Source organism: Mauremys reevesii, linkage group 9 (genome assembly GCF_016161935.1).
Source record: "Mauremys reevesii isolate NIE-2019 linkage group 9, ASM1616193v1, whole genome shotgun sequence".
In the NCBI taxonomy this organism is placed as follows: Eukaryota; Metazoa; Chordata; order Testudines; family Geoemydidae; genus Mauremys; species Mauremys reevesii.
This window is the reverse complement of record NC_052631.1, coordinates 59,097,828-59,241,152: the sequence shown is the minus strand read 5'-3', so window position 1 is coordinate 59,241,152 and position 143,325 is coordinate 59,097,828. Positions and strand designations below refer to the sequence as shown.

Sequence of the window (143,325 nt, the reverse complement as noted above, 5' to 3'; positions counted from 1 at the left end):
GATGAGGAAAAGGAAGAGGATGAAACTTCTGGTCCTGAACCATCAATGTCACGGGACCCACATTTTCTCCCATCCTCCTCCTCTGAACCGCACCTCATAACACAAGGTGAACTGAATGACCTTGTCAAGGATTTGGAACTACCCAAGAGTAAGGCAGAGCTGTTGGGCTCCAGACTACAGCAGTGGAATCTCCTGGCAGGTGGTGTTAGGGTTTCCATGTTCCGTGACCGTCAAAAGGATCTTGTCCCACTCTTCTTCATGGAAGGTGATCTTGTAGCCTGCAACAACATCGATGGTGTGATGGCAGCCCTCAACATCGTTCACGATCCAGATGAGTGGAGACTGTTCATTGATTCATCGAAGACGAGTCTTAAAGCTGTTTTACTGCATAATGGCAATGTTTTGCCATCAATTCCAGTTGATCATGTAGTCCATATGAAGGAAACCTATGACAACATGAAACAACTTTTGAGGTGCATAAACTATGACCAACATCAGTGGCAGCTTTGTAGCGATTTGAAGGTTGTTGCTCTCTTGCTTGGTCTGCAGACTGGATACACAAAGTACTGCTGTTTTCTCTGCGAATGGGATAGTCGTGCAAGAGATTCCCACTACATCAAGAAAGATTGGCCACTCAGACAGTCATTGGAGCCTGGGAGGAAAAGTGTTCAGCATCCACCACTTGTTGAATCAAGGAAGATTTTGTTACCACCCTTACACATCAAGCTGGGTCTGATGAAAAACTTTGTCAAGGCCATTGACAAAACACAAGCAGCTTTCAAGTACCTCCGTGGAAAATTTCCAAGGTTAAGTGAAGCTAAGATAAAGGAAGGTGTCTTTGTTGGTCCTCAGATTCGTGAACTTCTTCGAGATGATGCATTTGATGATGCACTGCGTGGCAAGGAAAAGACAGCATGGAAAGCCTTCCAGTTAGTGGCAATAAATTTTCTCAGAAACAACAAGGCAGACAACTACAGGTTGTTGGTGGAAAACCTCCTCAAGGCATACAAAAGCCTTGGTTGCAACATGTCACTAAAGATACATTTTTTGCACTCTCATCTAGATTTTTTTCCACCAAACTGCGGAGCAGTGAGCGATGAGCATGGCGAGTGATTTCACCAGGACATTGCAACAATGGAGAAACGCTATCAGGACAAATGGAGCCCATCAATGCTTGCAGACTATTGCTGGACAGTGGCAAGAGATGCTCCATTTAATGAATACAAGAGACAAGCCAAGAAGCGCCAAGTAGACACTGAATAGGACTAAACTATGTACATAATAGTTTTTTGCCTTTTGTTTCATAATACATTTTATTTATATAACCCTTTTGCTGATTTTTAAAGTGTTACATAAACAGGACAGGTGAAATATTATCATGTAAAGCAACCATAAACACATGAAAAGACCTAGGTTTACAATTTATGATTAAAACTCTACTATCTACTGTGATGGAGCAAGGCCGGATGGCTACAGGAAAGTACTCAGGAACAGGTATGTTAGCCCCAGGCTAAGCAAATCCCTAGTACCATGGGAACCAAAATGGCAGTTGCTCCAGGGTAATTAAGGCACCTGGGGCCAATTAAGAACTTTCTAGAAGACACCGGAGAGAGCTACATTGATTGGAGCACCTGCAGCCAATCAGGGCAGGCTAATCAGGGCACCTGGTATAAAAAGGGGAGCTCACTCCAGTCAAGGAGGAGGAGCCAGAGGAAGGAAGTGCGTATGAGGAGCTGGGAGCCAGAGACACAAGGAACTAAGAACTGAGAGGGTGTACTACTGGAGGATTGAGGAAACACCATACAATCAAGCAGTATCAGACACCAGGAGGATCCTATGGTGAGGATAAGAAAGGTGTTTGAAGGAGGCTATGGGGAAGTAGCCCAGGGAGCTGTAGCGGTCAAGCAGCGGTTACAAGTAGCACTATAGAGACTGCTGCAATTCACAGGGCCCTGGGCTGGAACCCGGAGTAGAGGGCAGGCCCGGGTTCCCCCCAAGCCTCGCTACTCCTAATCAGACATAGGAGGAGGTGATCCAGACTGTGGGTTTCATCCAAGGGGAAGACCACTGAGGGGAGGAAATCTGCCAATAAGCGCAGGACCTACTAGAGGAGAGGAGGAACTTTGCCACACTACACAATACACATAGACATGAAATGTAAAAACTTAAATACCTTATGTCGGAGAAAAACTCAGTTCTCGCTTTTTCGTTTGGGTGCAGCAAAATCAAATACTTTATTCTTTCTTTAGTAATTACAATAGAGGGAGGGAGTGCCCTAGGACACAGGGTCGCCCCAGTCCCGGACAGGTCTCTCAACTGGTAAACAATTACAGCAAGCATTTATACCTTTGTTACAGACAACTAGCAATAATACAGACAATAATGAGCAACAACTGCATTTTGTTTATACATAAGCCATCCTGCTATCTTATTTTTCTCACTTCTAGGAGACACCAGTCTACATATTTGGTTATCAGTTGCAAGGTCGTAATAACTTTTTACACAGTTCTTTCCCTCTCGCCTCACACCATCCTCACTTCTACAAGTCTCACGTCATTAGGGTTACAGCTGGCCTAACTCTTGCTAACTATTAGCTTGACTCTTGCTAACTGACTGACATACATTAAAATCCCCTTCAAATCCTTGTTAATTCTTTCCCTACTTCCACACTTAGAAACAGTAGCCAATCAGTTGTTTTAATTGTCATATTTGAATTCAGCACATCAAAATACATAATAAATAGCACATTTTATCTCTGAAGCAGACGACTTCTAAAAAATTGTAGACCAATGTAATTTCCCTGTTCTGTTTACTCCTTCTGAAGCATCTGGCACCGATACTGGGCTCGAGAGACCATTGGTCTGATACAGTGTGGCCGTTCTTGTGTTCCTCAACCTGACTAAATTATCAGGAAGTATCTGGCCCAAAGCATTTGAAAACAATGGATTTCATTTCCTGAGGAATTAATTTCTTCAGCTTGGAATTCACTACATTTCTTTTACAATGAGTTGCATATTGTCTTTTATAACAATATCCAGCCATCGGTGTCTGGGGAATCTCTGGTTTTATTCAGTGTGAAACAGATGAGATGGCCTGTCCATTGGATTTGCTGACTTAGCACTGTTCAGTGTTTTGCTGCGCTGCTACATTGAGATCCTGAAAAAGCTAACATGCCTGCTAACTCTTCCCAAACCCTTGTGAGAGGCTCCTTTGGACAAACCCATAGTATTTGCTATTGTTTTGCTTCCCAGTGACCATTATAAAACATTCACCAGAAATGCCATTTTATTGTATCAGAGGGGTAGTCGTGTTAGGCAGCCATCTGGTCATCAGTGACTGAGTCTGAGCATTGGTCCCCCAACAGATCAGTTCCCATCTCATGGTGATGTCCAGGACACAGTAAGAACAGTAGCTATTCTGAGGGTAGGTCTATACTCACCGTCTGGGTTGACGCAGTGAGTTCGACTTCTCAGAGTTCGAACTATCGCGTCTAATCAAGACGCGATAGTTCGAACTCCCCGCGCGCACCGGTCGACTCCGGAACTCCACCACCGCGAACGGCGGCGGCGGAGTTGACCTTGGAGCTGCGGAGTTTGACCCTGCCGCGTCTGGACGGGAAAGTCAGTCGAACTAGGGTACTTCGAGTTCAGCTATGCTATTCGCGTAGCTGAACTTGCGTACCCTAGTTCGACACCCCCCCCTTAGTGTAGACCAGGCCTAAGACAGTAAGCAGCATTAATCTTAGTATTGATTTTAACCAGAAAAGACAGTCTGTAACCACCATTCTCCAACCACACCAAAAATTTGCCCATACCAAGACCAGTTTGTTACCCGTGCTCCAGCATAGTGCTAAAAAGTCACTCTCTTCACATCACTAGTGCTTCCAGTCTGATAGCTGTACTGTACAGACCTGAACATAGTCAGCCAAGTAACATGGGCCTCCAGCAATAGACTCTGATTTGTCCCTAATGGTATGGGGAAATCTCCTTCTTGGCCTCTTGTTCTGAATCTCCCTGGAGTCTGGATCGCTGTGGCTTGTTTGACACTCATTTCGTGCCTAGAGTACATGTTCAGAATACTCAATGCACCCCCTGCAATGGACTGGAGAACATTTGTCCTCAAGTTATGGGACAGATTCTTCACACCCTGCCACCAAGTTTACATGGTGCATCTCCACTGGCTGCAATGGAGCTACATTGGCGTACCAGGGTGGAGAATTGGGCCTTCTCTAGCTATCTGTTCTGGGAGCTGCCCTTCATTACAGTCCAGGGCTGGAGAAGAAGCCTCTTGCTTAGAGAACGTACAGGCAGGGGCGGCTCCAGGCACCAGCGCAGCAAGCGCGTGCCTGGGGCAGCAAGCTGCGTGGGGCGGCCTGCCGGTCGCTGTGAGGGCGGCGTTTCTGTGGGAGGTTCGCTGGTCCCGCGGTTTTGGCAGTAATTAAGCTGCAGATATGCTGAAGGCGCGGGACTGGCGGACCTCCCGCAGAACCGCCGCCAAATCCACGTGACCGGGGCAGACCTCTCGCAGAAACGCCGCCGAAGGCTGCCTGACTGCCATGCTTGGGGCAGCAAAAAACATAGAGCCCACAGTGACTGCATTCAGTAAGATGAAACTTTATTTCTTAAACTACCTTTACTTCCATGACGCAGTGGCAAAGTGACTGGCGATTGTGGATCCAATCGTGAAGGTGCCAAATGTCCTCAATTGCCAGTGAGAAATGAAGGTACACACACAACCTAGAGGTATTTATCTGTCTGAATGGATATTACAATGAGAGAGAAATTCTGCGTATCAGGGAGATGCAAAGGCAGCTGGAAATAGGATACGTATTAGGAAGGAGACCTGGGTAGGAAATGTTTTTTCTGTCCCAGGAACATCATCAAGATTTCAAAAAAAAATCATCATACTGATTCAGGATGAAAGGTCAAAATCTCAAAAAATGTGAACTGAATTCTGCCTCCTCCATGTTTGGGTCAATTGAAATGTTTTATTTTGATAACTTCAAAATATTTTCTTTTGATTTCAATCTTTTTTTTAAATGACATATTTTCCTATAACTTAACTTACATTTCAAAACAAAAAGTCATTTCAAGATCAAAAAACAGAGCTTTTCATTGAGAAAATATCAAAATGGGACATTCTGGCAATTTCAAAACTCCCTCCCCCCCAAAAATATTTGAAATGGAAAATTCCTCAAAGCTGAGCCTCTTGCCTGAAAAGTTTTGGTTCTAACAATCAGCATTTTCTGACAGAATGTCATGACCCGGACATGAACACTCTGGCCTAGAGGGTAGGAGCCGGAGTCATACCTAGTGGTCAGAGCAGGAGTTAGGGGGTCAAGCCAGGGGTCAGAGCCAGCCACCACAAGTCAAGTGAAAGCTCAGAACCAGAGTCAGAAATCTTGCCAGAGACTGTAGTCGGTGTGAGGGATCAGGAGTCATGCCAAGGGTCAGAGCTAAAGAACAGAGTCAGAGCCTGTTGTAACAGCAGGCTACATACTGCCAAGGTGCACAGACAGCTTCCTGGACTCCCTCTATGCTTAAATAGTGTGCCTGATTCAGAGATCCAGAAGGGGTGCTGCCAATGGGGTCAGCTGTGGGCAGGGTTTCCTGTGGTGCTTACCCTCCTGGTGTTTGTAGTGCATGGCTCTCAGCTCTGGCTAGCTGCATTGGTCATCTACAGCTCCCGGTTCTAGTCCAAGCATTGTGGGGGGGCTCCGGACAGCTGCTGGGCCATTGAGAGAGTGCTATCTGCGTTGCGCAGCCCAGGAAGGGGTCCTCTAAGGAGAACAAGTTCTATTTATTCACCAAACACAAGACTACAAAAGCACCTGCTGTGGCACATTCTTTCGTCAGATGAAAGAAAAGCAATGGCACGCAGACTGCGATAACGTGTACCTTCCCCTGCTGACAGCAGCCTTCTCGTGGCTGTTTTCCTCCAGCTCAGCTCCCGGAAGGTGCATGTGAGGTCAGACAGAGAAGTGTTCGTCCCTTTCTTTGCACTAGGGATTCTTGGGGGCAGGTCTCTGGCCTGTGGCACACAGGAGGTCAGACTAGATGATCCCAATGCTCATTTCTGGCCTTAGAATGTATAAATCTCTGAGACAAACCCCAGAGGAGGAATTTGGATTCACTGCTTCAGCAGCAGAGCCCACTGCTGCCCCTGTGTCAAAGTGCTTCCCACACACTGGCGCTGGCCTCTCACGACAATAGGGAGCTGAGCTGTGTGTATGGAGCACATGGGGCCTAGCACCCCTAGGGTGACCAGATGTCCCGATTTTATAGGGACAGTCCTGATATTTGGGGTTTTGTCTTATATAGGTGCCTATTACCCCCCAAACCCTGCCCCGGTTTTTCACCCTTGCTGTCTGATCACCCTAATCACCCCTTTGACTGGAAACTTACCTGAATGTTCCTATTAGCCTTTCCCGAGCCTCCTGAGTGAAAACCACTGGCATTCCCTGCAGGGTTCTGCAGCCCGAGAGAACTGAAATGACTTTCATTCTCCTGTAGCTATCTGATCCAGCTGTGCAGAAGATCCCTGACCATCACGGAACGACAGGGCCTGGCATCTCATGGAGCCACCCGCACCTCTGCTGAGTGAGTACCAAGCAGATGTAGGGCACTGGCCAGCCAGAACAGGAGCGTTTGGCCCAGTGATGACCGCCGGAGCCAGGCACACAAGGATCAGGCTCACCGATTGAACACAGGGCAAATGATCGGAACCTAGGACTATCTGACGAGGGACAGTGAGTCGTGCACTACTTTGTTTACACCTGCTAAGTAAGTCTGGGTTCAACCATTCCCCCTGCAGACAGGACATGGGCAGCACAGTGAAAAGGGTGTGTGCCATGTGTCCAGTATCACAATGGCAGGGAAAGAACCAGAAGGGCTATTACATCATCTCCCACTCAGCCCTACTCAGGAGGAAGGGTAGCGGAATTTGTCCTGAGGACGTTCACAGCCACCGGAGATACTTGCCATGCATCTGCCAGGATGAGAAAAGATTGGTCACTTCTGCTTAGGGTTACCAGATAGCAACTGTGTAAAAACGTGCCAGGGGTTGCAGGGTAATAGGTGCCTATATAAGAAAAAGTCCCAGAAAACGGGATGTCCCTTTAAAAATGAGACATCTGGTCACCCTACTTTCGCTGGACCCCAGATGTGACTATTCCTGCCACAGGGATGGAGGGGATGGGCAGCCTGCCAGCAATTAACTACCTAGAAGAGAACAGACTCTTTGCCTGGGCAGGTTCTGTTCTTTGCCTGCTGGGGTTGGGACATTCAGGGCTCATGTTTTCAAGGGTTTCTCCACAACTACTGGAGCTGTTTGTTTCTTGCATTTGTTTCTTAACGGAGGCGGAGCTGTTCTGGTGATCACCTGACTCCAGCAGCTGAGGCGCAAAGGAAGAGACCAAATGCTGCAGGAGCTGACACCACTGCACACTCAGTGGGGGGAAGTTCCCACAGGCCCCATACAGCTCTCTTTGAAGCTAATGGAGAGGCTGCAGCTGCCTCAGATGGGATCAGTTGACTCCTGCTGACTGGAGTTTATGATGCAGAGTGGTTTTAAAAGCACATTTCTCATGACCACTCTCCTTCCCGGTCCCGTGCCGCCTGCACACAGGACTGAGAACTCAGTGGAGTAGACAGGGATTACTGAGCAATGGTGCTATTTATAACTAGCTGCTCTTTTAATATTTTTCCAGCCAATGATTGGTTCTGCTGTTTGCTGAGAGATAAAGAGACCATTTTTGCTACATGGGGGGTTATTTTTAAACTCTGATGCAGATGGAAGTCGTGAGAGGGCAAGAGACACTGAGAGAGCCCACAGTCTCTTGCTTTTGGCTTTCTTTGCTCAGGACAGTCAGACACTGGAAGGGGAAATACGAGAGGATACTGGCAAAGGCGGGAGGGTTTCCAAGGAGGAGATGCTGCCAGGAAGGAGAGAGGAAGTTGGAGGTTTCAGGAAAAGCACTGTTTTTTCTAAAGCAATAACAACACTCAGCACCCAGGAGTCAGGCCAGCCAGGACATGAGTTCCAGCACTTTTCATTAGCTTCACAAGCAGCAGAAATACCAAGCTCACATTGTGCATGCTCAAGGACCAACTCTGAGCATTAGCCTATCTGCTTCAATGCTAACTTTACATCATCGTATTTGCATAGTCTCTGCAATTCTCCTAAGGTCACCTCTTCCTCTAGCAGGATCTCAAGAGCATGACATTTTACTGAGAGGGCACCTAGGACACAGCAAGATTGATTAGTCCATGGGGGCAAAGTCAGGAGCAGAACCCAGGATACCTGTCTTCAAATCCCATTCTCCAACCACTAAGCCATGTGGCCTTGGAAACTGGGCAGCTCCTTTTATGCTTCCCAAGGCTGCATTGTGGCATCTAAAGCTGCTGTCAGCATGTCAGTTCTCTTGCAGTTGGTGAGACTCTCACACAAAGATTCTCCTGCATCCTGAAGTAGCCTCAGTGTCACCAGATGGCCAGGGCATTGCTCCCTCCAAGGGGGAGAGGCATCTCAAGCAACAAGTCCCACCCCAAATCCCTCCTTCAGTCCTAGCTTCTAACCCCAGAATCGCTGGATTCACCCTCTCTGCTCATTCCTCTGATCCTGATCCAGGCCTGAGCAGAGCAAGGAGCTTCAAGTGAATGGGGAGGAGGTGTAGAGGGGAGCAGGGGTGCAGAAGGGGTCAGGCATTGTAGCTTAGTTCTGGGGATAGCACTGGCACCAGATGAGAGTCCAGCGGAGAGAGTCCAGCAGAGGGCAACAAAAATGATTAGGGGGCTGGAGCACATGACTTATAGAATCATAGAATCATAGAATTCAAGATCAGAAGGGACCATTATGATCATCTAGTCTGACCTCCTGCAAGATGCAGGCCACATAAGCCGATCCACCCACTCCTTAAGCAAGCGACCCCTGCCCCATGCTTCGGAGGAAGGCGAAAAACCTCCAGGGCCACTGCCAATCTACCCTGGAGGAAAATTCCTTCCCGACCCCAAATATGGCGGTCAGCTGAACCCCGAGCATGCGGGCAAGACTCTCCAGCCAGACCCTCTGGAAAAAGGCTAACAATATCCTATCATTGACCCATTGTACTAATTACCAGTGTGGCACTTTATTGACCTATTGACTAAGCCAGTTATCCTATCATACCATCCCCTCCATAAACTTATCTAGCTTAATCTTAAAGTCATGGAGGTCCTTCGCCCCCACTGTTTCCTTTGGTAGGCTGTTCCAGAATTGCACTCCTCTGATGGTTAGAAACCTTCGTCTAATTTCAAGCCTAAATTTCCTGACTGACAATTTATATCCGTTTGTCCTCGTGTCCACATTAGCACTGAGCTGAAATAATTCTTCTCCTTCCTGGTATTTATCCTCTGATATATTTAAAGAGTGCAATCATATCTCCTCTTATCCTTCTTTTGGTTAAAGAAAACAAACCGAGCTCCTCAAGTCTCCTTTCATACGACAGGCTTTCCATTCCTCGGATCATTCTAGTGGCCCTTCTTTGTACCCGTTCCAGTTTGAATTCATCCTTCTTAAACATGGGAGACCAAAACTGCACACAATACTCCAAATGAGGTCTTACCAACGCCTTATATAACAGGACTAGCACCTCCTTATCCCTACTAGAAATACCTCGCCTAATGCATCCCAAGACCGCATTAGCTTTTTTAACGGCCACATCACATTGCCTACTCATAGTCATCCTACGATCAACCAGGACTCCTAGGTCCTTCTCCTCCTCTGTTACTTCCAACTGGTGCGTCCCCAGCTTATAACTAAAGTTCTTGTTAGTCATCCCTAAATGCATAACCTTACACTTCTCACTATTGAATTTCATCCTGTTACTAATACTCCAGTTTACAAGGTTGTCCAAATCTCCCTGGAGGATATCCTGATCCTTTTCCGAATTTGCAATACCTCCCAACTTGGTGTCATCCGCAAACTTTATCAGCCCACTCCTACTCTTGGTTCCCAGGTCAGCGATAAATAGATTGAATAAAATCGGACCCAAAACCGAACCTTGAGGAACTCCACTGGTAACCCCCCTCCAACCCGACAGTTCCCCCTTCAATACGACCCTCTGCAGTCTCCCCTTTAACCAGCTCCTTATCCACCTCTGGATTTTCATTTCGATCCCCATCTTTTCCAATTTAACCAGTAATTCCTCATGCGGTACCGTATCAAAAGCCTTACTGAAATCAAGATATATTAGATCCACCGATTTCCCTTGTCTAAAAATCTGTTACTTTCTCAAAGAAGGAGATCAGGTTGGTTTGCACGATCTACCTTTCGTAAATCCATGCTGTAATTTGTCCCAGTTGCCATCGGCCTCAAGGTCCGTAACCACTCGCCTTTAAAATTTTTCCATGACTTTGCAGACCACCGATGTGAAACTCCCAGGCCTATAGTGACCCGGGTCACTTTTTTTCCCCTTCTTGAATATAGGAACTATATTAGCTAATCTCCAGTCAAACGGTACAACCCCCGAGTTTAGAGATTTATTAAAAATCATCGCTAACGGGCTTGCAATTTCACTCGCCAATTCCCTTAATATTCTAGGATGAAGATTGTCCGGGCCCCCCGATTTACTTCCGTTTAGCTGTTCAAGTTTGGCTTCTACCTCAGATACCGTAATGTCTACCCCCATATCTTCATTCCCATCAGTCCCTCTATCACTATTCCTTAGCCCTTCATTAGCCTCATTAAAGACCGAGGCAAAATATTCGTTTAGATATTGTGCCATGCCAAGATTATCCCTAATCTCCACTCCGTTTAAAGTTTTAAGCGGTCCCACTTCTTCCTTCTTGGTTTTCTTCCTATTTAAATGGCTAAAAAACCTTTTGCTATTGGTTTTAATCCCCTTCGCTAGGTCCATCTCCACCCGGCTCTTTGCCTTTCTCACTGCTTCCCTACACCCTCTGACCTCAATAAGGTAGGTTTCTTTGCTGATCCCTCCCATTTTCCACTCCTTGTACGCTTTCTGTTTTTTCTTAATCACCCCTCTAAGATGCTTGCTCATCCAACTCGCTCTAAAACTGCTACCTACGAGCCGTTTTCCATTTCTCGGGATACATGCCTCTGACAACTCCTGCAACTTCAACCTGAAGTAACCCCAGGCATCATCTGCCTTTAGATCCCTAAATATGTTAGTCCAATCCACTTCCCTAACTAGTCGCCTTAATTTAGTAAAGTTAGCCCTTTTGAAATCGTAAACCTTAGTCTCAGATGCAATTTTGATTATCCTCCCATTTATTTTGAAACTAATTAGCTCATGATCACTCGAGCCAAGGTTGTCCCCTACAACTATTTCCTCAACAAGGTCCTCGTTACTCACCAAAATCAGATCTAAAATGGCATCCCCCCTCGTCGGTTCAGCAACTACTTGATGAAGGAATTCATCAGCTATCACGTCTAGGAAAAGCTGAGCCCTATTATTATTACTAGCATTTGTTTCCCAATCTATATCCGGGAAGTTAAAATCCCCCATGATCAAACAGTTCCTATTAGTATTTAACTCCTTAAAAACATTAAAGAGCTCTCTATCCATATCCAGGCTAGATCCCGGCGGTCTATAGCACACCCCAATTACTATCCCAGGGGAGGCTCTAGTAGTTTTCTTCCCCAATGTGACCATTGCCCAAACAGACTCCGTATTATCCATTGCATTGCTAGTTATTTCGTTACATTTCACCTCATTATTGACATACAATGCTACTCCCCCACCTTTACCTTTGCATCGGTCTTTCCTAAACAGCACATACCCTTCCATACCTGTACTCCAGTCATGGCTACCGTTCCACCATGTTTCGGTTATTCCTACGATATCCGGTTTCAATTCCCGGACCAGGAGCTCCAGTTCCTCCATTTTGTTACCTAAGCTTCTCGCATTGGTGAACAAACATCCTAATTTTTGCTGTTTGGCTTCTCTCACCTTTGTTACCCAACTTGGTAGGGACACAGTACTACCAGTATGACCTGTTGATGTAGTATCCGTCCCCCCCATCTTCCTTACACCTAACCGTCCCCCTCTGGCTATATCTGTTGTTCTCCTGTTGTTCTCACTCCCAATGTATAAATTTGGCGTGGAGAGCACCTGGACCTCTCCCAACCGTCTCCCCACAGTGTCTAGTTTAAAGCTCTTTTAATCAGATGAGCCAGCCTTCCTCCTAGAAGTCTACTTCCTTCCCTACTTAGGTGGAACCCATCCCGTGAGAACAGTTGTCTGTCCCCAAAAGCCTCCCAGTGCCCATACATCCCAAAGCCCTCCTTGTAACACCATCCCTCAGCCAACTATTAATCGTCACGATCCTGTCACCCCTTTGGCGCCCTTCCCTAGGGACAGGTAGGATCCCACTGAAGATCACCTGAGCCTCAATTTCCTTGAGCGTCTTGCCCAACCTGGCATAGTCTCCCTTGATCCTCTCTAGCGAGAATCTAGCTGTGTCATTCGTTCCTACATGAAGGATGATCAAAAGGTTCTTACCTGCTCCTCTTAGGATCCTTTTCAACCTCAGGTCCACATCCCTTATTTTAGCGCCCGGTAGACAGCACACCCTTCTGTTCTCTGGATCGGCCCTGGTCACAGGCCTGTCCAACCTTCTCAGTATGGAATCCCCAATCACGTAGACCTGCCTTTGCCTGGGGACAGTGCGGTCCTCTAACCTATCCTCCGTCCCCGCTGGTTGCAAGCTCCTTTCATTCCTATCATTCCTTGTGGTTCCCGTTAAGCCATCCTGTATCCTCCCTTGGCCCACACTTGGTGCTGCCTCCATGGACTCCTCCCCTCTTTCTATCGGACTAGCCGCTCTTCTCTTTTTCCTTGGCCTCCCACTGTCAGCTACCACCTGCTTTACCCCCTCCTCATTCTCCAGACCTTCGAACCTGTTCCTTAGCTCTATTTCTCCCTCACTGGCTCTCCTTTTTCTCGGCCTGCTTCTCACGGTCACAGGCTTCCACCGCCCATCTTCCTCATCCGGCGGTCCCCCCTCACTGGCCTTAGCCCCTGCTTCCCCCTGTACCCCTGGGCATTCCCCTTCAGTCACTGCTTGCCATTGCTCCATCATCTGCTCGAACCCCCTTCTATGCTCTACCAGGGTTTCTACCTGCAGCTCTAGGCCTTATGAGGAGAGGCTGAGGGAACTGGGATTGTTTAGTCTGCAGAAGAGAAGAATGAGGGGGGATTTGATAGCTGCTTTCAACTACCTGAAAGGGGGTTCCAAAGAGGATGGATCTAGACTGTTCTCAGTGGTAGAAGATGACAGAACAAGGAGTAATGGTCTCAAGTGGCAGAGGGGGAGGTTTAGGTTGAACATTAGGAAAAACTTTTTCACTAGTAGGGTGGTGAAGAACTGGAATGGGTTACCTAGGGAGGTGGTGGAATCTCCTTCCTTAGAGGTTTTTAAGGTCAGGCTTGACAAAGCCCTGGCTGGGATGATTTAGTTGGGTTTGGTCCTGCTTTGAGCAGGGGGTTGGACTGGATGACCTCCTGAGGTCCCTTCCAACCCTGAGATTCTATGATTCTATGATTCTATGAAATCTATAGTGACAGTGCCATCTAGCAAGTGCCAGTGTGAAATAACAACCTACAGATCAGGACAAACTGCCCAGGACAGCAAAAAAAGGCACCTGCTGGGGGCAGGGGGTGTCTCACACTTTTTCCACCTGGAAAAAACATTGGCATTCTTCCCCAAGAAACAGCTTTGAGGGCTGCCCAGAATTGACTGGCAGAGGTGGCACTTCTGCAAATGATCATTCCCTGATGGGCAAGGGATGCTTGGGTGGTTGCTTGAGAAAGAGGGCAGCCTCATACCAAGATCTGTGACCTACTAACATGGCACTAATTTCTCCAAGGAGCTAACATGCAGGAAGCATGGCCTGTGCAATAGCTGCAGAGTGTGCTGGAAATGCAGGAGCGGGCTGGAATCAGCAGGCAGCACATATGGGCACAAGACAAGAATAAACTCTCCTGAGTGGAACAAGAATGATCACTGAAACAAATGCACTCCCCATGCAGCGCTTAAGGCCAAAGGTGCTGAGGAGTTCTGGTGATGGAATCCCACATCTGCAGCTGGAATTGGCTCCATTCGTCCTGAATTAGGGTTGTTCTAACTTGTCACTGGCATGTATTTTTTTTAAAGATTTCGTCATTGTTTCTACCTCTAGAGCAGCACTGACAACACCGCTCTTAAACACAAAGGCTCTACACCACCACCGCAGAAGAAAGAAATGAAAAAGTACCCTTGTCAAATACGAGTACTGAATTGCTTGCTACAGTTATGCACGTTTTTGAATAAACACCAAATTCCTTCCCTTCCAGTACATGGGCCCAAGCGTGGAACGCTGTATTTAACGGCGCATCCAGTGAGAGAAAATTATTCCAAAGTAACTTAGTCATCAATTGATGGGAAAATGTGTGCAATAAAGGAACGGTGAATATGATCTTGCCAGCTCTTGAATGCTTGTTTTGTGTCTGCCAGCCTGATTCATGGATCTATTTTTGCCATTTTACCTGGGATAAATTTGTTGATTTCAAGAATAAATCAGGAGTAACACAGTGGTGAGTCAGATGTACATTATAAACTGCACCCTGGCTTTCCCTGACCCCCAGTGAGTGGAGAAGTGGGCTCTGGGGGGCACAGGGATCAGAAAAGGTAGTGGAAGGAAAGAAAGTGCAAATTTGAAGAAATCATACCATTCTGCAGGCATGTGTCAATACCATCCAAAGTCTGGCAGGAACCCAGGCAGGCAGGCTGTATCTCGCCATCCACCCAGCTGATGGACAGGCTGTCAGGCTCCATGGGATTCCTGGCTTCCCAGGTCAGGTGGTCATGGAGCTGGGCTCCCAGGCTCCCTGGCCTGCACAGCTCATGAGCTGCCCTGCTCCACAGCACCCCAGGTTGCTTGACTTGCAGGCTATCAAGTTCTTGGTGCCATCCACCTTCCCAGCAGCCCAGCTCTCAGGATTCCCAGCTTGCAGGGTTCTGGAATGCCCAGCTCCTAGCTCCCTGGGGACACCGTCAGGCACCCAGCTACCCAGGGAGCCAGAGTTCTCTCCTGTCATCAGCCCTGGGGTTTCCCTCCCCCATCCCATCTATGACACAGAAGGAAGGGGCAGCACATGAGACGGGGCTGGCAGTAGTGGCACCAGTGTGTTGCCGAATCAGCATGTTCCCTTTCAGGCAACATTTTCAGATTCAATGTTTTGTTCCAATTCAGAACAAAACAAAATCTCGAACACTCAGAACTTCCTGTGGGATGGAAATTCGGTGTCCCTGCCAGCTTGGCTCAGCCAGGATATTTTGCATCCCAAACAAAATCTTTCTGTGCAAGTTTGGTTGCACGAGCTCTGTCAAGAGCTGGCTTACCACAGAGTGAAACCTTTCCTGCCCATGTCACAGGATGCCCCTTGGAAGGGGCTAAGCTGGCTTTTTATAGTCCTGTTTTTGCCCTCTAAGTGTCTTTGTTGATACTCACCAAATACTTGTTAATTGGTTTATATTTGTACGGCATTTTGCAAACGCAACGTGTTATGTAAGTGCTGAGGGTTATGAGGAATGATTGGCTGGCCCTGTGTGTGTGTGTAATTAGCTTTGGGTGTGTATCCCTTTACTTGTACTCTTGTGCCTCTGTAAGTATCTAGTACTGTGTCCTCCCACCATGTGTTTAAATACGGGTTGTTCCCCCTATGTCTGGACGCGCACATTTGTGCCTGGGTGCCCCTGAAGCTGTATGTCAGATGTGTGAGTGCCCCCTTGGCTGTATTTGGGTGCATGCCCATGCATCTGTTCCTCTGGGGGTGTATCCTGGCTGCATACATGTGCCCGTGTGTGTGTGCGCGTGCACACACCCATGCAGTGTATACTGCTGGGTGTCTTGGCATGTGACTAGTGTTTCCTGCTCCCTGTGGGAGTGGGAACCAGACTCGCCCCACGTGGACAGGGTCCAACAGCCAGGGTTCATTCATGAAGAGTGTTGACTAAGGAGCTGTTCTATCCAAGGCAGAGGGTTCAGATGCTGCCAACACTGTCTGTGCTTGCTCCAATAACCCGGCTCCCAGCCAGCTCTCCCCAGAAACCTTTTGCAAAGGCTTTGGTAGTACATCCAGGAGAGCTTTATGGAGATTTCCGCTCCATCCCCATACACGTTAACAGACTTTTCCAGTAGCTGTACTGGCCGAGAATGCCAGGGCAAATTAATCATTAAACCCGCTTGCTTTTAAACCATGTGTAATATTTACAAAGGTACACTCACCAGAGATCCCTTCTCCGCCTTAAGGGTCCGGGAGCATGCCTTGGGTGGGTTTGGGAGTTACTGGCTCCAGGTTCAGGGTGAGAAACATATCTTGGCTGTTGGGGAAACCGGTTTCTCCGCTTCCTTGCTGTGAGCTATCTTCAATCTCTTCATCATCATCTTCCTCGTCCCCAAAACCTGCTTCCATGTTGCGTGAATCTCCATTGATGGAGTCAAAGCACAGGGTTGGGGTAGTGGTGGCTGCACCCCCTAGCATGGCATGCAGCTCATCATAGAAGCGACATGTTCGGGGCTCTGATCCAGAGCAGCCGTTTGCCTCTCTGGTTTTTTGGTAGGCTTGCCTGAGTTCCTTAATTTTCACGCAGCACTGCTTTGCGTCCCTGTTATGGCCTCTGTCCTTAATGCCCTTTGAGACTTTTTCTAATGTTTTGGCACTTTGTTTACTGGAACGGAGTTCAGCTAGCACGGATTCGTCTCCCCATATGGAAAGCAGATCCCGTACCTCCTGTTCGGTCCATGCTGGAGCTCTTTTGTGATCCTGGGACTCCATCATGGTTACCTGTGCTGATGAGATCTGCACTCACCTGTATCTTGCCATGCTGGCCAAACAGGAAATGAGATTCAAAAGTTCACAGGCCTTTTCCTGTCTACCTGGCCACTGCATCTGAGTTGAGAGCGCTGTCCAGAGCGGTCACAATGGAGCACTCTGAGATAGCTCGCGGAGGTCAATACTGTCGAATTGCATCCACACTACCCCAAATTCGACCTGGCAAGGCCGATTTCAGCGCTAAGCCCCTCGTTGGAGGTGGAGTAAAGAAATCAATGTAAAGAGCCCTTTAAGTCGAAAAAAAAGGCTTCGTCGTGTGGATGGGTCCAGGCTTAAATCGAGGTAACGCTGCTAAATTTGACCTAAAAACGTAGTGTAGACCAGGCCCCAGTGATTTAGGCAGGAATTGGATCGACAGTGAAACTTACAAGGGCAACTGGCTGAACAGCTATGGCTCTTAACAAGCATCTTAATTGTCAATTAGCCACTTATTGGGGTAACCGGTTTTATGAATAAATGTTGTTTCATTCATAAAACTTTACTTATGAAGTTACATTAATAAAGTGAACAATTAAAAACAATTTCATTCATCAGTTCTACAAGGGCAGGGGAGTAGACTTCAAAGTGATGACCAGAGTGGCTAGAAGAGGCATTGTGGGACACTTCCTGGAGGCTGATCAGAGCGCATTAATAGACCAGGGCATCCAAACTGGCACTGTGGTGCTCCAGCCGGGGCACAGCAAGATCTATGTTTCTCGTGGAGGTGGATTACCAGGGGCGCTCCAGCCGCGGAGTCTGAGCGCTCTACGTGCCTTGACAGTGTGGACACCTCAGGAGTTAGGGTGCCCGGGGCTGATTTAATGCACTCCAACTTGGTCCTCAGAGAGACAAGACCTAAGAGAGACTGATATTTTGCCTCCAAAATTGCACACAGACAATCCAGGAAGTTTTTGGAAAGTGTAGGAGACAATTTCCTGGTCCAAGTGCTGGAGGAACCAACTAGGGGCAGAGCTCTTCTTGACCTGCTGCTCACAAACTGAGAAGAATTAGTAGGGGAAGCAAAAGTGGATGGGAACCTAGGAGGCAGTGACCATGAGATGGTTGAGTTCAGGATCCTGACACAAGGAAGAAAGGAGAGCAGCAGAATATAGACCCTGGACTTCAGAAAAGCAGACTTTGACTCCATCAGGGAATTGATGGGCAGGATACCCTGGGAGAATAACATGAGGGGAAAAGGAGTCCAGGAGAGCTGGCTGTATTTTAAAGAATCCTTATGGAGGTTGTAGGAACAAACCATCCCAATGTGTAGAAAGAATAGTAAATATGGCAGGCGACCAGCTTGGCTTAACAGTGAAATCCTTGCCAATCTTAAACACAAAAAAGAAGCTTACAAGAACTGGAAGATTGGACAAATGACCAGGGAGGAGTATAAAAATATTGCTCAGGCATGCAGGAGTGAAATCAGGAAGGCCAAATCACACTTGGAGTTGCAGCTAGCAAGAGATGTTAAGAGTAAGAAGAAGGGTTTCTTCAGGTATATTAGTAACAAGAAGGTCAAGGAAAGTGTGGGCCCCTTACTGAATGAAGGAGGCAACCTAGTGACAAAGGATGTGGAAAAAGCTCATGTACTCAATGATTTTTTTGCCTCTGTCTTCACGAACAAGGTCAGCTCCCAGACTACTGCACTGGGCAGCACAGTATGGGGAGGAGGTGACCAGTCCTCTGTGGAGAAAGAAGTGGTTCAGGACTATTTAGAAAAGCTGGATGAGCACAAGTCCATGGGGCTAGATGCACTGCATCCGAGGGTGCTAAAGGAGTTGACGGATGTGATTGCAGAGTCATTGGCCATTATCTTTGAAAACTCATGGTGATCAGGGGAGGTCCTGGATGATTGGAAAAAGGCTAATGTAGTGCCTATTTTTAAAAAAGGGAAGAAGGAGAATCCAGGGAACTACAGGCCAGTCAGCCTCACCTCAGTCCCTGGAAAAATCATGGAGAAGATCCTCAAGGAATCAATTCTGAAGCACTTGGAGGAGAGGAAAGTGATCAGGAACAGTCAGCATGGATTCACCAAGGTCAAGTCATGCCTGACTAACCTAATTGCCTTCTATGAGGAGATAATTGGGTCTGTAGATGAGGGGAAAGCAGTGGATGTGTTATTCCTTGACTTTAGAAAAGCTTTTGATATGGTCTCCTACAGTATTCTTGCCAGCAAGTTAAAGGAGTATGGGCTGGATAAATGGACTATAAGGTGAATAGAAAGCTGGCTAGATCATCAGGCTGAATGGGTAGTGATCAATGGCTCTCCACGTCTAGTTGGCAGCTGGCTTCAAGCGGAGAGCCCCAAGGGTCGGTGCTGGGGCCGGTTTTGTTCAATATCCATGATCTGGCGGATGGTGTGGATTGCACCATCAGCAAGTTTGCAGATGACACTAAACTGGGAGGAGTCGTAGATATGCTGGAGGGTAGGAATAGGATACAGAGGGACCTAGACAAATTATAGGATTGGGCCAAAAGAAATCTGATGAGGTTCAACAAGGACAAGTGCAGAGTCCTGCACTTAGGATGGAAGAATCCCATGTATTGCTACAGACTGGGGACCGAATGGCTAGGCAGCAGTTCTGCAGAAAAGGACCTAGGGGTTACAGTGAATGAGAAGCTGGATATGAGTCAACAGTGTGCCCTTGTTGCCAAGAAGGCTAACAGCATTTTGGGCTGTATAAGTAGGGGTACTGCCAGCAGATCGAGGGACATGATCATTCCCCTCTATTCGACATTGGTGAGGCCTCATCTGGAGTACTGTGTCCAGTTTTGGGCCCCACACTACAAGAAGGATGTGGAAAAATTGGAAAGAGTCCAGTGGAGGGCAACAAAAATGATTAGGGGGCTGGAGCACATGATTTATGAGAAGAGGCTGAGGGAACTGGGCTTATTTAGTCTGCAGAAGAGAAGAATGAGGGGGGATTTGATAGCTGCTTTCAATATCTGAAATGGGGTTCCAAAGAGGATGGATCTAAACTGTTCTCAGTGGTAGTAGATGACTGAACAAGGAGTAATGGTCTCAAGTTGCAGTTGGGGAGGTTTAGGTTGGATATTAGGAAAAACTTTTTCACTAGGAGGGTGGTGAAGAACTGGAATGGGTTACCTAGGGAGGTGGTGGAATCTCCTTCCTTAGAGGTTTTTAAGTCAGGCTTGACAAAGCCGTGGCTGGGATGATTTAGTTGGGGATTGGTCCTGCTTTGAGCAGGGGGTTGTACTAGGTGACCTCCTGAGGTCCCTTCCAACCCTGATATTCTATGATTCTATGAAGAGGAGAAAGGAAGGCCTGATTGGATTTCTTTGTTCTTTCTTGTGTTTAATCAATAATCTTTCAATTTAAATGAATGCTTTGGGGTGTTTGCCAAGTAACAGAGTAAAACCAAGCACTCTGATTAAAAATAATCCTGAGCTGACCTAGTGCTGTTTAATGTTGGCCAGAGAGACAATTTATAAACACCTTTCAGTCTTTGGGCCTTTGATCTATTCAACAGTCTCTCTCATTGTGAATTGATACTCTGACCACCCAGGAAGAAAGCATCCCACAAAAATTGTGGCACTAAAAAGACACATGCTAAGCTCTGCCATGAGGCTGCCACTTGTTTATAACTATAGTGCAACAGCAGGACAACAAAGCACTGCACAAAGTACTAAAAGTTCAAGACTCTGAGGAAGCTTCCCCAGCTAGGAAATTGCAGAGAGCCTGCAACACTGAATGCACTGGAGAAGCAGATGCAAGTTGCACAGCATCATCTGCTTAGCAGAGTTGTTTGTAACCCAGGGCAAGAACATGGAGTCCAGGAGCCGGTGTACTGGGACATGGGAGGAGAACAGCAAACACAACAGCACATGTACAGAAGGAGTGTTGCAAAAGCAGTCCCACTTGTTGCAGACCTTGCAAACCAGTTTAGCAACAAGCAACAGGCAGCCCAGGCGATAGCACTAGGCAACGGGCCATGTCCACTGTACGGATTGATGGGGGGGTGGTTCATGGCACAGTGATTTCCTTATGGATCCGGATCATGCGGATAATTGTTCAGTGCATTTCCTCAGCTGATGTGGTGCAGTACAGATCAGTGCATTAGCTGTGCCCAGCGTGCCTGTGTGCACTCTCAGCGGGGCATCCCTGCTGCTCTAAAAACCTCTGGCACTGCTCATCCAACAGCTACCTGCAGCTATTAGGCCAGTGTTTCCCTGGTTGTTCCCCTCGACCTGCCGCCTGCCTGATGCGAATGGCCCGGGCACAGACAACTTGCCATACTCACGGATCTGTGCCAATGTGGCAGTTGGCTCCTGTTTGCTGTCACTAGCATCATCGTCATAGCCCTTGCTGAGGTTCCTGGGCAGACTGGCCAGATGTCCCTTGATCTGGCATCCATATAGCTCCTAAGGCTGCTCTCTGCTCTGGTGTGAATTGAAGGGCAGCTCCTGGGCAGTGCACTTCGGCTTGTACTGCCTCCCCATCCGGTGAGTAGCCAGGGGATCCCATAGTATCAGCTTTCTTCACCATGGCACACCCCAGTGTTTGTATCCATGTGCTCATGGTGCGCTCTCTCACTGCAGTGAGTGTCCACTCCAGTGTTCACCTGTGTGCCGGGGGGCACGGTTCCCACGGACCAGTGATTTGTGGTGCTGCATGTTCCATGGGGATGATCAGCTCCCTGGGGGGCTTGTCTCCTCTCTCTTCCTTCCCTCCTCCCCCCTGCACAACCCATGGGATAATACCCTATTTCAGTCAATGTGAGTTACTTGTACCCTGCAGGGAGAGAATCGGGCTCCGAAGCTAGCCATGGTCTGGGATACAAGTGGAGCAATTCCTCTGATGTTTTAGCAACCTGAGGATCCATCGCTTGGGGCAGCAAAATTCTTCCCCCAAGTCTCCTGAAATACATTTCCCAAACAATCTACAAATTGGCACAGCCACATCACTGATCAATATCAATAGGTGGATGCCGAGCTTCACATTCCCTCTCCAAAGGGCAGTGAGGATGGGTGCCTGCAATCCTGGGGACGGGTGACGAGCATCTCCAAAGCAGCAGGAGGGGAACGTTTGGGGCTGGTAAGGAGGCCTTTTGTTCCATCAGAAAAGCCATCCTCACAGCTAGACACTAAGACCTCTGGGTTGTCAAAGGGTTACTTGGGGATCTAGTGACACAAACCTTGGCAGCTGCTTCCCTAGCACCTCTACACTGGAGCGGGGCAGAGCCTGGAATTCAGAATCTCCGAAGCACCAGGCTGAGAAGATGCAAGGAGCAGGAAACGGGGCATCCAGACTTCTAAAATTAGCTCCAAGGCTTTGGAAAGGCCCATGGAACGCTCTCTCCTGAGCACAGCTGTAAGTTCTGAGTACAGCAGCCTTCCCTTCAAACAGCAGGAACTGGCCAAGATGTTAGTACGGTCAGAGGCCTGCATAAACATTTCGCTTAATAAAGCCCTCTGGGTGAACACAGTGTACCCTGCCTTCAGACAGCAAAAATGCGGGGGAAACATCTGTGACCCCGCCCTGCCTACTGGCCCTCCATCCAAATTTGCAGGGAAATAGCGACACCTTGTGGCAGATGGTCAATATGATGCCATTTTTTTATGCCCTTGAATTTTCTCCACAGTTCTAGAGCAGGCTGGAGTCCAGACAAACAGAACGCAACTGCCCTCTATGATTCCAAGTTGAACCCTGAACTGAATCTGTCCTACCTGTTCCACTTCTGCTACAGAATCCGAGATTTCCATTACATTGGCACACCAGCAGCTAGTGGAGATAGAATCATAGACTCAGAAGATTAGGGTTGGAAGAGACCTCAGGAGGTCATCTAGTCCAACGCCCTGCTCAAAGCAGGACCAATCCCAACTAAATCATCTCAGTCAAGGCTTTGTCAAACCAGGCCTTAAAAACCTCTAAGGATGGAGATTATACCACCCTCCTAGGTAATCCATTCCAGTGATTCACCACCCTCCTAGTGAAATAGTGTTTTCTAATATCCAACCTAGACCTCCCCCACTGCAACTTGAAACCCTTGCCCCTTGTTCTGTCATCTGCCACCACTGAGAAGAGGCTAGCTCCATCCTCTTTGGAACCCCCCTTCAGGTAGTTGAAGGCTGCTATAAATTCCCCCCTCACTCTTCTCTTCTGCAGACTAAACAAGCCCAGTTCCCTCAGCCTCTCCTCAAAAGTCATGTGCCCCAGCCCCCTGATCATTTTCGTTGCCCTCCGCTGGACTCTCTCTAATTTGTCCACATACTTTCTGTGGTGGGGGGCCCAAAACTGGACGCAATACTCCAGATGTGGCCTCACCAGTGCCGAATAGAGGGGAATAATCACTTCCCTCAATCTGCTGGCAATGCTCCTACTAATAGAGTCCAATATGCTGTTGGCCTTCTTGGTAACAAGGGCACACTGTTGACTCATATCCAGCTTCTGGTCCACTGTAATCCCCAGTCCTTTTCTGCAGAACTGCTGCTTAGCCAGTCGGTCCCCAGCCTGTAGCAGTGCATGGGATTCTTCCATCCTAAGTGCAGGACTCTGCACTTGTCCTTGTTGAACCTCATCAAATTTCTTTTAGCCCAATCCTCTAATTTGTCTAGGTCCCTCTGTATCCTATTCCTACCCTCCAGCATATCTACGACTTCTCCCAGTTTAGTGTCATCTGCGAACTTGCTGAGGGTGCAATCCATCCCATCATCCAGATCGTTAATAAAGATTTTGAACAAAACCAACCCCAGGACCGACCCTTGGGGCACTCCACTTGATACTGGCTGCCAACTAGACATCGAGCCGTTGAACACTACCTGTTGAGCCTGACAATCTAGCCAGCTTTCTATCCACCTTATAGTCCATTCATCCAATCCATACTTTTTTAACTTGCTGGCAAGAATACTGTGGGAGACCATATCAAAAGCTTTGTTAAAGTCAAGATGTATCATGTCCACTGCTTTCCCCATATCCACAGAGACAGTTATCTCATCATAGAAGGCAATCAGGTTAGTCAGGCATGACTTGCACTTGGTGAATCCATGCTGACTGTTCCTGATCACCTTTTTCTCCTCCAAGTGCTTTAAAATGATTTCCTTGAGGACCTGCTCCATGATTTTTCCAGGGACTGAGGTGAGGCTGTAGTTCCCTGGGTTCTCCTTCTTCCCTTTTTTAAGGATGGGTACTATATTTGCCTTTTTCCAATCGTCCGGGACCTCCCACGATCGCCACCAGTTTTTAAAGATAAAGGCAAATGGCTCTGCAATCACATCAGCCAGTTCCCTTGGATGCATTAGATCTGGACCCATGGACTTGTGCATGTCTAACTTTTCTAAATAGTCCTTAACCTGTTCTTTCACCATTGAGGGCTGCTCACGTCCTCCCCATACTGTGTTGCCCAGGACAGCAGGGTGGGAGCTGACCCTTGTCTGTGAAGTCCGAGGCAAAAAAAGCATTGAGTACTTCAGTTTTTTCCACATCATTTGTCACTAGGTTGCCTCCCCCATTCATTAAGGGTCCCAAACTTTCCCTGAACTTTTTCTTGATTGCCCTGCATGCTTGAGCAATATTTTTATATTCCTCCCTGGTCATCTGTCCAAGTTTCCACTTCTTGCACAAAGCAGTGTTATCCAGGGCTTTATATTTGCACCAGCCATTTGTAGATTGCACTAGGGCTGGAGACTTGGTGAATGTTACTGTACACAGAGATGAGAAATATACATTTCCCTCATGGGGTCAGAGACTGGGGGGATATGAACTCTATAGCTGGAGCTCAGCAAGGCTTCCATGAAGAACTCTGCTGAAAGGGGCCCCAAAGCACTTTCAGATAAGGTCTACGAGTGATTCTCTTCATTAACACTGTCACTGCAGTAATTTTGTAACATCTGCAAATTTTGCCACCTCACTGTTGACTCTTCCTCAACATACTGTGTTTACCTATGTGTCTGACAATTCTGTTCTTTACTATAGTTTCAATCAATTTGCCTGGTACTGAAATTAAGCTCACCAGCCTGTAATTGCCAGGATCACCTCTGGAGTCTTTGTGAAAAATCTGTGTCACATTAGCTACTGTCCACTCACCTGGTACAGAAGCTGATTTAAGTGATAGGTTACAACACAGCTAGTAGTTCTGCAATTTTGTATTTGAGTTCCTTCAGCACTCTTGGGTGAATCCCAGCTGGTCCTGGTGACTTATTACTGTATAATTTATCCATTTGTTCCCAAACCTCCTCTACTGACACCTCAATTTGGTGTCAAGTATCAGAGAGGTGTTATGATTCTCTACGCAAAAGAATAAATGGACACAAATCTGACATCATGATTCTCTATGCAAAAGAATAAATGGACACAAATCTGACATCAGGAATCATAACATTCAAAAACCAGTGGGAGAACACTTCAAACTCTCTAACCACTCAGTGACAGACTTAAAGGTGGCAGTTTTGCAACAAAAAAACTTCAAAAACAGACTCCAAAGAGAAACTGCTGAACTCGAATTAATATGCAAATTAGATACAATTAACACTGGCCTAAACAGAGACTGGGAATGGTTGGGTCATTACACTAATTGAATCTATTTCCCTATGTTAAGTTCTCCTCACACCTTCTATGGGCCATCTTAATTATCACTTCAAAAAGGTTTTTTTCCTCCTGCTGATGATAGCTCATCTCAATTGATTAGACTTTTCCTGTTGTTATGCATACTTCCACCTTTTCATGTTCTCTGTATGTATAAATATCTCCTGTCTGTATGTTCCATTCTATGCATCAGAAGAAGTGAGCTGTAGCTCACGAAAGCTCATGCTAAAATAAATGTGTTAGTCTTTAAGGTGCCACAAGTACTCCTGTTCTTCTATGATGAGATAACTGGCTCTGTGGATATGGAGAAAGCGGCAGATGTGACTTTAGCAAAGCTTTTGATATGGTCTCCCACAGTATTCTTGCCAGCAAGTTAAAAAAGTATGGATTGGATGAATGGACTGTAAAGTGACTAGAAAGCTGGCTAGATTGTCGGGCTCAACAGGTAGTGATCAATGGCTCAATGTCTAGTTGGCAGCCAGTATCAAGCAGAGTGCCCCAAGGGTCGGTCCTGGGGCCGGTTTTGTTCAACATCTTTATTAATGATCTGGATGATGGGATGGATTGCACCCTCAGCAAGTTCGCAGATGACACTAAAATGGGGGGAGAGATAGATATGCTGGAGGGTAGAGATAGGGTCCAGAGTGACCTAGACAAATTAGAGGATTGGGCTAAAAGAAATCTGATGAGGTTCAACAAGGACAAGTGCAGAGTCCTGCACTTAGGATGGAAGAATCCCATGCACTCCTACAGGCTGTGGACCGACTGGTTAAAAGGAAAGGACCTGGGGATTACAGTGGACAAGAAGCTGGATATGAGTCAACAGTGTGCCCTTGTTGCCAAGAAGGCTAACGGCATATTGGGCTGCATTAGTAGGAGCGTTGCCAGTAGATCGAGGGAAGTGATTTTTCCCCTCTATTCCGCACTGGTGAGGCCACATCTGGAGTATTGTGTCCAGTTTTAGGTCCCCCCACTACAGAAAGTATGTCGACAAATTAGAGAGAGTCCAGTGGAGGGCAACGAAAATGATCAGGGGGCTGGGGCACATGACTTACGAGGAGAGGCTGAGGGAACTCGGCTTGTTTAGTCTGCAGAAGAGAAGAGTGGTGGGGGGGTTATAGCAGCCTTCAACTACCTGAAGGGGGGTTCCAAAGAAGATGGAGCCAAGCTGTGTGGAGCCTGGGTCCCTTGCCCTGGGCGGGGGGGCCTGGGACATGGGCAGGAGGTTGCCTTTGCCTTCACATTGAGCAGGAGCCCTCTGCTTCTCCCCCATACACTTTTGGGAGGGCTCCAGCACCCTTGCCCTGGGACTAGTGGGGACAAGCCTGCAGCAAGGGACTCCTGGCAGCTGGAGTTGATGCTCACGCCACCCACGCACCCGGCGCTCCGAGGCTGGCTGTGCTGCCTGCCCACCTGGTGCTCCAGGGTGGTGGTGGGGGCCACACTGCCCGCCCGCCTGCACTCAGCTGCATGCCTGCCCACCTGCCTGCCGGTCTGGGGCTCGGGTGAGGCTGTGCTGACTACCTGCCCACTGGGCACTCCGGGCTGAGGCGGGGCCTCTGGGTTCTGGCGGAGAAAGGGGGTGGGAGGAGCGGGGCCCTGGACTGATGGGGCAGTCTCTCCAAACCCGGGGTTCACCCACCACCATGGCACACAGTCTAGAGTAGGAGGGAGCCCAATTATCCAAAAAGCTTCTGCTGCCTGCTGCTGGCTTAAGTAGGACCAGTGGGCCAATCAGCTGCTCTGGGACTCCACCAGTCAGATCTCAGAGGGGGAGCCTCACGCTGGGGCTGGGCTGCATGAGTCCCAGGTAAGGCCCTAGCAACAGACTGACTGGTGGAGGATTGGGGTGTGGCTGTTCCCAGGCACCATATGAGCCTAGGTTCAAGACCTGTCAGTCATGACACCGTGCTTTCTTTCAGATATAGGGCCTCTCTCCCACCAATGTGACCTACTCTGTCATTCCTATACATTTAATATCCTGCTATTACCATGTCCCATTGATTAGCCTCGTGCCCAAGTTTCCACAGCACCTATCCATGTTCTCATTTAATGGCAGGCACTCTAGTTCACCCTTCTTAGCATTTAGACTTCTAGCACTTGTACACTTTGTCAATATTCAGTTGCTTGCCTTCGTGTGTTATAATGAAATGGGACTCTTTCACCTTTGACTGTTGTCAATCATGTCGGCTGTGTGCATGTGTTTCCTCTGTGTGCTGCCCCGGTTCTGCGCAGTTAGCTGACACAGCAAACCCGAGAGAACCCCAATGACCATGGACTCCAATAAGGTATGAAGGCACCTGGCCAGGTTTATTGCCAAATGAAACACAGTCTCTAGCTCCCGGATCAGGTGTCTACAGTTCTGCTAGTACATATGTACTCCCTGACAATGGACCAGCTCAGTCAGTGGCGGGATTTACCACTGCCCCCTAGGCCAGACAAAGACAACTCCTCAGGGGTGCATGCTTATACACAGGTACAAACAAGTTACACATCACTCCTGACATATTGAGGTGCAATCCCTCTATGTGTTAGGGTGCTGCCTCTCTCCTGGTACATGTTGGTTCCAACAACTCTATCCATCATATTATCCTTTTGACCCTGTCTTTAGTATGGGTCAGCCTGTTCCTTATTATCTCTGTGGAATGTGTTCGTACCAGAAAGTTCTTGTGTCATCCTGGCACATGTTGATTCTATTAGTACTTGATATCTTTTAGACATGTGTATACGTGCAATTAGCATCCTTCTTCTTGCCAACTTCTGTGAGCAGGGCCTGCCTCTGGCTCACAGCTTAACTTTGTTTTAGGTTAGCAAAGTTTTGAACATTACTTTAGTTCAGGCCTTAGGCCTCATAGCGGGCCTCTGATACAAGGGTTTATGTTTCAGGGCCTCATCTTACTACATTTGTTCTTCACTAGCTCCTATCTGAACTTTATCAACTTCTATCCTCTCCTTTTTCCTGGGCTATAGAGTTCCTCCTTTAGTAAATTCATCTCCACCCAAACCGTGTGCTCCTCTGCACCTGTTAGATTTCCCATCACCACCACCTTTAGTTTAAAAAATCCTCTACAGCCTTTGTAATTGTACATGCCAGCATTCTAGTTCCGGTTTGATTTAGGTGAAGCCCATCCTTCCTGGATAGACAACTCCTTTCCCAAAAGGTTCCCCAGGTCCTAGTAAATCTAAACCCCTCCTCCCTGCACCATTGTCTCATCCACACGCTGAGACCCTGCAGTTCTGTCTGTCTAACTGGCCCTGCGTGTGAAACTGGAAGCATTTCAGAGAATGCTTTCATGGAGGTCCTGGACTTCAATCTCTTACCTAGAAGCCTAAATTTGGCCTCCAGGACTGCTGTCCTGCCTTTCCCTGTGTTACTGGTACCTTCATGTACCACTACCACCAGGTCCTCCCCAGTATTATACATAAGCCTGTCTAGATATCTCATGAGATCTGCAACCTTCACACCCGATAGGCAATTCACCATGTGTTTCTCCCAGTCATCACAAACCCAACTATCTATATTTCTAAAAATTGAATCTCTAGTAGTAACAACTGGGGTTCCCTCTCCCGGAGGGGTATCCTCGCTGCAAGACAATAACATGACATCATTTGGAAGGAGGATCCCAACTGTGGGATTGTTTCCCTCCACTCTAGCCTAATGTTCTCCTTCCCTGAGACATTCATTCTTCACAACAGCATAGAGGCTGTCAGATGGGGATGGGGACCAGTGTTCTCTCAAATTTTTCCCACCCATGCATGGAATGAATTTTGTTATGTGCACCAATATGGAGATGATGTGTCACACATCACCTTCATATTGGTGCACATAACAAAATTCATGTGATGGGGGTGGGGCTGAGGGGTTTGGAGTGTGGGAGGGGGCTGGGGCAGAGGGTTGAGCTGCAGTGGGTGAGGGCTGGGGCAGAGGGTCCGGGCTCTGGGGTGGGGCCTGGGATGAGGGGCTCACGGCTGGGGCAGAGGGTTGGGTGCAGTGGGTGAGGGCTCCACCTGGGGGTGCAGGTTCTGGGAGAAAGGACTCCCCCCAGTCCTCTCTCCCCACCGCAGCTCCTGGGCTGGGGTGGGGAGAGGCGCCTCTCCCCACTGCAGCAGCTCTGGGGCTGGGGCTGCAGGATAGGTGCCCCTCCCCCGACCCCTGCAGGTCCAGAATGGGGCTACGTTCAGGGAGGTGTGCCCCGGCCATGAAAGGTCCAGGCTGGGACTGGGTTCACAGAGGGGTGTCCGGGTTTGGGCCAGGCCACCCTGGCTGCAACTGGGTCCAGGCCGGGCTGTGCTGTCCTGGCCACGGCTGGGTCCAGGCTGGGCCACCCGGGTTTGGGCCTCACCGCCCCGGCTGAGTCTGGGTCTGGGTCCAGGCCAGGCCGCAGCTGGATCCAGGCCATGCAGCTTACAGGGAACTTAGAATGGGACCACTCTGCTGTGTCCTGGAAAGTCTCTTCTGTGCACCACTCTGTCTCCTCCAGTTCAGCCACCCTGGCCTTGAGACCCTGTACTGTGTGTCTGAGCTGCTTGCCCCATATGCACACATGCCAGCTGCCTGTTGTGGTTAGATATTTGGTTGCGTGTGTTCTCCCTGTGTGCTGCCCCAGCTCTGCACAGACAGCTGGCACAGCAGACTTTAAGCGAACCGTCCAATGACCACAAGATCTGTTAAGGTACAAAGTCACCCCAGGCCAGGTTTATTGTCAACAAAGCACAGTAATAGCAGCTGGCAGACTCTATGAGGATACCAAGACATGTATGCCCGTGACAATGGATGTAGCTCAGTGAATGGCGAGACTTTTCATTCCTCCCTTGGCTGGATAAAGATACTCCCTCTGAGATACATCTTTATACCCTGATACCAAGAAGTTATGTACTGCCCCCTGACATAGCTAGTTATTACCCATCACTTTGTACATGTTGATTCAATCAAAACATTTCTATTATGTATTGTCATCCTGTCCTTATCTTTTAGGAGGGGTCAGTGTGTTCCTATTATCCTTGGAGAATGTTTTTGTACCATCCTTGATATCGGAATGTGTTTGCGTGAGTACTTTGTGCTTAGCACTTCTTAGGAATGTGTATTTTTGCAATGTCGCCCTATTTTTGCCAGATTCTTTGAGCAGATCCTGCCTCATACCAGGCCTCTGATACAAGGGCTTGTGTCTCAGGTTCTCTTCCTACTACACCCATGAGGCAGGGAATCGTATGTGCTGCACTGAGTGCAATACGCTGGGCAGCTCCCATACTGCTGTGGGGTGTCTATCTGCATCATTGTTACTCTTGCAGAAGATTGTTTGGGGATTTTTTTTAGTTGGGTTTTTTTTCTCTCGCTCCCCTTCCCCCTCTTCACCCCCCCCCCCCATGTTTCTTTTCTAGGAGGCTTTTCTGGTGCCATTCTAGTGGTTAGGCAGAATCCCTCATCTTCCTCCCGCTGCTTCCCAATGCTCCCTGCAGCCAAACTCTCCTCACTTTGGCAGCTCACTCTGTCTCATGCCCTTTCCCTCACCGCCCGAGAGCTGGACCTGGAAGGAATGCCTCTCACACTCCCTTGCAAAACTCCCCTGGCCACCAGCTGCTCTCCTCACCTAGCAGCTGGCTTTTTAAACCTTTGTTCTCCCTGAGTTAGCCCTGCCCCCATGTCAAGGGACCCTAAAGGGGTAGCAGACTGAGGGATAGCAGGCTATATCCTCATTAGTAAGTGAGTTCTCAGCCTAGCAGGCCACTCGGCTCAGCAGACAGCCCCCCAAGCAGACCACCACTTTTCCATTAGGAGCTCAGGGAGCCGAGTACAGCATCATGACGGAAGCTGACTCTTCTGCAGCTGGACAGTGTTACGGTGCATGTTCTCCTGTGCAGTGGTTGCATGGGTTTAATTCTTTTTCAGAGCCAGCGGTGTTAGGATTTCTTCAGAAGTGTCTCACTAGTGACCACAAGTGGCAGATGGAGCACAACTGACCTGCATGTTTCCTGTACAGTATTCGCTGGAACAGAAGTTTGGTATATCCTTTTATTTATTAGAAATATGTCCATCAGCCTGTGTACTCTAGTAGTGCTTAGCTAGACCGACAGACAGCTCAACAAATCACACTTGAAAGTCTCAAGGAACAAAAGGTGACCAAAAAAATCAACCCAAGAAAACTCCCTTCCCACCTCTAACTATCAGCCTACACTTAGGCTTCTCCGTATTCTGCTCCTATTTAAGTCAGCAGGAGCAGAGACCCCATGCTGAGTGCTTTGGAAAATCTCATCCTAGAATTTTGATCTTCATTAAATTCCATGTGCGAAGCATCAGTAGCTAGGCCTGGCACAAAGGAGCTCTGCAAGCACGATGACTGCTGGGCATGTGTCGCTCTGAATCTACCAGCCTGTTCTATTCCTTAGAAATTGCTAAGGAATGTAAAGGCACCATGCACAGAAACCAAAGCCATGCCAGTTTGATAGCTATGCATGCCTTGCTACAGCTGGCAATTTGTGGCTGAATCTGCCTGTCTGCTGGCACAGACTCATCTCTGAGCAGGTGAGCACCACTCCTGCAGCCTGAAAGGATCCAATTACATTATTGTTTTCCAGCCTTTGTCTGCAAGTGAAACAGGAGACAGAGCTGTGCAGCTGGACCTGAGAAGAACTATTGAATGGTGAGCACTCCTTGGAGAGGGGAGGAAAAAACAAACCAGGAGCATTGTTATTTTTATGCAAAAATTGGGGATCTATCTGTGATATTTACCTGACCCCCATTATCGCAGTATCTGAGCACCTCACAATTGCTGATGTTTTGCTCTCTGAGGCAGGGCAGTGCTCTTAGCCCTATTGCACAGATGGGAACCTGAGGCCAGAGAGGCTAAGTGACTTGTCCATGATCACACAGCAATTGAGCCTGGGTCTTCCCAGGCCTAGGCTAGTCCCCTACCCACTGGGTCCTCCTTCTGCTCTAGGGAAGCACTTTGTAGTGCAGGCTGCTGCAGGAGAAGTGACATTATGCTTAGAGCTGGTAGAAAAATGGCTGGCAGGGGTTTTCAGTTAGAATGGAAACGTTTCATGGGAATGGGTCAATTTCAACAATATTTTCAACAGGAAAAAGTTTAAACCAATGGTTTCACCTTTCTCATTGTGATGTGACATCAAAAGGCTTCGTGTCAATAAGGCCAAACAAGTGCATTGTGACTTTATCCTTTTAATCCTTCTCATTCTGAATGGGTCACAGGTTAAGTTCCCTTTAAGCTGCACAGCCGCGTGGCCGTGCAACTGCCTATTAAGCTGGGGCTCAGGATCTACCATGGCGGGAAGAGGCGCCCCTCTGCGCTGGCCAAAGCTTGGACCTTCCACAACAGGGAGAGGCGCCCCCTCCCTGCTGGCCCTAGCACGGACCTGCCCCAGACTTGTCACGGCCAGAGGAGAGGAGCTCCTCCCTTGGCCCAGCCCAGCCCCACTGGAGCTGCCACGGCTGGGGAGAGGCGCGTCCAGTGATTTCCCTACACGCCCCCAAGGGGGGTGTACACCCCCCCTTAATTTTCCCAACACCCCCCCCCCGAGTTTTGTGAACTAGTTACATGCCAAACCTGGTGGCTGAACTTTGCGACTTTGTCCTCACCCACAACTATTTCAGATTTGGGGACAATATATACCTTCAAGTCAGTGGCACTGCTATGGGTACCCACATGGCCCCACAGTATGCCAACATTTTTATGTAAAAGCAGCAAAGGGTCCTGTGGCACCTTATAGATTAACAGATGTATTGGAGCATGAGCTTTCGTGGGTGAATACCCACTTCGTCGGATGCATAACATTTTTATGTCTGACCTAGAACAACGCTTCCTTAGCTCTCGTCCCCTAATGCCCCTACTCTACACTGATGACATCTTCAGCTTCTGGACCCATGGAAAAGAAGCCCTTGAGGAATTCCACCATGATTTCAACAATTTCCACTCCTGTTCTTTTTGCGGATACAGACTAACACAGCTGCTGCTCTGAAACATGCCAATTTAGTGACTGTTTGGAAATTTGAACTGAAATTGAAACATTAATACACACTTTAAAAGCATATGCAGTGTATGATAAAATACATATATCTGAAAAAGTATAATAGATTTCAAAAGTATGAACGTAGACTAGCTTCCTTATACGGCTGTTTTTTATGACACTGTCAGTGCATTCATTTCGGTGATGTTGGCCAACCTAATAATTTCAAATGATGATTTGTAAGCAAAGTCTAAATGAGCTCTCCCTGACAGCTAATGATGAGCTGGGAGGAAAGGCTTCAGGACCAGATTGTATTTACATTCACACCTAATCTACCTAGGTATCCAGCAAACAGAGCTGTGTTGCCCAAGTGATAGATTTTGGCTGGGGTTGGGTTACAAATCACTTGAATGGGTGCGGGGGGGGGATGAAATGTTGTTCTTATTGTATGAGTAAAGGTCAGTAGAACTGTACTTAGCCTGTGCTGATTGAGGGCATCAACAGAGAGGGTGGGGACCTGTCCCTCTTCACTGTTTAAAGACAGAGCTGATTAGGCTCCATAAATAGTCTTTTGTTCTATTAAGTGACCACTGCAGCTGAAATCACTGATAATCAGGTCATAGAATCATAGAATCTCAGGGTTGGAAGGGACCTCAGGAGGTCATCTAGTCCAACACCCTGCTCAAAGCAGGACCAAACCCAACTATATCATCCCAGCCAGGGCTTTGTCAAGCCTGACCTTAAAAACCTCTAAGGAAGGAGATTCCACTACCTCCCTAGGTAACCCATTCCAGTTCTTCACCACCCTACTAGTGAAAAAGTTTTTCCTAATGTCCAACCTAAACCTCCCCCTCTGCAACTTGAGACCATTACTCCTTGTTCTGTCATCTTCTACCACCGAGAACAGTCTAGATCCATCCTCTTTGGTACCCCCTTTCAGGTAGTTGAAAGCAGCTATCAAATCCCCCCTTATTCTTCTCTTCTGCAGACTAAACAATCCCAGTTCCCTCAGCCTCTCCTCATAAGTCATGTGCTCCAGCCCCCTAATCATTTTTGTTGCCCTCCGCTGGACTCTCTCCAATTTATCCACATCCTTCTTGTAGTGTGGGGCCCCAAACTGGACACAGTACTCCAAATGAGGCCTCACCAGTGCTGAGTAGAGGGGAATGATCACATCCGTCGATCTGCTGGAAATGCCCCTACTTATACAACCCAAAATGCCATTAGCCTTCTTGGCAACAAGGGCACACTGTTGACTCATATTCAGCTTTTCATCCACCGTAACCCCTAGGTCCTTTTCTGCAGAACTGCTGCCCAGCCATTCGGTCCCTAGTCTGTAACAGTGCATGGGATTCTTCCATCCTAAGTGCAGGACTCTGCACTTGTCCTTGTTGAACCTCATCATATTTCTTTTGGCCAAATCCTCTAATTTGTCTAGGTCCCTCTGTATCCTATCCCTACCCTCCAGCATATCAACCACTCCTCCCAGTTTAGTGTCATCTGCAAACTTGCTAAGGGTGCAGTCCACACCATCCTCCAGATCGTTAATAAAGATATTGAATAAAACCGGCCCCAGCACCGACCCTTGGGGCACTCCACTTGATACCGGCTGCCAACTAGACATGGAACCATTGATCACTACCCGTTGAGCCCGACCATCTAGCCAGTTTTCTATCCACCTTACCGTCCATTCATCCAGCCCAGACTTCTTTAACTTGCTGGCAAGAATACTGTGGGAGACTGTATCAAAAGCTTTACTAAAGTCCAGAAATAGCACATCCACTGCTTTCCCCTCATCCACAGAGCCGGTTATCTCATCATAGAAGGCAATTAAGTTAGTCAGGCATGACTTGCCCTTGGTGAATCCATGCTGACTGTTCCTGATCACTTTCCCCTCCTTTAAGTGGTTCAGGATTGATTCCTTGAGGACCTGTTCCATGATTTTTCCAGAGACTGAGGTGAGACTGACTGGCCTGTAGTTCCCTGGATCTTCCTTCTTCCCTTTTTTAAAGATGGGCACTACATTAGCTTTTTTCCAGTCGTCCGGGACCTCCCCCGATCGCCATGATTTTTCAAAGATAATGGCCAATGGCTCTGCAATCTCATCGGCCAACTCCTTTAGCACCCTCGGATGCAGCGCATCTGGCCCCATGGACTTGTGCTCGTCCAGTTTTTCTAAATAGTCCCAAACCACTTCTTTCTCCACAGAGGGCTAGTCATCTTCTCCCCATACTGTACTGCCCAGTGCAGCAGTCTGGGAGCTGACCTTGTTTGTGAAGACAGAGGCAAAAAAAGCATTGAGTACACTAGCTTTCTCCACATCCTCCGTCACTAGGTTCCCTCCCTCATTCAGCAAGGGGCCCACACTTTCCTTGACTTTCTTCCTGTTGCTAACATACCTAAAGAAACCCTTCTTGTTACTCCTAACATCTCTGGCTAGCTGCAACTCCAAGTGTGATTTGGCCTTCCTAATTTCACACCTGCATGCCTGAGCAATACTTTTATACTCCTCCCTGGTTATTTGTCCAATCTTCTACTTCTTGTAAGCTGTTTTTTTGTGTTTAAGACGAGCAAGGATTTCACTGTTAAGCCAAGCTGGTCTCCTGCCATATTTACTTTTCTTCCTACACATCGGGATGGTTTGTTCCTGCAACCTCAATAAGGTTTCTTTAAAATACAGCCAGCTTTCCTCAACTCCTTTCCTCGTCATATATGTCCATATAGGTCTAAGTGCTTAGTCCTGCTGTGGGGACAGTGTTCCTGTGGGTACAGTGTTTTTGTGTAAGAGACAGCCCAGACTGCACTAGCAGTGAGGTTCCCGCACTGAGAGCTCAGCTGAAATCACTGAGAGCTGGGTGGAACGTCATGAGACCAACTCGCAGAGGTCACAGTGGCAGGTGGCAGCAGAAGGTGACTGCTCAGGGCCATTGGCAACAGAGTGGTGGAGTGAACAGTGGCACAACAAATAGCTGTGGCCAGAGTGAACAGTGAGCAGCTGGAGGAACAAGCAAGGTGCCTTCTTGCCCCCCACTTGGGAGGTGTACTCATGTGAAAGCACCTCTGAACTCTGAGTCTCCACTGACCAAGGACAACACCAGTGAGTGGGGTGCGGTGAAGGGAACAGTGAGGGGCATGTTAAACAAACATTTGTTTGTTGGACTATATTTTAGTGACTTTGCTCTAGAATGCTAGATTTGTGACTGGGAATGGAAACTTATATAAATAAGTTTCCTGAGTAGGCCAAGATTTTTAAAATGCATTATTAGCCAAGGTTGTTATCTCACATCATTGCTATCTTGAGAGGTCATTATGTTGGGGAGTTTCTGTACTAAACATTTGTATTATTATAATTAATTTTTACATAAGACTGGTCATACTGGGTCAGACCAATGGTCCATATAGCCCAGTATCCGGTCTTCCAACAGTGGTCAAGGCCAGGTGCTTCAGAGGAAATGAACAGAACAGATAATCATCAAGTGATCCATCCCCTGATGCCCATTCCCAGCTTCTGGCAAACAGGCTAGGGACACTCAGAGCATGGTGTTGCATCCTTCCCCATCCTGGCTAATAGCCACTGATGGACCTATTCTCCAGGAATGTATCTAGTTCTTTTTTTAATCCTGTTATAGTTTTGGTCTTCACAGCATCCCCTGGCAAAGAGTTCCATGGGTTGATTTTATGTTGTGTGAAGAAGTACTTCCTTTTGTTTTTTTAAAACCTGCTGCCTATTAATTTCATTGGTTGAGTGCTAGTTCTTGTGTTATGTGAAGGATTAAATAACATTTCCTTATTCACTTTCTTCACACCAGTCAAGATTTTATAGACCTCTATCGTATCCCCCCTTAGTCGTTTCTAAGCTGAAAATTCCCAGTCATTTAAATTTCTCCTCCTATTTCATAACCCTAATCATTTTAGTTGCCCATCTCTGTACCTTTTCCATTTCCAATATATCTCTTTTGGGATGGGGTGACAGGATCTGCACACAGTATTCAAGATGTGGGCATACCATGGATTAATATAGAGGTAACATGATATTTTCTGTCCTATTATCTATCCCTTTCTTAATGATTCCCAACATTCTGTTTGCTTTTTTGGCTGCCGCTGCACACTGAGTGGATGTTTTCAGAGAACTATCCACAATGACTTCAAGATCTCTTTCTTGAGTGTTAACAGCTAATTCAGACTCCTTCATTTTGTATGTATAGGTGAGATTGTTTTCCAATGTGCATTACTTTGCATTTATCAACATTGAATTTCATCTGCCATTTTGTTGACCAGTCACCCAGTTTTGTGAGATCCCTTTGTAACTCTTCACAGTCTGCCTGGGACTTCACTATCTTGAATAGTTTTGTATCATCTAAAATTTTGCCACCTCACTGTTTACCCATTTTTTCCAGATCATTTATGAGTATGTTGAACAGTAATGGTCCCAGTACCGACCCCTATGGGATACCACTATTTATCTCTCTCCATTCTGAAAACTGATAATTTATTCCTACCCTTTGTTTCCCATCTTTTAACCAGTTACTGATCCATGAGAGGATCTTCCCTCTTATCCCATGATTGCTTACTTTTCAAAAGTCAATTTAAATTTTATATATATATATATATATAAAAATGTATTTTTTTTAGAAATCTAGACCGGTTATATGTTTTGATGTAACTTGCATTATCCTTATGTTAAATTTGCATTATCCTAACAAAACATTTACTTTATTCATATCTCTTTTATATATCTCATTGGCCCTGACACCCCCCTGTAAATTCGAACACCCCCCGCTAATTTCAATTCCTGGGGAAACTACTGGGCGCATCTCCCCAGGTCCTGAGCTGTTGCGGCAAGAGAGGGTTGGGGGGAGTCCTCTCTCCCTACCGCAGCCCCAGGGCAGCCTGCACCCCAAACCCCTCATCCCCAGCCCCACCCCTGAGCGTACACCCCAACCCTCTGCCCCAGCCCTGAGCCCCCTCCCACATTCCAAACCTGTCAGCCCTGCCCCCACCCTTGAATTTTGTTATGTATACCAATATAAAGGTGATGTCTCATACAGGCCCTCCACTGAACCCAAGAGCACTGCTGCCTAGCCTGTTCTTGGGGTCTTCTAGCCCCAGACGCACGCAGGCGTTTCTCTTTTACCTCATGTGCACTTCATCTGCCGTTTCAAAGATTAACAGACCCCAGGTGTACAGCTGGAGGAGCCTTTCACACAGCTTCTTCTCCTCTCTCTCTTCCTCTCCTCTGAGCACCCCCATTCTTCCCATCATAGGTGCCGACTCCATGGGAGCTCCATCCCTGGAGCAACCATGGAAAAAAATTAATGAGTGCTCGGCCCCCATTGGCAGCCACCTGCCCCCCCTCCCCTCCCAGTGCCTCCCGGCTGCCTGCTGCCCCACTGATCAGCACCCCCCGCATGGCCTCCCACCCACCACGGTCAGCTGTTTCGTGGTGTGCAGGAGGCTCTGGGAGGGATGGGGAGGAGTGAGAGGGGGCATGCTGGTGGAAGAGGTGGAACTGGGCAAGAAGAAGTGGGGCGGGGGCATTGAGCACCCTTCCCCCCTCCCCGGGCCCAGAGGAAGCCAGCATCTATGCTTCCTGTTCCTCCCTAATATACATCCTCCCATTTACAGAGCCAACTGCCTCATTAGCCCATCATCTGCCACCCAAGTGTCAGTGTCTGGTGGTAGCAGAGGCAAAAGAGGCAAACGTGACCAGATACATTTCCCTTTCCATGTTCCAGCACCACAGGTCTGGTTAGCAGCACCATGGGCGTCCTTACAGAAGAGACATCCCGCAGTACTCTGCAAACAGAGCTGCAAGTTGTACTGTTTGCAACTGTTGTTGTAAAGTACAGCCGTGATTTGTCATTCAAGGGTGTGTGGTTCCCTAGCTTGGCATGCCCTTGGCAAGCTATTATTAATTGAGAGTAATGATATAGTAATAGTCTCACATGCTGCTCTGTTACTAGTATACGCTGTAGCGGGACCAGATAGCACAGTGATAGGCACTGTGTGAAAGCACAGCAAGATAATGTACCGTTACTGCAGAACACTGTAGTAATTTTTCCTAGGGAAACGTAAAGGAAGGGGTCTGATTCTCCTCTCAGTCACCCTGGCCTTATCCTGGTGTTAGTCTTGTTGCTGGCTCAAAGGGCCCGAGGCGGAACAACAGCAGGGTTCGTTGCCCGGTGTGCGTCGCACTAATTAACACACCAGGGTGGAGAAGCAAACCACGTTTATTTGAGCCCAAATAAGGTGCCAGGGAGAAAAAGCATTCTCAAATCCTGCACACCCGCGCGCAGGCGGGGTCCCAGCATTTATACCCCCCTTGTTTTTTCCCCTTCCTCCCTTTCCCTTGCAACAGTTACACTTAACACTATAATGTAGCTTGTTAGAACTGTTCTTATTCGCATATTTATCTATTGGCCTTGTTAGCTTAGGCACATGAAGACTTTTCCCCCTTTCCTCCCCACCTTATCACTACTTTTGCTAGTTTAAGCAGCACTGCAGCTGTTTGCTAGAAAAGCTGACTCTTACATATTCTGCTTTTAGGCTGTTAGCATGTAGGTTGGTTAAAGTTTCCAAAATGGAGTTACTGTGGCTCACTTAGACCCAGAGCAGGGGCCTTATTGACATTTGTGGTCTTCCACTCCCCCCAAGTTACCTAGATTTATGCCTAGTGACACCAACAGTCTGGTTTACATAAGTGCAACTGAGGCAAGGATTGGGCTCTGAAGGCCTCTGTAACTTCATTCCCCGTTTAGGTTGGCCTAGCCTTGGTGACTGTCCCAACCTGGGGGGAAGGACTGCAAGGCCCCCAGGAGCTTTCCCTGTCCCATGAAGCCTGATCAGAAGCCAGTGTCATTGCTCCTCAGGCACGCACAGCAGCTGGGGTAAGCTGGGTTGCCATGGAGATGTCCAAAGCAAGTCTAGCAGTGCACTGCAGCACCAGGCCCCAGCCAAGTGGGGAAGCCTGAGAACAAATACAGGCCAGCTCCAAACTTCCTGGTTGGGGAACCGTCAGAAGATTCACCTGGGCTAGTCTTGGAGACCCACCAGCCTTCTCCCTGCAAATAGGAAATCTGCATAGCCCTGGGCAAATCCGTCAGCGTTGAGACAGTGATCTTTCTGCACAGCTACATAGGCAAAGGCTGGTAGGCTGCTTTTCAGAATTTGGGGGGCTCTGATCTGTGGTCTGCTGGCCGACAAGGTAAGCACCATTTCAAAGATAGAGAAAAGGAAAGTGCAGGGCCGAGCTGTGGTTGCAGTCTATTTCAGTCATTGCATCAGCAGGTGCATGTAAACCTGTCAACAGCCTAGAGAACTCCTAGGGGGAGAAATAAGCAAGGGACAGATAAACTGAGCAGGTTTGTTAACATTCAGAAATAGGGATGCATTTTGTCATAGCATTTTTTATCCAAGAGCACAGAGCAATCATGGTAGATTTAGTAAAAGTCACTGTTTTAAGGGGAAATGGTGTGTAAAGTCACAGGAGCACGGTTTATAGTTGGGGGGTGGGTCTACATGGATCCGGCCCCTCGGGTGGTGGGGGAAGGCTTCAGGGGAAAAGGGGGATGAGGAGAAGGACAGGAGAGAAGGGAATGCATGAATGCACCTGACCCAGAGAGTGTTAGATTTAGCTCACTTTGTTTCTGCCCTGCTCCTTTTATGAATATTTGAGGGGACTATGGCAAAAGCTGCACCAAAATGGCAGATATTGAAAAGGGAAAAAAAGGAGCAGGAAAGAAACTCTGAGCAAACTATGTGTAACACAGAGTGGTGATTATAGTAGGGTATGTGTATGTATGAGCAGCACAGGAAAGATGAAAAAGATACAGTATAAACCCTCTTGAATTGAGATAATGGGAACGAACATTTTTCGTATTGCATTCAGATGCATTTACATAGCATTTACTGTGATAGCAGCCATTCAGTGATATGTTTTGTAAATAGTGCTTATCATTTATACTCTGTAGATAAGTTTATGAACAGGTTCACCTGATGGGGTTTCCTGTGATATCAGAGGACTGGCCTCAATGACAGCGGCAGGTCCTATGTTCCTACATTTGCCTAGTGTAGCTTTGCTGTGCTTTGCTTTTGTTGTGAGTTTCTTTGGTGGAGAAACCTGCTATACCTGACAGCTTAAAAGAAAATGGAACTATGGGAAGTTAGAAAAGCCAAGGACTGCAGAACAAACAAAGCTCTGTTTCAGGATCACTGCTGTGAGGAGGAACATAGTTACAGCACTTGTTTTACCGTTGTTTAAAGAGATTGGAGAAGATTTCAGAAGAACCCACATGTAGGGTGCCAACAGCAAGTGTGAATAATTGGGACAGGGAGCGGGGGGTAATAGGAGCCTCTATAAGAAAAAGACCCCAAAATCAGGACTGTCCCTATAAAATCGGGACATCTGGTCACTCTACCCACATGGAGGTTTGTCCTTTGCTCTCACTGCCCCCTGTGACCTCCCCAGGAGTTTTCCAGGCTCCTCTCAACATCTTCCTTCCTCCCTCCCTCCATCTCTGCTCCCTCTTCAGGCCCCTTCCTCCATCTCTGCTCCCTCTTCAGGCCCCACTGCTTGTGCAAATCACCTTGTGCGGGAGGGGCCCCGCTGGCATCGGATGTGTAACAAGCCCCCCAGGGCCCGATTAACCTTTTGTGGGCAAAGCGCCAAACATACGGTATTTGTGGGCCCCCATGGAGGCAATGGAGGTCAGTCCCCAGCAGGGGCGGCTCTAGCCATTTCGCCGCCCCAAGCACGGTGGCACACCGCAGGGGGCGCTCTGCCGGTCGCCGGTCCCGTGGCTCCGGTGGACCTCCCGCAGGCGTGCCTGCGGATGCTCCACCGAAGCCGCGGGACCAGCGGACCCTCCACAGGCACGCCTGCGGGAGGTCCACCGGAGCCGCCTGCCGCCCTCCCAGCGACCGGCAGAGCGCCCCTCGCGGCATGCCGCCCCAAGCACGCGCTTGGCTTGCTGGTGCCTGGAGCCGCCCCTGGTCCCCAGAGCAAGGGGCCAGCAAGAGGCAATGAGGCATGGCATAGCAGGGGTGGCCCTGCTCTGCCCAGTGTGAGGGTACTATTTACAAACCAGCAGACACCTAGTGGCCTGCCACACCACACAGCCTGTGCTCCCAGCACTCCCGACTCCCTATGGCCAGAGGCCCCCCCAGACCCACTATACCCAGTGCCCCCCAGACCCACCCACAAATGCACAGTGCCCTGCACAACACCACCCCTGCCCACAGCCCCACCACAACTGCCCAGCACCCCCCCCAGAACCCCCATTCCATAGTGCCCCAACACACACACACATCCTCCCTGCCCCTTAACAGCCCAGCACTCCCTTCATGCCCCCCACAGACCCACTCCCCACCTCCCAGCTGCACTCCCCGGCCTTGCTGGGAGGCAACTGTGTCTGCCGGGCTGAGCCAACAGCATAGCCATGGCTGGTCCCAGGGCCAGGAATCACTCTGGTCCCTCGGGAATAGCATGATCAGCCAGGTCAGGACCTGCCCCGGCCAGGGTCCTTCAAGATGCACATATATATATATCTCTATATATATGAAGATATGCCTATCTCATAGAAGTGGAAGGGACCCTGAAAGGTCATTGAGTCCAGCCCCTGCCAAGTACTGATTTTGCCCCAGATCCCTCTAGGTGGCCCCTTTAAGGATTGAACTCACCTGGGTTTAGCAGGCCAATCCTCAAACCACTAAGCTATCCCTCCCCCCTTGCCTGGAGGGGCCCAGCCATGCCCTCCACACTGTTCCCCCCCCCACATACCTGGCTGAGACTGGCCAGGATTCTGCACCAGTCCCAGGTGGCTCAGCTCCAGGGAGACAGGTGGTAGGAAGCAGAGACTGCCCAGAGTGGGAGGAGCCCTTGGCCAGCCAGGAGGTAGGCCAAGAGGAGCAAGTGGTAGGAGGGGGGAGCAGTGCAAGTGGAGCACGCCGAGGCCCCTTCTCAGCATGGGCCCTGCCTCCATGAAGCCACTGGAGCTACTGTAAACCCAGCACTGCTTTTGCCCAGGGCACCAGTTCAAGTCCAACCAGCACTGGGAGTGGCTGAAACACATGAATGTGTGATGGGAAAGGGGTCAGTGGTGTTCCTCACAGTGGGCAGTAGTTGGCCCCCTCAGCATAGCCAAAGACTAGATGGGGTGCGGAGACAGAACATACCTCTCGCCCTAACTGGGGTGTCTGCAGGACAGAGCTTTGGTGCACTGCAGTGGTCGCTAAGCAAGCTTACCTATACCTATCTCCTAGAACTGGAAGAGACCTCAAAAGGTCATCAAGTCCAGCCCCCTGCCTTCACTAGCAGGATCAAGTACTGATTTTTGCCCCAGATCCCTAAGTGGCCCCCTCAAGGAGGGAACTCACAACCCTGGGTTTAGCAGGCCAATGCCCAAACCACTGTTCCATTGAGACATGGGGGCATTAGCATGAGCTGGCACCTGGTCTGTTGGCATCACAGTCACACTGAAAACCAGCAGCAGTGCAAGCTTCCTGAACACCAACCCCGACCAATAAGCCTCAACCCTGCCCTGGAGGGGCCACCTCTGTTGGTGAAGCATGGCCCATTCGATCCTTGGCCTTTCAGCTAAAATTGCCAACAATGGGAATTAGTGTCATAGTGGTTTTCTGTGATGTAGCTCCTAGCCACTGGACTGAGCCCAGCAAATCCCTTCACACAGGCCCACTAAGCAACTGCTGTCAGAGAGCCACAACATTCAATCCCTCCTGGCCTGGTGCAGATTCAAACCAATGATGTAGAGGTGAAAGGCTCCAAATCCTGTTACCAGCACCCTTCCCCTTCCGATCCCCGTCATCAACACAACCACACAATTAGCATAAAATTGAGAGTAACCTCCCTCAGTCGTGAAACAGAAAGCATGCGGACTTGGTTGACATCTCTAACATGGTAACCTGAGGTTTTGCTTCTCCTTCTAGCTTGAACGCTGGTTGAGACAATGGAGAAGTATGAGCAAATACTAACCATAGGCAGGGGATCAAGTGCTGAGGTCTTCCTGATGAGGAACACAGAGACAAAGAAACTGTTTGCTGGGAAAAAAATCAAGACAGATCCATCAAAGAAAATGAGAACCAAAGAGGCAGTGCTTCAGGAGGTGACCATCCTGGGCAAACTCAAGCACCCCCACATTGTAACCTGCCATGAGCACTTCTTTGAGGAGGAACATATGTTCATCATCCAGGATTACTGTGATGGTGGCTCCCTGGATGACCACATTAAGATGAGGAAGGAGGGGTACTTTCCCGAGAACACAGTCATGGAATGGTTTGTGCAACTAGCTATGGCTGTTCAGTACATCCATTCCATAAAGATCCTGCATCGAGATATCAAAACATCCAATGTGTTTCTCACTAAGAAAGGGATGGTGAAACTGGGGGACTTTGGCATTTCGAAGGTCATGAACAGCACCCTGGACATGGCAAGCACTTTTGTAGGCACACCCTATTACTTGAGCCCAGAGCTCTGCGAGGATGTGCCGTACAGCTCCAAGTCGGACATCTGGGCGCTGGGATGTGTTCTCTTTGAAATGTGTGTCTTAAAGCCACCCTTTGATGGAATAAATCTGGTCAGCTTGTTTTACAAGATTGTGAAAGGCGAGTATGCTGCTGTGCCAGAGTGCTATTCTGAGCCCCTGCATGGCTTGATCCAAACCATCCTGGAGAAGTGCCCAGGAAAGAGACCCAGTGCCAGCAGCATCCTCAACATCCTTTATGTCCAGCAACACCTCAAGCTTTTCCTTCTTCACCAAGAATCCCAGCTCTTCAAGCAGCACCATCTGGCAAAGCTCCATGAGGCGGACAACACAGATCCCCTCCCACCCACACCTCAAAGTAAGACACTGTTAGCTCACCAAGTGAGGGGAGCCTTAAGGCCAAAGTCAGCTCCACCGTATGTCAGCACACACAGTCCAGAGCTTTATGAGCCAGAGGAGCTCTCCAGCATTCTAGGCAGCAGCTCAGATTACTCTGAAGACTTTGAGCATGAAAGCGTGTCTTCCACTGAGGAGAACTTAGAAGATGACATACCCATTCCACCTCTGATCAAGGAGGTGCCAAGAGAGATAGGTAAGAGCTGGGTACTGGCCACTGCTGGGGAGAGTCTACTGAACTAGTATGTCCTATGCTTCTAAATACCATGAAATAATGGGTTCAAACTGTAAGTGACATCAGAGAGCCATCAGGGAACAATAGGTGTAGGAGGGGAGGAAAGGCTCCGGAGACCAGGCTGAAATCCAAGAAATGGGAAAGAGGGAAGTGTAATATTTTGCTGGTTTGTTTTTATTTGTTGGGGAGAGAGGAAAGGGAGCAGTCCTGCTAGGCCCCCAGCCCTGGTTCTTGACTTTTTTGACTGTGCAGAATGGGAGGTTTTTGTTATTATTTTACTGCAGTAAAAAGGCTGGTTCCTAAACCCTGACAACCATCACTTGCATATACAGATGTAGTATCTCAGGAGATTAAGTGCCTCCAGTTTTCTTTCTGAAACATTACACGTGTGCATTTGTTTGCATAAACCTCACATTTGTACATGCAAATAGGCATCTGAGCATTCAGGGCAAGTAATCGTGAGCCTAACTACACACTTACCAGGCACAAAGTTAGAGGCACCTTTGAAGGTGGCTGGAAATTTGTCCTTAAATATATAGCTACAGACACACCCCAAACAGCTGCCTTCCCACATCATATTGAATTTCATAGCCATACTGGAAATGCTCAGACCTGGACTCAATATTAGTTTTGTCATAATTACAAGGGAAAACTATAATTTCAAGTGTTTTCAAATTCAGAACCCAAATATGAAATGTAGGGTTGATGCAGACACATACAACTGCATGTACATCCATGCATGATCTGCATATCTTCAGGATGGGAAGCACATGGCTTTCATATCGACCTTCAGGTCTTGTGTGCAATCGGAACCAAGCACCTCTTGCAGTCTGAGCAAAAGTCTTACCTCTAGCATGCCTCTGCTAAAATTAGAGGTGTCATAAATTTCATGGTATTTTTTTTTCTGCCACCAGAGCTTCATACCAGGAGCTCTGTAACCAAGAGCCTCATCCTTAAGCTGCTAGGGCAGCAATAAGGCCACCAGGCCAGCCATAAGAGTACTTTTATGTTCAAAGAGCAGCTGACTCAGGTTCTGCAGGTTCTTGCTCTGTCAGGCTAATGAAACAATCCTAAACATGCCTCTGCCATCCTGGATTTCCTCTGCAATAAAATATCCAGGCAACCGCTTTGGCTTTAATTCTGTTGGAACATTACATAGAACTGAAGGGCTGGCTTGAGACACGTGATTTCTGCATTCCCTCCTGCCATGACCTGAATCTGAGGTGACAGCTGTGCTATATAGAGGGCACAGAGAAATACTCCAGTCCTTGCCCTTTTAACCTTGGAACCACCAAACATTTCAGCTAACAACACTGTGGTGGAGCCAGCAGTTGGCTAGAATGACCTCTCAGGGAGGTGCTGGCAGCACACTGTGAAACCATGAACCACACAATATAGTGTATTGCAAAGTTACTAGGCACTGCTACATAACTACACCTATAAGTTCAAGGGGCATAGAAAGGGGCCCCAGAAAAGCCCATGGGCAATTCTTTTGCACTGTGTGAACTTTAAAAAAAAAGGTTAAACATTTCCCTTGACATTTTGTATAAAAATAAGGACTGGTCAGATTACTCTTACAGAGGCATATAGCGCTGTCTATCCTATGTGCCAGCCCATGACGCCAGCCACAGTGGCCAGCCGGGCAAGGGGAGTCTGTGGCATCCCTAAGGGACATGGTGCCTCAGTGCACCTAGCTCTGGGAGGCAGTGCCAAGCCTCTTGGCGTTTTCCTTGGCTAGTGCAGCTCTGCATTGCCCACAGTGCAGGGACATGCATGATAGGCACAAACTGAGCCCTATTTAAGTAAAAATAAATATGTAACCCAACTTTTTCCCTAAGCTGGGTATATAAGCAATAAGTAGTCACAGCTCATTATGGGCTGTATAAGGCCTAACCCTGCAAGTGGTTACTACCATGTACATCTATACTCCTGTGCAGAAGCACATGATTCCAGGATGAGGGTGAGGACACCCAAACAACCTCATAATATTCTAGAGGTTTGCTGTCTAGGCTATAAAGAACTTTGTACCAGGCACACTTTTCCATCAGTTAGAACTAGACAGACCCATGCATACAACTTTGACTCTGCTCCCCAACCTGACCTACAACATCCCTTCTTAACCTAGTCCTGCCCCTCCCCGCAACACTCTCTGCCAATGCACCTCAGGCCTGGCCTGCTGCCGCCTCTGCTATTGCAGGCAGGCATTAGGGAGAGCTAGCCATGCAAAAATGGCTGGTGGCTTTAGGATGAGGTAAAGTCAGATCTAGGATAAGATCAACCAAGTGGATGTTTTTACTGGGGACTTAACCAGGTATGGCAGAGCTCTGACCTTGCTCCTGTGGGTCCTGCGCTTCTAGGCGGTTTATGCTTAGCCTCAGTGGCTCACTGTGACCCTCCACGTAGCCCTTCTCTCTCTAGGGCCAGGGTTACAGTCTACTGAGCCCTTTTCATCTTAGGCTGCAAGGAGGTTGGTGAGAGAACTCCCACAGTCTCTGTTCAGCCTCCTGTCCTGACAGGGACCTGACTTCCCCTTCCAGGAGCTGTTCCTGTAGTTGTGGGTTGGGGGGAACCCGGGCCCGCCCTCTACTCCGGGTTCCAGCCCAGGGACCCTAATGGTAGCAGTTGTTGGCAGCCAACCTTTCACTGCCAGAGTTGCTACATTTCCCTGGGCCACTTCCCCACAGATCTCCTGCTTCTCCCTTCTTCACCCTTACCTTAGGGCTCCTTTAACGATGTTTTAGGGTGTCTTCAGTAACCAGCCCTTCAGCTGCACTTCCTCTCCTCTGGCTCCTCTGCCTGACTGGAGTGAGCCCTTTTTATAGTAACAGCAGGGCCTTAATTAGAGTCAGGTGGTCACATTAACTGAATGGCCTCACCTGACTCTTTACAGGTTAATTAGAGTCAGGTGTTCTCATTAGCCTGGAGCAGCCCCTGCTCTGGTCAGTCAGGGAACAGAAAACTATTAATCCAGTGGCCAGTATATCTGCCTTCAGCTATTCTGCTGTACCCAACTGGCCTGAGTCTATCAGATATCCCTCCCCGCTGCTCAACACCAAGGGGCTGGGCAGCTTGGGACGCCAGACAGTGTACGCGTGATAAGCCATCGGCATTGCCATGGTGACTCCCTGCTCTGTGCTCTATGCGGAACTGGAAAGGTTGGAGGGATAAGAACCACCTGGTTACCCTTGTGTTCTTTTCCTTGTTCCGTTGCATCCATTGAAGAGGGGCATGGTCAGTCACAAGGACAAATCTGCGCCCCAGCAGGTAGTAACACATCACTTCCATGGCCCATTTTACAGCGAGGCACTCTCTCTCTACAACTGCATATTTTTGTTCCCTCGGAAGGAGTTTCCTACTGAGGTAGAGAACTGGGTGTTCCTCCTCCCCAACCATCTGCGACAGGACGGCCCCTAACCCTACCTCAGATGCATCTGTCTGTAAGATAAAGTCATTGTTGAAATCTGGGGCTATCAATACGGGGTTACTGCAGAGGGCAGTCCATAAGTCCGTGAATGCCCTTTCTGCTGCATCGGACCATCTGACTGGATCAGGACCATCGGCCTTCACTAAGTCCGTTAGGGGACTCGCCCTTGTAGCAAAATGGGGGATGAAACGCCGGTAATACCCCACCACCCCTAGAAATGCTCAGACCTGCTTCTTACGACTTGGCCGAGGCCAATTTTGGATGGCCTCTAACTTATTCAGTTGGGGTTTTACCAGACCTTTTCCTACCACGTAGCCAAGATATTTGGCCTCCGTGAACCCTACAGCACACTTAACAGGGTTCGCTGTAAGGCCAGCTTGCCGGAAGGTATCAAGGACCGCCCCCACTTTTTCCAAGTGGGTCTCCCAGTCTGGGGTATGAATCACCACGTCATCCAAGTAGGCCGCAGCATAACTGGTATGGGGGCATAATAACTTGTCCTTGAGGCGCTAAAAGGTAGCTGGAGCCCCATGTAGTCCAAAAGGAAGGACCGTATATTGGAAGAGCCCCTCTGGTGTAGAAAACAACGTCTTTTCCTTTGCATCTTCGGCTAGGGGAATCTGCCAGTACCCCTTTGTCAAGTGTAAGGTTGTCAAGTACCGGGCATTCCCCAGATGGTCCTCTAGTTCGTCTATGCGGGGTATAGGGTAGGCATCAAACTGGGATATCTCATTTAGTCGACGGAAGTCGTTGCAGAACCTTGTGGTGCCATCAGGTTTGGGCACCAACACTATTGGGCTGGACCACTGACTGTGGGATTCTTCGATGACCCCCATCTCCAGCATTTTCCTGACTTACGCTTTTATTTCCTCCCTTTTGGCTGCTGGCACCCGGTAGGGCCTCATAGTTACTCTGGCCCCAGGGTTTGTGATGATGTGGTGATATGTCCCGGTTGTGCGACCTGGCTTTGTCGAGAATACATCGTGATATTGGGCAATCATCTCAGTTACCTCTTTCTTCTGTGCTGTCGTTAGATCAGGAGACACCCTCACTTGTTCAGGATTTTTGTTCCCTGGGTGCAGCCCTTCTCGAATCACTGTGCATGCCTCTTGCGCATGCCATGGTTTCAGAAGGTTTACATGATATATCTGCTCTACTTTTTGACGTCCTGGTTGTTGCACTTTGTAATTTACTTTCCCTACGGGTTCAACTATTTCATAGGGCCCTTGCCACTGGGCCAACAGCTTACGTTCGGCCGTGGGTACCAGTACCATTACTCGGTCACCAGGTTGAAACTGACGAAGCTTGGCTTGGCGGTCGTAGTAGGTTCTCTGGGTCTCTTGGGCCTTCTCTAGGTGTTCCCTCACTATGGGAGTGACCCGAGCTATCCGATCCCTCATCTGTAGTACATGTTCTATTACGTTCTTCCCCTCACTGGGTTCCACCTCCCAAATTTCCTTGGCTATGTCCAGGATGCCTCGGGGGTTGCGTCCATACAACAGCTCAAAGGGGGAGAATCCAGTGATCGGCAGGGGTACCAGAGGAGCTCTTAGATGTGGACAAGGGCTGTGCAGTTGACATTCAGGGCAAGAGGCACAGTACCGCCGGACGTCTTCATGTACCCCCGGCCAGAAGAACCTGCGTAAGATTCGCGCCTGGGTTTTTTCCACTCCCAAGTGTCCTCCAAAAAGGTGACTGTGAGCAAGGCTTAATATTGCCTTCTGGTGTTTCCGGGGGACTAGGAGTTGGTGTACCTCTTGCTCCTGCATTTGCACGACCCGGTATAGGAAATTCCTCTTGATCACAAAATAAGGCCCTGGCCCCCGGGCCTTTCCCTCTATGGGTACCCCATCTATCTCAGCCACCTCCTTCCTGGCGTTCTCGTACCTTGGGTCTTCCACCTGGTCCCGTCCAAAAGTCTCTCTCTCTGGGTTTAACAGCCTGAACTCTGGGGGATCTGTCTCCGCCCTCTCGGCTGGCTCTGTGAGGTTGGGGTTGGAAGTGGTCTCTGACCCCTCCTCTGTCTCAGGGCCCTCCCCTTCAGTTGCCCGTGTACGTCTGCCTACACAGGCGACCCTCTGTCCTTGTGTCAGGATTCGGGTACCCAAGGCCTTGGCCGCCCTTCTTTCTCTTTTGGTCTTCCTTCCTTTCCCCGGGAGAGGGAATAGCTCCTGGGACATTTCTGCGAAAAATGGGAGGTGACATTCTGCTGCGGAAACCCTCTGAATTTCAGGGAGCTCCTCTCCCTCTAATTCCTCCAGTGGGAGCAAGTTTCCAAACCCAGGGAAATCTCTACCTATGAGCACGGGGTATGGGAGGTTTGGGACTATCCCTGCTTTCACACCGGTGACATTTCCCTGCATTTCAATTTTTACTGGTATGGTGGGGTAGTAGCTAACAGTCCCATGGACACAGGTTACCCCTGTACGCTTGGCCTGCATTAACTGGCTGCGCTTCACTAATTTACCCTAAATCAGGGTAATAGCACTCCCCGAGTCTATGAGTGCCATGGTTTCTACCCCATTCAACTTTACCTGCCTTGTATATTTATGTGGGGTGACTGTGACCCCTACAATATTGAGTAGGCTGCATGGGTCTGCCCCGTTCCCCAGGTTACACTGCCTTGGCTCTATGACATTGGGGCACTGGGCAGCTATGTGCCCCAACTCCCCGCACCCATAACACCTATAATTGCTTTTAGTCATTCCCCTATCACGTGGGTTAGGAGATTGAGTCCCAGGGTTCCCCCCACTCAGCCCTGTTCCTTCCTTCTGGGTTCCTGACCGGTTTTCGACCTCCCTCTTCTTCCACCTAGGACTTCCTGGGGGATTGGCCGCCCGACCCTCCATGGTCGGGGTCAAATGTTTGTTTCGTGAGGGGCCTTCCTTGGGTAGTTGGGTTAATACCCTGGCTGTTATCCGTCTTTCCACCAATGTGATCATTTCGTCATAGGTGGATGGATCGTTCTGGCAGACCCATTTTCGGAGATCCAGCGGCAGCCCCCGCATGTAATGGTCCATGACCAAAGTCTCTAATATCTCCTCCGGGCTGCATGCCTCAGGCCGTAACCACTTCTGAGCAAGGTGTATGAGGTCAAATAGTTGGGACCTTGGAGGTTTGTTCTCCCTGTATTTCCACTCCTGGAACCTCTGGGCCTGTACTGCTGCTGTCACCCCGGATCGTGCTAGGATCTCTGCCCTCAGCCGGTAATAGTCAGCGGCATCTTGAGTGGGCAGATCAAAGTAGGCCTTCTGGGCCTCTCCACACAAGAAAGGTGCGAGAATGCTGGTCCACTGCTCTAGGGGCCATGCCTCACGCTGTGCAGTCCTTTCAAATGAGAGGAGATACGCCTCTATGTCATCGTCTGCCGTCATCTTTGGCAGACAACCGGTGGCCCTCAGGGTTCGCGTCCCATTGGACCCCTGGGCCTGGGTGGTGAGGATCTTCAGCTGGTCCACAACCTCGCGCAGGAGGGCTCGATCTTGGGTCGCCTGGCTCATTAACAATTGGTTGGTTTCCTGCTGTAACCTCATGGATTCCTGTTGTGCCATTGCCTGAGCCCGGCCGTGTTGCCTCCTGCTGGGCCGCTGTGGCTTGCACCAGTGCTCTCACCACCTCCTCCATGGTGGTACAAATAACAACAACAACAAAAAAACCCACAACCAAAAACCCCAGTGCACCCTTTTTTTGTTTGTTTGTTTTCTTTTTGGTTTTTTTGTGTTTTTTTGGTTTTTGTTTTTGTTTTTTTTTTAGTAACCACCTCTTTTTGTTCCGCCACGCTGTGAACAATCACTATCCCACTCCTGACACCAGTTGTGGCAGAGCTCTGACCTTGCTCCTGTGGGTCCTGCGCTTCTAGGCGGTTTATGCTTAGCCTCAGTGGCTCACTGTGACCCTCCACGTAGCCCTTCTCTCTCTAGGGCCAGGGTTACAGTCTACTGAGCCCTTTTCATCATAGGCTGCAAGGAGGTTGGTGAGAGAACTCCCACAGTCTCTGTTCAGCCTCCTGTCCTGACAGGGACCTGACTTCCCCTTCCAGGAGCTGTTCCTGTAGTTGTGGGTTGGGGGGAACCCGGGCCCGCCCTCTACTCCGGGTTCCAGCCCAGGGACCCTAATGGTAGCAGTTGTTGGCAGCCAACCTTTCACTGCCAGAGTTGCTACATTTCCCTGGGCCACTTTCCCACAGAGCTCCTGCTTCTCCCTTCTTCACCCTTACCTTAGGGCTCTTTTAACGATGTTTTAGGGTGTCTTCAGTAACCAGCCCTTCAGCCGCACTTCCTCTCCTCTGGCTCCCTGGCTCCTCTGCCTGACTGGAGTGAGCCCTTTTTATAGTAACAGCAGGGCCTTAATTAGAGTCAGGTGGTCACATTAACTGAATGGCCTCACCTGACTCTTTACAGGTTAATTAGAGTCAGGTGTTCTCATTAGCCTGGAGCAGCCCCTGCTCTGGTCAGTCAGGGAACAGAAAACTGTTAATCCAGTGGCCAGTATATCTGCCTTCAGCTATTCTGCTGTACCCAACTGGCCTGAGTCTATCACACAGGATATAAACTAGAGACAGGTCTGAACCAGAGAGTCAGATTTGGACACCTGGAACTTTGAGGGAGCTAAAATTTGGACCTATACCCAAATTTGAATCTGCATCTCAGGACAATCTCTGGTAGACACCAGTGTTGTCATAGAAAACCCACTGCATTAAGCCCCTGCTCTGTCTGACATGTGTCTTCTTTCCTTTGTTGCAGACCAGTGCAGCTCTCCTGACAGACTATTACCCTCCAGCCCTCTGATCACAGAGTTACAAGGTACTGTCACATGTCCTGTCTGCTCAATCTCTGAAACCCAGGGCAATGAAAACCCAGATCAGGACTTTCACGAAGGCATGCATGATCTTGGTCAGACACAATATAACCCCCAAGCCAAAAGTGTGCCCACCTTTCGTTTTTGCACACAGTGCGTTTTTGTACAGCTGGGTTTATGCTGGGAACAGATGTGGAAAAGACAAAATATAGCCAGGAAGATGATTCTGGAGTATGCCTGGGAATGTCAGGGCAGAGCCCCAGTGTCATGAGAGTCCAAGCTCCGCTTTGCAATCCCCTTGTGCAAGTCAGAGAACATTCAGAGAACACCCAGCCCTCTGGCTGATTAATCAAACCCAGCCCAAACTGGAAATTCTTTCATCTTGTTACAGAGTGTCTTCCTGCACTGAAAATCTTGGTGTTCTGACACAAGTTGCATAGGTCAGGGGTCCTCAACCTTTTCCTTTCTGAGCCACCGCCCCCTACCCCCCCACACACACATAGGCGCTGACTCCGTGGGTGCTCTGGGGCTGGAGCACCCTTGGGGAAAATTGGTGGGTGCTGAGTACCCACATGCAGCTCCTCACCCTGCCCCAGCTCGCCTCCGTTCTGCCTCCTCCCCCTCCCCTGAGCGCGCCACTTCTCCCCCTAGCTCCCAGCTCTTCTCGCCATGAAACAGCTGTTTCTTGGTGGCAAGTGCTGGGCAGGACAGGGGAGCAGGGGGAACACGGTGTGGGGGGAAGAGGCAGGGTTGGGGATTTTGGGAAGGAGTCCAATAGGTGCAGGGAGGGGGCGGAGTTGGGGTGGGGACTTTGGGGAAGGGGTTGGAATGGGGGTGTGGCAGGGGCAGGGCATGGGTGGAGCCGGGGTGGGGCGGGGGGGCGCAAGCACCCACCAGTGCTGGGAAAAGTTGGCGCCTATGCACACACATATGCTATAAAAACTCCATGGCCCAGTTGTGCCACAACAAAGGGTTTTCTGCATATGAAAGCCAGGGCACTGTTAGGAGGTCGCAAGCAGGGCAATTGCCTGGGGTCCCATACCACAGGAGGGCACCACAAAGCTCAGGCTTCGGCTTTAGCCCTGCATTGTGGGGCTGGAGACCTGGGCTGCAGTCCTGCACAGTAGGACATTGGCTTTCTGCCCTGGGCCTAATGAGTCTAACGCTGACCATGCGTCGTGGACCCCCTGAAACCTGCTCACAGCCCCCGAGGGGGCCCCGAGCCTCTGGTTGAGAACCACTGGCATAGGTCACTGGCAAACACATGCCTTCTGGGGGAGCCAGCTAGTCCTGCCCTCTCAGGGTGTGTCTCAAGTAGGGTAGCAGGGAGGCCTCATCCCACACCTCTCTGGCTCTGTTGGGGAGGTGTGCAGTCCTGGCATGAGACATGCACAGGGCCTCTCCCCAGCTTCACTGAGGCCATCCCCTGTGCAAGGGCCTAAGGTCTGTGTAATGTGGTATGGAGACAGGGCGTGGCACTGAGCCAGGGTGTGAAGGGTGGTGAGGTGTGATGTGCATGTGTTAGGAGGTATGTGTTGTGTTGGGGCACAAGGTTGTGTGTGTTGAGGAGGTGCTGTGTAGGGGCAGGTGATGGTGCGTGTGACATGCCAGGAGAAGTGAGTGTGTTGAGGGGGAGTGTGGAGCTGGGCACTGAGGTGGGTTCAGCATGTGTGCAGAGCAGCAGGTTGAGTTGTGTATCGTGGGGTGGGGGGGTGCAGAGGAGCGTGTCATGTGACTCTATCCGGAGAACAGCACCAAGAGTAGCCTGAGACCGTATTAATGCCCTTGGGGCTCCCCTGCCCCTCCTGCTGCAGAGTGGACGGATGAGGCGGAGCTGACCGATTACCCTGATGATTTTGAGGAGGTTGAGGAGACCAGCCTGGAGGAGGTGGTGAGCAATGCTCGCTGCGCGATCAAGGTGCCAGCTGACAATGAGGCATTCCAGGAGGAACAGATGGATCACCAAGGGTCTGCTGCTCTCTCCTCCACCCTGAAGACTTTGCAGGAGACATGCAAAGGTGAGGAAACATTGGAAAGCCAGTAAATGCACTAGAGACTACTAATCTTCTTGCCTTTCCATACTAACTGCAGGCCTGCAGGGGACGGACAAGGAGGCTAGGCTCATCTGATTCCTGGGCTTCTGCTTTGCAGGAGACAAGCTGAGCTGTGAAAAAGGTCCTGAGCTTTTTCCATGCTGTGAAGGAATTCAACTACCCACAACCTCTCTCCTTCACACACGTTGTCCCAGAATCCTTTGCAACATTCCACACAGGGCACTGGAGTAGTGACCCCTAGGTTCAAAAGCTCAACATTAGCCTGAGGCCCCGGGTGGGAAGTAGGAATGGGGAGTGACTCCATCCACCTCCCTAATGCTACTGTTGGTACCTTCTGGGGGGCTCTGAGACACGTCTTTGGCCCATTCTTTCTGCTAGGTCTGCCAGAAAGGGTACGGTAACACTTAGCACAATCCATCCCCAGCACAATTACTGTACACACTTGAAACCAGTGAACTTCCTGACCACCCCTTAGGTAGCTAATCATCATTATCTCCATTTCACAGCTGGGGAAACTGACGCCAAAAAGTCATGTGACACACCCCAAACTGCACAGTGCATCAGGGCAAAGCTGAGACTAGACTGCAGCCTGGCTAATTCCTTCCCATCATCCTGATGTGGCATCAGCCGTCCCTGCCATACTAAGTGCAAGTACTGTAGACATCTATCTACCAGAAAGTGGCATGAGATCTAGAAATACTACTGAATGGCCAATGGGCAGTGTCAGCCTTCAGTCCCTAGTCAGCTGGGCTAGGTTTGAACAAGTGAGGTGAGAAGCAAATTTCCATACCACATTGCCCAACTCTGAATATACCAGTCTGGGGTCATCTGAACTCATTTCTTTGTCACTTGCCTGCAGGTGAGGCTGGACCTTCTCTGTATGATGAAATCACAGGTCAGGCCCAGTTCACCCCTGAGGATCTGCAGCCTCATTTTGAACATCGAATGGGCCCTGACCACCTGGAGACCTGCTATCTGCTCCTCAGCTTGGACCAGGAAACAGCTTAGTCCAGGCCTCTTCATGGAGACAGCCTGAAGGAAGAGAGTTTAGCTGAAGATACAAAGTAGTGTGCTGCTGAGTGTTGTTCCGGATTGGCAAATAATGTTGCCTGATGGCCAATGCTGAGTTTTTACTCCTTGCTTGGTATATAAGAATGGCCATACTAGGTCAGACCAATGATCCATTTAGTCCAGTGCCCTGTCTTCCAACAGTGGCCAGTGCCAGGTGCTTCAGAGTGCTCCATCCCCTGTTATCCACTCCCAGTTTCTGGCAATCAGAGGTCTAGGGACACTCAGAGCATGGGGTTGAATCCCTGACCATCTTGCTAATAGCCATTGATGGACTATCCTCCCTGAATAGGATCACAATAATATAAAGCACTGAGCCTGCTGGAATCCTGCTGCAGAGATGAAGTGCTGAAGGAGGGTGCAGAGGCATAGGTGCAGTTACTACGGTATCACTTTCTGATGCAAAACTAGGGTTTATCATTTCCAAACTACATTTTCATTTGCCCTTGGATTATTTTTTTGGCCCAGGAGATGGAGCTGTAGGAAGTAGCACAATATAAATAAAGGTTTGTGACAGACATTAGAAGGCTTGACAGCTCTGGGCACTGAAGTACATGGTATAAACAGAAGGCTCAGTCAGCAGTGTGGAAATATAGACTCTTCAGCAAGTCTAGTTCATTTGCTAATCCTGAAGTCTCTGAAAACTCCCCAGTCCCTGTCTATCTTGTGCCACAGCCAAATGCTGATCCACAGAGTCAGAAACTCTAACTAAGCCCAGAGCTGTAACTCTAATAGGTACCACTTCCCTGGCAGCACAGTTTTGATCTGGTCCACTACATCCTTTTATGGGATTTGTGTGAAATGATGGAATATGAGAGCTAGTCTTCCCTCTTTCTTATCTTCAGACTAGAGTCCCGTTGCCAGCTGATCACCTAATGCTTCTGTGATTTCTTAGTCAAGCTGAAGTTCTGAAGTGGCAAGAGTCTCATAGGTAACATATGCCATCTCTGCGATCAAAATGGCTGCGGACACATCTGCATGGATTGCCTCCCACAACCCATATTAAAAAGGGCAGGGTCACATTTCTATCTGAACTTTGTGTACCAAAGATTCCTTTTAATGAAAGAGATTAGAGGAAACATATGTAGCAATTCCACTTTGACAGAACTCTCATGCACTCATTAGGGAGTGGAACTCATAGGCAGTGTTCCCTGGACCTAGTGCTGGTGGAGCTCATGACTATGCTCATCCCCAGACCCCACAAGTGGTTGTTTATTGGTAACAACATCAGCACAGCTGAAATGGGAGGCGTGTGCAGAGAGGAAGGGGCAGAGGAAGGGTGGAGGTCAGAGGCTGCACATGGTTGTTGGTATTGCTGCCAGGTCTGCCCAAGAGATCCTTATTAAGGATTAGAAGGGAACAGGAAAAGCCTTATAAAACAAAATATTAATGCAGCATTGCCAACCCCAAGTGTTCAAACATTGTGAGTCAGGCCCAGAAAATCATGAGCAGTTAAAAAACAACTTTGGAGTCTTATTTGCCTTTAGAGTTCACATTTGCAAGCCCAGACACTTACCTTTTAATGAAAGCTAAGATTCTCACATAATGTCCCAACTCCAAGACTGGTGTGTGTGCGTGTGTGTGTGTGTGTGTGTGTAAAAATAGTCACCAAATATCATAAGAGTTGGAAACACTGTAAAAAGGAATTTTTGAAAAACATCCTGTCCATGCTATTTAAAGGGTGCTCTGTCAGAAATCTGAATGTTTTAAAACAACTTAACAATGTCCCTTTAAATCTGAGATGGCTTTGAACAGCTATGACCATGGGCACACACAGTTACTGCACTTAACATGAAAATAAAGCTAAAACTCAGACTGAGTTGCTGATTAATAATAGCAGTTCTGCTCTATCTCCAGGGGCGGCTCTAGGCACCAGCGGGCCAAGCGCCCGCTTGGGGCGGCATCCTGGGGAGGGCGGCATTTGGCCCCGGTGGAGCTCCCACCGGCATGCCTGCGGCAGGTCCACCGGAGCCCGGGACGAGCGGACCTGCCGCAGTCATGCCTGCGGCGGGTCCCGTCTTCCCGCGGCTCCTGTTGAGCTCCCGCAGGCATGACTGCGGCAGGTCCGCTCGTCCCAGGCTCCGTGGACCTGCCGCAGGCATGCCGGGCGGAGCTCCACCGAGCAAATGCCGCCTCCCAGGATGCCGGAGCCGCGGGAAGAGGGGACCCGCCGCGGGACTGGGGAAGGGCGGCGCAGCGCTCCGCGCTGCTTGGGGCAGCCTACTTTGTAGAGCCGCCCCTGTCTATCTCCTCTGAAACTCTCAATAGAGAAGAAAGGGAACACCAAAGCTTTCAGTATCTTTATTCTTTCCTACTCCATTCAGCTTTTGCAGTATTGTTATAATCGTTGGTCCCAGAATATGAGACAGAAAAGGCTAGCTCCTGTTGGTGAAAGACACAAGTTTTCAAGCCTCACAGAGCTCTTCTTCAGGCCTGGAAAAGGTAATCAGAGTGCCACAGCTAAATATGAGGTGGGAGATATTATTAATTATAAGGGGTTAAGATATGTTGCAAGCAATCACTTATTCCAAATGCTATATTCTATCAAACAAAGATCTAGGCAAATAATTTCCAGTTAACAATTTATTCTACAAATTTACTCTCTGTTTCTGCTTGCAAAATATCCATGACCCACTCCTTATTTACTTAATTAAATTAGTTATTCAAACTGTGGAAGTTGGAAAAAAAGCAGACATCCAGGAAGAGCAAGAATCAGGCTAATTCTAATAGCTAATAACACGAGACTTCCAAGCAGGGCCTGGGCAAGTGGAAAAGAACTGTAAGAGATTCTGTTTTTTGACCTTGTGTTAGATAAGAATGGAACACAGACTGTAGCAGAAATTGCTGAGGAAAGTAAGATATCAGGAAGGAATATGTATAAACAAAATGCAGTTGTTGATCATTACTGTATGTAACAAAAGGTATAAATGCTTGCCCTAATTGTTTATCTTTTGGGAGACCTGCCATTGTGCATTCCCCCCCTTGCAATATTGCTTGAGAATAAACTGCCTCTGACATGTTGCAACCAACCTCAGAGTGAGGACTCGTTTTTTCTCCCACAATTTGGTGCCGTGACTCAGATGGCAAATGCACGGCTGAGACAGCAACAAACTACTACAGACTGTTCCCCTGTGAACCCCATGGCACCATAATAGAAGTAAAAGACCTTTGAAATCTTTATTGGGGTGTCGCAGGAGGACTGTCTGTGGAGCCGTCTGTCCCTTTGGGCTCACGCCATGCGAACTTTTGCTTATGCAACAAGATCAGACACAGAACAGTGTTGGGGAATTGGTTGCCCCATGTAAGATTGGTTGTATGCATACACGGAGCTGGGAAATGTGTTGTTGCCCCAGGGTAAAGACAATGTGTGGCTTAGGTCAGACCTATTGAGTTGAGGGGTTATGGTAATGCCCTCAGAGAAGAACACAGATGTGTTCAGTCCAGATGGAGGGGTTGTGGTAACGCCCTCAGGTTAAAAAAGAAAAAAAAAACCCAAACAAACAAAAAAACGATGCATCTAGATATGGGGAATGAGTGTGTGTGTATGTGAATATGTGTGTTTGAATGAATAAAGGCTGGGTATGAGCCGCTGACCAAGTCTAAGACTAAGCTGACTCCAGCTGCACCAGGGCTACCCCATGTGGGAGTTCTGAAAGCAAGGGGGGTCAGCTGAATCTTGTGACCCAGTGGATAGGAATTTTTCCTTATTTATGATCCACTGACCCCAGTTGGCCCTTTCCCAGGAAGTGAGAGAGTGAGAATTTTTTTAGCTCATGAGCTGCTGAGCAGACAGGGCATTTCCCGAAGTGTGAGGGAAATCCTTTCTAGCTTATGAGCCGCTAACCTAGTGGACAAGGTGCCCTCCCAAGATTCCCTAGTTTATGAGCCGCTAGCAGACAGGGCGTCTCTCCTGGCATGTGTGATTGGAAAATGGGTTGGGGACAGTCTAAGAATTCCCCCTCACCGCCAAAGGGCACCCCTGCATATTATATTTATGTGCAGTATGGCCCCAGAACCTGCAGGTATTTAGAGATTGGAACTGTTACATGCAGGATAACCCATCTAAACAATTCCCACTTTGATTTAGCTAAACTCACATACCTCAGAGGAACCCTTGCATTACCAAAAGCCTCTGATACACAGTGGGAACAATTTGTCTATTGGGGAAAGGAACGGGTTAATTTGAAAATTCAACTTGGCCCAGAGATAAAGAGAAAGCTGCTCTGCGTTCAAGGTCAAGAGTTAACATAGACCATGCCAAGTACAGAGGGAAAAAAAACAACAACCAACAACAACAAAAAACTGCTTTCAGCCCCAGCTGGCTGTGAAAAAAAGGTACAAAGGCAAACCAAAGGCAATACAACTTACAGTTACCAGTGAGATCCAACAGTCTGCCTTTGCGACCCTGGAGCTGGTGTGGTTTGGGGACACTGAAGGAACCACAGGCAGCTGGCCTGGACTGGAATACTGAGCAAAGGTCTCTGAAAGGGGCACCCCAAGAGATCCCAGGGCAGAGAAAAGCCCAAGAGCGGAAGCAAGTTGGAGATTTTTGCAGCGTACCTCTATTCAACCTGTGCACAGGATAACCTCCCACCCATCTCTCTCTCTCTCTCTCTCTCTCCTATCCCTGGCCTGGCCAGCCCGGGCAGCGTGTTCGTGAGTATAAAAGAAAAAAAAAGAGGGGGGGGGTTGCAGGTGGGTCTACCCCCGGTTGTAGCAGGACCAGGCAATAAGAGGAGTTGGGGGAAAAGGGAAGAGACGTGTACCTGACAGCTAGAGAAAAACTGAACAGTTAAAATGCCAGTTGGGGGAATGATTCGGGTGACCCTTGTGAGTGATATTGTTAAGGAAAAGGACCAGGGAGGGTGAAGGTTAGTCGAGAGGGTGAAGGTTAGCCCACCCTCCTTACTAAATTGGTAGTGAAACAAAGCCTGTGCCCATGGAAAGTAATGATGCAGCAAGCGAAAAAGGATTGGGTCCAGATGAGCAGACAGAGAGCAGAAAGAAAAAACTGGGAAACGGGTTGGAAACCTTGAAAGCATAGTGGCAGAAGTAAAGGATGCAGTAAATGCAAACATGGGAGATTCAGATCCCTAAAATAATAATTGGAATGGTAAAATCTGAGTTGATTGAGGTGTCATTTTGGGAAAATAAGCAAGTGATTTAAGGAAAGAAAGTGAGAAATTAACTCTGTAGTTACTGGAGGGAATTAAGCAGTGAAACTTTGTACAAATGTTGAAGAAAAGGTGTTATGCAAGAATTCTTGGTTTCTTTGCAGCCATTCTGAAGGGAAAATGGGCCCTTTTCCAAAGAAATGTCTGTAAATAAATCCAGGCAAAAAGACTATTTAGTTAAAATCATTTGGCTATGAACATTTTAGTCGGATTAGAGAAAACATACGGGGTGTCTATTGGAATTTAACCACCCAAAATGTATGAAAGGAATGTCAAGGAAAAGAATATGTGTAATGTATATTGTAAAAGGGGTGAGGAAAATGGAAATATGCAGTGCTACTTAATTAAAATCCTATTAGGTTCCAAGGGGCTGTTGCCGGCACAGAGGCCCGAGGACAGCAACAGGGGTTCGTTGCCCGGTGTGCGTCGCACTAATTAACACACCAGGGTGGAGGAGCAAACCAAGTTTATTTGAGCCCAAATAAGGTACAAGGGAGACATAGCAATCTCAAATCCTGCACCCCGATACAAGCCGTTTTTCTCTTCTTATACATGATTTCAGCTAAGCATTCCCATCACCCCCACACTCCTCCTCTCCCCCCACCTTTCATTCCCATGCAGCAAATACACTTTGCAATAGCAATTACATTAAGCAGTTAAGTCATACTTGGCAAAAAACACTTTAGTTTAACACAAACTGCTGAGCTCCAGTTCATCTGCAAATTTGACACCATCAGCTCAGGATTAAACAAAGACTGTGAATGGCTTGCCAATTACAGAACCAGTTTCTCCTCCCTTGGTTTTCACACCTCAATTGCTAGAACAGGGCCTCATCCTCCCTGATTGAACTAACCTCGTTATCTCTAGCTTGCTTCTTGCTTGCATATATAAACCTGCCCCTGGAAATTTCCACCACTTGCATCTGAAGAAGTGGGTATTCACCCACGAAAGCTCATGCTGCAGAACGTCTGTTAGTCTATAAGGTGCCACAGGATTCTTTGTTGCTTTTACACCCCTCCAACCGGCCCATATGCTTGGAAGGAGCACTGCGAACATCTGCACTTCCAACCAGAAAATCTCCCAAGTATGTCTCCATGGCCACAAATCAGATGGCGTTCCTGAAGCACTGTAAGGGCAGTAGGCCACGCCTGATGCTCAAGATCACTCTGAATGGCCATAAGCTGGTCATTCAGAAAATCCCTTTTTTCTAAACATGCCAGATCCCACTGCAATTCCTTTCCTGCCTCAATGATATTCAGTACCATCTCTGTCAACAGCTTCTGGGTCATTGAGCTAAGGGCAGAAACAACATGTAATTTACCAACCCCAGCCTGTACTTGGATTACTGTGCTCCAATAATAAGACCTGTGGCCTTTTTCAGTTGCTCTAATTTCTCATCATATGGTTGGCCTTTGTAAATGTTCCAAATTGCTGCTGCCCTATTGGCACCATCCCACAGGGATCACTAAGGTGTAAGGCCTTAGCCATTGGGTTTCATTAAAGTATATGGTATTGTCTGTATTATAATGTGTTACGGGGTGGTAGTGGTAGTGAGGATAATGACGGGGGCAGTGGTCGTGGCAGCAAAGCTCCTTTGGTATTTGTCATCTGAAAGCCAATTAGGGAGGGCTATACATGCTGAAGGTACTTGTCTGAAAGCACAGAGCCCAATCCCCAGAATAAACCCAAACCACCACTCAATACCACAAGGTTCCCACAAGTTCCTCTCTGCCGGGTTACGATACTCCATCTCTTTCACCAGGGCCAATTCTTAATGTCTTTTGTAGTCAAGAATCCCTGGACTTTGGCAATTTCAGTGGAACGAACATACCTTCTTCTTTCCTGGAACAGTCGTGGTTCTGCAGCATACAGGGGAGAGGTTACCAGCACGTCACCCTGTAATAATCTCCAGCAGATGGTGAATGTATGGTGGTTCTATTAGTGGACAAGGGAGAGGTTACCAGCACTTCCCCTTGTCCTTTTCTCCTGCTGTTCAGAAGGCGGAAAAAGTATCAAAAGGAGGGACAGGCTGATCAGCAGTTGGAGGGTCATCTCGAGGTGGAGGGGCCTTCTTCCAGTGAGAAGCATGGGTCCAGGCAGTCAGTCCTTGGCACTTCACAGCAATGTTGGTAGTTAACAGGACTTGGTAAGGGCCTTTCCAGTATGAGGTCAGAGCGGTCTTTTGTTGATGGACCTTTACGTAGACTCAGGCCTGGTCTACACTACGCGTTTAAACCGATTTTAGCAGCGTTAAAGTGAAAATTAAAAGTGAAATCCCTGCAAGATCCATGGAAACTTTTTAAAGACACCATAATAGAGGCTCAACTTAAATGTATATCCCAAATTAAAAAACATAGTAAGAGAACCAAAACAGTGCCACTGGCTAAACCACTAAGTAGAAGAAGAAGTGAGAGGCAAAAAGGTATCCTTTAGAAAATGGAAGTTAAATCCTAGTGAGGAAAACAGAAAGGACCAAAACTCTGGCAAATGAAGTGTAAAAATATAATTAGGAAGGCCAAAAAGGAATTTGAAGAACAGCTAGCCAAAGACTCAGAAAGTAATAGCAAAAAAAAAAATTAAGTACATCAGAAGCAGGAAGCCTGCTAAACAACAGTGAGGCCACTGGATGATCGAGATGCTAAAGGAGCACTTAAACACAATAAGGCCATAAGAGAAACTAAATGAATTCTTTGCATCGGTCTTTAAGGATGAGGATGTGAGGGAGATTCTCAAACCTGAGCCATTCTTTTTAGGTGATAAATCTGAGGAACTGTCCCAGATTGAGGTGTCATTAGAGGAGGTTTTGGAACAAATTGATCAGTTAAACAGTAATAAGTCACTAGGACCAGATGGTATTCACCCAAGAGTTCTGAAGGAACTCAAATGTGAAATTGCAGAACTACTAACTGTGGTTTGTAGCCTATCATTTTCAGCTTCTGTACCAAATGACTGGAGGGTAGGTAATGTGACACCAATTTTTTAAAAAGCTCCAGAGGTGATCCCAGCAATTATAAGCCAGTAAACCTGACTTCAGTACTGGGCAAACAGGTTGAAACTGTAGTAAAGAACAAAACTGTCAGACACATGATGAACATAATTTGTTGGGGAGGAGTCAATGTGGTTTTTGTAAAGGAAAATCATGCCTCACCAATCTACTAGAATTCTTTGAGGGTCTCAACAAGCATGTGGACAAGAGGGATCTGGTGGATATAGCGTACTTAGATTTTCAGAAAGCCTTTGACAAGGCCCCTCACTAAAGGCTCTTAAGCAAAGTAAGTAGTCATGGGATAAGAGGGAAGGTCCTCTCATGGATCAGTAACTAGTTAAAAGATAGGGAAAAAAGGGTAGGAATAAATGGCCAGTTTTCAGAATGGAGAGAAGTAAATAGTGGTGTTCCCCAGGGGTCTGTACCGGCACCAGTCCTATTCAACATATTTATAAATGATCTGGGAAAAGGGGTAAACAGTGAGGTGGCAAAATTTGCAGATGATACAAAACTACTCAAGATAGTTAAGTCCAAAGCAGACTGTGAAGAGCTACAAACAGGGGCGGCTCTAGAAATTTCGCAGCCCCAAGCACGAGGTCCACCCGAGCCGTGGGACCAGCGGACCCTCTGCAGGCACGCCTGTGGGAGGTCCACCGGAGCCACCTGCCGCCCTCCCGGCGACAGGCAGAGCGCCCCCCGCGGCATGCCGCCCCAAGCACGCGCTTGGCGCGCTGGGGTCTGGAGCCAGCCCTGGCTACAAAGGGTTCTCACAAAACTGAGTGACTGAGCCACAAAGCGGCATGTTGAAAAATGCAAAGTAATGCACATCGGAAAACATAATCCCAACTATACATATAAAATGATGAGGTCTAAATTAGCTGTTATCACTCAAGAAAGAGATCTTGGAGTTCTCTGAAAACATAGTTCTCTGTAAACATACACTCAATGTGCAGCAGTAGCAAAAAAATGAACAGAATGTTGGGAATCATTAAGAAATAGACAATAGATAATAAGAGAAAATATCATATTGCCTCTCTATAAATCCATGGTACGCCCACATCTTGAATACTGTATGCAGATGTGGTCACCCCATCTCAAAAAAGATATATTGGAATTGGAAAAGGTTCAGAAAAGGGCAACAAAAATGATTAGGGGTATGGAACAGCTGAGAGATTAATAAGATTGGGACTTTTCAACTTGGAAAAGAGATGACTAAGGATATGATAGAGGTCTATAAAATCATGACTGGTGTGGGGAAAGTAAATAAGGAAGTGTTATTTACTCTCTCATAACACAAGAACTAGTGGTCACCAAATGAAATTAATAGGCAGCAGGGAAGTATTTCTTCACACAACTCAGTCAACCTATGCAACTCTTTGACAGAGGATGTTGTGAAGGCAAAGACTATAACAGGGTTCAAAAAACATAAATTCATGGAGGATAGGTCCACCAATGGCTATTAGCAAGGATGGGAAGGGATGGTGTCCCTAGCCTCTGTTTGCCAGAAGCTGGGAATGGGCGACGGGATGGATCACTTGACGATTAACCTGTTCTGTTAATTCCCTCTGGGGCACCTGGCACTGGCCACTGTTGAATGACATGATACTGGGCTAGATGGACCTTTGGTCTGATCCAGTGTGGCCATTCTTATGTTATGCAGAGTTTCTGCAGTCCCATACTATGTAGGAGGGCTATGCCTAAGTGATTCCCATGGATACAGCATTGGCTGGGTACCTCTCTGTGTATGCTAACATCCCTCTGAAAATCCCAAGGCTCCAGTGTATACGTGTGGTGATCACCAAGGCATGCAGAGCAGGCATTTTCTCAAGATAAGTTTGGAAATTTGCCCCTCGCCCCTGCGTGAACAAAACTGAGTGTGCCACCAACTCCCCAGCTTTGAGACTCTCCCCACCTGGGCCCCTGCCTCTCTGGTTCAGCTCAAACTAAACTGTGGAGTTTCCAGCTCTGGGGACTCAGAGGACCCTGGGGAATTAGGAACTCTGTAATGCAGTGAGAGCAGAGGAAAACACCCCGAGCCACGGTGGAGCTTTGTAATGCCACAGGAGCCAGGGAAGTTAAAGGTTCATCCTTCACCCTATTGAGCTCCTCAATGTTTGGAGATAATAGAAAGACACCAGTTTATAGCCGAGCCAGTTAAACTCAACAGTGCTTAAATGCTTGTACCACTAAAACCCTAACTTCAAAGCTGAGCTAGTAGGTAATAAGGTAGAAAGCCAGAGGGTGGGGGCACCCTTACCTCCCAATGCCCAGAGGAGCTGCTAAGAAAACCATAGTCCCAGGCTGCAGATCACAGATGCGCTTGCTCCCAGGCCTGCAGGGGCTGTGTGCCACAAAGGGGAACTCAAAAACAAGCCTTGCAGTCAGTTAAGGCCTGATCCTGCTCACATCAAAGTCAATGGAAGTTTTGCTATAGAAATCAACAGGAGCAGGATCCAGGTCTCAAAGAGCAGTGGTGAGGGTCTCTGCAGGGAGCTCTGGCCAATCCTCTGTGCCAGGAAGGGGGTGGGTATGAATTAGGAAGGACCAGACAGGTTCTCCAACAATTGCCCCCTAAAATGACAACAGCCACATAAGCCACCTGGCAGGCTGGTGAGAAGGCCATTGTGAGAGAACACTCCCAGGGCGACAAGCTCAGCAGTTCTAGAATCGCAGCCCAGCAGCGGCAGTTAGGGCCAGAGCTCGTCGGGGGAGCTGGAGTTATTGGAGGAGAACAATGATGGGTCCCAGACGGGGGGTGCTGAAGACGGCCATGGAGCACTATCTCTATTCCCGCTCCCGGACCGCAGATGAGCTGCTGGGGACAGAGGAGAAAGAAGAGGTGAGCAAGGGGGAGGTGTGAGGCTTCAGGACGTTGGAGCAGAGGGACGAGGTTTTCCTTGGTGTTGGTTGGAGCAGCAAGGGGGAGGTGGGAGCAGGGTGGGGTGAGGCCTGGGGAGGTGGGAGAGGGGGTGGGGGTGAGGACGGGGGAGCTCCGTATCAGGCCCTTAGCCATTCAGTACCTGGTCATAGATTCATAGACTTAAGGTCAGAAGGGATCATTATGATCATCTAGTCCAGGGGTGGGCAAACCACGGCCCACGGGCCGGATCCGGCCCCTCAGGGCTTTGGATCCGGCCCGTGGGATTGTCCCCCGTGGTGCTGCAGGCCCCACACCGGTCTCAGAAGCGGCCGGCACCACTTCTCTGCAGCCCCCCAGGGGCGGGGGGACAGAGGGCTCCATGTGTTGCCCTTGCCGCCAGGCACTGCCTCCCGCAGCTCCCATTGGTTGGGAACAGGGAACCATGGCCAATGGGAGCTTTGGAGGAGGTACCTGGAAGCGCGGCAAGGGCAGCGCATGCGGAGCCCTCCACCCCCCTTCCCCCAGGGGCCACGGCGCTTTCCGGAACGGCGCAGCGTGGGGTCAGGGCAGGCGTGCAGAGAGCCTGCCCTGGCCCCGGTTCGCACCGCTGCCACCCCAGAGCCACTTTAGGTAAGTGGGACAGGCCGGAGCCCGAACCCTTCCTGCACCCCGCCCCCCAACTCCCTGTCCTAAGCCCTCTGCCTGCACCTCCCACCTCTCCTGCACCCCTACCCCCTGCCCTGAGCCCCCTCTCGCACTCGGCACCCCTCCTGCACGCCAACCCCCTTCCGAGCTCCCTCATATGCCCTGCACCCCTCCTCTGCCCCAATCCCTTGCCCTGAGCCCCTTCCTGCACACCACACCCCCTCCCACATCCCATACTCCCTCTTGCACCCCAACCCCCGCCCCGGCCCTGCATACAATTTCCCCACCCAGATGTGGCCCTCGGCCCAAAAAGTTTGCCCACCCCTGATCTAGTCTGACCTTCTGCAGGCCACAGAATCTCACCCATGCACTCCTGTAACAAACCCCTAACCTATGTCTGAGTTACTGAAGTCCTCAAATCGTGGTTTAAAGACCTCAAGGTGCAGAGAATCCTCCAGCAAGTGACCCGTGCCCCATGCTGCAGAGGAAGGCGAAAAACCTCCAGGGCCTCTGCCAATCTTCCCTGGAGGAAAATTCCTTCCGACCCCAAATAAACCCTGAGCATGTGGGTAAGACTCACCAGCCAGCACCCAGGAAAGAATTCTCTGTAGAAACTCAGATCCCACCCCATCTAACATCCCATCACAGACCATTGGGCATATTTACCTGCTAATAATCAAAGATCAATTAATTGCCAAAATTAGGCTATCCCATCATACCATCCCCTCCATAAACTTATCAAGCTTAATCTTGAAGCCAGATGTGTCTTTTGCCCCCACTACTCCCCTTGGAAGGCTGTTCCAGAGCTTCACTCCTTTATTGGTTAGAAACCTTCATCTAATTTCAAGTCTAAACTTCCTAGTGTCCAGTTTATATCCATTTGTTCTTGTGTCCACATTGGTACTAAGTTTAAATAATTCCTCTCCCTCCCTGATATTTATCCCTCTGATATATTTATAAAGAGCAATCATATCTCCCCTCAGCCTTCTTTTGGTTAGGCTAAACAAGCCAAGCTCTTTGAGTCTCCTTTCATAAGACAGGTTTTCCATTCCTCGGATCATCCTAGTAGCCCGTCTCTGTACCTGTTCCAGTTTGAATTCATCCTTTTTAAACATGGGAGACCAGAACTGCAGACGGTATTCCAGATTAGGTCTCACCAGTCCCTTGTATAACGGTACTAACACCTCCTTATCTTTACTGGAAATACCTCACCTGATGCATCCTAAAACCGCATTAGCTTTTTTAAACAGCCATATCACATTGGCGGCTCATAGTCATCCTGTGATCAACCAATACTCCAAGGTCCTTCTCCTCCTCTGTTACTTCCAACTGATGTGTCCCCAATTTATAACCAAAATTCTTGTTATTAATCCCTAAATGCATGACCTTGCACTTTTCACTATTAAACTGCATCCTATTACTATTACTCCAGTTTACAAGATCATCCAGATCTTCCTTTATGGTCCTTCTCTGTGTTAGCAGTACCTCCCAGCTTTGTGTCATCCGCAAACTTTATCAGCACATTCCCACTTTTTGTGCCAAGGTCAGTAATAAAAAGATTAAATAAGGTTGGTCCCAAAACCAATCCCTGAGGAACTCCACTAGTAACCTCCTTCCAGCCTGACAGTTCACCTTTCAGTACGACCCGTTGTAGTCTCCCCTTTAACCAGTTCCTTATCCACCTTTCAATTTTCATATTGATCCCCATCTTTTCCAATTTAACTAATAATTCCCCATGTGGAACCGTATCAAATGCCTTACTGAAATCGAGGTAAATTAGATCCACTGCATTTCCTTTGTCTAAAAAATCTGTTACCTTCTCAAATAAGGAGATCAGGTTGGTTTGGCACAATTTACCTTTTGTAAAACCATGTTGTATTTTGTCCCAATTACCATTGACCTCAATGTCCTTAACTACTTTCTCCTTCAAATTTTTTTCCAAGACCTTGCATACTACAGATGTCAAACTAACAGGCCTATAGTTACTCAGATCACTTTTCTTCCCCTTTCTTAAAAACAGGAACTATGTTAGCAATTCTTCAGTCGTATGGTACTGAGTTTACTGATTCATTAAAAATTCTTGCTAATAGGCTTGTAATTTCATGTGCCAGTTCCTTTAATATTCTTGGATGAAGATTATCTGGGCCCTCCAATTTTGTTCCATTAAACTGTTCGAGTTTGGCTTCTACCTCAGATGTGGTAATATCTACCTCCATATCCTCATTCCCATTTGTCATCCTACCATTATCCCTAAGCTCCTCATTAGTCTCCAAATAAAGGTGGACGAGGCTTTCTTCTGGCAACTAGCAGAAGTTACTAGATCACAGGCCCTGGTTCTCATGGGAGACTTTAATCACCCTGATATCTGCTGGGAGAGCAATACAGCGGTGCACAGACAATCCAAGAAGTTTTTGGAAAGTGTAGGGGACAATTTCCTGGTCCAAGTGCTGGAGGAACCAACTCGGGGCAGAGCTCTTCTTGACCTGCTGCTCACAAACAGAGAAGAGTTAGTAGGGGAAGCAAAAGTGGATGGGAACCTAGGAGGCAGTGACCATGAGATGGTTGAGTTCAGGATCCTGACACAAGGAAGAAAGGAGAGCAGCAGAATACAGACCCTGGACTTCAGAAAAGCAGACTTTGACTCTCTCAGGGAGCTGATGGGCAGGATCCCCTGGGAAAATAACATGAGGGGGAAAGGAGTCCAGGAGAGCTGGCTGTATTTTAAAGAATCCTTATTGAGGTTGCAGGAAAAAACTATCCCGATGTGTAGGAAGAATAGTAAATATGGCAGGCGACCAGCTTGGCTTAACAGTGAAATCCTTGCCAATCTTAAACACAAAAAAGAAGTATCAGAGGGGTAGCCGTGTTAGTCTGGATCTGTAAAAGCAACAAAGAATCCTGTGGCACCTTATAGACTAACAGACGTTCTGCAGCATGAGCTTTCGTGGGTGAATACCCACTTCTTCAGATGCAAAAAAGAAGCTTACAAGAAGTGGAAGATTGGACAAATGACTAGGGAGGAGTATAAAAATATTGCTCAGGCATGCAGGAGTGAAATCAGGAAGGCGAAATCACACTTGAAGTTGCAGCTAGCAAGAGATGTTAAGAGTAACAAGAAGGGTTTCTTCAGGTATGTTAGCAGCAAGAAGAAAGTCAAGAAAAGTGTGGGCCCCTTACTGAATGAGGGAGGCAACCTAGTGACAGAGGATATGGAAAAAGCTCATGTACTCAATGCTTTTTTTGCCTCTGTCTTCACAAACAAGGTCAGCTCCCAGACTGCTGCACTGGGCAGCACAGTATGGGGAGAAGATGACTAGCCCTCTGTGGAGAAAGAAGTGGTTTGGGACTATTTAGAAAAACTGGATGAGCACAAGTCCATGGGGCCAGATGCGCTGCATCCGAGGGTGCTAAAGGAGTTGGCGGATGTGATTGCAGAGTCATTGGCCATTATCTTTGAAAACTCATGGCGAACGGGGGAGGTCCCGGATGACTGGAAAAAGGCTACTGTAGTGCCCATCTTTAAAAAAGGGAAGAAGGAGGATCCAGGGACCTACAGGCCACTTAGCCTCACCTCAGTCCCTGGAAAAATCATGGAGCAGGTCCTCAAGGAATCAATTCTGAAGCACTTAGAGGAGAGGAAAGTGATCAGGAACAGTCAGCATGGATTCACCAAGGGCAAGTCATGCCTGACTAACCTAATTGGCTTCTATGAGGAGATAACTGGCTCTGTGGATGAGGGGAAAGCAGTGGATGTGTTATTCCTTGACTTTAGCAAAGCTTTTGACACGATCTCCCACAGTATTCTTGCCAGCAAGTTAAAGAAGTATGGGCTGGATGATTGGACTATAAGGTGGATAGAAAGCTGGCTACATCGTCGGGCTCAATGGGTAGTGATCAACGGCTTCCTGTCTAGTTGGCAGCCGGTATCAAGTGGAGTGCCCCAAGCAGGGGCGGCTCTAGGCACCAGCGGGCCAAGCGCCCGCTTGGGGCGGCATCCTGGGGAGGGCGTCATTTGGCTCCGGTGGAGCTCCCGCCGGCATGCCTGCGGCAGGTCCACCGGAGCCCGGGACGAGGACCTGCGCGGGCATGCCTGCGGCGGGTCCCGTCTTCCCGCGGCTCGGTTGAGCTCCCGCAGGCATGACTGCGGCAGGTCCGCTCGTCCGGGCTCCGGTGGACCTGCCGCAGGCATGCGGCGGAGCTCCACCGAGCAAATGCCGCCCTCCCCAGGATGCCGGAGCCGCGGGAAGAGGGGACCCGCCGCGGGACTGGGGAAGGGCGGCGCAGCGCTCCGCGCTGCTTGGGGCAGCCTACTTTGTAGAGCCGCCCCTGGCCCCAAGGGTTGGTCCTGGGGCCGGTTTTGTTCAATATCTTCATTAATGATCTGGAGGATGGTGTGGACTGCACCATCAGCAAGTTTGCAGATGACACTAAACTTGGAGGAGTGGTAGATACGCTGGAGGGTAGGGATAGGATACAGCGGAACCTAGACAAATTAGAGGCTTGGGCCAAAAGAAACCTGATGAGGTTCAACAAGGACAAGTGCAGAGTCCTGCACTTAGGACGGAAGAATCCCATGCACTGTTACACAGACTAGAGACCAAATGGCTAGGAAGCAGTTCTGCAGAAAAGGACCTAGGGGTTACAGTGGACGAGAAGCTGGATATGAGTCAACAGTGTGCCCTTGTTGCCAAGAAGGCTAATGGCATTTTGGGCTGTATAAGTAGAGGCATTGTCAGCAGATTGAGGGATGTGATCATTCCCCTCTATTCGACATTGGTGAGGCCTCATCTGGAGTACTATGTCCAGTTTTGGGCCCCACACTACAAGAAGGATGTGGAAAAATTGGAAAGAGTCCAGCGGAGGGCAACAAAAATGATTAGGGGGCTGGAGCACATGACTTATGAGGAGAGGCTGAGGGAACTGGGAAGAGAAGAATGAGGGGGGATTTAATAGCTGCTTTCAACTACCTGAAAGAGGGTTCCAAAGAGGATGGATTTAGACTGTTCTCAGTGGTGGCAGATGGCAGAACAAGGAGTAATGGTCTCAAGTTGCAGTTGGGGAGGTTTAGGTTGGATATTAGGAAAAACTTTTTCACTTAGAGAGTGGTGAAGCACTGGAATGGGTTACCTAGGGAGGTGGTGGAATCTCCTTCCTTAGAGGTTTTTAAGGTCAGGCTTGACAAAGCCCTGGCTGGGATGATTTAGTTGGGAATTGGTCCTGCTTTGAGCAGGGGGTTGGACTAGATGACCTCCTGAGGTCCCTCCCAACCCTGATATTCTATGATTCTCATTAAAGACTGAGGCAAAGTATTTGTTTAGATATTGGGCCATGCCTAGATTATCCTTAACCTCCACTCCATCCTCAGTGTTTAGCGGTCCCACTTCTTCTTTCTTTCTTTGTTTTCTTCTTATTTATATGGCTATAGAACCTTTTACTATTGGTTTTAATTCCCTTTGCAAGGTCCAACTCTACATGGCTTTTGGCCTTTCTCACTTTATCCCTACATGTTCTGACTTCAATAAGGTAGCTTTCCTTGCTAATCCCTCCCATCTTCCACTTCTTGTAGGCTCATCCAGCTTGATCTACAACTCCTGCCTATGAATTTTTTCCCCTTTCTTGGGATGCAGGCTTCTGATAGTTTCTGCATCTTTGACTTGAAGTAATTCCAGGCCTCCTCCGCCTTTAGATCCACAAGTTCTTCAGTCCAATCCACTTCCCTAACTAATTTCCTTAATTCTTTAAAGTTAGCCCTTTTGAAATAAAAAACCCTAGTCCCAGATCTATTTTTGTTTATCCTTCCATCTAGTTTGAACTGAATTAGCTCATGATCACTCAAACCAAGGTTGTTCCCTACAACCATTTCTTCTAGGAGGTCCTCACTACTCTCCAAAACCAAATCTAAAATGGCATCCCCTCTTGTTGGTTCTTCAACTATTCGGTGAAGGAATCCATCAGCTATCGCATCCAGAAAAATCTGAGCCCTATTATTATTACTAGCACTTGTTCTCCAGTTTATCTCTGGGAAGTTAAAGTCTCCCATGATCACACAATTCCCATGAGTGTTTACTTCATTAAAAACATTAAAGAGGTCTCTATCCATATCCAAATCAGATCCCGGCAGTCTGTAGCATTATCTCAGGGGAGGCTCTAGTAGCTTTCTTTCCCAATGTGATTATTGCCCAGACAGACTCTGTCTTATCCATTCCATCACTTTTTATTTCTTTACAGTTTACCTCATCATTGATATACAATGCTACTCCACCACCTTTGCCTTTATTTCTGTCTTTCCTAAACAGCACATAACCTTCAATACCTGTACTCCAGTCATGACTACTATTCCACCATGTTTCTGTTATCCCTATAATATCCAGTTTCACTTCCTGCACCGGTAGCTCTAGTTCCTCCATTTTATTGCCTAGGCTTCTCGCATTAGTGTACAAACATCTTAATTTTTGCTGTTTGGCTCCACTGACATTCTTTACCCGATTAGGCACAGACATTCTACTGCCAGTATCACCTATTAGACTGGTATCTACACTACCCTTCCTCCTTATGTCCATTCTCCTACTCACGGCTGTATCCTTTCTTACTTTTTCTTCCCTCTCAATGTTAAATTCCGACTTGGAGATTACCTGGACATCTCCCAACCATCTCCCCCAAATTCCTAGTTTAAAGCTCTCTTAATCAGTTGTGCCAGCCTCCATCCTAGAAGTCTATTTCCCTCCTTACTCAGGTGAAGTCCATCCCGAGAGAACAGTCCTCTGTCCATGAATGCTTCCCAGTGGCCATACATCCCAAAGCCCTCCTTATAGCACCACTGTCTGAGCCATCTGTTGATCGCCATAATCTTGTCACACCTTTGTTGCCCTTCTCTAGGAACAGGCAGAATCCCACTGAAGATCCCCTGAGCCTCAATTTCCTTAAGTGTCTTCCCCAGTCTGGCATAGTCCCCCTTGATACGTTCCAGCGAGAATCTAGCCGTATCATTTGTTCCCACATGAAGGACAATCAGCGGATTCTTTTCCACTCCCATTAGGATCCTTTTCAGCCTCAGGTCCACATCTCGTATCTTAGCACCCAGCAGACATCACACCCTTCTGTTCTCCGGATCAGCTCTAGTTACAGGCCTGTCTATTCTTCTCAGTAAGGAGTCCCCAATCACATAGACCTGCCTTTTCCTGGTGACAGTGCGATTCTCCGGTCTATCCCCTGTTCCCTGTGGCTGCAAGTCCTCTCAATTCCTATTCACCCTTGCAATCCTCTGCAACCCATCCCGTATCCTCCTGGGGCTCATGTTTGGTGTCATCTCCATTGACTCTTCCCCTCTTCCTATAGGACTAGCTGCTCTTCTCTTCTTCCTTGCCCACTCACCTTCAGCGACCACCTGCTCTGCCTCTTCTTCATTTTCCAACTCTGCAAACCTGTTCCTGAGCTCTAATTCTCCTTCACTAGCCCGTCTTTTCCTCTGCCTGGTTCTCTTAGTCACATGCTTCCACCGTCCACTTTCCTCACCCAGCAGTCTCCCCTCAGAATTCTTTGGTCCTGCTTCCATCTGCAAGTCTGAGCTTTTCCCTTCAGCCTCCTCATGTCTTTGCTCCATCATCTGCTTGAACCCCCTTCTAAACTCGACCAGAGTTTCCACCTGCATCTCCAGTCCTCGTATCTTTTCTTCCATCAGCTTTATCAGGCAGCACTTCATGCATACGAAACTCTTTTCAGGTACCCCCTCCAGGATCATGTACATGCTGCAGCTTCCACATCCAGTCATCCTCATTGTGTCTTTCACAGCTGCCTCTGTATCGGTCATTGCCTTCCCACCTAAAACCTGTTAATCCAGGAAACACAAACCAAAGCAAACCACCACCACCTACAGCAAAACAAATCTCCAACAGGCACCAGAACACCAGCAGAACACCACCCCCTCCCTTCACTAGCTTGTCGATTCCTCTGCCTAGGTCTCTTAGTCTCCCCCGCAAACTCCCCCTGTAAACTCCCACTGAAACTCCCATTTACAGCTCTGTTTGCTGGCTCCTGTGCCACTGCAGCTGTCTATGCCGCTGTCTGACTGGCTGGCTACCTTCATAGGACCCCTAAGCAGAGAAGCCCCACACCCTAATCAGGGCTCAGCTTCTCTCCTAACACACTGCCCCTACCAGCCTCCACACATATAACTACAAAATACAATACACAAAATACAAAAACCTTCTCCTCCAACAGAACTCCCACTGAAACTCCCCTGTTTACAGCTCTGTTTGCTGGCTCCTGTGCCGCTGCAGCTGTCTATGAGTACAGTCAGGTACAGAGACATCAGAATTATCTCAACAGCACCTGCAAATTCTGGTCTCAGAACCAGAGACCAGCTTTAAATATCTCACCCTCAGAACACCGTGTCCTTTGTTTTCTTCTAAAAATTGTTTGGCTTCTTAAACTGAAATCCCATTAATTTATTCTTTTTCTAGGTTAGAAACAGAAAACGATCACCAGCTTTAGCACCCAATCGGCTCCTGGATATTCCACTTGGGGCCAAGCTGCCTTTGCTACCAGGCTCCAGTACGCTGTTCTGTTCCACCCATTTGGGCAAACAGGTAAAAAATTAGCAATAGAAAGTGGCAAAATATCTCATTTTCTTTATTCCTCACTCCTGCCACTACATAGGTAGAGTATGCCGGAGAATAACAGAAGCTTTTATTATCCTCATTTGTATAATTAATCTGTATGCTACAACATGCTACATAATTTGAAGTAAAGCACTTAAACCAAGTGATCAGTGTCAGGGGCGGCTCTAGGCACCAGCAAAGCAAGCACCTGCTTGGGGCAGCCCATTTGAAGGAGCGGCATGGGAGCTGAGAACCAACACGGGTCTCTGGGAGCTGTAGTTCCTTGGTTAGCTCCCTGCCTATAAAGCCAGCCCTGGAGCAGGGAAAGAACTACATTTCCCAGCATTCCCTTGGCCACTACCAACTGGAAAGGAAGGAGGGGGACCTCATGCAGCAGCGTGCTGTGAATGGTAGGGAGACCATATTTTAACATTCAAAAAAGAGGACACTCCAGGTGGAGGGAAACCCCACCCTGCCACCAGCCACTCCCTCCGACTGCCCCCCACAGAAACCCCAACCCACCAAACCCCCCCCCCCGCTCCCTGATCACCCCCTCCCGGGACCCCTGCCCCTAACTGCCCCCAGGACCCCACCCCCTATCTAAGCGTCGCTGGTCCTTGTCCCCTGATTGCCCCTTCCCGGGACCCCTGCCCCTAACTGCCCCCCTGGACTCCACCCCTATCTAAGCCTCCTTTCTCCTTGTCCCCAGACTGCCCCCTCCCACGACCCCTGCCCCTAACTGCCCCCAGGACCCCACCCCTACCTGTCTCCTGACACACCCCTGGGACTCCCATGCCTATCCAACCGCTGCCTGTCCCCTGACTGCTCCCCTGCACCCCTGACCCATCTAACCCTCCCTTCTCCCTGCCGCTGACTGCCCCCAAACCTCCGCCCCATTCAACCCCCTCTGCTCCCTGTACCTTGACTTCCCCCCGCCCCGGAACTCCCTACCCCTTCTCCAACCCTCAGCCCCCTTACCGTGCCACTCAGACCAGCGTGTCTGGCTCCGCGCAGCTCCAGACATGCTGCTGCATACATCCTGCTGTGCTCCCCCACCCCAGCACCTGCCTTCCTGATTTGAACACCTCAAAATGGCAGCGATGCATTCAGAATATGAGAGCAGGCCTGCCCATGCCCACCAAGGACTTGGAGAGGCTTGGTGTCCCAAAAGGGGGTCCAGATTCCAGTGGAAAACCACCATGCTCTATATCAAGAATAAGCAGGGGACACCAGGTTGCATTTCTTATGCTGGGAAGCTCTGCATACATGAGAATGGGTTTTGTCCCAAAAGCAGGGCTCTACCAAATTCATGGCCATGAAAAATGCATCACAGACTGTGAAATCTGGTCTCCCCCATGAAATCTATATAGTATAGGGTAAAATTACACAAAAGACCAGATTTCACAGGGGAGACCAGCGTTTCTCAAACTGTGGGTCCCAACGCAAAAGAGAGTCATGGGGAGTTGGGGGGGGGGGTTATTGTTGGGGGTTGCAGTATTGCCACCCTTACTTCTGTGCTGCCTTCAGAACTGGGCGGCTAGAGAGCGGTGGCTGCTGGCCAGATGCCCAGCTCTGAAGGCGGCGCCCCACCAGCAGCAGCGCAGAAGTAAAGGTGGCAATACCATACCATGCCACCCTTACTTCTGCACTCCTGCCTTCAGAGTTGGGTCAGGAGCCCTACAGTTACAACATGGTGAAATTTCAGATTTAAATTTCTGAAATCATGAAATTTATATATAAAATCCTATGACTTGAAATTGACCAAAATGGACCGTGAATTTAATAGGGCTCTACCCATAAGGTATTCTGGGTCACCACTTGGACCAAGGACAGAGGACAGCCACAGACAGAGTCAGTTGCTAATAGACCCTACCATGAGTGGTCTCTGGAACACAATGTGGTGAGTCTACTGTTGGGTGGGACACAGGAGGTGGATCTCGTCACTAACTTACGCAAGAAGCTATCAGTCTGTCAGAGGAGGGAGGCTCCGCATGCCTTTCCCCACCAATATTTCTTAGAGGAAAGGTGCGGTAAGGGTTCAGTGGCTCTACCAGATCAGTTCTGGCTCCACCCTGCTACCAATGAGGTTGGGCGATTCCATCAGACTCCCAGGTTGTTCACAGACCCAAGACACTTTGCTCTATCCCAACCCAGGAAACTTCTCCCTGTCAGCCTGTTTCCTGACAGGGCAGAGGCCTGGGGTTCCTAAACAGGTGCTGAAAACCCTAGACTGCATTCTAATGGGAGGACCCACAAAAGGGTTGCAGCATGGTGCACTCAGGCACTTGTGAGCCCCTTTGAATTTCCCTGACAAAGCACTGCTTGACTACCTTCTTCATCCATCTGTGTCTGGTCTAACGATAAATCCCATCCATGGTTCCACTCCGCAGATCTGTTCGCCACACATCTGAGTGCTAACACCAAAGGGTCAAAGCTGAGTGCCTACATTTAGGCTCCCAAATCTATATTTGAATTAGTGGCATAATTGTAAGAGGCAATTATGTAAGAGGCACCTACAACTTGATTTCAGAGAGGCTCCTGTGTCTTGTCCAGCACCACTTACTCTGATTAGATAATGACTGACTCATTTGAATTGTAGCCATTAAAGCTGATTCCAGTGCTTTGCCAGATTGCCTTTGGTGTGCACTGTGTTTCTGTAGCTTCTTATCCGCTTGCTCTGTTTCTGGTTCCCTGGTTCCCCAGAACACCCATCTTCCTCAGGGCTTTGAACTGCTTAGTTGACACCACAACTGTGTTAGCAGCAGCTCTCTGAGACAAGGTAAGTTTTCAGCTTTCGTGTTTTGCATGTGCCAATTACCTCAGCACACTGTGGAGGTTGTAGAGTCCTCAGAGGGCCAGGCTGCCCAACGGTTAGCACACCTCTTTTCCAGTCTCTCGTCTCCTGGCAGGAAGAGCCTTCAGTGAGTTCCTATCTCTTAATGTAGCTTATCCTCGCCTCAGGTTATCAATGTCCCTCTCTCTCCTTACTACAGGGGGAGATGGGGTGGAAATGAGGCTAATGCCCCTCCTCGGCTCCAACAAAAGCAGCTGGTAGGGGAGCCCAGGCCCTCCCCCTCCACCGGCTCCAACCCAGGGCCCACAAGAAACAACAATGTTAGGCACTCAGGAGTGCTCCCCGAGTTGCCTCTCTGGGTCACAACCTACCATCCATCTCCCCTAAAGCCTCCGAGTCCTATAAATAGCAAAAGAAAAGATGACTAACCCTTCAGCCCCATCCAGGCTCAGCAGGTAGTCTTCTTCCTCACCATGAGCCTTCTTCGGCATTCAGGAGCCCTCAGGGCAGATCTGTCTTCCTCCCCAGCCTTCCCCTTCTGGACTGATTGGCACTGGCTCCCTTTTAAGTTGCCTGTCCAACTGGAGCATGCAGGTCCACCTGGGTCCAGTAGAGTCCTTTACCCCTTTGGGCCAGGGTGGGATTTGTACACCTGATCACTAGGTGGGTCATTGGCCTGGTCACCCTCACACAGAAACTGCCTTTCTACACTTGTGACTCATCTTCTTGTCTGGATTTGACGCATTCAGGATTCAAGAGTCCTTTGTAGGATCACTGGAGCATCTTGCTACCTTGGAGACATTTCGCCAAGCTCTCTGGATGAGGCCAGAACACCAAAAAGCTGCTGAGAACTCTAACCAAGACTCTGTTTACCTAGTCCATGGTAGTGAAAAAATACCTTCACTTTCTTTCAGGAGTATACTCTGAAAATGGCTTAAAGGTTATTTACTCTTTAAAGACTGTCTTCAAATATATTGCCACAAGTTTGAGAAGGAATCGGAATTTGCATACGTTAGGTCCTAAGCCAGCCTGTACATAATGTAGGAGCCTAGAGTAATTAAGAGACTACTGCTCCCATGGGGAACTGATTGACCCTTTGAGCCAATGTATGGCTTTATTCTCCAGATTACTGTTGCACAGCATTTACTGGAATTAATTTATATGGTGAGGTGAATCCTCCTCCAGAAACTGGTCCCTTTACTCTTTTATGTGTCTTGACATTTTACAACTTATTGTATGTATTTGTATTTTGGAGCAATATATACAAACTAAAAAAGAAAATCTGAATTGTTCTGCCTGTAGTTTTTCTGAAATTTGGCTATAGTTTTTTTTTTATTAATTCAAAATACTTGAATAAAATCTTAGGATCTGGTTTTCAAACCAGGCTTCCATTTTTGCAGGGGCAATCTTGCACTTACAACGCATGGCAGCCACAATTTGCAACTGCAAAGGACTTCCAGAGAAAGACATGAATATATTGCATATACCACACTCAGGCACAATTCACTACAAGTGCAAATTGTGTCCACAGAAGTAAATTTTAGTAGAGCAACTAAAATTCTCTATAAATCAGGGCTGCCCAGAGGGGGGGGCAAGAGGGGCAATTTGCCCCAGGCCCCGAGCCCCACAGGGGCCCCCACCAGAGTTTTTCGGGGCCCCTGGAGCGGGGTCCCTCACTCGCTCCGGGGGGCCCGGAAAACTCTTGCGGGGCCGGGCACAGGAGCTTCTTCGCTCCCGGTCTTTGCCGGCGGGGGGTCCTTCCGCTCCGGGGCGGAAGGACCCCCCGCTGGCGAATTACCGCCGAAGACGGAGCGGGACCCACCGTCGAAGTTCAGCTCGGTCTTCGGCGGTAATTCGGCGGCGGGGGGTCCCCCCCGCGGGTCTTCGGGACACTTTGGCGGCGGGTCCCGGAATGGAAGGGCCCCCCGCCGCCGAAGACCCTGGGCCCCCGGAATCCTCTGGGCGGCCCTGCTATAAATATCTGAAATAATTAGTCTTTTCAGTACAGCAACCAATAGAACAGTTACTCAAAAGCTGAGTTTAGACAAGTTTATCTTTCACTTTAAGAGTACCACAAGTAGATTAATTTTTTGTTTGGGTAAAATTCATACTAGTGTAATTCTGCTGAAATCAGAAATTAATCTAACCCGACGATGTTTTAAAATTTTGGCCTGGATGTATAAAGAATAGTGGAATGTCTCTCTTCTACAGACAGCTGATATTTTGTTAATATTTTTGCAGCTTTATCAACCTTCTAGTGGTTTCGATCTTGGTGATCCTTTCTGTCAAATAATGACAATGAAATATACGAGTCTTCATAATCCTCATTTGCGTTCCTACTACAAGCGCACAGACAGTCTACGGAGATTTAAAAGAGGAGGCTATGTCACCAATGAGAACAAAGTAGGTTAAAAATCACATGATGTTAATAATGGGGGGGGGACGGGTGTTCACAAACACTTAGTGTTGGCCTGACTCTGCTCCCCTAGAAGCCAATGGGGTCTTTGTCATTGACTTCAATGGGAACAAAAGTTTGGCCAAGAGTGAGAGCTTTTTACATTTACACCCATCATATTTTATAGCTTATTTTGCCTTCACAGAAAACTCCTGTAGGAGGCAACATATGGCCATGCAGGCATCACTCCAGACATCCAGCTGGCACAAGGCAGGTTGCCTACAATGAGCCAACACAAGACATGGCAACAGCATGTGACTGCTTCTCTCAGAAGGAGCAGCACGCACACCCTAGCCATTGCTGACTAGCACTCACTACTGATGGCCAGCTGGATATTGGATATGCTTCTTTTTCTGCTGGGGTGTTAGGTAAGGGTCAGCATGTGCCTCTCCTATCACCGGCACGAGAGCTGTGGACAGCTTATGTCTGGTTGCTTGTGCAGGGAAAGGAATACGGTCCACTAATTTTGGGTGCCCAAACTGATACTCCTAGGATCTGATTCTTCAGAGTACTTAGCATTATAACACTTTATGTTCAAAGCCCAGCTCCCAGTGACTTTGGCTGTAGCTGTGAGCATTCAGCACTTCTGTAAATCAGTCCCCAGGGTCTCAAGTTGGTCATCCAGAAAATGAGGAACAGCCAGTAGACCACTTGTGAAAAGTTTGGGTTAAGTGACTTACCCAGAATCACACAGGAACTCTGTGGCAGAAGGAAGAACAGAATCCAATTCTCCATTCATCTGCCTTAACCATGGGATCATCCTTTCTTCTTCCCACAGTCCCCTGCCTCGTTCACTACACACCTTCCAACTTCTGTTACAAATGAAGCAGGCAACAGCCTCCTTCACTACACAACCCTGAGCAAGTGCAGCTGAGGCACTGCCATGATGCAGGGGTTGTGTGGGAAAAACAGTATGTGATCAAGTAGTTAAAGACTTTATCATGATGCTTACACAGAAGGGAGCAAAATTAAGGTTGCACAGGAAATGCTAATTCTGGTGTTCTGGGCATTTGCTAACTTTTGAACAGGTATGTCATCAACAATCAGCATCCAACCAACTAACAGAACTGCTTACAAATTAACAGGAGAAGAATGGTGATATCACAATGACCTAGCTTATGAATGACCTAGTTTACAAATGACCCAAGCTACTGAGTTGGCCCTGAGTATCATCATAAAAATTAAATACAACATTCATTAATAATTTTGCTTAATTACAACCAACTTCCTTGAAATGTATTTTTTCCTAACAGTGGGTGTGATGATGTGTGCGATGGGTGTGAATTTTTGGCTGTCTAGCGACTGTCATTCTAGGCTGTGGTAGGTAGAGCGGCACCAGGAAAGTTATAATCTCAACAACAACAAAATCTGAAAAGGAATCATTTTAGTCTGTTTTAACTCAAACTAATTAACAGATTTACTTGTATTTCCTCCAAAATTCTCCCAAACATACAAGATGGTCTGTCTGTGAGTAGCGGTTGGCCAGTAACACTGCATTCTTCATGCAAGACAAGGCGGTGGAATCCCTGCTTTAAATCTAAACTCAACCTTAACTGTCAAGCCACCATCGCCCCTCCAGGAGGGTTGGACTGTAGCTGGGCCTTTATAGGCATGCAGAGAGAGACTGGGGGTGGGAAGGAAGGGTGCAGGGAGCCTCTTGCTCTCCAGTGCAGGGTCCAGGCAGAACTCTAAACTATTTGACATCAGAGGCTGGGAGAACAGCCAGTGTGGCCACAGGAAGTGCTGTCTCCCAAGTGGGCAGAGAGGCCAGGCTCCTGCCTCCTCTGGTCACAGGCCTTTCCCTTTAGAAAACTTAGTACTGGGGTTCACTCTGCCTCCAGCACCCACTGGGCATGCTGCCTGCATCTGTGTGGGCAGCCAGAATGCCTAAGGCCATTTGTTCTCCTCAGTTACAGCATCAGTCCTGTCACATTTCTTGGGGCATCAGGACTGTGAGTCACCTTTTACCTCCAGCCGCAGCAAGACAGGGCCTGGCTGGAGCTAATGCGCGTGCCAGCTCCCTGACATTCCAGTCTGTCAGCACCTCTAGCTATCTCCTCAGACGCTCTGCCAGCCTATACTTCACCATGCAAGTTACCCGCAGGTGCACGCCTGTCCTCAGCCCTCTTGAAGAGCGCTCCGCTGCAGTACTCAGCCCCAGCACTGGACACTTGCAGAAGTTACCACCTCTGCTGTCTCCAGAGGCAGAACATACGCCAGCCTGCTTGACTCAGATGAGGGTGCACACTTTAGTTTTAATATACTGCACTGAAATCAGCTTATAGGAAAATCATGAGTAAAGTTATTAATAAAGAACAGAGATTTACATGATACCGAGTGAAGACAGCAGAAACAGAATTGGTTACAAATAAAACAAAAGTAGAAGATGCTTCTAAGAGACTGAACTTAACTTTAGCAAATGACAATCCTTTGCAAGGGCACTGGAACCTTTGTAGTGGGGCCAGAGGCGACGCGTGGAGGGGCATGCAGGATCATGTGCCCCTCCCCCCAAAATTTCTTGCTTGGTTTGTACTGAGCACGCTCAGTAACTTCTGCTGAAGCCACTGCCCTTACTCTGCCCCCACACTATTGGCAGGTACAGGTTGTCTCTTTGGGTGGGGGGCAAACTTGCATGTTTCTTTTCTCAAAAAGTAGGGGGCCATGGCCCCCTGCCCCTCCCCCCAGTTCTGGCACCAGTGGTCCTTTTTTTCTCATCCTCAAAGTCCATTTAAAGAGTTTGCTTATTTTCAGTTCGGTCAGGATCTGGGGCCTGGCTGGCTACAGGTCTGGTTGCTTATTCCCGAAGTGGAGGAGACTGTGAGACTGCAGTGGCTAGGAACTGCAGAAGAGTCCCTCCTCACTCTATCATTTCAGGGGTGAAATGGAGGGTTTGGCCGTCAGCAAAGTGCTTGTCTGAGAACTCAACACACAGATTGGTGAAGGCGTTCCTGGCAAATAAAGCCCTTAAATCCATTCTCAATTTTCAGAAAACACTTGAAAAACAAGTGACAAAACGACAAGAACCCAGTCTGCTTCCAGAAGGAGGTGACACCTGCCACTTTGGGGAGTGGCTGCTACGAGAAGAAAGTCCAAATTTACACGACCCAGAGGGGCAGATGAGGAACAGGTACAGGACACAAAATAAATTTATAATTTACTGACTTGGGAGCATCTTTGGGGGGCCTGCACAGAGCTCCTAGCAGGATGGGGCCTTATTTTTACCTATACTGAGTGTAAATGATGAAATACCTCATTCTAATTTAGATTTGTTTATTAATTGGGCATGAATTGTGTTAGGAACTTTGTGAAGTCAGTTCTAAATTTTTCAGGTGGCTTAAGCAAGCAGAAACCCAGGCAAAGAAGATGGCTGGAGCTGAGCAGAAAATTGACTGGGAGAGATCATCACAACTGATTCTAACCAGTTATTTATGCTTTTCTTAAAAGAGATTTAGACATGATTAATAAGGAATTGGAAAAAATCAAGGCCACTGGAGAAGAAAACGGACATCTTCAATGGGCTGAGGAAGAGAAAAAGCAACATGGCCAAAACAAAAAGAAACAACTTAATCTTCGTAAAAAAATGGAGGAGGTTAGAAACAAGACACTGAAAGACACAAGACAAATATATATACTTACACCACACCTTAACGAGACAACTGACAAATATTTAAAGTTATTAGCAGTGAGTGAGTTTTCTGGCAAGCCCATGAGGAATTTTAAAGAGTTAATTAATATGGCCCCAATCTTGCAAACACTTATGCATGTTGTGCTTAACTTCAAGCATGTGCGCAGTTCTATTGATTTTAATAGGACTGCATACAGGCTTAGTGTTAAACACATGCATAAGTGTTTTGGATATATATTGGAAGAAAAAAAATGTACATTTTTAAGTCAGTTAGGCAGGGTTACACATTAATATTTTAAGGCTCAAATTTCCAGACACTGCCTCCATGTTTTGTGCCAGCTTTTTACAGTCACAAATCCTACCACTTAGACAGTTCTGCCCTTGGGATGAAATCCTGGCTCCACTGAAGTCAATGGCAAAACTCCTATTGAATCAGTGAAGTCAGGGTTTCGCCCCTTATTTGCATTCACAATCAGGTATTTGAGAGACAAGGTGGGTGAGGTAATATCTTTTATTGGACCAACTTCTGCTGGTGAAAGAGACAAGTTTTCAGGCTTACACAGAGCTCTTCCTCTGTGTATGCTCAAAACTTGTCTCTTTCACCAACAGAAAATAAAAGATATTCCCTCACCCACCTTGTCTCTCCAATATCCTGGGACCAGCACAGCTACAATTACACTGCAAACAATCAGGTAGTTAGCAGTCTTAGTAGTGGGATTTGTGCCAATGGTTATTTGTAGGGGCCAAACAAATAAAAGTGGAATTTTTCTGGATGCAAAATTGTACTTGTAAGAAGGGAGACCAGCTGAGAGCTGGCTGAAAATTGAGCCCTAAATGCATGGCACTGGAATTGTAACATTAAAGAGTGGTGTACACAGGGACACATTGAACACGTCACTTTGAAAGTCAGTGATTCCAACAGGGTGCTGATGGCTGAAACCGTGAGAGTAATTAGCCGTGGGAACAACTTACCAAGAGTTGTGGTGGACTCTCCAGCACTGACAATTTTTCAATCAAGATTGGATGATTTTCTAAAAGATCTGCTCCAGGAATTATTTGGGGGATGTTCTGTGGTCTGTGTTGTACAGGAGGGTAGTCTCTTCTGGCCTTGGAATTATAGATTTATGAATGGTCCAGAAGAATACTTGTCATTCTGCTATCCAGCAGGCCAACTGTCAATCAAACATTAAAACTGAGTAGAATTTTATAACTTGGAAAAATAATTTTGTAGATACCAAATTTTTTGAATTTGGCCCAATATGTTTAGAATGTACCAATATGAAAATCTTTAAATGAAGCAATAGAAAATGTGCTATGTGTGCCAGACACACTTAGTAAAACACACTTATAATTATCACCTTCTGGTACAGCATGGCAAATTTATGATCTTTAGGCATGGAAAAAAAAAGAAATGTTACTTCTGCTGAAAATTGGAGATGATGTTAAACGAGAATCGAGAACTGAACATCTACGAAGGAAAAGCAGAGAAGAGAAAGCTAAAAAGGTATATTAAAATACTATCTCTTTTAAAACTCACAGAACAAGGACACTAGGCCAAGATCCCCAAAGATACTTAGATGCCTACCTCCCATCAAAATTACTGAGAGTTAGGCATTAGTCAGGGATTGGTCCTGCTTTGAGCAGGTGGTTGGACTAGCTGACCTCCTGAGGTCCCTTCCAACCCTGATATTCTATGATTTAAATGCCTTTGGAAATCAGGCCTCTGATGATTACGATCAAAAAGAGCAATATATAGATAAGGGTTATCATTAATGCTATCCAGTATAGAAAGCCCTCCTAGAATCTGACCATAGTTGTGAATTTTGAGCTTCGTGGGTGTGACACACGGCTCCTCTAGAAACAGTTTGAATTGCTTGTTCTGGTTGCATTTTTGAAAGAAGAGAAGGAAAGACAGTTAGGTAAAAGTTTGGGTGCAAATGGGTGCAAAGCCATTTTAATATATAAAATTGTTTTTGGGGGAAGAAACACAGATGGGAGTCAAAGAGATGATGTAAATATGTGGACAGTTATATATGTATGATGACATCAAATAATATCTAATAAAATTAGAAGATATAAACATTTTAACAAAACATCTATCAAAATATCACTGCATCTAAAAAAATTATTTTGCTCTGTGCAATGGAAATCTTGTGCTAAACAGCACTTTCACATTCTTTTTAAATACTCTAGAAACAAGCAAAGCTAGAGAAAAAAATGGCATTCCACCTGAGAAAACTGCATGAGGATGGTTATCAAAGTGAAGAATCTGAAAATCCTGAAAAGGGCCAGGGTAAGCCATTATCCGAAGACTAAGAGATTACAAAACAAGGGCTATACACATAAAATAATCTGTACAGAATCTGTAACTGCCTCCTGCCTTGTCCCCAGGGTCTGCAAATACACTTACTATTAATTCCAGAATGTCCCCTTCTCATGCATCTTAACCACTCCTCTGCCAAAACTCAGTCATGCCTTCACCTCCTCTTGTCTTGCTCCTCAATTACCAGACTTCACCTTGCCACCAGCCTTGTTTCTTCACAGCAGGGAATAGAACGCTCACCCCGCAAGCTGCCCCCACAACAGGGGCGGCTCCAGGCACCAGCACGCCAAGCGCGCGCCTGGGGCGGCAAGCCACAGGGGGCGCTCTGCCGGTCGCCGCGAGGGCGGCAGGCAGGTTGCCTTCGGCGGCATGCCTGCGGAGGGTCCGCTGGTCCTGCAGCTTCAGCGGATCTCCTGCAGGTGTGCCGCTGAATCCGCAGGACCGGGGACCTCCCGCAGGCAAGCTGCCGAAGGCAGCCTGCCTGCTGTGCTTGGGGCGGCAAAATGCCTAGAGCCGCCCCTGCCCCACAATCAGGAATTGAGTTTCCTAATTGACTACCAGATCTTTTTCAGACATCTTCTCAAAACACAGCTCTTCTCTCTGGCGTGTGAGTTCTGTTTTCATCTTACAATCACAAATTTAATTATACATAATAATTGTAATAATATACTATCATGCCATTGCACTGTGTAACACCGACAGACCCCAGTTGTTGGCAGGCGAGATCAAATCTGGGGTCTCTGGAGCTTAGTGCATGAGCCTCTACAGCTAAAAGGCAACTGCCTGTTAGCTAAGGCTGTAGAGCAGGCTCATAATCTCTCCCCCTCACTCTCTGGGTACGTCTACACTACGGGACTATTCCGAATTTGCATAAACCGGTTTTGTAAAACAGATTTTATAAAATCGAGTGCGCGCGGCCACACTAAACACATTAAATCGGTGGTGTGCGTCCATGGTCCGAGGCTAGCATCGATTTCTGGAGCGTTGCACTGTGGGTAGCTATCCCGTAGCTATCCCATAGTTCCCGCAGCCTCCCCCGCCCCTTGGCATTTCCGGGTTGAGATCCCAGTGCCTGATGGGGCAAAAATCATTGTCGCGGGTGGTTCTGGGTACAGCCTCACCCCTCCCTCCCTCCCTGACAGCGGCAGACAACCGTTTCGCGCCTTTTTTGCTTTGCTTGGTGAACCATGCAGACGCCATAGCACAGCAAGCATGGACCCTGCTCTGCTCCATACCGCAATCGTGGATGTTTTAAACACCTCGCGCACTCTCGTGCAGTATATGCTGAACCAGGACCTTCGAACCGAGGCGAGTAAGAGGCGGATACGGCAGCGCGGCGATGACAGTGATGAGGACGTGGACACAGAATTCTCTCAAACCGCGGGCCCCTGCGCTTTGGAGATCCTGATGGTAATGGGGCAGATTCTATCCATTGAACGCCGATTTTGGGCCCGGGAAACAAGCACTGACTGGTGGGACCGCATTGTGTTGCAGGTGTGGGACGATTCCCAGTGGCTGCGAAACTTTCGCATGCGTAAGGGCACTTTCATGGAACTTTGTGACTTGCTTGCCCCTGCCCTGAAACGCCATAATACCAAGATGAGAGCAGCCCTCACAGTAGAGAAGCGAGTGGCGATAGCCCTGTGGAAGCTTGCAACGCCAGACAGCTACCGGTCAGTCGGGAATCAATTTGGAGTTGGAAAATCTACTGTGGGGGCTGCTGTGATGCAAGTAGCCAAAGCAATCACTAAGCTGCTGCTACAAAAGGTTGTGACTCTGGGAAACGTGCAGGCCATAGTGGATGGCTTTGCTGCAATGGGATTCCCTAACTGTGGGGGGGCGATAGATGGAACCCATATCCCTATCTTGGCACCGCAGCACCAGGGCACCCAGTACGTAAACCGGAAGGGGTACTTTTCAATGGTGCTGCAAGCACTGGTGGATCACAAGGACGTTTCACAAACATCCACGTGGGATGGCCAGGAGGGTTCATGACGCTCGCGTATTCAGAAGCACTACTCTGTTTAAACGGCTGCAGCAAGGGACTTACTTCCCAGACCAGAAAATAACAGTTGGGGATGTTGAAATGCCTGTCGTTATCCTGGGGGACCCAGCCTACCCCTTGATGCCATGGCTCATGAAGCCATACACAGGCAGCCTGGACAGTGGTCAGGATCTGTTCAATTACAGGCTGAGCAAGTGCAGAATGGTGGTGGAATGTGCATTTGGCCGTTTAAAGGCTCGCTGGCGCACATTACTGACTCGCTCAGACCTCAGCCAAACCAATGTCCCCTATGTTATTGCTGCTTGCTGTATTCTCCATAATCTCTGTGAGAGTAAGGGGGAGACCTTTATGGCGGGGTGGGAGGCTGAAGCAAATCACCTGGCCGCTGATTACGCGCAGCCAGACACCAGGGAGATTAGAAGAGCACACCAGGAAGCGGTGCGCATCAGAGAAGCTTTGAAAACGAGCTTCATCAATGGCCAGGGTACAGTGTGACTGCTGTGTTTGTTGATGAACACCCAACCCCCTTGATTGACTCAGTCCCTGTAAGCAACTCCCCCTCCCCCTTCGAGTACAGCTTACTTATGCAAATAAAGTCACTTATATTTAAAAGCATGAATTCTTTATTGATTCATTATAAAAAGAGGGAGAGAAGTAAGGGTGTGCTTTGGGAGGAGGAAAGGAGGGATGGAGAAGGCCATTAAAAAAAATTCAGAGTAACGGCATCCTTCTGGTTGGGCTGTCCACAGGGGTGGAGTGGGCGGGTGCACGGAGCCTCCCCCCACGCGTTCTTACACGTCTGGGTGAGGAGGCTAAGGAACATGGTGAGGGGGGAGGGTGGTTATACAGGGGCTGCAGCGGCACTCTGTGATCCTGCTGCCGTTCCTGAAGCTCCACAAGACGCCGGAGCCTGTCAGTTTGATCACGCAGCAGCCCCAGAGTTGCATCCCGCCACCGCTGATCTTCCTGCCGCCACCGCTGATTTTCCTGCCGGTCTTCCTGTCGCCACCTCTCATCTCGGTTGTCCCTCCTGTCCTCACGTTCACTGGCCTCTTTCCTGTAATTTGAAACCACGTCCTTCCATTCATTCAGATGAGCTCTTTCATTGCGTGTAACTTCCATAATATCCGAGAACATCTCATCTCGCGTCTTCTTTTTCCTCCGCCTTATCTGTGCTAGCCTTTGGGATGGAGGAGGGATGGTTGAAAAATTTGCAGCTGCATGAGGGAGATAAATATTTAGAAAGATACATTTTACAGAACAATGGTTATACTGTTTCACAGTGAACATCACTATTCACCTAGCACATGTGATTTCCCTACAAGGTCGCATTTTTCATCTTAATAGTGACCGCTTGCAGCTCTGGGTTTACAGATCTCACAGACACATCAGGTCCAGGCATCAGAATTCAGCTTGCATGCGGCCATGGTAAGCCACTGTCTCAGTGATTTACCCCTCCCAACGCATGGCTAATACCACGCTAGCTCCCTGCTAATCAACAACCTTCCCCTCCCCACCCACCGGTGACCAAACAGAAAAGATCATCGGCATTTCACTCCTCCTCCCCGCTCGCTACGTGCAGGAAAGTGTCTTTTTTAAGCTGCTGCATTCCACGAAACCAGTAGAAAAATGGCCACCCCCCTTACTTAAATTCCTGATTTTTAACCAGGTTATCCTGAACGATATCACTTTGCTGAGGATAACAGAACAAGATAAAGAGCGGATGCTTCTTGAATGCCAGCAGTCCCGGGACCATACGCTGCGATGCTTTGCCACGCAATGATACCTGATTACTTGCTACATGCATGGCATGGTAAAGTGTCCTACCATGGTGGGCGGAACAAGGATGCCTTGCCCAGAAACCTTCTGCAAAGGCTTCTGGAGTACCTACAGGAGCGCTTCATCGAGATGTCCCTGGAGGATTTCCTCTCAATCCCGGACATGTTAACAAACTTTTCTAAGTAACTATACTGTCTGCGAATGCATCCCAAGTCCTCTGGGCAAATCAATCATTAAAAAAGGCTTGCTTAAAAAACACTGTTTGCTATTTGCAAAGGTACACTCACCAGAGCTCCCTTCCAGGGCGTCATTCTCTGGAATAGTTGCTTGTGAGGGCTGGGAGCAGGGTAATTCCGTCAGGGTGATAAAAGCTCCTGGCTGCTGGGGTTCACGGAGTGCTGTGCTCTCTGCGAGGTCTTCCTCTTCTTCTTCCTCTTCATCTTCCCGTCTGCATAATCATCAGACATGGCAGAGATTACAACCCCACCTCGGAATCCACGGTCAGGGTGGGGTACTTGTGGCGCAGCCCCTAAAATTGCGTGCAGCTCAGCATAGAAGCGGCATGTTTTTCGACCTGCCCCAGATCTTCCGTTTGCTTCTTTGGTTTTCTGGTAGGCTTGTCTGAGCTCCTTAACTTTCACTCTGCACTGCACGGAGTCCCTGCTGTGGCCTTTATCCGTCATCGCCTTAGAAATTCTTTCAAATACTTTTTCATTTCGTCTTTTGGAACGCAGTTCTGTTAGCACTGAATCATCTCCCCATATAGCGATCAGATCCATTACCTCCCGAGCGGTCCATGCTGGGGCTCTTTTTCGATTCTCAGGAGACAGCATTGTTAACTGTGCTGATGAGCTGTGCGTGGTCACCTGTGATGATGAGCTCTCCACGCTGTCGAAGCAGGAAATGAATTTCAAAAGTTCGCGGGGCTTTTCCTGTCTACCTGGCCAGTGCATCCGAGTTGAGAATGCTGTCCAGAGCGGTCAGTGGTGCACTGTGGGATAGCTCCCAGAGGCCAATACCGTCGATTGCGGCCACACTAACCCTATTCCGATATGTTAATACCGATATTAGCGCTACTCCTCTCGTCGGGCAGGAGTACAGAAACCGATTTAAAGAGCCATTAAAATCGATATAAGGTGCCTCCTAGTGTGGACGGTTGTGGCGTTAAATCGGTTTTACGCTCCTAAAACCGATTTAAACGCCTAGTGTAGACCAGGCCTCTGTCCCCCAGCACCTCCAATGGGACAGAACACCACACCCAGGAGGTGAGTGAGTTACAACTGGATATAGATTAACAAAAGAGACACAGCAATGTAGGACTGGAAGGGGTCGTCTACTCCAGTCCCCTGCACTGTGACAGGACTAAGTATTGTCTAGACCATCCCTGACAGATGTTTGTACAACCTATTCTTAACAACCTCCAATGACAAAGATTCATAACCTCCCTAGGCAATTTGTCCCAGTGCTTAACCACCTTGACAGGAAGTTTTTCCTAATGTTCAACCTAAACCTCCCTTGCTGCAATTTAATCCCCTTACTTCTTGTCTGGTCCTCAGTGATTAAGGGGAACAATTTATCACCCTCCTCTTTTTAACAACCTTTTACCTACTTGAAAAGGTATGTCCCCACATCTCCAGTCTTCTCCAGACTAAACAAATCCAATTTTTTCAATCTTTCCTCTGACAGTATTTCTTCTGATACTGAAATAAGGGTGCCTGCCACCACATGTCTGTATGGGCTGGAGGCTGTTAACACCCAGCTCTTATCTAGCTCTTTAGATTTCAAAAGCACTTTACAAAGGAGGTCAGTGTCATTAGCCCCATGTTCCAGATGGGGAAACTGAGACACATTGAGGAGAATTGACTTGCCCAAGGTCAGCCAGTAGGCCAGTGGTACAGCTGGGAATAGAATGAAGCTTTCTTGCATCTCAGTCCCATGGTCTATCCACTAGGCCACATAGGGTGACCAAATGTCCTGATTTTATAGGGACAGTCCTGATTTTTGGGGCTTTTTCTTATATAGGTGCCTATTACCCCCCATCGCCTGTCCCAATTTTTCATACTTGTTGTCTGGTTACCCTAAGGCCACACTCCCTTTTGTACATACTAAACCTCTACTTGTGTCCTTCCTAAATGGTCCATAAGTGCTGTGTGGCATTTGCAAGCTGTGCACAGAACTTATGGACAGTTTGGGAAGTTTGCTGCCAGAAACTTGGACACTGCCCATGGTGGAGGCAGTATACCTAAAATTCTTCTTTTCTGGACAGCGTAATTCTGCAAACCATTTAACACTCTGTTGACCAGTCTCCAAAAGGTTGCACCAGCATTTACCAGACCAAAAGGTAACACCATAAATTCATAGAGCCCTATATCAGTGATAGAAGCTGATTTTTGTTGTGCTTCCCCCTCCAAAGGGATCTGCCAGTAACCTTTGATTAGATCAAAAGGTACTGAGGTACTTGGCTTGGCTCAGCACATCCAGCATGTCATCAGTTCTTGGCATGGGGTATGCATCTGTTACAGTGACAGCATTAAGTTTCCTATAGTCTACACAAAATCTTACAGTACCATCCCTTTTGGGGACCAAGACCACAGGGGAAGCCCATGGACTGTCAGATTCCTTAATCACCCCCCACAGTCCAACATGCTTTGTATCTCAGCCCAAATTTGCTCCTTCACCTTGCCAGTGGCCCTGTAAGGCCTGGAAGGGGGTGGGGGGCTGAGTCCCTTTCATGAGGATTCTATGGGACAGCACGTATATCCTCCCTGATTTGTTGGAAAATACCTCACTGTACCTTTGCAGCATTGACAATGCTTCCCCCTTTTTGACTGATGTCAGCTCACTACAGATTTCCATACTTTCCAGAGTTGACCCATCTTGGCATTCCGCCATCAAATCAGTGAGTGGGTATGCCTCAGTTTCCCCTTTGACACAACAGATCATGTTTACCCCAGCCACTCTTCTGTGATAAGCGTTGAGTCTGTTTGCATGTACCAATTGGGGCACAGTATCATCAAGGGGCTTTTTAACTTTATAAGTGTCCTCACTTGCCACTTCCATCACTTTAAAGGGCCCCTCCCAGGAGCTTTGCATTTTGAACTTTTTTTGCAGGGCTGAGTACCATGACCAAATCTCCTATGTCAAAAGTGCATTTACAAGTATTTTTATCATACCATGCCTTTTGCTTGGCCTGACTGCTCCAGAGGTTGTTTTGGACAATTTTCATCATGTCCTTCAACTCCCTCCTGAACCTCTGGACATAGTCACGAGTTCTTCCCTCACCATGGTGCATCCTTCTCAGGTATCCCTGATGAGATTGAGAGGTCTCTCAAATACTGTTTTACATCATCACTGCAAATATTCAGGAATTGTTCCTGAGTAACCAAATCACACATTTTTTCCAAGCTTGTAATGCTTGTTTCCCCTTACCCACTTATCTAACAAATCTCTCATTTCATTTACATAAGGCACATTACTCAGTCCAGATCCTCTCTTAAGACTCCTGAATTTAACCCTGTAGGTTAACAATCTGAAACTGTGTCAAAACCAGTTCCTTAAATTTACCATAGTTTGAAGCATCATCAACTGGCATCATATTGAATATGTCCAAAACTGTTGTTGTACAGACAAAACTACACAGGATCTTTTCAGGGGGCAAGACAAAGATGCCACATTTTTTATGATAACAATTGATTTATGACCAATAACTAATATCTTAATTTTTATACACTCACATTATACCTAATACCTATACACACACACACACTAGATGTTCTGCAGCTGCTGCATAGTTACCAGTCCTGAAGATAGCTTAAGTTCATGGCTTGATTTTGCAGCTTGGGTTCGTAGCTTGTGGCGGCTAACTGGCCAGGAAAGCCAGGCACAAGGACGAGCTGGGTCTCTGCTGGGCATGCACCGATGTCCTTCCTTGTTAGCAGCAGAATGTTACCCTCCAAAGTCTTCCATCTCATCCATCTTTTTTGTAGGCCTTAGTTTGAATCCAGAGTCTATAGGTCTTGCTGTGTCATGCTGCCTTGGTTGGTGATTGATCACCTGTCAATTGCAGGCGTGACTTTCAGCCTCAGACCTGGCTTTGATCTTCCTTCTATTGTACCTTTTCTTTTTAGGGTGGACGCTTTTTACTTTGTTAGGGCTCTTGTCTGCATCTTCAGCTGCTGGGGTTTGAACTTTATTTCATCAGGACAGGCTAAGGCTGGAGGTTGATTCCATCATCCATACATACCTCAGTCACACATCTAAACTAAACTAATAAGATTACAGCAGGATTTTCAAAAATGAAGGTTGGAGGAAGCTTTTACAAAATGGAGTGAGTGTTTTAAAATGGGGTTTGAATTACAATATGGCAAACAGTGAACAGAAGTTACAATATAGACAAGTGTAGTGGATGGCAAACAGTAGACAGAAGGTACAATGTAGGCAAGTATAATAAATGGTAAACAGAAGTTACATTAATAAAGTGAACAATTAAAAACAATTTCATTTATCAGTTCTACACTCTGCCAGTCAATTTTGCTACCAATGTGGTCATTTTTTGATCTTCAGGAATTGCATGGAGGGTGCACAGTCTCTCAAAGGTGATGAAATATTCAGCAATATCACTGGATTTATCATGCTGGATTTTTGGGGAAGTGGAGCCAGCTGCTGAAGGGTTCTGTCTCTTCCACTCCATTACAGTCAGTTCATGCTTCTGGGTCTCAATGTGGGCTTGCATTTCTCTGTCTTTTAACTCCAGGGCTTGCTGGTGTGCAGCCCTTTTTTCATCAGCTTCCAGCTGCCTGAGTTCCAGGGCTTACCTCTGGGTTTCCATGGCTCTTTTCTGAGCAGCTTCCTCCCTGGCTGCCTCTGCCTCCATAGCCCTTCTATGTGCAATCTCTTCCCTGGCTGTCTCTGCTTCTTTGAGCCTCAGTTGAAACTCACGATCTTTTGCCTTCTCTTCTGCTTCCAGTCTGGCCAGTTCTAGTTTTGTAGCTGCCTCACTGGTAGTCATTTTTCTGTTTTCTTGTGCTTATTTCCCTCACCCAAAATAAACAAACAGAAATAACAAACCAGTAACCACTTTGTCTGTTCTCCAGTCACCAGACTCAAAACTCACTTAAAATCACTACCAGTGTTTCAAAGCAGTCATCTATGCACAGATTCCTGCTCGACTACACCACTGTGACAGGTTTGGTCACAGAGACCCCCTTGGGACTGCCACCTGATGTTCTGAGACTACCTCTGAGCCTGTTTTCCCTGCCAACTTGGGAGTTCAGTACCCTGTATTGTTGAGCCAGATGCAAACACAGACCCAGGTCTGAACCATGTCCCCCAAAAGCTGAAGCCTTAACTGAAAACAGCTTAAGAAGTGCTCCTGTCTCTAGCACCCAGACACCCAGTTCCCAATAGGATCCAAACCCCAAATAAGTCCATCTTACTCTATATAAAGCTTATACAGGATAAACTTATAAATTGTCCACCCTCTATAACACTGATAGAGAGATATGCACAGCTATTTGCTCCCCCAGGAATTAATTACTTACTCTGGGTTAATCTATAAGCTAAAGTGATTTTATTAAATATAAAAAGTAGGATTTAAGTGGTTTCAAGTAATAACAGACAGAACAAAGTAAGTTACCAAGCAAAATAAAACAAAAACATGCCTAATACATTAAGAAACTGATTACAGATAAATCTCACCCTCAGAAATGTCCCAATAAGCTTCTTTCACAGACTAGACTCCTTTGTAGTCTGGGCCCAATCCTTTCCCTGGTACAAGGGTTCCAGCTCAGGTGGTAGCTAGGGGATTTCTCATGACTGCCACCTCCTTTGTTCTCTTTCACCCCCTTATATAGCTTTGGCACAAGGTGGGAATTGTTTGCCTCTCTGGGTCCCCACCCCTCCATTTAAATGGAAGAGCCCCAGATTTAAGATGGATCCCAGTACCAGGTGACATGGTCACATGTCTTGTGAGACTCCAAGCCTCCATTCTTCCCAGCCTGACTCACAGGAAGGCTTGCAAGTAAACAGAGCCATCTACAAACAATTGTCCTGGTTAATGGGAGCAATCAAGATTCCAAACCACCATTAATGGCCCACACTTTGCATAATTACAATAGGACCTCAGAGTTATATTTCATATTTCTAGTTTCAGATACAAGAATGATACATTTATACAAATAGGATGACCACACTCAGTAGATTATAAGCTTTGTAATGATACCTTACAAGAGACCTTTTGCATGAAGCATATTCCAGTTACATTATATTCACACTCATTAGAGGTTTTTAAGGTCAGGTTTGACAAAGCCCTGGCTGGGATGATTTAGTTGGGGATTAGTCCTGCTTTGAGCAGGGGGTTGGACTAGATGACCTCCTGAAGTCCCTTCCAACCCTGATATTCTATGATTCTATGATTAGCATATTTTCATAAAATCATATGGCATACAACATCACAACCACCACATAAACTCTTGTGTTTCCAATACTATGGGATGCATTTTGAATTAATATAAAAGTAACACTGTATGGCACTTGTAGAAGTTGCTAAACTGTGCACATACTAATGTCATTGTTTGCATAAGCAGCAAAGAGTCCTGTGGCACCTTATAGACTAACAGACGTACTGGAGCATGAGCTTTCGTGGGTGAATACCCACTTCTTCAGAAGCTCATTCTCCAATACGTCTGTTAGTCTATAAGGTGCCACAGGACTCTTTGCTGCTTTTACAGATCCAGACTAACACGGCTACCCCTCTGATGATTGTTTGCATAGAAACTAATATATTTCAAATAACAGTGAGACTTTAAGAAGGACCAGAAATGCACAAAATAAATGGCATGACCTATGAAGCAGTGTAGTGCAGGATAAACATTTTACTGCCACTTGATTTAGGAATATTCTGTATAATTCACTCATGGCTCTTCCATGTGTGTGCAATGTATTCATCCCATACTCATGGCAATAAATTCTTTTTAGCTCCCCCACGCCATCACATTTTCTATATGTAACAGTTAGACACCTGAAGTTTTTTGTAATTTATTTTCCAGAAGCTAATGCCTCTAGTCGCCCTTCAGTTAATGGAAAGAAAATCTTACTTTCTTCAATGGTCTCTCAACAGCCTTTTGATCAGATTGCTAATAATATCACAAACAAGAAAAGAGCATATTTTCAGGTATGAACTGATTGCACATACAGATCTCCAGACATAAAACTAAAAGTAACATAAAAGTAAAAGTTGTCATATTGCACATATTAAATGTATTGTTATGTATAAGTCACCAGATGCCACTGTTATCTATACTCTTATAAGTTCTTTTTGTAGGCTGTGAGTGGGGTACAATCTTTGAAGAAAAGTTGTATTGTTGTTAGTTTTGTGATGCATCTTCTTCTGGGGGAAGATGTTGCAAATGGGAAGAGAGTTTGTGCTCTCTCTCTTTCTCTCTCCACCTTAATCTCTCTGGCTACAGTCAATTATTATGGCAGAGTTGCTTCCTGGGAATCAGGCACTGGTGCTTGCGCTGAGATTTTTGAAAGCGGAATTGGCTGTGTGCTGTTTGTGACCATATCTGTTCAAGGTCTGGTGTGTCTGATGTAAATAAACCAGTTACCGTTAGACTATACCCATACTCTGCATCCCTGGTTTCTTCTCCAATGGGAAGCTGACTTGCAAGGCCCCAAAACTTGCTTGGCTGAGGAACAACAGTATTGTGACAAGGTCAGGCCAGATGGCTACAGGAGAGTGATAGAAGGTAGATACATTAGCCCCATATTAAGCAGGTCCCTTTTCCCTGGGTAAGATAACAGAGGCGGTTCCAGAACAATCAGGAACTTGCTGGAATCAATTAAAGCAGGCAGGCTAATTAGGACACCTGGAGCCAATTAAGAAGCTACTAGAATCAATTAAGACAGGCAGGCTAATCAGGGCGCCTGGTTTAAAAAGGACCTCACTTCAGTCAGTGAGGGGTGTGCAAGGAGCTGAGAGTGATAGGACGTTCTGCTGAAGGACTGAGGAGTACAAACGCTATCTGGCATCAGGAGAAAGGTCCTGCAGTGAGGATAAAGAAGGTGCTGGGAGAGACCATGGGGAAGTAGCCCAGGGAGTTGTAGCTGTTGCAGCTGTTACAGGAGATGTTGTAGACAGCTGCTATCCACACGACCCTGGGCTGGAACCCAGAGTAGAGGGTGGGCCCGGGTTCCCCCTTTTCCCCCAAACTCCCTGTCTGACACAGGAGGAGTTGACTTGGTCTGTGAGACACACCAGAGGGGACGGTCTAATTTGGAAACGGATCTGGCCTGTCCCCGACTCACTAGGTGGGACAACAGAGACTACGGAGATTGTTCTCCCTTTCCCCCATGCTGGCCAGTGATGAGGTTAGCTGAGTGAATGGCAGGTTTGTGCCACTAACAAAAGGGGCCAAACTGAGGACTGCCATGAACCTCTAAGGTGAGAAAATCCACCAGAAAACGCAGGACCCACCAAGGCAGAGGGGGAACTTTATCACAGTATGTTCTCCAAAGTTACATAGTGCAGTACATCTGCACTCTAGATTTTGTGCCTCTGGCCCCTGACAGGTCAGATTTCATTAATTCAAAGTTCTGAGCTAATCATTCCAGTGGCATAAGCCAACATACTGGGGAGGCATCTTGACAGAAACAAGGTGTCAAGCTATGTTTTTGTTGCACTGCCTCTGAAGCAGCTCTCCCTATGGTAGCAATCGAGGGAATTCAGTGTAGATACTGCCTTAATCTCTCTGTGAGTCAGCCAATCTATCAAGGCATACCCAGATTTGTAAAGCATTTGGAGATCTACAGAGAAACATATGCTATATAAATGTGAAATGGCATCATCATCCCCACTGGGAAAAGGTAAGAGAGTCCCTGAGTGATTTATCTGGTGGGCACCATGGTCCAGGGGCCATGGCTACTAGATAGGAGCTTTGGGCAAGTCACTTACCTCTCCATTCTGCCATCGGTAAAATGGGGATAATTACTTCACCTACCTCCTGGAGGAGGAAGAGGGGCTGGAGGGACATTTAGCCAATGCTGGGGCAGCCCTTTGAGTATATAAAAGTATTATTGGTGTTGCTGGATGCCTCCTCCTGCAGCTCGGCGAACCGGAGAGCAGCATGTACAGAGAAAACACAGACCCTTCCACGGTCACTATGACACACAGAAAACAGCCTGCAGATTAGTTGATTCTCTGCCCCAAAGAGAAATATGCTGTTTGACAAGTGACTTCTGTGGGACAAGGAGACAGTCCCGCACCAGGCACGGGCTCCTGTCACGCATGTGCTGTGCAGGGAGAACAGCTGCCTCCCAGTCAGGTGCCCCCAGACATGCTTAGCCACTGGGCAAATATGACTGTGGTGTGCTGTTCCCAAGAGAGGGCCACAGCTGGCCTAGCTGAGTGAAGTACTGTGATTACTGAGGCCTGGCAGGGCTGTAAAAGCTTCCTCTGAAACTCCCAGGAGCTCCAGCATGAACTGGCCAGAATGTCTCAGAGGTTTCACCCTCAAGACAGCAAGAGTCTAGGATCAAAACTTGGGCATCAAGGCTGCTTCAGTGCAAGTTGCAATGGCCCTTGGCTAAGAATGAGACTCCGTCAGACTGTATAAATACTCAGGACTGTCCAGGGGTTAACAGCTGCTCTTTGCTGCACTCTCCCACACAGCACGGGATGGAGTCTCTGACTTCACTCCACAGAATGTGCTCAGAGGTGTGTCATACTCCTAGCCCTCCCTGACACCTGTGGTAGGGACAAACAGGCAAACTTCAGTCACCTTGGGCTAATGGGGTTAGATCCTAGCACTCTTGAAGTCAATGGCACAAGTCCCATGGACTCCAGGGGAGGCACGATTTTCCCCTTTGGAAAGTAGAGGCTGCCATAACTTCAGAGCTCCAGAGGAACCAGTGTGGCCCTAATTAGTCTTTCACTGGTGAGCCCTTTTCTAAACTAGCTGTTTATATATGTCACAGCTGTTACTGTCCATCCTAAATGTTTTAATCAGATACAGTAAGTAGTTTATACCACGTGAAGAAGGTAAAACTGGAGTAAATGAACACATTAACGTGTCCTTTCACATTTGCCTGTATTGCAGAAGAACAGAACTGAAGACGTGAACAGTAAAATTCAGAATATAATGACATGGTTCCTGGCTGAAGTAACAAGTATCTTATACCCCGCTGTAACAAAGTACGAAGAGAGAATCAGAGCTAAAACACATACGACAGCTGCAGGATCAGTACTCTCTTATGAGAACTCTAGTAGCTGCAATGAAGAGATCATTGATGTGTTTGGAAGTCTTCCATCCTCCAAGAGCAGAAGGGTCATCTTTACAGACACAGGCATAAAACCCACCAGCTCATCAACTGATCACAAGACCGTGACAGGAGGGAAACCAACTCCACTACTGGCTCAAAAATCACCTTTCACACCTCTGACAAGGAGCACACAGGTGACTCTAGAAAGTGAGTTCCACAAAGAAAATATTCACAAGGGAAAACCAGCAAAAACACCTCAGTCTCAGACTGAAAATATTTCTAGTCTGCACAGGAAGGTCGTGAGCATGGGAGCTATAGCTGAGTTTCCCAGAAAGAACTTCAAAACAGAGAAGTTTCCATTTAGCCAAACTTATTCTAAACTTGAATCGACAACAAAAGATGCCAATCCAAAAAAATGTCTGACTGATGGGGATATTTCTTCAGCCTTAAACCAAAGTCTTCCTACAGAAGGGATTTTCAAAAAATTATTTGAGCAGCAAAGAGGAACAGAAGCAAATGGCATTGATAACTTGAAGATGCTGAAGGTGGCTGAGAATGTTGTCAAGGACATTTTTATAAGGGTAAAAGATCTGGATCATTCTGTTTGTATTTTAAAGAAGGCTCCAATTGAGCTTAGTGAAAGATTGTTCTGTAGTAAATTTAAAAGAACCGAATCTCCAGGGACTTTTCATAAAGATTTCCAGAAAGAAATTGGATTAGTTGCTAGAGAGATTGTAGCAACTGTGTTTGATAACTTCCACAGGTGTTTGGTGTCCTGCATATCCACTGCATCCGTTTCAACTAGCAGAGTTTCCAAATCAGAAAAAAATAGAGTCACGCAATCTGAATTACCTGTTTATGACCCACACTTTTTTTTGGCTTCTATCGATAAAATAGCCAAAGAGACGGTTGAAAGTGTTATATTCACACTGGAGTCATTTGTAGCCTTTCAATTTAAACATGACTTTAAATGTAAATTTTCTGAAATAATGAGACTCCCTGTTGAAAATAGGTCTGGTGCACAACAGAAACCATTCTTAAGGCCTCTCTCAACTCAACTAGCAAATGAAATAGAATTATCATCTGAACATAAAGTGCCTGGAACTACAAATAAAAGAATTCTGCCCACATTAGAACCCTTTCATAGTTTTTCCGACATATCAAGGATTAGCAGTGTGATTACCAGGGAAAGCATACAGAATGCAATTTGCCAAGTCCAAAGACTCCATTCAGAACTGAGCATTTACGCTAAAATTGCTGTTACCAAAATTCTGGAAATCATCAAGTGGAAACCTGAAAAAGAAATTAGCCAAAGAGAAACATCTCCATTTAGTGACATCTCCAAAGAAACCATCATGGTAAGTGAGATAACTGGTGCCATATTAGAGCAATGCAGTCAAAATCAGATGGAAATTACTTCAGAATCGAAATTTGGAAATCTTCATATGGAAAAACCTCAACAAGCATTTGGAAATAATAAAATTCCTGGTCAGGGTGTTACAATGTCAGAAGGAATGAAAATGTCTGCTAAAAAATTAGAAGTTGATTTAAGAGAAACCTTTCCACCTATCAGTGTTCCTGGCATGGTGATTAATTCAGAGGAAAAAACAGAAATGGAAAAGGAAATTCCACATAATCTTCCAACTCTCCAGTGTAACCAGTTCTCCGCACAGGATGCTCCCACTACATCAGAGAGAATCAGAAAGTCTATTTTCTACACCACAGCTTCCAAACCAAGATCTTCTAGACCAGCACTAGAAACAATAAGAACACTTAGCTCCAGGATGACTCTACCCCCAATTGGAAGACAATTTGCAAGAAAGTCATTCTGTAAAATAGGCATAAAGAAATCTCCCAAAGGGGAAGCAATGCATAGGTCAGTGCATGAAGAACATGGTGAGTTTCTGCCATCCTGTGAAACTGAGAATCAGGCAACACAGTCACAGGATGGTATTAATTCTGCTGGTTTTTTGAAAGAAATGTGTAGTGAACTAATAAGCAAATTAATCACTTCTTCTCAAAACATAGACACCCAGGACAGAAAGACAGCTGACACTGATCCTTCTCATGTGATGACAAATTTAATTGATTCAATGTTAAACGAGTGTTCAAAGTCTCAAGTTAAGGAGCTGCCACTGTTGGAGAGTCCGGGCCCTCCACCACAGGTTAGCACATTGGCTACTAAAATTATTCACTCCAGTTTATGTGACATTTTGAAAGAATGTGGTCCTGAAGCCTCAGATTATACAGACATTAAAAGTGACCACAGTGCTTCAGTAGAAACATTAGCTACTTCAATAAGGAGAGAAGTTATTGATTACCAATTTCAGGGACCATTGGCAAAAGCATCATCATCTACTATATTTAAGCCTCTAGAATCTGGATTAATTGCTGAAGAGGTTTTACAGAAGGCTAACAAACTCAGCACACAATGCCATACTTCCACCACACATACTATTAGGGTACCACATGGATTTTTAGAAGATATAATTACCAAACTGTTATCTAAAATTCTCCCTGAACACTCCAACATGTCTTCCTCTGCAGAAAAGGAAAATCAGATTGCAGAATTTGACTTTATTCACATGAAGCTAGTAAGTAAGGTTATGACAGAAATATCTAAAGATCAGAATTTGATTATTCAGTATGTTAAATGTTTGCATCAAGATGGCGATGTCATTATTCAAACAGTTGTAGAATCCGTGTACAATAAGCTTTTGCCACAGTTTGGATCCCAGTTAACAATACAGAAGTGTTTAAAAAGTGGGTGCACAGTTCTTTCTGAAGCAATAGCTGACTTGGTATTAAGAGAGATCTCAAGGAATCAATTGCAGAACTTTTTTTCTGGAGAATTAACACCTCACCAATGTGCTGAAGCAGACAATGTTGTTGAAGATATGCTTAGAGATCTCACTGAACCCTCGGATCACACAAACCCCATAACATCAGATATTAGTGAATTATCTTCTCTCATCATAGAAGAACTTTCAGCTAAACTTTTACATAAACTTTTGTCCATATTTCCCATTGTGGACTTGGATGCACAAAATATTTCTTCAGTGAAGGATGTAACTTCCAAAATAATGAATTCACTGCAAGTGCTCCTTTCCAAAAATCAGATAAATACTAGTGAAAATATCAATGAACCAGACTCTTTACAAGAAGAAGACAGCAAAGCTACTGGAGAGGTCAATTCTGTTTATACGCGCATTTTGAAACAATCTGACTCTGATGTTTCTATTCACAAAGATATAACAAACAAGAATGATGTTTTAGCTAATAGAATAGCTTCTTTAATGGTAAGTGATACTTCTAAACATGAATTTCAACCCGTTTTGGAGGAAGAGTCACCACCCAGTTCACCGTTAATGCTGGAGGCTGTCAGTATTATTAAAAAGATTCTTACCAATATAGAGATGCCAAAACATCCCTCGCCATCACATATCCCTGTGTTACCAGTGATGTTTGTGGAAGAAATATTAAGTAGATTCTTGTCTAAAATCTTAAAGTCAACTCACAGCAGAAGCCCAGAAAAACGAAGTTTATCAAAGACTGAAGTGAATGAAGTTGCTGGGAAGCTGAAACAGTCCATGGAAAACCTAATGTCCAAAAATAAAATCAGTCTTGTGGAAGCAGCAGGTGATATGGCAAATCCAGAACACAACGAGACTCTTAATCAAGTGGCTCATGCTATTTACAATAATGTCCTGCAAAAATCTGGATCTCAGCAAGACTTTTATGATAATGTAACAAGTTCCAGAACAAATTTTCCTCACCAAGTAGCCAGTATAATAATTAACGAAATCTCTAATTGCCATCTAGCACTTGCTTTTAAAGACAATCCACCGATGGTCAGCCAGAGCGCTATAGCACTTGACAGAATTGTTGACAGAGTCCATGCACAAGTTTCCCTTCATACAGTGCCTGTGCCAGAATGTTCAATCAGAGATGAAAATGCAAATGAGCAACCAACAGAAACCTGGCTACCCATTAAAATAATCCCGTATATTGGAAATAAAGCATTACAAATAGATCCGGACATCGTGTCAGAACATTTAGCAGTTATTTCCATAAAAACAGAGCCTCTTGAGGAGCTGAAAAAAGCATGCTTCGCTTACACTGGACTGAGTATAGCAGACCTGAGAAGAGCATCAGTGGCTGGGAAGAGTCTTGCAGCTGAAACTAGTGGAGCTGAAGAAAAGAGAAAAAGAGAAAGACGTCCCTCTCTGGATGTGTCAGGACGGCTGGATGTAAAACCAAAGGAGGTAAGTGAACAGAGTGAAATTGGTAGTCTGGGGGATATGTCTGTGTCAACTTGTAAACTCCATTTTGTTTTGTGAATGCCTTGATTGTAACCTTCCCTGTAACTGTCCCTTTGCATTGTAACTTCCATCTTGGGTTAAGGCATCCCAGGATGTTAACAACCGGTCTATTCTGGGTAGTGGAGGCTCATGCAAAAGGGTTGGGTGTGTTCCCCTCTGGTTTTATCTGGACCAGTGATCTGCTAGGTCACTCTGATCCTTGGCTCTGGGAGTCAGCCTTACCCTGCTCTTCTGTGAGAAACCCCACTCCTGAGCTGTTCACGTACAGTCTCTGGCATGTAAGCTGCTCCTTGGATTGTCAACCAAATGACACTAGCCAATATCTCCAGTACCAGACACAACCCTAGGAACCTCCGCCTTGCAGTGTCCAGTTATGCCCACTGGACACTGCAAGATTATATGACTTCGACAATTTAACAAATAAATTGATATGTACCAGGATTGTTATCCCAAGGGGAGTCTCCGACACACTTCAAACCAAATGCACTGCTTCAGGTAGAATAAACAAACAAATTTATTAACTATGAAAGATAGATTTTAAGTGATTATAAGTCAAAGCATAGCAAGTCAGATTTGGTCAAATGAAATAAAAGCAAAACACATTCTAAACCGATCTTAACACTTTCAATGCCCGTACAAACTTAGATTCTTATCACCTTCAGCCAGGATCTCTCCTTTGATCAGTGCTTTAGTTGCTTAGTCTGTAGATGGAGGTGGAAGAGAGAGGAAGAGAATGGCAAATGTCTCTCCCTTTTAACATGTTCTTTCTTCCCTCTTGGCTTTGCCCACACTCTTCAGAGTCAGGTGAGCATTACTTCATCGCAGTCCCAAACTGACCAACGGAAGGGTAGTAACTCACTCAAGAGTCCAACAGATCCTTTGTTGTTGCCTAGGCCAGTGTCTTTTGTTCCTGTGAGGCTGGGCTGGGTTTGTCCCATACATGCCCTGATGAGGTGTGAACTGCCCCTCTGTTCTTGGAGAGTTTTTGCCTGGGCTTGTTTTAAGCCATGAGGACACATTCTCAGCCTCATAACTATATATATATGAAATTACAACCTATAACATTACTATAACAATGCTCAGTACATCATAAGCCTTCTGAAGACACCTGACTTGACAAATTTTGCATTAGATACCACACAATTATATTATAAGGATGAACACAGGGGTGCTGGGTGTTCCCCTGAGGTACAGAATGTCACAGTGGGAACATGTCCTAGAAAGTTAACAATGAGCCCGCAGCCATGATGCCTGTCCCCTGCTGGGACACAGGGCTAGCTGTGAATAGGGCCACTGACTTTGAATGGATTCTTTTCACGGAAATCTGTCTGGGGAGAAGGGGAAGCTGGAATCCCCCCTGCTCAGCACACAGCTGGGAGAACTTCAGTTTCTCCACTTGATCACCTGCCCCAGCATGTCAGAGACTGGTGCTTTCTAAGCCAAGGGGCTTTTTCATCACCAGAAACAGAAGACCCAGCTGGAGAGAGTGGAGGAAGGAGGGAGCCTGGGCGGTCAGACTGCAGGGTCTCATTCCCAAGAAGAGTGTCAGACCCAGGGTCTGCACCTGGGAATGCACCTGAGAGACCCAGAGCTAAGAATCATGACCAATCACCTGCCAGACCCAGGGGGCTCAGCAGCACATGGGATTCGGCAGTGGGATCCCATCCCAACTGACTAGGATCTGTCCAGAGAGGAGGACTGGAGCAGGTTGTGACATAGGAATTTTCATATTCAGATTGAGTAAAAAATTGTTCATCCTACCCTCCCCAGGGCCATGATCTCAAAAGCATTTACACACACACTTAACTTTAAGCATGTGAATCCCACTGAAGTCAATGGGACTAAGAGCTTAAGAGCTTTGCTGCATCAGTAAGGCCCTTCATTTCCAGTTTTTATGGATTTTTACTGAAAAAATCCTGGGTTTTACAAAAGCCATTATTTGTTTTTTACTGATTTTCACCCACATTTTGGAAGTGCTGCAGCTTCCTGGATTTGGTTCCCTCTCCAGGAGGGAAGCTAGTGGCTCATAACCTCCCATTGACTTCAACAAGACCAAGATTTCATCCTAGGAGTGTCTCCTTTTCTCCTCTTTCTTATAGCCTTTGCTGTGGCAGCCCCTCGGCCAGCAGAGTAGGTTCTTCAGAAGAGAAAGTGGGACTCTGTTTTCCATTCTAGAGCGTCACGTTGGGTTGTCTTGGGGTTTCCCATGATTCAGTTCATTTAACATTTAGTTTCTGTCCTGGCCCTCCCTTGTCCAAAGCAGAATTCGTCCCTCTGCCTGGCCAGATCCCCACTCTTGAGACATGTGCACCCTTGGCACCATGAGCTCCGAACCACAGAGAAAGTCATACACATTGGAGCTACAGGCCATCCACCTTGGGCACCCGGACATGGGGCAGAAGGCTATAAAGAACCTACTGCCCCAGTCGCCCTTATTTCCTTTCTTGCTGCCAGAGCCAACTGGCTCCACAACCAGCTGCTCCTTTGCCATGTGTTTCTACTTTGCTATTGTTGGTCACGTTAGCATTACATTGGTCTCTAGCTAGTGTTAGAGATTAGCAATACTATCTGAGCTCTCCAGCTCCTACCATGGTGCCCCCATTGCCTGGCATCTAGCCGTTGTTTCGGTCCTTTCACTTGACTGGTTCGGGAGCAAAGACTAAGGGCATGGCTACACTTGCAAGTTAGAGTGCATTAGAGCAGCCCCATGCACTCTAACTCATGACGCGTCCACACTGGCAAGGCACGTAGAGCGCCCGGACTTCGCAGCTAAAGCGCTCTGGTAATCCACCTCGGCGAGTGGAATAAGGTTTGATGTGCCCCCACTGGAGCACCGCGGCACCAGTGTGGACGCCCTGGTCTGTTAATGCGGTCTGATCGACCTCCAGAAGTGTCCCACAATGCCTGTTCTAACCACTCTGGTCATCACTTTGAACTCTACTGCCCTGCCCTCAGGTGACCAACCATCAGACCTGCCTTTTAAATTCTCTGGTAATTTTGAAAATCCCCTTCCTGTTTGCTCAGCCAGGCATGGAGTGCTCTCAATGAATCTTTCCAGGTAACCATGCCTCCATGCGCCAGGCGATCCACAGTATGGAGCAATGGCGAGGTGCTGGACCTCATCAGTGTTTGTGGAGGAGGAAGCTGTCCAGTCCCAGCTGCGCTCCCGCCGTAGGAATTATGATATCTTTGGGCAGATATCAAGGGACATGATGGAAAGGGGCCGTGACCAGGATGCACTGCAAAGTGAAAGAGCTACGGAATGGCCTACCACAAAGCCCGCGTGGCAAACAGCCACTCCGGTGCTGCCCCCGTGACCTGCCATTTCTACAAAGAGCTGGACGCAATACTTGGGGGCGACCTCACCACCATGGACACTTCAGAACCCAGTTCAACAAGGCAGGAGGAGGAGGAAAGCGGGAGCGAGGGTGCTGAGGAGAAGGATGACACTCCGGCATCCCTAGATGCATGCAGCCAGGAGTTGTTTTCAAGCCAGGAAGAAGGTACCCAGTCACGGCAACTGGTGCTTGGGGAAGGACAAACACCAGAGGAAGTGCCCGGTAAGTGGCTTTTAGTTTTGGAAGGAAGTTATTCGGTGCGGGCTCTTGGGGCGAGGAGGGTTAGGGCTGCATCCATGCCTAGACGCAAAATAGGGCATTGATGTGCTCTCTCACATCTCAGTAATCAGCCTCAGTGAGCTCTTCAAAGGTCTCATTCAGAACTTGGGCAATGCACTTGCGCAGGTTTCTTAGGAGAGCCACTGTGGTCCTTATCCCAGTCAGGCTAACATGTCTGTGACACTGTACCATGAGGGGTGGGAGGACCATTGCTGCACACAGGCAAGCTGCATATGGGCCAGGGCAGAAGCTGCATTGTAATAGAAAACCCTCCCTTGCTTCCCAGGTCACCCTCAGCAGCAAGATATCTTCCAGGATGAACTGCTATGGAAAATGTGGGGACAGTGTTGAGTATAGGGGCCCCCTGCAGCTGTTGGCTCCCCCCAAGGCACAGAAACCCAGAGGACAATACAGCCATGAAACAATCAGTCCCCCTTGACCCTGTGCTTACTCACCATTTTGGGGCTCCCATGGGTTATATGCGCTTGCTTATGGATGGGCAAATTATGCTGTTGTGTAGACTGTGCTTGCCCTTAAATATGGGGGAATCATTGCTCTGTCTAGTGTGAACAATGCTGCCTCTGTTAAATGTTGCATTTTGCTTTTACAGATGCAACCTTGAGATCTCAGCAGTCCATGTTATCACCTGCCGAAAGACTGCAAAGAATTAGAAAGAGGCCACGTAGAAGCAAAAATGACATGCTGCATGAAGTAATGCAGCAGTCACTTAATGAGAATCTAAAAGCGCAGGAGTGGAGGGAGAGTGAAAGGCCGATCCGCCAGCAGAATGAGGAGCGCTGGCACAAAAGCACGGAGCTCCAGTAGCAAAGCATGGATCGGCTGATAAGCATCATGGAGCACCAAGCGGACTTGATTCAGGCACTTGTAGCCATGCAGGCAGAGCACTACCACCCCCGCTTCCCCTGCAGCCCTTGTCCCAAAACTCTTTCCCTTGTGCCCTCCTGTCACCTCCAACCCACTTTCCTCAACATCCGGGTTCTTATCGCCACCAGTTGCCTCCAACACCTGTAGCTTCACCACCCAGCTCTGAAAATTACGACCCTTACCCACTGCACTCAACCCCCATTACCATGTATTATAGCCATCCTGAAGTGCACCACTCATTGCACAGCACTCCAGACAGGAAGGAAGGCTGAGTATGATAACAGGACATACACAAATCTGTGATTGTACCGTTCCCCACCCCACCCCTTTGCCCTTTCTGTTTCCCAAACAGTTGTGTTTCTTTTCAATAAATGAATTTTCTTTTCAATTAATGGATTTTTTTGGCTTTGAAAACATTCTTTATTATTGCATAAAGTAAAAGATACCTTAGCCCAGGAAAGCAATAGGCACTGCAAGTCAGCGTAGCAAACACAGATTCCTACTAGCATTGGAACCACTGCACTTCACTCCTGTGCAGGGCACCAAATATTACTGGTGGCTTTCAGCCTCAAATTGCTCCCTAATCCTTGCAGCCCCGCGCTGGGCCCCTCTAATAGCCTTGTTTTCTGACTGTTCACACTCAATCTCCACGTGCTGAACCTCCGAGTTCCATGCCCGAATGAATCTTTCACCCTTCCCTTCACAAATGTTATGGAGGGTACAGCACGTGGATATAACCACGGGGATGCTGTCATCGGCCAGGTCCAGCTTCCCATACAGACAGCACCAACGGCCCTTTAAACAGCCAAAAGCACATTCTGCACCAGCTCAGCTTGTTGTTGAACCGCTCCTTGCTGCTGTCAAGGCTCCCTGTGTTGGGTTTCATGAGCCACGACATTAAAGGGTAAGCAGGGTCTCCAAGGATCACAATGAACATTTCTACTTCCCCTATGGTGATCTTCTGGTCTGGGGAAAAAGTCCCAGCTTGCAGCTTCCTGAACAGGCCAGTGTTCTGAGAGATGCGTATGTCATGCACCTTTCCAGGCCAGCCTGCGTTAATGTCAATGAAACAGCCATGGTGATCCACAAGTGCTTGGAGAACCATAGAGAAATACCCCTTCCGATTAACTTACTCGGAGGCTAGGTGGGCTGGTGCCAGAATTGGAATATGCATCGCATCTATCGCCCCTCCGCAGTTAGGGAAACCCATTTGTGCAAAGCCAGCCACAATGTCATGCATGTTACCTAGAGTCATGGTTCTTCTGAGCAGGATTCAATTAATGGCCCTGCAAACTTGCATCAACACGATTCCAATGGTCAACTTTCCCACTCCAAACTGGTTAGCAACTGATCAGTAGCTGTCTGGAGTTGCCAGCTTCCAGACTGCAATTGCCACCCGCTTCTCCACCATCAGGGTAGCTCTCAATCTCATGTCCTTTCACCGCAGAGTGGGGGGTGAGCTCATCACACAGTCCTATGAAAGTGGCTTTTCTCATCCAAAAGTTCTGCAGCCACCATTCGTCATCCCAGACTTGCATGACGATGTGATCCCACCACTCAGTGCTTGTTTCCTGAGCCCAAAAGCGGCGTTCCACAGTGCTGAGCATGTCCGTGAATGCCACAAGCAATCTTGTGTCATATGCATTACTCAAGTCAATATCATCGTCAGAGTCCTCACTGTCAGTTTGGATCTTAAGGAGTAACTCAACTGCCAAACATGACGTGCTGGCGAGACTCATCAGCATATTCCTCAGCAGTTTGGGCTTCATTTCCACAGACCGAAAGAGAAGACAAGAGCGCGCAGTACAAAAAACATTGAAAGATGACGCCAAATGTGGATGGAAGCACAGGGATTGCTGGGATGTGAAACGATGCAACACGGGGCATTGGGACAGGACCCAGAATGCCCTGCACTCCGCACCCCCTTCCTACAAGCCACAGCACCAGAATGGGAAGAAGTTGGGATAGCTGCCTATAATGCACCACTCCCAATGCCACTGCAAGTGCCGCAAATGTGGCCACACCAATGCGCTTGCAGCTGTCAGTGTGGACAGACTGCAGCACTTTCCCTACTGCGCTCTCCGAAGGCTGGTTTAACTCAAAGCGCACTACATCTGCAAGTGTATCCATGCCCTAAGTTGGTCAGTTTCTAGCCCCAATTTGCTTTCAATTTGATTCAACTCTCTCTGACTGGGTAGAGGTTCAGTGTCAATCCCATTCTTTTGACAAATGCACCCAAATTAGCAATTTCAAGACCAAGCTTGATAAGTTTATGGAGGGAATGGTGTGATGGGACTGCCTACAATGGCAGGTAGCCGATCTGCAACTGCTAGCAGCAAATATCTCCAATGGCTGGTGATGGGACACTAGATGGGGAGGGTTCTGAATTACTACAGCGAATTCTTTCCAGGTATCTGCCTACTGGGTCTTGCCCACATGCTCAGGCTCTAACTGATCGCCATATTTGGGAAGGAATTTTCCTCCAGGACCGACTGGTAGAGACCCTGGTTTTTTTTACCTTCATCTGTAGCATGGAGCATGGGTCACTTTAAACTAGTATAAATCATGGATTCCGTGTTACCTGAAGTCTTTAACCATGATTTGAGAACTTCACTAACTCAGCCAGAAGTTTGGGGTCTATATCAGGAGTGGGTGGGTGAGGTTTTGTGGCCTGCGATGAGCAGGAGGTCAAGCTAGATGATCATGATGGTCCCTTCTGGCCTTAAAGTCCATGACAAATGCACACAAAATAGCAAGTGCACATGCATTTAATTTTTTACATTTTGTGGCAAATTGCCGGCACTATTATGATGGGTCCCACGCTTTCTCTTCTTGTGCGGGGGGTTCAGGGTGCTGTTTCTTGTCCCTGATCTGGGGTATTAACTGTCCCACTAGTATCCCAGAGAAGGGGAGTGGAGAGGGAGGGACCTGGGCCCGCCCTCTACTCTGGGTCCCAGCCCAGGGGCCCTAGGGATAGCGGTAAACCACTTGAACTAGCGATTCCTTCCCCTGAGCTACTTCCCTCTCTGGCCCTTCATCTTGGGGGCTTCCTGCCCTCTCTCTGCTTGGGCCAAGTTTCTCCCAACCACTTGTGCCTGTGGAGTCCCTCTGCTCTATACAAGCCGGGTTTCCCTTTACCTAGGGTCTTGGTCTTCTGGCCCGCCATAGCACTTTTCCAAACTCTCCTCTGCTTCCCTCCAAACTGTTCTCTTTCAAACTGCTCTCTGCTCCAACACCAAACCACTCTGCTTCAACTCCTCCAACTGTCTGATTGAAGCAGGGTGTGTGGGGGGGTTAATCAGGTGACTGGCTTCAGGTGTTCTAATTGGCTTAATTGGCTTCAGGAGTTCTAATTAATCAGTAGTAGCCTCTCTTCCCTCCACAGGGAATAAGGCTTTCATCATCCTGGGGCTAACATATCTCCCATCTATCACTCTCCTGCTGCCTTTTGGCCATGCTATATCACAATATTTTTCACATTCCCATGGTTGTTTTTTTTAACTAATATTTTTAATAGAAAAATCAGGATTTTTCTGAGTTCTCAACTGAAGTGAAAACAATGTATCCAAATGCAAGTCTAAAAGCACTTCCGTTTATTTCCTCTCTAAGGGTATGGCTACACTTGTAAATTTACAGCGCTGCAGCAGGGTGTGAAAAAACACCCTCTGCAGCGCTGAAAATTGCGGCGCTGCAAAGCGCCAGTGTGGTCAAAGCCCCAGCGCTGGGAGCGCGGCTCCCAGCGCTGTCCATTATTCCCCACAGGGAGCTGGAGTACGGACAGCGCTGGGAGAGCTCTCTCCCAGCGCTGGCGCTTTGACTACACTTAGCGCTTCAAAGCGCTGCCGCGGCAGCGCTCCCGCTACATTGAAGCGCTAATGTAGCCATAGCCTAACTAGTGAACAGTAGAAAAAATCATAAGAAAACTGACTCTGAAATTAAGCTCTCTTCAAAAGCTCTCTCTTCAATTTCAGCCTGTCAGCAGAAATTCATTCTGGGACATGTTAAAACCTGACATAGCTAAAGTGGAGCTTTTAAAAGATGTAGAGAACCAGCAGGACCTTATCATGCGACTAGTAACCCATGATATTGAGGCAAAGGTGAAGCAGCAAGAGGAGGAGGAAGAGGCAGCTTTTGAAAAAATTTTAAAAGTAGAATCCTCTTTGATTTTTGAGAGCCAATCACCCCCAGACGCAGCAGGGAGAGAGGACGTGGCATCTGCTCGTCAATTGGAGAAGCAGCAATATGAGAGTGAAGCCTCATTGCCAGAAGTCAGGCCAAGCACTAGCAGCCAGAAGAAATTTCTGTCTTTGAGCAAGTGTTGCCAAGCTTTATCAAACTCGATTCCTGATGATATTGAAGATATCGTCAGAGAAATAAAAGATGACCAGGATAATCTGAGCCTTCTCCCTTCGGCTAGTACACAGGATAATTTAATTGCTCCCCCATCAACTGGGAAAGAGGCTCAATACAAGGTAAGTGGAGTATGTGAAACTTGTACTAGTTCCTCTGATGACACTTGGCCAAGTCCTACCCCTGTAGAAGTCAATGATAAAACTCCCACTGATGTCACTGAGTGCAGGACTGTTGCCCCATAATGTGATGAGCAGCTCACCCTTGCAGTCTGGAAATGTTCATACAAAGGGCTGTTGATAGTTAACAGGGGAGTGGAGCAGAGATCAGAGCTATATCATGTTTAAGATCCCCCTTAACGATCAGAAAAAGGAGTCCCTATGTAATTAAATTTTCAGTCAATATCAACCAGCAAATGTACCTGGACATATGAAGAGGGGGGTGAGATCCAGGAAGAGACTTAGTCGGTGCAATGCGGAGTGTCATGGCGCCTGACTTTTAGGTGCCTAGAAAAATCACAGGTGAAATCCACAAAGCTGGGTGAAGCACCTAAGCTCCATCTACCCTGAATGGGGAAAAATAGGCACCTAAGAATACACTCCACAGGAGCCAGGAGGAGATGGAGCCCACCTTGTAACTTTTAGCCCAGTGGTCAGAGCACTCACCTAGGGTGTGGCAGTCCCAGGCTAACTTCCCTCTCTCTCCCAGCGAGACAGATAAGATTTCAACAGGGGCCTCCCACCTCTCAGGAGAATACTCCCCCAATCAACCCCTGCTCCAATTGCGCTGATTATTTAGCCACCATGGAACAGCCTCAAGAGGATTTACTGAAGGAGCCCACCCCCAGAATATGCCATAGCTCATAGAACTGTCCTCTCAGGATCCCTGGTCAAAGCCTCTCTCCCTCTCTGGAAGAGGGAAGTGAACCTGACCCTCCTACATTCTAGGTGAGTGCTCTAATCACCGGGCTATAAGGTGTGTGCTATCTCCTACCAGCATCCAAACGGGCCCTGATCCAGGAGACAGCCTCTGAGCACACCTACCAGACTGGGCCCTGCATGCGACATAGGCAGCTGAATGCTTGTCTTCCCCTGGGCTTAGGCACAAGACAAGTGTGTGGACCCCTTGCGGGAGGCAGCAGCATGAATGCCCAGGGTAGAAACACTGGCTCAAAGGGAATTTTCGTCCTGAACATTTAGACACCAAGTGAGTTAAGCCAACTACAGGCTTTGGTGGGAGTTCTGTGAGGAGCCAAAACTGGGACTCAGGTGCCTAAACCCAAGATTAATGCACTTAAGTCTGGGGTTTAGCCACCTAAGTACTTTTGTAGATGCCACTCTGTACATCTTACTACACAGTGGAAACATGCAGGGCTTGTTTAGCTCATCTGGACTCCTACCTGTCCTCTCATCCTGCATGGTGTCTCCCACCTTTTATCTGGACCACTTTTTCTATCTTTATTATCAGTCCTCTAGGTTAAATTTATTTTTAAAGTAGGTTATTTTCTAGCGCTGGATTAGAGCTCCACAGGTGTCCACCTCTCTCATTGCCATATTACTTTGTTGTTATCTTGTTTTAACCTGAATAGACAGTGAAAAAAATTAATCTCCCTAATGTATAAATGCTACTGATGAGGAGAGGTGTTGTGAATACCACTGAGGTCACAGAAATATATGCATCACTGCTTTTGTACCTGTCCAACAATGAGATTCCTTCATTACCCTTGAGTTTCCTCTCTGGGGCAGGACCATTCAGGTGAGGTGACCATGAATGTAACAAAAGGGGACCAAGAGAGGCAAGGAATAGAAGCAGGGCAAAGATAAGTGAGTCAAAGAGCTGAAATGTTGCCTGAAATAATTGTAATTATTCTTCAGAGTGTGAAAGACACAATATTAACTCACGGTCCCCTCCCTGACTTGGAACAGAGAGTCCTTGGCTCAGCCTCGAGCACAGATGTGTCTGCTCTAAACAAGGACAGCAAACATTTAAGGTAACTGCTTCCGTGGTGGAAACAAGAAAGGGTCTGTGTTTGAGTGAGGATGTGATGGGGGCATTGGCCCCACATTGGTCTCGAAGGGGTTAATAGAGCCCTAGGGAGACTGTGCAGGAGGCAGCCAATTAGAAAGGGGCTGAGAGGAGCAACCATTCAGGGCCGGGCAAACCCATATAAGAAGAGCTGCAAGGAAGAGCAGGGTCAATTACTCCCTGGAGTTCAAGGAGGGAGGACTGGCTGCCTTGCAAATGGAGGGAAGCCAGCACAGACAGAGCAATGCTGCTATCAGGGACCAGGGGAGCTAGGGAAGAGCTGGTGGCTGGGAGTTGCAGGCTGAGGGTCTGGGGCAAGGGCAAAGAGGGTACTGGGGCTGCTGAGAAGTGGCTAGACAATTGGCTGCAGTCCCCTCTGGGGAAGTGGTGGAACACTTGGACTGCAGCACTTGCCCCTGGAAGTGGGGAACCCAGCTTGTGACATGGCCGGAGGGCTGTGTCATGAAGAGGATGCCGTGATCCTTGGAGTGAGGTGGGTCTGGGAGCAGAATTAATGGTGGGTGATGCACCAGCAGGAGTAGGTGTATCAACCTGCAGAGCCAATCCCAAAGATGACCAGCAGGAGGCACCAATATGGTGAATGGAGCCCCATTACAGCAGGAATCTCCAGAGGTACCGGGCAGGGCTCAGTCTAGATTTTATGGGGGCTCTATGGGAGGTAACACAGGCCTCCACCCAACTCTTCCCTCTCCCATGACCAGAGCCCTGTGTCCTCCACAGCTCAGTGGGACCAAACTTCACAGTTGCATAGCAGCATTAATTTATTCTGTCACCAACTCCCCCCACATTCTCAGCTGGAAATACTCACTGACATCAAGTCTGAAGGTGATCATTTTAGAGGCTCATTTTCTTGGCTATGCTCTCTAGGTTCCCTGGCCTCACTTCCCTGAGCAGCATTGGGCAGGATGGCCAAGGGAGGCTGAAGCAGTCTGCATTGTGGGGTGCACCTTGCACCCACATCAGTCTAGTAGATGCTGCAGGCTGCAACATGGGCCATTCCTGTGAGGCACTGAGCTTCCTCAACTCCGCTGGCTCAGGGGAAAGGGGCAGGCTCGGCCCCTCTCAGGAGATGCAACATATTGCAGGATCGAGCCTTTTATGCTGAAGGATGCAGGGGACTAGATTACACCACCAGTTGCCAGACTGTGCCCCTTCCCAGCTGTGCTCTCCTATCTGTGGCACTGGTGCAGTCCAGCCTAGCATTCTATTGAACATTATGAGCCAGATCCTGGGTCCGGCCCAACTGCCAACAGCATTAAATGGGGGAAGGGAATGAAAGTTGACTGTGAACTCTTCTAATCTGGAGGCTGCTATGTGCAAGACCAGTCCCCAGTATATGTTAGAACAGCCTGGGGACTGCTGCTAAAAGCCACAAGGAGCCCAAAACCTCAGCTAGAGATGGGTACAGCATAGGGGCCCCTGTGCCCCCTGGCCCTGGGGTGTTTGCTCCTGGGGCTGTTTTCACCAGGTGTATATCTAGAATCTACCAGTCGCACGACCCAAACCAGCTGCACCATGCTGGCCAGTCCTGCCCTGTATATGGAATATTGCCCTGCTGCTGGGCTGGGGAAAGAGGTTCCCAGTGCTCTCTCCCTTCATAGCACTTCCAAGCAGCAAAGGGCAGGATTTTGTCCTAAAGGTGAGACCCAAAACAGTTATGAGACTGAAGATCCTGGGCCTATATAGGAAACAGGGGTTAAACTTGAGAAGCATTGACTTGAGATGGAGAACTGGGCTCTAAATAAAGGTCAAATTACGTTTAAAAACTCAAGCCTATTCACATTACTCCAATTCTGATTTGGATGCTACCTGTAGAGATGAAGTATGAGAAGTTTCTACCATTTCTGATGAAGAAGTGAATTAGTTCAGTGTTTCTCAACCTTTCCAGACTACTGTACCCCTTTCAGGAGTCCGAGTGACATGCATACCCCCAAGTTTCACCTTACTTAAAAACTCCTTGCTTACAAAAACAGACTTAAAAATACAAAAGTGTCACAGCTCACCGTTACTGTAAAATTGCTGACTTTCTCATTTTTACCATATAATTATAAAATCAGTCAATTGGAATATAAATATTGTACTTGCATTTCAGCGTATAGTATATAGAGCAGTCTAAACAAGTTATTGTCTGTATGAAATGTTAGTTTGTACTGATTTCACTAGTGCTATTTATGTAACCTGTTGTAAAACTAATCAAATATCTAGAGGAGTTGAGGTACCCCCTGGAAGACCACTGCGTACCCCCGGGGTACACATACCCCTAGTTGAGAACGACTGAATTAGTTCATGTGCCTGACACTGCAGTAAGTTGTCACTGAAGTCAGCAATAAGGGGGTGATTTTCAAAAGTGCATAAGTGGTTTAGGAACACAGGTGACTTTTAATGGGACATGTGCTCCTAGATCACATGTATGCCTTGAAAATCCTACTCAACTATACCTATGTGTCATGTAGGTCATTTCAACCCTCAAGCTGAAAGTGTTCAACGCAGGCGGGTAAGCAACTCTGGGTATGTCTACACTATGGGATTATTCTGATTTTACAGAAACCGGTTTTTTAAAACAGATTGTATAAAGTCGAGTGCACGCAGCCACATTAAGCACATTAATTCGGCGGTGTGCGTCCATGTACCGAGGCTAGCGTCAATTTCTGGAGCGTTGCACTGTGGGTAGCTATCCCGTAGCTATCCCATAGTTCCCGCAGTCTCCCCTGCCCATTGGAATTCTGGGTTGAGATCCGAATGCATGATGGGGCAAAAACAGTGTTGTGGGTGATTCTGGGTAAATGTCGTCACTCAATCCTTCCTCCGTGAAAGCAACGGCAGACAATCATTTTGCACCCTTTTTCCCTGGATTGCCCTGGCAGATGCCATAGCATGGCAACCATGGAGCCTGTTTTGATTTTTGTCACTGTCACCATATGTGTACTGGATGCTGCTGACAGACGCGGTACTGCAGTGCTACACAGCAGCATTAATTTGCCTTTGCAAGGTAGCAGAGACGTTTACCATCCCTCTTGAACTGTCTGCCATTGTAAATTGGCGATGAGATGATGGTTATCAGTCATTTTGCACCGTTTGCATTTGGAAATTGGCGATGACGGTTATCAATAATTTTGTACCATCTGCTGCTGTCATGGGTGCTCCTGGCTGGCCTCGCTGAGGTCACCTGGGGGTGCATGGACAAAAATGGGAATGACTCCCCAGGTCATTCCCTTCTTTATGTTTTGTCTAAAAATAGAGTCAGTCCTGCCTAGAATGTGGGGCAAGTGTACTAGAGAACCAGAGAGCACAGCTGCTCTGGGTCAGAGCCCCAGAGATCCCGCAGAAATGATGAGCTGCATGCCATTCTAAGGGGATGCCCCTGCAACAACCCCACCCATTGCTTCCCTCCTCCCCCAACCCTCCTGGGCTACCGTGGCAATGTCTCCCCATTTGTGTGATGAAGTAATAAAGAATGCAGGAATAAGAAACACTGAGTTTTTAGTGAGATTAAAATGAGGGGGAGGCAGCCTCCAGCTGCTATGATAGTCCAGGGAGTACAGAATCTTCTTTAGACATGAAAGTGGGGGGCTGATGGAGCTCAGCCTCCAGCTGCTATGATGAGGATGGTTACCAAGCCTTCTGTACTGTCTGTCAGGAATGACTGGGAGTCATTCCCATTTTTACCCAGGCACCCCCAGTTGACCTCACTGAGGCCAGCCAGGAGCACTCACGGGCTGATGATGACCATGGCTACCAGTCATTTTGCACCATCTGCCACCAGGAAGGGGATACTGGTGTTCAGCACTGCAGCACCCTGTCTACCAGCAGCATGCAGTAGACATAGGGTGACATTGAAAAAAGGCAAGAAACGATTTTTTTCCCTTTTCTTTCGGGGAGGGGGGAAGGGTGTAAATTGAATACATACACCCTGAAACACCCAGGAAAATGTTTTTGACCCTTCAGGCATTGGGAGCTCAGCCAAGAATGCAAATGCTTTTCGGAGACTGCGGGGACTGTGGGATAGCTGGAGTCCTCAGTACCCGCTCCCTCCCTCCATGAGCATCCATTTGATTCTTTGGCTTTCCGTTACGCTTGTCATGCAGCACTGTGCTGAGTCCCTGCTGTGGACTCTGTCTATCATAGCCTGGAGATTTTTTCAAATGCTTTGTCATTTCGTCTTCTGTAACGGAGCTCAGATAGAACAGATTTGTCTCCCCATACAGCGATCAGATCCAGTATCTCCCGTACGGTCCATGCTGGAGCTCTTTTTGGATTTGGGACTGTATCGCCACCCATGCTGATCAGAGCTCCACGCTGGGCAAACAGAAAATGAAATTCAAAAGTTCGGGGGGCTGTTCCTGTCTACCTGGCCAGTGCATCCGAGTTCAGATTGCTTTCAAGAGCGGTCACAATGGTGCACTGTGGGATACCGCCCGGAGGCCAATACAGTCGAATTGCGGCCACACTAACCCTAATCTGACATGGCAATACTGATTTCAGTGCTACTCCCCTCATCGGGGAGGAGTACAGAAATCGGTTTAAAGAGCCCTTTATATCGATATAAAGGGCTTCGTTGTGTGGACAGGTGCAGGGTTAAATCGGTTTAACGCTGCTAAATTCGGTTTAAATGCGTAGTGTAGACCAGGCCTCCGTGAGCTCTATTTCCCTGTGGGGAGAACTGTAGCACAAAATCATTTGCCCAAGGTCACAGCAGGTCAGTGGTAGAGCTGAGAACAGAACCCAAGAGTCCTGATCCCCCTCCATGTTGCCTCCCAGTGGCCCTGCACAGGGATGTCAGGGCGGCAGGACTGGACACAAAGTCTGTAAAGTGCTTGGGAAGATTATTTGTTAGGCACTGACAAGGCTCTTGGCACTGGGCAGAGTACAAAGTAGAGACACATCCGGTCCCGCGCAGCTAACAATCAAAACAAGATTACACTTTAGTGCTCATTATTGTGAGTGTTAATAATCCAAATCAGTGCTTCCTTTTGTTTTTAGTGAGAGTGCTGAAGAAACATCCTCTGTTCCTGTGGCACAGGACAAAGGTGAATGTTTGTTTGGTATTTTTACTTTTTTGAGGGTTTGATGTTTTTTCCTTCCTTTATCTCAATGATTTTATCAGTAAAAAGCTTCTCACTAAAAGATGATATTCAAGAGGCTGGGCAAGCCTAGGGGGGAGGGATTCCCCCAAAGAACTGACTCACTGCAGAAAGAAAAGTCAGACTTTAAAGGGGCTTTTCGGGTCTTCGATCTAGTTTTCCTTTTCTGTTTGCAGTTCCCTGTACAGATTTGCACAGAATGTTGTCTCTTGGGCAGACCAGCTACAAATGGACCGTTTGGTTCATTGGTTGTCAAAAGCATTCTCATGATGTTCCCTGCCATTGAAGGTGCCTCAGGCCTCGGGGCGCCTCAGTCCCTCCTATTCTCAGGGCTGTAATGTTTTAATCTAACTGCCGTTATTGGGCTCAATACAGGGGTAACTGGTGCGGATTGGTGGCCTAAGGTACTGGAGGTCAGACTAGAGTCCCTTCAGGCCTTAAGCTCTATGACTTCCTACAGCTCTTTGTCATTAATGATGGCCCAGATCCTCAAAGGTTTTTTGGGGCCATAACTCTCATTCATTTCAATGGGAATTAGGTACCTAAATACCTTTGAGGATCTGGGCTGATGTTACCAAACAGACCAGTAATGGTTGCACTGCAAATCTCTTATTGACAGCTTGGAAGGGATCAGTCAAGAGGGCAGTGAAGAGAAAATACGATGAGAGTGAATGTTAATTACATTAGGCAAAATCACTGATACAGCAGCCTTCAGGGCCTTTGGGCTTTTTTGGATTACATCGGAGGTAGCATGTGTGTCCAGACATGCCCCAAAAGTAACAAAAACGCACCCGTGTATAAACACAGCTCCTAAAGATAAAAGATAGTACCCACTATTTTTACATGCAGATTAAGACACAAAAGTTGCAAGACACTGTTCTAAGGTAATGTTAGACGACACCGAAAGTTGAAATTAGCCATGGTTGAACAAACTATGTATGTGTTACAGGAATGTATGTTAACATGCACCAAGCTCGGGACACAGAGGACACTTCAGAGATTTTTGAGGTAAATAAGTTCTAAAACAGCCAATAACAACATCCCAGAGTGTGGGATCGGGCTTCTCCAGAGTTCCACCTCCTTGCATTTTGCAGATCTCTTCACCGCTCCATTCCCACTAACAGTTTCCTGTAACCTGTTCTGTAATCTGTAGTGATGTTGCCTCCATCTGATCTACAGTGTTTATTCCATGGTCCACTTGTTCCATCTGTTAAAATCTTTGACCCTCAACCCATCTCTCACTTGAGTCAATGGGTATTTTTCCATTGGCTTCAATGGAAGCAGGATTAGGCACTTTTTCCTGCTCTCTAATGTAAACATTTCCTTCACTCCCCTCCCCATCCATCTTCTGAGGTGGATTAATTCTCTTCCTTCATGTATATTGTTCCCTTAAATAGATATTTATAGCCTGTGATACATTTATTTCTCATAAGCCCAGATCCCAGACCTATACATGTGCATAAAGTTTTGAAGTATGAAGAAAGTAATTGTAAATGGGGATTCATCATCTAATGGGGGTGTTTTCAAGCGGTCTCCTGCAAGGATCTGTTCTTGGCCCTAAGCTAATGATCTGGGGCGAAAAAACATAAAATCATTGCTGGTAGAGTTTGCATATCACACAACAATTGGTGGGGTGATAAATAAGTAAGAGCAGGTCATTTTACTGAGTGATCTGGATCACATAGAAAACTGGGCTTACTTAAACACATGTTTGAATCCAGCTAAATGCAAGGTCCTACACCTAGGAACCAAGAATGTAGGTCACTCTTACAGGGTGGAAAGCAGTGTCTCAGAAAAGGACATTTAGGTAGAAATTGACAGACTAGGAGCTCCCAGTGAGATGCGGTGGCTAGTAAGTCAGATGTAGTCCTTGGCTGTGTACAGCATAGAAGTAAGATGTTATTACTGCTGTATATGAATTAGTGAGCATACTACTGGATACTGAGTCCATTACTGGTGCCCACACTAAAAAGGATGTCGCCAAACTGTAAAAAAGTTGAGCAAGAGCTGTAAGAATGACTTGAAGCCTTGCAGTGAGAGACTACAGAAGGTCAATCTCTTTAGCTTAACAAAGAGAAGGTTAAGCTGTGACTTGATCATAGTCTATAAATACCTACATGGGGAGAAGACTTCTGATAGCCGAGGGTTCTTACACTAGCAGACAAAGGCAGAGAAAGAAACAAAGGCTTGAAGCTGAAATGAGACAAATTCACACTACAGATGAGGAGGTGCACATTTTTACAGTGATGGTAATTAATTGTTGCAACATCTTGCGTGGGACTACAGTGAATGAAACCTTTAAATCAAGGTGGGATGGCTTTTTAAAACAGACACTAGCTCAACCAGAGTCTATTGGGCTCAATGGAGGAATCACTGGGTGAAATTGTGTGGCATCAGTCCTGGACCCCAGCAAGTCTAGTGCCAGCACTTGCGACCCTATTAAAATAGGATCGTGACCTACTTTGGGTCCCAACCCATAGTTTGAGAATGACTGGGTTAGAGGATCATAATGGTGCATTCTATGAAGTCTTTGTATGGGATTGGAGCCTTAGTCTCTCCTCTCTTTTTTCCAGCCTTGCATCCTTTTAGTTGCCTTTCTTTGTATTTTCTCTAGTTTCTCTCTAACATTCCTAAATGATGGGGACCAGAACTGCTCTCTACCCTCCCTAAATTTGTGAGAGACACAGCTTGTGTAGCACTGGGAAGAGCATATCCTATTAGCAGTGGTGTCACACTGGGAGCTTCTATTTAGTTTGCTATCTCTCAGCACTCGAGATCTCCTGGACACTCTGCTTTCTAGATACAGTTACTGACAGTGATGGTTATCTGTGCGCTGGATATCCTCTGCTTAGGTTTACTAGTTTTGCAGGTTTAGCATTGAAACTCATCTTATTTCATGCAGCCCTTTGTTGCTCACTTGTAGCTTGGGCTGAATACTCAGATGGAGTCAGGTGCCTGAGTCCCAGTTTTGGGACCACTGCGAGGCACAAAACTCCCACTTAAACCCTGTACCCTAAGGTTTGGCAGCAAAAGATCTTGAGGTTCTTATGTTTCTGCCTCTGGCATGCTCACTACTGCCTCCCTGTGGGTGTCTGGATGCCTCTGGCTCTGTCCCACCTAAGCTCCAGTGCAATCCACACAGGGAAGAACAGGTGCTCCTCTGCCTGACTCACTTGAGGGGCTGATCCAGTGGGCATGCTCAGAGGCTGCCTACTGGATCGGGCTCCCCAGGCGGACTTACACAAATCAGAGAGGGGTGGAGGGCTCCCTCATCATTTATAACCCAGTGGGTAGGAAACTCACCTGGGAGGTGGGAGACCTCCATTCAATTCCCCCACTCCATCTAAGGGGTTTGAACAGGCCTGTTACCACCCAGGTGAGTGCTCTGGCTACTGGGCTGTGGGATATTCAGATATAGGGAGTTTATCCCTCCGTGGACCAAATGACCCTTGGAGAGAGCATGAGAGAGTGCGCACACAAGTATGAGAATGATCCTGTAGCATGGTGATCAGAGCATTCACCTAGGCAGTGGGAGACCCAGGGTCCAGTCCCCCTGCTCCAGTGACTCTTTCATTAATTTAGCCACAATACAATAGCTTCAACAGGAGAGATTGAGGCAGCCCCAGTCCAGAGTACCCATAGCCTAGTGCACCCTCTGAGAGATGGCAGGCCCTGTTCACATCTTCTGGCCTCCTCAGGTGGAGGGGAATGTGAACTGGGAACTCAGCCACCAGGTTCCTCCTCCTACACTGGCACAGGGGAAGGAGGGGCCTTGCAACAAAGAGGGTCCCCAGGTGAGAACTGCAAGGAGAGCAAGGCACCTATCTCTGCGAGAGGAGGGGCTTAACACATACCCCTCTGGTCAGCATCTCCCATTGGCTAGCTTAGCCAGCTCCCCCCTCCACCCCCCCCCCCCAGCATGCTGGCTTTGTGAGTCGCATTCTAAAGCTCCCATGGCTCCCCATTCATTATACAGGAGCCAGGGTGCCTAGCTCAGGCTTCGTGAATCCCAGTGGGTTTTCCAGGTACCTAAAAGTTAGGCTCAGCATCACCTAGATCATTCTGAGCAGTCAGCCCTTTGGATCAACTCTCATAACATAGGTAATGCTGCTCAGAGTTTGGGGCCAAAGCTCACAAGTCAGAGATCAGACACCATGTCCATGAATTGTGGGATTTGGCCAATAACTTCTGCTCCTACCCATGCAGCCCCTGCCTCACTGCAGCATAAGGAAATGGGTGCTGATGCCATTGAAGAAGGAGCCAGCAGATCAGGAAGAGGAAGCCCCTCTGTAGGCAAACAGCAGCAGGGCAATGCTGTTTGCAGGAGGGGTTCACGCACAACAGGAGTGATCAGGAAGGAAGGGCAGAGGAAATGTTCGGCGGAGAATGGACAGCACTGGGAGCAGGGAGGGAGAAGAATGGAGATGGATCCATGTCTGACTTCAAAACAGAGATCTTTATATTTGATATAAGGGGCTGAAATTCCAATTAGTGACTCACGCTTCACCCTTGGGAATGTCTACACTAGAAACTTGAGTCAATCTATATTAGTAATTACTACGCTGGCTGATGTCCACACTACCCACCTTCTATTGGTGGTGTGCATTCTCACAAGGAGCACGTCCACCAACTTTAAAAGGGCAGTGTAAGGGGCTGAAAGCCCAGGCTCTCAGCTCCCCAACTCCAGGACCTGGGGGGCAGCCCGACTGGGACCCAGGACCCAGGGGGTAATTGGGCTTGACTGGAGCCCCCCCACTTGCCCTGGCATGACAGCCTGGCTTTCTTGTCAATTTCATGGCTCCAGCATTGACAAGAATGACAGCCAACAGTCAATGTAAATAACTTTCAGTGTCACCCTAACGACACCGACATAAGCCCAACGCCTCTCGTGGAGGTGGTTATGATGTCAGTGTAGTAAGGCATTTACATCAGCGGGAGCAAGGTTGTAGACTGGACACTGACATAATTGTTGACCAGGCCGTAGTTATTCATGACATCCTCAGAAAGCATGGATGGAATGACAGTCCTCCACCCCCTTTAACAGCTGCCTGATACTCATCCTGCAGCTGCATAACCCTGGAGAGCAGGAACAAAACAGACATACTCTGACTCTCTTATTCTTCTCATGGTGCAGTTTGTCTCGCCCTACGAAGATGTTGGCCATAAAGACTTCCCGTTGCAAGAGAAAACAGGTATCGAAGTATTTCTATGGCCCTTCTCACTGCAGGCTCTGTGCACCTCCCACTCCTTAGTGGAGTTTATCTGCAGAGCTCCTGTGAGGTAGGAAAGAGTTCTCTCTATCACACAGAGGGGGAACAGAGACACTGGGTGGATTAAGTTACTTGCCCAGGGTCACCCAGGAAGCCTGTGGCTGAGCCAGGAACTAAACACAGGCCTCCTGAGTCCCCAGTCCACTGCCCTACCCACTACACCAGCTGTTACCAGGTGGTCCAGTACCCCTCTGGCCAGTTACCAGTCTGTTGCAAACAGATCCAGTTGCTGACTCCCACATGCTTCCAAGCCAGCAGGCTCTGGGTCAAGTTTGGTTGCTGTTCCTAGCTCTGAGGCTCAGGGCACACTGCCAGACTCAAGCCTCTCATCTGATGCATTTCTTGGGACATGGGGCACTGTCGGCCCACTGCCCCAGACCCTGAAATCAGTGTCTGTGCCTTCCTGAGGCCACCATCCCAGGTGCTCACATGTGCTCCCCCAGAGCTCCACTTATGTTGCCGGGCTGCCCAGAGGATTCCTGGGGCCCGGGGTCTTCGGCGGCGGGGGGCCCTTCCGTTCCGGGACCCGCCGCCGAAGTGCCCCGAAGACCCGCGGCGGGGGCCCACCACCGCCGAATTACCGCCGAAGCGGGACCTGCCGCCGAAATGCAGCCCGGTCTTCGGCGGTAATTCGGCGGCGGGGGGCCCCCACCGCGGGTCTTCGGGGCACTTCGGCGGCGGGTCCCGGAACGGAAGGGCCCCCCGCCGCCGAATTACCGCTGAAGACCGAGCTGAACTTCGGCGGCGGGTCCCGCTCCGTCTTCGGCGGTAATTCGCCAGCGGGGGGTCCTTCTGCCCCAGAGCGGAAGGACCCCCCGCTGGCGAAGACTGGGAGCGAAGAAGCTCCTGCGCCCGGCCCCGCAAGAGTTTTCCGGGCCCCCCGGAGCGAGTGAGGGACCCCGCTCCAGGGGCCCCGAAAAACTCTTGTGGGGGCCCCTGTGGGGCTCAGGGCCTGGGGCAAATTGCCCCTCTTGCCCTCCCCTCTGGGCGGCCCTGTATGCTGCTTCAGCGTGGCAGAAAAGCAAGGAACACGGGTGTAGCAAAGGAGTTTCTTAGCCACAGGGACTTTAATAGCATGCGTGAGTTACAGATCTCTGAAAATAAACCAAGCCCTGAGCTGCGCCCACCCCAGTCTGGGCTCACCCTTCCTGTGTGTCTGAGGCTCCTCAGCATTGCAGGCTGCCCAGCGTCTGTCCTGCTCTCTCACCCGTCAGTCCTTATGGTTGGTCTCCTCATTCATTGCACAACAGCACCCCCTCTTACATAGAATGTCTTCTCCCTTTTCCACGTGCTTCCCTGGGATGCTCCAACCCCCCTCCCCAACTCATGCTCAACCTACCCTGTGGGCCGCAGAGCAGAAAACCTATTGTTTCACAGGGTGGGGTAAGTAGTTGAGAGACAATCAGAGCCAGTGGCCTGAAACCATTTTTATTGCTTCTCATCCATTGTCCTGGGACAAGATGTCAAGCATCTTCACTGGCTGGGACACTGTCTGCGATGCAATCAGCTGCTTGGGCAAATCTCCAGGCATTCAGCACATAATATAAAATGGAGGTCACAATTCTACAGACATCTCTCACAAGGCCACACTGACACTGCCCTTCCTACCCGAGCTAGCAGTTTACACACAGTATTTCAGCAGATGCACACTGAACTCTACAGTGGTTGACCACAGCTTAGGATCCAGCCCTGTAGTTTATTAGTGGAATCCCTCAGTCACTTCCAATACAGCTTACTAGTGCACAGTGTACTCACCCCAATCTGGTATGTGCTACACCACTGCTCTGTTTTCTCCACAGTAGCTGCTGTTTCAGAATCCAGTGTTCCCAGACAACGGTCTTCATTGTTTAAGAAAGTACCTAGTGCTCTGTCCAGAGTTTTCTCACGATCTTCTTCTATTAGCGCACCGAATGGGCCCCCACCAGATCCTGAGAAAGCATAGGAGATCCATGCCATGCAAGAAAGCGTATATGCCAGAGAGAATAAATATTTTAGTCAAAAATATGTGGGTTTGAGCTGTTTGGGGCCGGGGAGTGCCAGTTGTTGTAGAGATCACATGTAGCTTAAACCTCATGGAGTCTCAGTTAAGCCCAGCAGAAGAGAAAGGAGGAGCAGACAAAGGAACTAATACCTTGGACACAGGCTGTACAGTGAGGGGGCCCCTGGCAGATGCCCCATACAGGAGACGAGGAGCTCTCCCAGTCAGCGCCATGTGGAGGATGGGGAGCTATGCAAGCTGGCCTGGTGCATTGTGTGGACCCCAGAAGCCTCTTAAGCCAGCAGACAGTGCCATGACAGGACAGAGAACATCACAAGCTAGCTGGAGGTGCCACAGAACAAGGGATGAGTCATCCCGGGGGTGTGCAAGGATGTTTCGCGCGCTAGGCAAAACTTCCACCTTGCACACACACCCCCCCCCGAGCCCTGTGGCAGCTCTCCACCCCACCCCGAGGTGTCCCCCCCCGCCATGAGTGGTTATGAAAACCAACACCCCAATAAAAGAAACAGGTTCTCTCGATCCCAAAGAATCAAGCCCCAGACCCAGGTCAATATACAAATCAGATCTTACCCACAAATCACGCTGTTGCCAATCCTTTAGAATCTAAAATCTAAAGGTTTATTCATAAAAGGAAAAAGATATAGATGAGAGTTAGAATTGGTTAAATGGAATCAATTACATACAGTAATGGCAAAGTTCTTAGTTCAGGCTTGTAGCAGTGATGGAGTAAACTGCAGGTTTATATCAAGTCTCTGGAGTACATCCCCCGCTGGGATGGGTCAATCAGTCCTTTGTTCAGAGCTTCAGTTCGTAGCAAAGTCCCTCCAGAGGTAAGAAGCAGGATTGAAGACCAGATAGAGATGAGACATCAGTCTTTTATAGTATTTTCCAGGTGTAAGAACCTCTTTGTTCTTACTGTGGAAAATTACAGCAAAATGGAGTCTGGAGTCACATGGGCAAGCCCCTGCATACTTTGCTGAGGTTTCAAGGCGTATTTGCCTTCTCTCCATGGGTCAATTGTGTAGCTGATGGTCCTTAATAGGCCATCAAGCAGGCTAGGCAGAGCTAACACCAACTCGTCTGGGATGTCTCCCAGAAGCACAGCACAAATTTGAAATACAGTCAGTATAGAGCCAATACTCATAACTTCTACCACAAAATGATACATGCATATAGACAGCATAATCATAACCAGCAACCCATAACCTGGTCTTAGACACCTTATATGACCCCCTTTACATAAGATTTGGTGCCACTACAGGACCTTGGTTGCAACCATGTTCTATATGGTCCCAGATTATATCAATAACGTCACAGGCACCAATCAGCTGTTTGGCACTGCAAGCCTGGGAGGGAGAGAAGCAGAGCGGGGCGGCATTCTCAGGGGAGGAGGCGGAGCAAAGGTGAGCTGGGGCGGGGAGTGGTTCCCTTGCATGATGGGCCCCCCCTTACTTGCTGAGGCGGCCCTCCTGCACCCCCCCTGCCCCAGGTCCCTCCGCCTAAATGACGACGACGACCAGGGCGGCCGAAGATCTGGCCGCTGCGGTCACCGCTGAAGGACCCGAAATGCCGCCCCCGCAAATGCTAGCGCCCTAGGCGACTGCCTAGGTCACCTAATGGGTTGCACCAGCCCTGAGGAGTCCCAGACAGCAGGCAGTGCCATGGGAGGGAAGGGGACCTTCTGCATCAGCATCACAGGGGATCAGGAGCACCCCCAAACCACAGGCAATGACAGTAGCTCCCAAGGCCAGCAGAGAGAACCAAGGTTTCTGAGCTATTCAGCACTGCTCCTTAGGATTGATCAGAGCTCCCAGAGTAAACAGCTGCAAGATCATCCCCAGTGATAGCAGATGCCTTCATATCATGGCACTCTATCCCACCCAAGAGTCAGGCACAGCCTTTCTTGGCCTGGCAGCCAGGCGACAGAGTGCTGAGGAGATGAGAGGGATGCTGGAGGCTCCACGAGAGGTGGTGACTCCACGAGAGGGATGCTCTCAGTGCTCCAACTGGGCTTTTCTACCTGTTCCCCTCTCAAATCTCACATGGTTTTCCAGGATCTCCCCCAGGATGAGGCTGTTGGGCCAGACAGGAACATCCCACCGTGGCTGTGATTAGTCCCTGGCTGCTCCTGAAGCTGCTTTGCAGGGAAATGCTGTAATTATGGGGGCTGCCCAGCACCCCAAGCCCCTCAGGTGCACAGTACTGCAGCTCAAGCCAAGCACTGTAAGTGCTAACCCTGAGTGGGGCCAATAGCCGCTCATGGTTAAAGGAAGGGCATTTCCCTAGGGCTGGCAGGAAGTGGGAAAGCTGCAGTCCCAGACACCCTAGGTACAGATAGGGTGACCAGATGTCCCGATTTTATAGGGACAGTCCTGATTTTGGGGGTCTTTTTCTTATATAGGCTCCTATTACCCCCCATCCCCATCCCGATTTTTCACATTTGCTGGTCACCCTAGATACAGAGGCTTAGCCAGTTCCAATGCAGAGTAAGCACTCATGGTTCCTATGGGATCCCTGGTGCAGGTCTAGCACCTGGGAGCGGGTCCCTCTAGCCAGGCTCTGCACCAGTAAACAGGCTTCTGCAAGTTTCCAAGCCAGGCTCAGTTAGTGTCTCTCATTGGGGTCCCTTGGCACGGGCTCCCTGCCCAGCTCCTGCTGCTCCCCCAGAAGCCCCACACAGACCTGCACCCTGCAGTGATGTCCGACTATCACAGCCTGTTTTTCACACACCTCTGCAATCAGTTCCTGGGGAATCTTTTCTGCCTCCAGCTTCTCTGCAGCTCCTAGCTAGCCACATGGCCTCTGCATTCAACTTCCCGGACTAGCCCTGAGGCTACTGTCTTCCAGACAGATCCCAGCCACTTCCCAGTCCAGGAACTTCTCCCTTACCTGGCCAGGAGGAAGGGGAAGGGGATATGCAATGGAGAGGGGTTTGATAGCAACTGTAGCCTCGGCTCAGCTGCTCCATCCCAGTGCACTGCCCCACACAGCTCAGAGCAGAATCAAGCTCCCCATTCCTTTTCTGGACTGAGCAATGCACAGATGGGAACTTCATTAAGGCAGAGGGAAAGGAGAGGAGAAGGGTGGGCTGGGGAGAGGAGGACAGAGCCTGCTCCTTGGGGCACCCCTCAGGCAGCTGAGGGCACATGCAGGGCACGAACCCTCTATCTAGCCATGTCACTGAGCAATAGCTGCAACCTGGCTCCCTCGCCCTGCTCAGGGCAGCACATGGGCTAGGGTGACCAGATGTCCCCATTTTATAGTGACAGTCCCAATTTTGGCGTCTTTTTCTTATATAGGCTTCATCCTGATTTTTCACACTTGCTGTCTGGTCACCCTAGCATGGGCAGTAGTTGCTCAATCCCCAAGTATCCCCATTGGGGAGACTCTGAAGAGAAGCATCTCTGGATGGTGCATCCCACTGTCATCCACCCATCCAGCCTTGCCTCAGCTCCCACTAACCCCTCACTGGTCACACAGACAGACCCCTGCAAGGGAAAGGCCCATGAGGACAGCAGGGGCAAACACCCCAGGAGAAGGGGCAGCTAGCTACAGGGGGAGCGAGGGCAGCCATTCCCATCACAAGGCCCTAAGGGGCCATGTGACCACAGGGTGCAACCTTATCCCCTCACACACATCCCTGGGCACATCAGCCTAGCCCCTCTGATGCCCCGTAGGTCCCCTCCTCCACCCACAGCAGTGTGGGCACGAGCCCTCCTCTCCAGGTTGAATGTGCCCCACTCTGCCCTGCCCCAGCTGGTCTTGCTGCCCTTTCCTTGGGGTCACAGAGTAGGGAAGGGGGGGGTACAGCAAGCAGTGCAGAGAAGCAGCATGGTCTCTGGGGGGAGCCCTAGACAGGGGAGGTCATGCCCCCCTTTCTGCTCTGGCAGGCAGGGGTTAAGAGCTGAGCCCACTCCCTCAGATGTAGTAGGACCCCTTCATGGACAGCACCTTCCCAACCCCCACTGCTTGGCTACCGAAACGTTACATCCCACAGCCACCAGAGAGGACATTGCAGGGCCTGGAACACAGAGCCTGGACTGAGAATCTCAGCTCAGATGCCCTGGACCAGCTGGGATACTAGCATCACAACTGTCAGCACTTCCAGTTCCCATTAAATCCGATCAGCCCTGCTGAGAACAGTGGCCGAGCCTCTGAGGGATTGGTGCCCAGGTTAGGCTGGCTCTCCCTTAGCTGAGTTGCTGTGTCCACACTGGTGCTGTGCTCACCCAGGAGCAGTGCTCCTATTTCCAGGGGCACATCCAATCACTCTTAAGGCTGCAGTGAGCTGAGCCGCTGTGATCCCTTCCCAGTGATTTGTGGGAGAACTTGTCTGTCCTTCTGGACCGACAGGGCTCCTGCCAATATTTCTGGTGTCTTAAACTTTAGAAATTACAGGTCTTGCGCCTGCTGCACGACTCAGGCAGTTAGAGAACTAGCAACTCTCTGAATGATTTAGGTGCCATGTGTAGCCCTAACCCAAGAACAGTACAATAGAACTCAGTTATTCTTCGAGTGCTTGCTCATATCAATTCCAATTAGGTGTGCGCGTGTTGCATGCACGATCGTCAGAAGATTTTTACCCTAGCAACACTCGGTGGGTCAGCTGAGGCGCCCCCTGGAGTAGCATGCTTATGGCACCTGATATATGACCCTGCCGACCCAGCACCCCCTCAGTTCCTTCTTACCGCCCGTGATGGTCATTGGAACTGTAGAGTGCAGCTAACTGTTCTCCACTCTCCCTAGCATTCGTTTTTCGCACTTGTTAATAATTTTCATTAGTAGTAAGTAGTTGTTAATAGTTGTGGTAGTGAGTTTAGATTAGTTTCTTGCCAAGAGGAGCAGGGTCTCCCCCCCACCCCCAGCCCATGCTGGGGGTTTCAAACCCTGCTTGGCTTGCCTGAGGCCGATGCCAACGGGAGACCCCCATGATTCCTGCCTAAGGTGTCTGAGGGGATCACACCAAGCGGACAAGTGCTGCATTTGCAAAAGCTTCAAGCCCAGAACAAGAAAGGAGCAGGCCTTTAGATTGAAACAGCTCCTCATGGAGGCAGCACTTAGCTTGGTCCCTTCCACTTCACGGGACCCAGCACTATCATCGTCGGTGCAGAGTGCCCCTGCGGCACCGACTAGTCTGGCACCGTGTTCGGACTCGTCGAAAGACATGCACCATACCTCCATGGCGCCTCTGCCACCACGGCGCCGGTCCCTGTCTCCAAACAGGTGATGCTTCTACCTCGTCAGCTCACCAACAGCTGCTGCCTCCTGCACTGCAGCCAGAGCCATGCCTGTTACTGGAGCATGTGGGACAACTAGCAGCACTGGCGCCGTTGAGTCCGGCACTGGAAGTGCCGTCGAGTCCAGCACCTGTGAGCTCTCCGGCGCACACCATGGTTGAGCTGGGACTCCCTTCTACACCTGAGACCTTCTCAACAGGGCAGGACCTGATGACGCTCACGGAGCCGGTTCTTCAACAGCCCCCGGCACCACCACTGTGGACTCAGATCGAAGGGAAGCCATCCCTGCTGCAACCGCTGTCGCCCAGCGACGCAGGACGGCACCGGTCCCAATCATGGTCCTGGCACTTGTCTCGGTGCCAGTCGCAGTCCCAGCACCAATCTCATTCTCAGCGCCGGTTGCACTCACGCTGCCGCTCTGGCTCCCAGGCGTCTGAATCGCGGTACGGCCGGTACCGACCAGACTCGGCACCACTCCCAGTACCGGTCCTGGAGCCGGTCTTGTCAATCTCCATCAAGATCTAGATCGGGCTGACGGTACCACTATGACCACAGGCACCGTTCCGTCTCGGTACCGCTCCCCATCATGCCACCGGTCCCCTGCACCGCGGCACTGTGCGGCACCGAGGGACTTGGCACCGTCCCGTACAGCACCGCCTTGGCCATCCCACTCTGCTTCAGCGTCGTCGTGCTCTCAGGGTGGCTTCCATCCAGGGTGAGGGCGATGAAGGTCAGTGGTTGGAAGGCCAGGACCCAGGCCAAGAACCCCCACAGTGGTCCTTTTGGACCCTTGGGCATACCACCAAGCCCAAGGAGCTCCTTTGAGGGCCTCTCGTTCCGCCCCTTTGGAGCCATAAGTACCAGAGGCTACGGTATCTCGCCCCCCTCCGGGAGATGCTGAGACAACTGCTCCAGTGCCGCTGCAGGCCCACCCTGCTAACGTCACTGACCTTCACCAGCAAGACCCCCCACAGGAGGACCCCACCCAGGATCCCTTACTTCCGGGGGTATCTTCCTCATCCTCACTGGATGAGGCGGTGGCAGGTACTACAATTACAGATCCTCCCCCATGGACCTCCGTGCCCACCAGGAACTGCTCCGCAGAGTGGTGCGCAATATGATCCTCCAAGTGGAGGAAGTGGTGGAGGTAGAGGACCCCGTGCTGGACATTCTGTCCTCTGAGACACCATCACGAGTGGCCCTCCCTGTCACATGGACTATACAGGCCACTGCTAGGACAATCTAGCAGGCGCCTTCCTCTATTCCACCGATGGCCAAAGGCATGGAAAGGATGTACTTTATTCCCTCTCAGGAATATGGGTTCCTTTACGCACACCCCCGACCATGCTCCCTTGTTGTGGCTTCGGTCAACGAAAAGGAACGCCATGGCCAACAGGCCCCTGCGCCTAAGTCAAAGGATGCTAGGCGCCTGGACTTGTTTGGGCACAAAGTTTACTCGGCGGGAGGCTTGCAGCTCAGGGTGGCCAACCAACAGACACGCCTGAGCCGTTATGACTATAATTCGTGGGTGTCTATGTCCAAATTCAAAGAGTTGGTCCCACAGGAGTCCAGAGAAGAGTTTGGAGCTCTAGTAGAGGAAGGCAAGAAGGTGGCCAGAACCTCCTTACAAGCCTCTCCGGATGCGGCGGACTCGGCGGCTAGAACCCTGGCCTCAGGCATAGCTATGTGCCACATCTCATGGCTGCAGGTCTCTGGTTTACCACCAGAGTTGCAACAGACCCTACAGGACCTGCCCTTCAAGGGCCAGGGTCTGTTCTCTGAAAAGACAGACTCAAGGCTGCAGAGTCTGAAGGACAACCAGGTCATCATGCGTTCATTGGGCATGCATACGCTGGTAACGCAGAGAAGGCCCTTCAGGCCACAGCCCCAGAGATTCTACCCTCCCCCTCGGCCAAGGCAGGACTTCTCAAGAAGACACAGCCGGGGTGGTAGGAGGCGACAATCTGGCCCTCAGATGGGTCAGAATCAGGGCCCCCCAAACCACCAGCAGGGCCCAAGCAAAATTTTTGAAGGTGCGCCCGAGGACAGAGCACCAGTCTCCCTTCAGGATCCCTTCCCACCCTTCTCCAACTGGCTTTCCTATTTCCTCCCTGCGTGGTCCCACATAATATCAGACCACTGGGTCCTACGCATGGTGGAAAGTGGATACCGACTCCAATTTGTTTTGCCCCCCTTCCTACCCTCCCTCCCTTCCTCCCCATCCCTCTTCAGGGACCCCTCTCACTAGCAACTCCTTCTACAGGAGGTGCAGTCGCTCCTGGCTATCGGGGCAATAGAAGAGGTTCCAAGAGAACTGCGGGGCAAGAGGTTTTATTCCTGTTACTTCCTAATCCCCAAAGCAAAAGGGGGGCTAAGGCCCATTCTGGACCTGCGCAGACTCAACAAATACATGCTAAAGTTGAAGTTCCACATGGTTTCCCTGGGGACCATTATCCCCTCCCTAGATCCTGGAGATTGGTACGCCACCCTCTACGTGAAGGATGCGTACTTCCACATAGCGATTTACCCGCCCCACAGGCATTTCCTCCGATTTGTGGTCAACCAACAGCACTTCCAATTCAACGTCCTTCCTTTCAGCCTCTCCACAACCCCCAGGGTGTTTACAAAGTGCATGGCTGTTGTAGCTACTTCCCTTCGTCGGCAACGGATACAAGTGTTCCCGTATCTCAACAACTGGCTCATTCAAGGTCACTTCAGAGATCAGGTGCAGTATCATGTTCAGACCACCATGGCCATGTTCGATAGACTAGGCCTACTACTCAACATCGTGAAATCTACTCTGGTACCAGAGGATAGAATTTATAGGAGCAGTCTTAGATTCTGGCCTAGCCCGGGCACTTCTACCGGACGCGCACTTCCAGTCCATAGCGAACATCGTCCATGGCCTACAAACCTTCCCGACCTCGACTGTGAAAACATGCCTATGCCTCCTGGGACACATGGCATCTTGCATGTATGTGGCCAGACACGCCAGGCTACAACTACATCCGCTGCAGGCCTGGCAATCAACAGTGTACCGACCAAGTCGGGACAGCTTGCACGATAGTTACCATTCCACCAGGAATATTAGCCTCTCTAGACTGGTGGCTGGTCCACAAGGTAGTGTGCGTAGGTTTGCCAATTCATGCCCCACAGCCCCTCCGTGTCCCTGGGATGGAGGGGGCCACCTCGGGAATCTCCGTACACAAGGGTTATGGTCGGCAGCAGAACTATCCCTACACATAAACTTACAGGAGCTCAGAGCAGTGCACCTGGCATGTCAAGCATTTCAACAACACATTCAAGGCCTTTGTGTTGCAGTCCTCACAGACAACACAACAACCATGTTTTATATCAACAAGCAAGGGGGAGCCCGGTCATCCCCCCTCTGTCAGGCAGCCACTCATCTGTGGGAATTCTGCATAGCCCACTCGATCCATCTGGTGGCGTCATTTCTCCCAGGGTCCAGAACACCTTAGCAGACCACCTCAGCAGATCATTCCCGGCTCACGAGTGGTCGGTTTGCCCAGATGTTATCCATTCTGTCTTCCAGAGGTGGGGATTTCCCGATAGACCTATTAGCCTCTCGTGACAATCGGAAATGCCAGGTGTTCTGTTCTCTCCAAGGTCACTCCCCGGGCTCTCTCTTGGATGTCTTCCTAATACAGTGGAAGCCTCCCCTGTGCTATGCCTTTCCTCCATTCCTGCTAGTCCACAGGGTCCTGCTCAAAATCTGATTTTGATCACCCCGGCGTGGCCCAGGCAGCACTGGTATACCACTCTCCTTGAGCTGTCAGTGGACACTCCAATCCCACTCCCGCTGTGGCTAGACCTCATCACTCAAGATCATGGACACCTCCGTCATCCTGACCTGCAATCTCTCCACCTCAGCATGGATGCTGCATGGCTAAACCAATCTGAGCGGGGTTGCTCTCACTTGGTTCAGCAGGTACTTTTGGGTAGCAGAAAGCCCTCTACCAGATCCACATACTTAGCCAAGTGGAAACGTTTTTCTTACTGGTGCTTGGAATCATAAGACCCCCCTATGGGTGCCAGCTCCTGTCATATTGGACTACCTCTTGTCCTTAAAACATTAGGGCTTGGCCATATCATCCATCAGAGTGCACCTGGCAGCTATTTCAGCGTTCCGCTCGGGTGAGGACAGGCATTCTATTTTCTTCAGTCCTATGATCACTAGATTTCTCAGGGGTTTGGAGCGCCTGTCCCCACAAATTAGACAGCCAGCTCCTACGTGGGATCTTAACCAGGTGGTGTCTGCCTTCCATGTCAAACAAGACATCTTCCTTCCAGTCTTATCTGAAGCCACACGCTTCTGGACGGGAGCAACAGCTGCACTCCCTAGATGTTTGCAGGGCCCTTGCCTTTTACATCGAGCGTATGAAGCCCTTTAGAAAGACGACCCAGATGTTTGTAGCTGTGGCAGACCGTATGAAGGGCCTCCCGGTCTCCACCCAGTGCATATCGTCCTGGATTACATCATGTATCCGTGTGTGCTTTGACTTAGCTGGTGTCCCAGCTACACACCTGACCATCCACTCCACTCGGGCTCAAGCTTCGTCCTCTGCCTTCCTGGCTCATGTGCCCATACAGGAGATCTGTAGGGCAGCAACTTGGTCATCAGTACATACCTTCGCTTCCCACTATGCCATAGTGCAGCAGTCCAGGGATGATGCAGCATTTGGTTCAGCGGTCCTCCACTCCACAACATCTCACTCTGACCCCACCGCCTAGTTAAGGCTTGGGAGTCACCTAATTGGAATTGATATGAGCAGGCACTCAAAGAAGAAAAGACGGTTACTTACCTTTTTAATTGTTGTTCTTCGAGATGTGTTGCTCATATCCATTCCAAACCCGCCCTCCTTTCCCTCTGTCGGAGTAGCTGCCAAGAAGGAACAGAGGGGGCACTGGGTCGGCAGGGGCATATCAGGTGCCATAAGGACGCCACACCAGGGGGCACCTCAGCCAACCCACCGAGTGTTGCTAGGATAAAAATCTTCCAACAATCGTGCACGCAGTGCGCGCACACCTATTTGCAATGGATATGAACAACACATCTCGAAGAACAGTTACAAAGGTAAGTAACCGTCTTTTATAAAAACTTCAGGAATGGAGGCTGTTCATAACTCTGAAATGTTCATAGAAGATTAGGGTTGGAAGAGATCTCAAGAGGTCATCTAGTCCAACCCCCTGCTCAAAGCAGGACCAACACCAACTAAATCATCCCAGCCAGAGATTTGTCAAGACAAGCCTTAAAAACCTCTAAGGATGGAGATTCCACCACCTCCCTAGGTAACCCATTCCAGTGATTCACCACCCTCCTAGTGAAAGTGTTTCCCAATATCCAACGTAAACCTCCCCCACTGCAACTTGAGAGCATGGCTCCTTGTTCTGTCATCTGCTACCACTGAGAACAGCTGAGCTCCATCCTCTTTGGAACCCCCCTTCAGGTAGTTGAAGGCTATCAAATCCCCCCTCACTCTTCTCTTCTGCAGACTGAACAAACCCAGCTCTCTCAGCATCTCCTTGCAAGTCATGTGCCCCAGCTCCCTGGTCATTTCCATTGCCCTCCACTGGACTCTCTCCAATTTGTCCACATCCTTTCTGTAGTGGGGGGCCCAAAACTGGACACAATATTCCTGATGTGGCCTCACCAGTGCCAAACAGAGGAATAATCTCTTCCCTTGATCTGCTGGCAATGCTCCTACTAATGCAGCTCAATATGCCCTTAGCCTTCTTGGCAACAAGAGCACACTGCTCACTCATATCCAGCTTCCCATCCACTGTAATCCCCAGGTCCTTTTCTGCAGAACTGCTGCTTAACCAGACAGTCCCCAGTCTATGGCAGTGCATGGGATTCTTCCATCCTAAGTGCACTTGTCCTTGTTGAACCTCATCAGATTTCTTTTGGCCCACTTCTCCAATTTGTCTAGGTCACTCTGGACCCTATCCCTACTCTCCAGTGTATCTACCTCTCCCCCCAGCTTAATGTTATCACGAACTTGCTGAGGGTGCAGTCCATCCCATCATCCAGATCGTTAATAAAAACATTGAACAAAACTGGCCTCAGGACTGACCGCTGGGGCACTCTACTTGATACCGGCTGCCAACTAGACATCAAGCCATTGATCGCTATCCGTTGAGCCTGACAATCTAGCCAGCTTTCTATCCACCTTATAGTCCAATCATCCAGCCCATACTTCTTGCTGGCAATAATACTGTGGGAGACCATATCAAAAACTTTGCTAAAGTCAAGGTATATCATGTCCACTGCTTTCCCCATATCCATGGAGACAGTTATCTCATCATAGAAGGCAATCAGGTTGGTCAGACATGACTTGCCCTTGGTGAAGCCATGTTGACTGTTCCTGATCACCTTCCTCTCCTCCAAGTGCTTCAAAATGGTTTCCTTGAGGACCTGTTCCATGATTTTTCCAGGGACTGAAGTGAGGTTGACTGATCTGTAGTTCCCTGGGCTCTCCTTCTTCCCTTTTTTAAGGATGGGCACGATATTTGCCTTTTCCCAATCATCCGGGACCTCCCCTGCTCACCACCAGTTTTCAAAGATAACGGCCAATGGCTCTGCAATCACATCAGCCAATTCCCTCAGCACCCTAGGGTGCATTCAATCTAGAACCATGGACTTTTGCATGTCTTGCTTTTCTAAATAGTCCTTCACCTGTTCTTTCACCATTGAGGGCTGCTCACATCCTCCCCATACTGTGTTGCCCAGGACAGCAGGGTGGGAGTTGACCTTTTCTGTGAAGGCCGAGGGGAAGAAAAAAAAAGCATAGTGTACTTCAGCTTTTTCCACATCATGTCACTAGGTTGCCTCCCCCATTCATTATGGGTCCCACATTTTCCCTGACCTTTTTCTTGTTGCTAACATACCCGTAGAAACCCTTTTTGTTACCCTTCACATCCCTTGCTAGCTGCAACTCCAGTTGTGTTTTGGCCTTCCTGATTACAACCCTGCATGCTCAAGCAATATTTTTATATTCCAATCTAGTCGTCTGTCCAAGTTTCCACTTCTTATAAGCAAATGTTCTGGTTCTTTCAAATGTTCTTGACTTAATACAGCTTAGAAACTTTACTCTGCAAAAGAAAATGCAGCTTTTAACCATCTTATTTCAAATTAAAACCACAGAAACCATTTTCTTACTTTGTCAAAAAAAAATTTCACTCTGAGGTTCTACTCTGTCAGCATAAGAGGCCTTCCTGTCTTTAGTCAACTCAGATTTACTGTATCAATAGGATGGAGGAGCAGCAATCCATGATCCAGGCTGGGCCAGGGTCACAGAAAAAGATGTAGTAGGGCAAGATGTTACATATGTACAAAAATCTGAGCTAGCAGCAGTTTGGTCATAAACCCACTGGCTCTTCTGCTTTGTCTCTGAAGATCTGTCTATATTAGAAGATGATGCTGTTGTGCAGATATACAAAATATGACAACCCATTTTTTTGTTTTATTTTGTTGGGAGGCAGCAGACAGCCTCTAAGGCAGTGGTTAAACTTTTGCATTAGTGAACCCTTTCACACAGCAACCTCCCTTACAAATTAAAAATACATTTTTTAATATTTCACTATTATAAATGCTGCAGGTGAAGCAGGGTTCGGGGGTTGAGGCAGAGAGCTCACGACCGCCCCCCCATAACCTTGTGACTCGAAGGGGTCAACCCCCAATTTGAGAACCCTTGCTCTAAGGGGAAAAGCATTACAGGACTGTGGCTTTGTGAAGAAGCCTTCTCACAACTGGCTGGTCTTAATAAGACCCCAGTAGCAAGGAGTCTTCACCACCTCCCAACTTTAGGTTAGAATGTGGGACAGGTAGTAGCTCAGCTGCTTCCTTTTACATGTGACCTAGTATTCTAGAGTGACCAGAGTCCTGTGATTTGGTAGCCTGCAGTGCACTGCCAGCTTATCAGAGCCACAGGCCTGCAAGAACTGGTGTTCAGAGGGTGGGGGAAAAGGCAGTGTTTTAGTTGGTAACCATTTTATTTGACAAAGGAAATGGCATGCTGTTTGTCCACTTTTGAGGGTTTAACTGCTGCTCTGTTTGGCTGCCAGTCTCTTGTCTCTCTCTTCAGCAATGGTCAGACGGATTCCCTTTCCACGGGGCAGGGAGATCCATGGCTTGTTACCCTAAAACAAGAGGGGAGAATCACAACA

At 48.2% G+C, this 143,325-nt stretch overlaps 3 protein-coding genes across 18 annotated transcripts in view; 2 read left to right on the top strand and 1 right to left on the bottom strand.

Moving 5' to 3' along the window:
• Positions 1-43,932: 43,932 nt before the first annotated feature.
• LOC120372198 (serine/threonine-protein kinase Nek5-like) lies at positions 43,933-57,818 on the top strand. 4 transcript variants are annotated; one of them, XR_005584781.1, is made up of 5 exons: positions 43,943-45,446; positions 53,652-53,711; positions 55,521-55,724; positions 56,267-56,529; positions 56,620-56,761. XR_005584781.1 is itself a non-coding variant. In XM_039489088.1 (4 exons), the coding sequence occupies exons 1-4, from the start codon at positions 44,321-44,323 to the stop codon at positions 56,766-56,768; spliced, it is 1,539 nt and encodes a 512-aa protein (XP_039345022.1). In that variant the 5' UTR covers positions 43,941-44,320; the 3' UTR covers positions 56,769-56,880. The 4 variants fall into 4 exon arrangements, 3 of the variants coding, with proteins under 3 accessions (XP_039345023.1, XP_039345022.1, XP_039345024.1); XM_039489088.1 differs by lacking the exon at positions 56,267-56,529 and having other exon boundaries at positions 43,941-45,446; positions 56,620-56,880; XM_039489090.1 differs by lacking the exons at positions 56,267-56,529; positions 56,620-56,761 and adding an exon at positions 57,674-57,818 and having other exon boundaries at positions 43,944-45,446.
• A 9,831-nt stretch (positions 57,819-67,649) lies between these two features.
• LOC120372647 (fibrous sheath-interacting protein 2-like) lies at positions 67,650-129,898 on the top strand. 12 transcript variants are annotated; one of them, XM_039489921.1, is made up of 15 exons: positions 67,651-67,827; positions 76,953-77,078; positions 82,126-82,287; positions 85,327-85,466; positions 85,784-86,021; positions 87,358-87,468; positions 88,158-88,257; positions 99,118-99,242; positions 102,169-106,596; positions 115,127-115,627; positions 117,380-117,495; positions 122,532-122,578; positions 123,582-123,640; positions 127,767-127,912; positions 129,702-129,898. In XM_039489921.1, the coding sequence occupies exons 1-15, from the start codon at positions 67,723-67,725 to the stop codon at positions 129,751-129,753; spliced, it is 6,456 nt and encodes a 2,151-aa protein (XP_039345855.1). In that variant the 5' UTR covers positions 67,651-67,722; the 3' UTR covers positions 129,754-129,898. The 12 variants fall into 12 exon arrangements, 11 of the variants coding, with proteins under 11 accessions (XP_039345862.1, XP_039345855.1, XP_039345858.1 ...); XM_039489920.1 differs by having other exon boundaries at positions 67,652-67,827; positions 127,767-127,824; XM_039489922.1 differs by having other exon boundaries at positions 67,653-67,827; positions 85,784-85,928; positions 127,767-127,824.
• Positions 129,899-143,132: 13,234 nt separating this feature from the next.
• Positions 143,133-143,325, bottom strand: part of RPS4X (ribosomal protein S4 X-linked) — a 10,216-nt gene continuing 10,023 nt past the window's right edge. For both annotated transcript variants that reach the window (XM_039489265.1, XM_039489264.1), the window contains exon 7: positions 143,133-143,298. In XM_039489265.1, coding sequence (XP_039345199.1) covers positions 143,197-143,298 — 102 coding nt within the window. In that variant the 3' untranslated portion in view covers positions 143,133-143,196. The remainder of the gene's footprint in view (positions 143,299-143,325) is intronic.

Bases quoted from the DNA above. Each gene is read 5' to 3' on its own strand.
- LOC120372647 (XM_039489920.1), top strand. From the start codon at position 67,723: ATGATGGGTCCCAGACGGGGGGTGCTGAAGACGGCCATGGAGCACTAT. The intron at 77,079-82,125 runs GTAAAAAATTAG...ATATTTTTGCAG, and splicing joins CCACCCATTTGGGCAAACAG to CTTTATCAACCTTCTAGTGG. The intron at 82,288-85,326 runs GTAGGTTAAAAA...CTCAATTTTCAG, and splicing joins ATGTCACCAATGAGAACAAA to AAAACACTTGAAAAACAAGT.
- LOC120372198 (XM_039489088.1), top strand. From the start codon at position 44,321: ATGGAGAAGTATGAGCAAATACTAACCATAGGCAGGGGATCAAGTGCT. The intron at 45,447-53,651 runs GTAAGAGCTGGG...CCTTTGTTGCAG, and splicing joins GGAGGTGCCAAGAGAGATAG to ACCAGTGCAGCTCTCCTGAC. The intron at 55,725-56,619 runs GTGAGGAAACAT...ACTTGCCTGCAG, and splicing joins TTTGCAGGAGACATGCAAAG to GTGAGGCTGGACCTTCTCTG.